Consider the following 132530-nt stretch of genomic DNA (forward strand, 5'->3'; position numbering starts at 1 on the left):
TGCAGGCGCCTTGGCGCACTACCACAACACAAACGCACCAATCAGAGTACATTTCAACATCTCAGCCACAAAAGGTGGGAGACAGCCTGACGTCTTCAATGCCGGACACAGGAAGTGGACAGAGATTTCCCACGAGGACGATTCATGACCAGCAAAGGATGTTCAACAGGAGGTGCTGAGTTAGTTCAGAGCATGTTTCCGCCGCTGGCTTTGCATTGCTGCCATCCTGATGGATGATGTTGACAGACAATGCGCCAGAGGCCGCCATTGGCGCAGAAACAGTCGCAGTTCATGTTGGGAGCTGCATAAATTCCTTCGACACTCTCTCGATAGCCTTGAAGAATCCGAACCGCGACTTCCAAGATCAGATCCGGCTCGAAGATGTTCAAGATGAATTTGGGAGGTTCCGAATTTGGTCTGGCAACATCGGAGCTCATAAAACTGGGAAATCCTCGTTGAATTACCGACTCCGGGATGCATCTCACATTCGACAGAGGGTTGTATCTTTGCTAGAAGATTTGAGTGAGATACTCCAAAACAGTCGGTGGCAAGCCCCCGAAAACACCCGTTCACTTACTAATGTTCGCAAAGCTACAGCAATTATTATGGGGGAGCAAGTGCCGTGGGACTGCCTGTCTTCTGATTCTGACTCTGACTTGGACGATGATGTGGAGGATCCTAAAGCCAACGCCGATGGCGCAACGACGACCAGTGCTGTTGAAGACAAAACCGAGTTGAAACAATTACAGTCTAGTATGGTTGAGATAGTGACTTGCCTGTTCAGACTTTCTATGGCGATTCGAAGTCCTGCACCGCATGATCAATTCATGAAATCGACGAATATTGACACTTCCTACTATGAGGAGTATGATATTATGCATGTTCGTCAGAAGTTTCCCAAGGCTGAGGGATATCTGGTCAATCGACTAGGAAGAGCCATCTCGAGGCGCCGTCAGTACCTGAAGTATCGCGAATTACACCACAGAAAGCTCGCACACGGCCTTGATATTGAAGAAAATATCGTCCAAGACGTGCGCACTGAAATGATCCCTCAAAGCACGGTTGCATCATCGCTGCCTACCGTATTGAAAGGAGTGGATCATATCGACCTTACTGAAGACAGTGGCTCCGAGGCTTGTTACTCTGAGGCTTCCACGGCGACGTCCGCCAACGGCACAGCAAACTTACGTACACCTCCACTCCCGAAAGAAGCTCAGGATGGCAGACCATTCGAATGTCCGTTGTGTTTCATGATAATCTCAGTTCGAGGGACTCGGTCTTGGCGGTATGTTTTCGAGTAAACGTAAAGTTATCATTGAGAGACTGACATAACCGGAGGCACCATGTTTACAGGGATCTGCATCCGTATGTTTGCACAGGCGAGGACTGTTCAGCTCCAGATAGACTGTTCGATAACCGAACTCAGTGGTTCGAGCATGAGAAGCAGACACACAGGCATTTTTGGCAATGTGTTGAAGGCTGTCAACGGACCTTCACCTCAAAAGTTTCATTTAAAGACCACCAGCAACGAGAGCATCAGAAGACACTTACCTCAAAGCAACTATCCGCCTTCGTGAACATTCACGAAAGCCAGATAAGCTCGAAGACGGCAGTAGAATGTCCCTTGTGTCATGAAGAACATCCTTTTTACCCGCAGCTCCGGCGACATCTCGGGAAGCACCAGGAACAACTCGCACTTTTTGCACTTCCCTCCAATTTGGAGGAGACTGAAGAAGAACATGACGAGGAGGAGAACGTTAATATCGATAATGAGGGAAGACAAGAAGCCGACAGCGATCGATCAGTGTCCGACAGTGATTCCCACGAAGATGGTCAGAAAGAAACCCCTACGCCGGAAGAGCTTGGTCAACAAATGAAAGAAGCAGAAGGTTCTATTACTGAGCAACGCAACCCGGCTATGGAAAGCGTCGATTTAACGTCCACTACCGTACAAGGTCTTACTAGTGATGAAGTGTCTCATCAAGGTCGAGCCGGAAACCAGCCAAAGGAAGAGATCGAACGAATAGTGGCCGCCAAAATAGACGAGTTGGAAAATGAAGACGATAATTTCAAAGGATATGAAGCCGACGAGAAAGAAATGACTGAAGGTGATTTGATTCTTAGAGCAGGAAGTGTTGAAAATGCTACATCCGAAGTCATATCATACCCACAAAGAGGGAAAACACGAATGCCGAAGGGACTATGCCACACCGCAGCCCTTGTTGAGCTTGGCTATCCTTATGAGGAAGAAGTGAGTAACGAATAACGTGCACTTTGATTCTGCATTGACTAATTTATAGAGGGATACGATCGTGATCAGCAGAGATCTGGGTATAATGAATATCCGCGAAGTTGTCGAGCTTAGCCGGCAATACAAAGGAACGGAGGAGCGGGAGAGAAAGCCTTCTGTTTTAGTGTCCGACAGAAGGAAAGGACGTAGTGACTTTCATACTGATGCTGCAACAAAACCTCAACCTCGAGTCCATGGGTCAGAGCGGAATGACTATGTGATAAATCCAGAGTTTCAAGATCTTAACGAAGGTCCAGTTGTTCCACGACTCTTTCTTAGACGATCACGCCCCCTCGAGACATCCGATAGGGTGCCAGGGCATCATCAATCTTTCGATCACAATCCACAGAGTCAGCCTTATCTGCTTCGGTCAGAAATAGATTCTCTTGCAAATTCAACCAAAACGCGTAGTCCCCTCGTTAATCGAACAGACTTAAAAGGCGATCGCGACCGCCGTACCGTCCACCATTATATGGATGACGATGAATCCGATAATGATATAAGGAGAAGCGAAACGTCATCTTCTCAGCATCGCGGTGAACGCGATATCGAAGCCAAGATCAGAGCTCTTGAAAAAGAGATACGGGCGTTGAAGTTGAAGCGCGCCCGTGGGGATTATGAAGAAGATGGAGCGACGGAAGCTGCCATCGAAAATGATTCCCACAGAGAAAGAGGGATAGCAGAGTCGTCGTCTTGATCCGAGAGTTCTGAGAGCCATGCCGGCAACCCTTGACTAAACGGCCCCGGTTCTTGTCATCTGCAGCAGTCCTTGACGGAGAATTGGAAAGGGGATCAGCGCCCTGGCGAACCGAATTCCTGAGAGCTTGAGCTTTACGACAAGAGAGCTACTGCTGCGTGCGTTCGGCACAAATGATTACGGAAACTTGCACAGTGTGGGATCAATGCTCGCCCAATCTCCCTCCCTTCCTCGGTGATTTCCTCATGATATGGAAGTTCGCCGAAATCGGATATAAACCCCGGATTGCCTTCTATTAAATTTTGGAAGGGTAATCCTTCAAATGTCCCCCCTCCCAACCCATATTTTGTTTCAATATCTATCTTCTGGATTTCGGGATAGAAGGTCTGAATCATGATAATGGATGCTGTAAGTCCTTACGATCATGACGAGGGCAAGAAAGGAAATAAGTAACTATCATCACTCTCTCGATCTTACAATGATTGGCTAAACTGATGCCCGGTGACGTGAATGGGATGCTGATGTTTGTTGTTGTTGGTGTGTTGATGTTGATATTTGACTGTAGTGTGACGAAGTTTTCCTCTGGTCTGCTGTGGCTAAATGTTTACGTAAAGACAAAAATGCATTGCATTTAGTTATACATGGGCTTCAACAGCTATCGAATCAATGTGAATCTGAAATGTATGGATCGATCGGTCAATCAGTCTCATCACCGAACCTTCTTCATCTTCTTTATCGTTCACGTCATTCGCGCCGTTCATATCGTGCCGTAACTGATCGTCACGGCCGTAGCTGTCTATAGCATCTTCGTCCTTTCCCTCTTCATCGTCTTCGACGTCGTCATCATGCGATTGACGTTCTCATCCTCCTCTACTTCATATTTATCGTCATTTGCTTCTTCTCATCGTCGTCGATATCCTGGTCGCCGTCATCTTCTTCGGTACTCTCGGCTTGTCTGTCTTGTAGATCATAATCACCTGATAAAGTGTCCTTGCTAGGTATGGTTGGAATTGTTCCGTTTGGACAAGGCTTCAAAGTAGAGGTTGCTGTTGGGGATGATATGGTATGTGATGATGATGATGATGATGATGATGATGATGATGATGATTTTGTTGTTGGTGTTGCCGGCTCCTTGCCGGAGGTGGTAGTTGTGGCGTCCCTGTCGTAGCCTTCTTGCCTTTTACCTTCCCTTGCACACCGGGTCTCTCCTCTCCTTCTCCCTTTCTTTCCTCCTGATCATAAAACCTCGCCCTTCTTGTACGTAAATCAATCGACGACTTGGCAAGAAGTGGTGGAGGCGGATATGCATTCGTGTTTGGCGCTGGTTCTGAGGGCTGAGGAGGACTAGGAATGTAGAGCTAGTTGTTTCGGTGATTGAAATGGATGCTCGCGTTCTGGTTGTACGGGCTCTCTATTGAGTTCGCAATCGGACCAGGATTATTGTTGTTGGGTTTTCGTGGCTCCTGAGCCTTACGTCCGTGACCCTCATCGATAGGTGTCAGCAATCGCGTGTCCAAAGGCGGTAACCGAACGATAACTCTCCTACGAGTGGTTTCTGCCGGCATATCAGCCTCTTGTCGGCCCTGCCCTGCGGTTGTCCCACCAACGGGTAACACTCTGGAGAAAGCTGACGCGTGGACCATGTTGATCTCCTCACGTGCCTGTTGATTAGTGCGTAGCCTCTCTCGAAATCTTCCATTCAACCTTAGTTGCTCTGCACAATCCTCTCGAGTATGACACCGTCCGTTGAACTGCGTGCTGAAGGATCCGAAATGATGGATCAGATCTAGCCTACATTTCGGGCAGAATTCAAGGTTGTGCTTGCCGTATTGCATCTGCCACCGGATAACGTCTAGTGACTGGTTGGTGGTCTGTGATGAAGCGTAGCTCATGGTGGCAGCGGGTTGAGAAATGGCATGGTCGGGGATACTCAAGCTGGAAGAGTGTGAATATGGGGGATGTCCATGGAATGGTTCCGTATGAGGATGATAACTCGGGTATGGAGACACCCATGACGATAACGGCATGTGCTGTAGAATGTGTTGCGGGTATGCATTTGGGTGAGGTCGATTATGCGTTGGTTTCTGGTGGTTGCCCGAAAAGTTAGGGATCGTTGGTGGCAAAGGTCCATTCCCAAGGGCGAAACATGCATTATTGATAGGACGGTTATGGTGATAAGCGTTCGTCAAGGGCCGATTTGGTCGCCTGGAAGATTGATGTGAGAATGCATTCTGGTGGGTCGAAGCTAGGTCTGATCTGTGGTGGGTATTTGTCGAAGCACGAGACCAACCGCCAGTTCGATGGGGAGTCGAGCGTCTGGGCCGCCGTTGTGTGTTCATTTGCTGTAGCCGTAAATGTAATCCGATGCTACAATGCAATTCAAACAGAATGATCGTAACCGAAGGTTGGGCTTGGAAAGGAATGAGTTTACATATTATACTGAGGATCTGAAAAGAAAGGTTTGATCTCAAACCATCTAGGAGGTCGGGGGAAAAGGGCAAGCTCTTTCAAACAAGCATCATCCTGCAATCGAAACAGTTCAAACGCCCGGGAAGTGCCTAGGTGCATTCGCAGCATATCCATCTTGACTATTTAGAACGAGAAAATCCAGCTAACACTGGTTACCCACGTCGTGATATGGAACAATGGAGGACAACGTCCAAGAAAGGAACATATGAGAACAAACACGAAGGACAAACTCCTTCAACAATCATGCTTCGAACAAACAAGACAGGTAATGGCTTGACTCTCGTCAAGACCAGATAGCTTATGCAATTCTTGGTGGAGAGCATTAGAACCAAAAGTATTATTATTGTCACACTGGCAAGTACAGAGGAATAAGTCAATCTGAATCAGCGCTTGTAGGGTCCTATCGCAACAATATAAAATGGTTAATAACAACGAATACTCCCATGAAAGATGATTGACGGGAGTGGAGCCTGAACTGAGGCCACTGGTGGAATGTGAAGATGTACAAAGGAGGTAGTTCAAGCCTGAGATGATCAAAAAGTTGCGTGGTTGGATATTTAAGCGCGTTCAGTGATTCTTGATTGGGGAGAAACCTCTAAATTATGTGCAAGGCGGCAAGACTTTGCCTTTTGACTCTCTGTCCCTTGTTCTTCTCAAGAAGGGTTTGTTGATTCTGAGTTTTTGATCGTTCACAAAGATGGGGGGCAACAGGAATTAGCCACTCCATGTATCCACCTTTCTGGCGTACGTCATAACATGACCCAATTTATCATTGCCTCACTTGACGCTACTAATGTGGCTTTAAAGGATTTAAGGTCACATTGTGGGTTTGTTGCTGGTGGAGAGAATACCGCTTATCTGCCGCGCGGCTGTCAGCCAATAACACATTGAGCCATTTTACGCCAGAAAGGTGGACAAATATTATGCAGAATACATTTTGACGTGGCATACTTTGAACAGGCACCATTTCGCCGCCACAAGGCTACATCTCTTCCAAACAGGCTCAAATTGAAGCTGGGTATTCTCTCTTTCTGTTGATACTCATAATAACTGATATATATATGTTGACTTATCAAGTTTTGAGCGTGTCGACGCAGCAGTTCAATTACTTTACAAGAATTCTTCATTAAGCCTGCGTAAAGTGGCAGCTATTCTATAAACCCTCCCCTTTCTATCTAGGCAGCTTCTACATCTTCAAAACTGTCAATAGTGAGCTGAAGTCGCTGTAACAGCGCTGGAGAGGGCTATGCCAAGCGATCTTGTTGCACGGAACCGTATGCTCGTTTCGGAGTGGAACACATCTTCCCAAGAAATGTGCGCTTCCCAACCTGGACAAGCACTGCTGCAGATATTCCGTTTGAACAGCAACGCCTACAAAGTTCGTTCAGGTTCCCACCCTCCACAACCCGAATTGATATTTAAGACCCTCCAGCACGCGAAATCCTACTCGTGCGCTTTATCGACCACATGATTTTGAACATTCAAACCAAGAAAATCAATGGCGGTCAAACGTGACGCCTTCACCATGCATGGATAGCTGAGTTACGTTTCATCATAGAACTTCGCTTCGGTGTTACTTCTTCCTGGACATACGAAATGACCGTGCCAAGGACAATTCTGCTCCGATCATTGGGACATGTTAGGATGAGTCGATTGCCGCGATCTGAACCGGACTCCGCAAGATCACCATCTCTGATTGCTCGAGCGTAGATTTCAAACACGTGAATTACAAACAAGGCCCTGCCGCACGCTACTATTTTTTACTAGGTTGGTCCACGGAGTCGGCCATTACTGAACCAGAGGTGATCATGGATCAAACGAGGGCAAAGAGGTCAGCCAGAGTATCAAAATTGCCTTGTAATGGACGGACGGCATTTTGAACAGGCGCCCTGAGTTCTGTCGCAAGGAAATGGAAAAGCATGCTACGTCGACGCGCTTGACAGATCTACACAGCATGGCCAGATGTGACTGATGCATCCAGTTCCAAGTCCCTTTCCCGAGCGTTCACCATGATGGTGAGACTGCCTCTGCACAATATGTCTCACCATCAACGTGGGCTGCAGTAGGGCTAGAGATTAAACTTCCAGACAAATTGTGGAGATATGAAATTGCTAGGTGAGCTAGTGTTTCCCTGTCAACCAGGTCCTGAAGTCCCGAGCAGCCACTGTACCGCTTATCTGCCTGGGGCCGAAGAAATGATTGCCGCTTCCAGCACTAGATCATGGGCTTTATGCTTCTTACTGCACCATACTACGTACTCGACCTGGGTAGAGAAAGTATAATAAAAGTTAATGATCGTTAGTGTATACGCTACCAAGTACACTATCAATCTCTATGTTGACTCCGTTAGCAACCAAACGGACCTGCACGGGACTCATCGCCCTGGTCATTTTCGAACTTTCCGTGATGTGAAAAGTTCTTCCTGATTCCAAAATGCCTAGAGACACCGAAGACGTCGGTGTAGCTTCCTTGGGTCCCACCTTGGCCATGTTTAGCTTGCACGAGAAGTGAAAATTGACGTGATGGCCCCTTTCAAGCACTGTTGGCTCGGTGTTCTCTATCGTTTCTAGCCCGGTATTTTGGGGCACATTCTCTTTAGCCTTGTTGTTTTCAGCATATCTTTTCCTTTAGCGTACAAGCGACCCAGAGGTCAAGGCGAGTGGCTTGACCAGACGGTCGTGATGGCTCTCCGCAGCCGGAGAAGGTAAACTGATCTCATTGCTTGCTTTCATTGGTGGAGCGCATGCTGACTGGAGGCTACTGTCAGTCGCCTGTCGAACCGAGTGATTATCAAGGCCTTCAGTTGGGTACGTGCGCCACGGAAATCACGGACAAATATATGCATGGTGAAAAGCCATCTATTGTAGAAGTAGATGGTAAAGAATTAGGATATCGACCATCCCGGGCATCAGCCCCATCCGGCCCATCGACCATCGACCATCGACCCACCACCTAATGTCAGGGAGAAAGGAAAGATGATATGAATATCCTATCCTAAGCAACAAGTCTTGTTGTTTGTACGTGTATAAGAGTAACCACACCACATACTAGAAATACTTTTTATAAAAACCTTTACGCAAACGAACGCGTTACATGAGTATTTCTTGGAGATGCTTGATTCCATTCACGAAAGAGATCCGGAAGTACACAGATCTGTGACCAGCTATCACATCTACGAACCTGGTTCTTATTTACTCCATAACTTCGGCCATCAATCGAGTGTGACCCTGATCCGGTTCCGTTCAACATCCCGCTCATACCGCCCGGGGTCGACTCTGCATATGGTAGGGAGTAGGTGATGATTTAGTTTGGAGCTGTATCGAAATCGGCAACTTAAGAGAATTAGACCGTACCTTCTTTACACCTATCGAAATGGAGTAATGAAGCCCACCCCAATCAGCTTCACATTCTATTCATGACTCGCAGCTTTCAGGTCCATAGTCCATAATTAACCATAACAGAGCTCAGATCAGAAACTCCTCTTGATTACCACTTTCACATTCGAAGAAGTACGTTTTCGAGCTGTACTCTCCCAGTAGTCTCACCTGCCTAATTAAGTAGGTACGCTCCCACTCCTACATTGAGAAAGATCTCTGTTCATTCATCTCGCTTGCTATCAGCTCCTATTGGAGCATCCACATCAAGAAAAACAGATTTTATCCCTGATGCAAGGTAGACAATAGCAGGAAGAGGCGTCAAGTCCACGGTGGTTGCAAGGCGCATGCCATACCGGCCAGCGCCACAGGGCAATGTAAAGCCAACCGATGAGGTAGCGATTCAGCCTTGCTGAATAGAGCGCTTTGGAAGATCTTGTACTCGGAGGTTCAACATCAGGAGTTGATACGACGGCGCCTTGAGCGGTTCTCGGGACCATGCGCCTTGGTGGAATGATAAAATAGTCACAAGCGTGTATGTATATATATGCGTAGGACATATCAGCGATTTGCTTGCCTATCTCTTTCTGTCTTTCCACCTTGATCCGCCATAGTACACCAAGCGTCTTAAGTCTTCGCCCCACAAGCCAAGCCTCAAAGAGCAGTAGCACCCCCTAGATCATTCATCGTGATGGCGGAGCTCCAGATCCACAAACTCACCTTTCCTTCACCTAACCTCCGAGTCATCCTCATAGACCACCAACCGAACCCTAAACCAACCAACCACCGCCACCACCACCACCCTGCTCTTCATCGTAATCCACGAGTTTCACGTCCTCGAGCTGCCGGAGAGTTAACACAACTCCCGGACCAACGAGGCGGAGGTAATATGGAGATGGAAATGGACACGGCATAGGAACAGGAAGTAATGGGAGGCAGGTGTGCAGCGGCTGGATGAGAGAGAGGCGTAGGAGAACGTGGAGGTAGCGGGATAGAAGGGTGAGATTTCTTTTCCGGCAGGGAAATTGAATTAATGAGCGAACGATATATCGCGGGGTTGATTGGTTCTGCTGGGCGTTGATTGGAGGTCATGACCGGCAGCTATAAGCGCTATTATCAGGCGCTGCAGGGCGTTTGGGCCCATGGTCAACCCAATGTCTTGACGAATTATCTGGTCCGACTCCTTAGCTGGCGGATCAGGAGTAATGGCTGTGTTCTGGGTGTTAGGCGATGGGTTGATAGTCAGATTATGATCTTCGTAAACGATCTGCAAATTGACTATCAAGTAGCCGAGTTCACCATTATCTTGACTTGAGTTCGTTCTCAAGGGGAGACACACTCGACTGGAGATCCCAGTTCAACCACTCCATTGTTAGTAGTCTGTATACAGGTAGAGCGCCATCACCTTGCCCAGCACCTTGAATGCTCATCCCGGCAATGCGGTGAAATCCAGCGCAAAGCATTTTATTCGGCATACAAGCGCAACTTTGCCCGCTTCGCAGTGCCTCTCGTGCACGTAAAGCGTCACCTCTACCCCTATTTTCTTCTTTCTTAGGGCCATGCTTCTTTCCGCTCGTCGAAGAGTCCCACCTCCTGCCATCAATTACCGTCCCCTTTCCCACAATCGCTGCCGTCATTTGCATCACGGTTGCTGCTCGCTCACTACTTATGTTTAGACAAACATTCTTTCTGCCCTTTTGTCCTTTTCTTCTCAGATAGAAATGTTGTCTCCATCGAAGTAATCTTTGATTCATCCTAGTGTGCACAACGTCTTGGAACTAGGGTGATCGTTATCCGAACGACGTCTTTTGCAGTGAAGGTTTCGGCAGGGCTGAGTATGGAGACGTGGTCGTGGTGGATCTGCTCTGGGTGCTAGTCTCGCCATCTGCGTACGGCTTGTTTGTGTTTCTATACCTTGAATGTTGCCCTCTCTTTCCTCTCTGAGACACTTAAGAATATTGCCCGGTTGTTTCGGTTTCTCATTTCTTCATATGCTGAGCTTTCATCTTTTCCCTGTCTTGGCATATTCTAGCAGACGCCCGCATGAAGCAGGAATTGTTATGCTAGTCCGGAAAAGACTGAACAGGGAACTGCGCAACGGTTCAAGGGAATCAATGGTCTCTGGTACTCTCATTGTACTACTAAAATGATGGGACCCTTTGAGAAGCAACGAGAAGTGGCGTAAAGGCCGAGCAATGGAGGTGTGATCACTACCTAGCTGATAGCAATTTTCTTCCCTGCCGGGCACTCTCCACTATGATAGGAACCATTCCGGGGTTGTTCTCGGATATTGGCGACGTTGGCTGTGGAACACGGGCTGAACTGAAGCGCTAAAAATGAGATGAGCTGCGGTATAGAGTCAATTTTTGTGAAAGCCACTGACGTTCGTGACTGACATACTAGGCCATATACAGGAAGCCTGATTGATCCGTATGGACATGGTCCTATTCGGCTGGCACTCGGTCGCAGTATGTCATAGCGGCTAAGGCCAAGATGCAGTGGGATCGATCTTGCACTGTCTTCCGTTCGTATTCGTTGTTAGGAGGAGGATGGGTTCCTCGAATATCCTCTTCAAGACAAATACTTCTCCGGCCGCATTATCGCTTTCTCTCCCTGATCTTCCATTTGATGCCATCTTTATTGACTCCACCCACCGTCCTCGCCATCTTCGCTCTTTGCAGTTCTAATTCATCAGCGGCAGCCATGATCTCCCTCTGCCGCTTCTTCAATGCCTCTAATTTTGCAACCCGCAGTTCTGCAAGACGTTTTCTGCGCTTCCGTGCAGCGCGCAGGTCTCGCATGGCATCTCGTTGGGCGGCAAGTGCCTTCTTTGATGTTGGTGCGGTAGGCTTGGTCGAAGACGAGTCGATGTCAATTGCATACACAGTCGTCCCTGTTACGGATGCGATATTCTCGGTACCTAGGGAAGTGACTTCCTGTTCTTCTTGATTATTTCCGGCCGCAGCTACCTCATTACTCAGCTTCTTCCTCTTTTCCGCTCTGCCCTTCGTCCCGTTAAGCCGTTCGTCCTCTTCCACGAAGAGCACTTTTCTACCATTTCCCGATGCCTTCGTCATCACAACATCCTGCTCCAACTTGCTGATCTCCTTCCTGCCCCTTCCGGCCACAGTCCGAAGATATCCCGCGTCCTGGGTTTTAAGCAGTTTCACTGCATCATGACTCAATCTATTCGCTTGCGTATCAACCCTGCCATGCTTACCCGCCTGCGCCTTGTTCGCGGACAGCATTCCGAATGCGAACTCATCTTCGTTCCTGTTCCGGGCTTTCTGTGAGAGAATGGCTAATTTCTGCTTTTTGAGGTTGTAGTCACGGGCGCGGAGGCTGTAGTCCTAAATGGACATGAAACCTGGTTAGCTAGGTGTTTGCGCTTCCTAAATGAAATGGAGCTTGTTGCTTGGGTCCGTGGCATAGAGAAGAATGACTGTGTACTTTGTGTTTTTCTAGGATTCCCCATTTCTCCCGGGCTTTGGGCTGAGACCGCTCTTTATGAGGACGCCGAGCGACTGCATTTCGCATCGAAGACATATTGTGGAGGGAGTAGATATCGATATGAAGTCAAGTGTAAAATGGCATTTTCATGCGATGGAGCGCAAGATGTTGTCTTTCCGGCCAACAAGAACTGCTTTCGTGTCGTGCAGTTCATGTTCGGTAAGTGGGGCGGACATTTTTTTGTAGCGTTGCTTGGCATAGCTTAGCACCTATCTAGCCCTTAATGGCAAGCCGTATTACGTAATTGACCTTGATGTGAGTACCGAAGAGAAGAGGATGATTGTAGTGAAAGCTTCCCAGGTCTGATTGAGATAATTCAGCGTCCAGGTATGCGATAGCATACTGCCTCTTGTCTTCTGCAATACCCAAGCTAAAAATTGGTTAGGTGAACACATTAAGGGTGAATAAGGGCGGGCACAATTAAAACACTGCTACTACTTTCTTCCATATGCGGCTGTCTACAAAATACTTCTTTAACCTTACCATTATGGTTGATGAGCCGAAGCCTGTCATGTTGTCCGGGTACTGATCCAGTTCGGGAGTTTCTTGGAATTTCTTTTTCAAAATTGAGCTAATTTCTGTACGCTCGCGACTCGAATCTAGTGAAAGACTTTCCACGCTTCAAGAAAAAGCCGACTCCTGGAGAACGGTTTGCGGTACACGAGGGGCTGAATATGCTCCTTCCATATGTGGTATGGACGACGCAATCTTTCTCGTGGGGTTTCGTGGCTTCGGGGGAGCCAGCATGTACGGCAGATCTGTGAATGTCCATAGATTGACAGACTTATGTCAATACTGTGTCCACCGCATCGGGACATGTTCTCACCTTCCGTGTTCTTCAGAAGAAAATAAGAACACACTGAAGATTCGACTGGTAGACAACACCATCATAGCTCAGCCTGTCTTAGCTGTTCCATAACAGTCTGTGCAACAGAACACGCTTTGCCCTAAGAGAAATGGAAAGTATACGTTTCTTCACATTCTTCTCCAGCATATTTGTCTCGGATTGTTGGTATGGCTATGAAATAGAAATGTGGGTTCCTTTTGAAACACGGCGCCTGAATCGACACAACTTGTGACGCAGCCAAGTTCTCAACTGATCAAGGCTTCTATGTTAGTTACTGGTCTGTATGGTGCTCAGATGATTGTAATGAGACAATGTTCTTCCATGACCAGGGAACGTCTGCCGATCACAGCGACACTTCACATCCTGGCAAGGCCTGTTTTCGTCGGTGTCTCCCAAAATCATTCTTGTCTAGAATAGATACCATATCTCAGGGGTGAGCACTGAGACGTACAGCGCTGTGTGCTTTTGTTGATGATTACGTTTTCATGCACGTCTACATGCGCGTCTGCGAAAGGTTAAAATGTATTGCAAATATCTCAAAAACATGTGCTTTTCCACATAGCATTCAAGTTCAATTACTGAGACTTTTCAGGGGCACAGCTGCATTGAAGTCTCAATGTGGTGTGCCCAAGGGCCTTTTCCCTGTTCGATCAGAGGTTTGGCGCTGAGACTGTGCATCTTTCCATCAGAAACGACCTATCAGGAGCACGGCGTGAAAGCCAGCGCATCCACTCCAGGGCATGTACCTATCATCGTTGTTTCGCTCTTTGATCGTTGTGGTACGTCAAGCTGCAGACACTCAATAATTTGGGGGGTTGAGCATATGATCGCTGGTGAGGTCTCCCCTCTTGGTCTATGGGATCCAGAAGACACCATAAAAAGTTCCAGGACTTCTAACCCCGTCTCCGTAAATGCGGACTTCGGTCTCCGACAGCCGGGTTGTGGAGAATGGTCGGCCAAACATTGGCGTCGCTGCAAACGAGGATGCCGGGACCGACCTTCCAGGCCTTCGTATCGAGGGTCGGAATCGTGTCCCCTGAAGGTCGCTGATACAAACAGGTCGGGATCCTTGCGCACAAAAACCTGCCGGGGCATGACAGACGTTGGATAGAAGAGACGCTTCGCCGTTACATGTGTCGTACATCACCATGATGCATGATGGTCGTTTCGGCCGAGCACCTGCCAGATGGGCTCAGGTGTGGAAATCTTTGTTGAGCAGCAGTGAAGGGGCACTTTGGTGGCGTTTCGGGCAAGATATGCATACTCTAAGCCGAGCGATAAGGCGGCGGGCCGAAGCTTTCCAGGCTGAGTGAAGATCGAGAAACTAGCACACATCATGGGCGCAGAGATCGAAGAGAGTTCTGCAAAATGGTGAAACTCGCTGGGGTGGACCTACGTAGTAGGAACGCATACTTTGAGCTACCGCCTACAGCTCTTCGTGGCTGATAGACGTCTTGATTCCAAATTTCCACCTATCCTAGGGTTAAAGTGGAGGGTCCATACGCTAGGAGAGGCCAATTGTCAACAGTTTCTGTAAACTGTGACGTACAGTGGCGGTACAGGTTTCTTGTTATTGGGTCTATCAATGCTGGAATCGTGATGGGTTCGATGTGCGCAAGATTTCATCCGTGCGTATACTCATTTGGAAGATATCTGCTCCACACATCAGAAGCATTTAATTGATTATCTTTTACAGCCGCAGACGAGAGCTTGATGCATTTGCCAGTCCATTACACAGATACCTGCACTGCTATTAAAGCTCAATGCTGCATCAGTGAGTTGTTGTGCTTTTGTGCTAGGATTACGGAAACTGTTTGATTTAATGATAATGATGAGATTTCAAGCCATTACATCATTTGATTATTATGGATTTCCAATTACAAGCTCTCCTATATCGCGAGTCATACGTAATACATAGTACGATGCATTATAGGAAAGAACAAAATGTGAGGATTATTGCTCTATGAGACCTGACGCGCATCACTGATAACGTGATTGCCGTCCTTCCCCAAATCTGCTTCACGCAAGCTCCAGGAGATCTATGAAATTACGAAAACAATCAAGTGCCTTTCTATCGTCTAAAAAGGTTGAAAGCATATGCATGCCACCCATTGCCCATAGGCATATCCCGCTGAATCGGCTAGTCAATCTTCGCTCGAATATAAAGCTTTTGAAGAATCGAATTGCCAGATCGATGACGCCGACGTTTTTGTTGTCTCTCCTGAGCGTCTCAACGGCCATATTATTACATTCGGTCATGAATTCGTGAAGTTTGTTGGTTCTATTTGACGAATGGGACGGTGCTGATGACAGCTCAGGAAAAGGAAGAGTGGACGCATGTTGTCTTGTTGTTGTTGTTGTTTTTATTGTAGAGGATGGATGGTGGTGATTACCATTACTGTGTGTATGGACGGAGCGCGAGTCGATATTCTTCAGCACGATCAGATTCGGTGATGATCCTCATACGGTCGGAATTTGTGTCTGCTCCGGCTCGACTTCCCCAAGCAGTCTAGAAGAGTGATCAGTAGAGCAAGCACAAGAGGACGAAGGACCAAGGGTAGCGTAGTTCAGCAGTGAACATTTGCAGGACGAGTTTTAGTGATTGTCTGCCATGTGAAAGCAGAATGCGTAAGAGAGCTGTTGTTTCGGATATAGCAAAAATATTGGGGAAAATTGCGATGCTGGGAAACACTAACCACATCCAAAGTGACCATGGCGTAAAGTTTGATCAAGCCATGGAACCAGCCAAAGAAGATTGATACCGGAAGGAGGGCGGTGTCAGAGGGGTATCGAATATAATGACCGAGATTCTTGCTGAACTTGCTGATGAACATCCATACGAGGAGGCTGTAGATGGCAAGGTGTTGTTGTTCTTCTGGCCAAGTCTGGCCCGCCTTCCAGAGTAGCCAGACGAGAGTTGAATCGCCAATGAATGCCGGAGGTGATAAGGTGGTGAGGTGCACCGCATAAGCCGAGTATGGCTGTCCACTATTGATCGACACTTGTGTTAGCGCTGGTTCCGTTGTATGGGGGCCTGAGTCCAGACGCGCATTGGCCCTTTATGCCCCTCACAATTTCACCCCCCAACTGGCACTGGCTTACCTCCATATGTGTCGTTCGGTGAACATGCTGGTTAGATTGCTTCGCCAATTGCTTCTAGACCATCGTACACATTGCTTCAGGTATTTGGGATTGTCCTCCAAGATTGTCTGAACCTCGCATTCCGGGTGGTATTGCATGTACGTCTTCCAGCCATGAGATACCATCCACCGGGTGATGAAATTGTCGTCATCAGCATTCAGGCGGTATTTACCAAACCACCATGCTTCGTTGGTGAATTCATACGTGAAGTTCTTGTCGCGAAGAATTTTCGTGCGGTAGGCGACAGTGCGGCCAGACATGCAAGGGACCCCGCCATCCATGAACGTGGTTGCAGCACAATCGAAATTCCTTCTTTCTAGATAGAGCGCACCAAGGAAGCTCCATATTCTCTTTTGCGAGAATATCGGATATTCCTTACGCCGCAATCGCTGACATGTAACCACTCCACCGTACTTTTCGTTCTCGAATGGTGCCAGCATCCATTTCAGGGTCTGTCGAGGCCATGATACATCATCATCAGCGAAGACGATGATCTTGGTGTTGACTTCAGGAATAGCGCGCGCCATCTGGCGTCTCTTGTTGGGATTAGGGACGGAAAGACAGCGCAGTCTGTCGTGTTGACTTGCAGGCATTTTTGCGATGGTCTTTTGTGCTAATTCAAGGTTTGCCTGGATGGTGACCAAGATGAGTTCTTTGGGCTCATTCTGCAATATCGACTCGATGGTGTGCTCTAGTTCCATGCCCCGGCCTTCCAGCGACGGCAGAATGACGGTAACATCGTCTGACGTCAAGCTTGGCTTTTCTGGTAGAGGTATCGGACGGAAGCAGGAGAAGGCGACGAGGTTGACAACATATCGGACATAGCGGTAGAGACTGTCGCAACTCGACTAGTCAGCGTCTGCTACAGTGGCTCTCACCTCCTTGTCAGCCCGGACTGAAAAGGAGCACTCACAAAAGACCTATAAAGCAACTCAGGTAGGAGAGCGGAGCAACTGAAAACATGGTGAACTGCAGCTATTCAAGCCAACCTTCAGGAAACGACTGTACGGGTGATAGAACCACCTAGACTATGACCTTGAAGATACAACAAGCCAAACAAGCAGACGAGTTGGGGGATAGGAAATGACAGTATCAAAGAAGAGCAAGCAAAGAAAGGCTAAGGGTGGTTGAAGGGGTGGTGGATATATGTGTTCCGTGTAGTAGACTGAAGACTCCGGCATAGTGACTGTCTGTGCGACCTTCGTGCAAGCTACAATCAACAACGTGCTGGCGGGAATGATCTGAAATTTGGTATCTAGTGAATTTTGAACTGGAGATTTAGCATTTATTGGCTGCATGTGGGGGATGACAGGTGAGATCGAGCCGCCGAGGGTGGAAGGAGGGTGGAAGGGTACGAAGACGGCAAAACATAGGCAGGTTCCAGATTTGGAGAGGTGCATATCAAGGTGTACCGATAAAGTCCCCCAGCTCTGAACCAGCATTAGAGTCATTATTCTTGTCTACCATGGGCCCAATGGTGGGTTACTGTTTCCACTGTTTGTGCATATCCGCATCCCTACCTGGGTACTCAATCATTGGTAACAAAATCATAAGGTCATGCCCGTTCTCAAAATCTACCAAGATAGACGTTGATGCCAATAGCTGTGTGGCTCAGTGGTGATTAGCCTCAAGTCCCGAGCAGTCATCATGGGGCTGAGTTGGAACCGACCACTGTGAAGTCCGCACGCTTTCGTCATTTGCCGGCTCGGCCGTTGTTCGCATCGCTTTCTTGCTAGAGGGACTAGGTATCTTCTGCATGAACTCGTGCCACTTGAATCCAGCCGATTTGATTAAACCATATCCACAATTGCAGCTGCTGTTTCCAGTCTTCTCAACTACTGCAACTCAAGGTCGCAGGTACTTGATCAGCACACCAGGCAAGGTACAAGAATGGGAAGGGAAAGTGTACGAGACGTTCTGCCTGCCGGATGACGCCTTCCATCTCCACCTGAGGCAGAGATCTGCACACTCGAGGCGTTGAGGCTGAAAAGAAAAGTATCTCGCTGCTGTCACTACGAGGCAATTTGTTCTAGATCTGACATTCTCAGCGAGATCGATGGTTGACGATGCACTGAGAACATCACGATATGTACTCCATATTTACCAAGGATTTCCAAGCCCGGGTAATCTAGACGCGAAGTCCACCCAAGCCCGATGTTAGCCAGGGTGAGTGATTAGCGCACTAAGTAGTATCTGCACTCCCCAGGTTCAAGGGGCGCGAATGGATCACCAACAGACTCACCAACCCCACTCTTCACAAACGTGAGGAGGGCACGGCGCCACCAAAGACTAACTTCCAGAATAGAGGCAACTGAAAAAGATTGGCATGTGTAGAATTTGCTAATTACTAGTAGCTTATCACGTTTCTTGAGCATGCTGAAACGACAGACATGCTTTCGGAACCGAAACACGGAGAGCAAATGCGTTGAGATAAAAAAGGGCCGTCTTTGCCCGATAAGATTATTATCTCAGTGAAAGTGTATTTGAGAATAAGCATCGCTGGCATGCTGCATCTGCATCTGCATCAGCATCAGGCTCATACAATGCTGTCAAGGGGAGAACACGTGCGGAGATCCAATGAGAAAAATAACAAAAGAATTGGGGCTTTGCGAGAGACCGAGCCCTAACTAACTACGCGCGGAGAACCATATGCCCAGCGATTGCAGCGGCTTTCCTGCTCCACTACTCTAGTTAACTAGTGGGAGAAAACCCTGCCTATTTCTGCACAACCAACAATGTTCCCTTGGTCTGCATATGGGAACGTGCAGGTTATTTCATGTCCAAGACAGACGCTACTTTTATTTCTTCATTGCAGGCAAGTTGTCGACCACCTACTACTTTGGAGTCCATGGCAATAGCCTCTGCACCAATGGTATCGGTACCTATTACCTAGCGCACTTTGCTTCTCGGCTCCCTCTGCGAAGACTTGGTTGATTCATGGTTTCGGTCTCCTACGTTGCGGTCCATGCCTGGTCTGTGACAGAAAAGCCTGGCGTTAGCTCAAGACCAAGCTTGATCGGCAAAGTGACGTCCCGTTAGATGTTAACCACCTCCACCTCGACCCCTGAAGTTGACGCTCACTGACTGCCTACTACGTAAATGTAGCCGAGCATGTCGGGTCAGTGGCCTCTTTGGATCCAAGTCCATATGAGATATTGGCTCCAATACCATCCTATACATGGAACGAGAAAGGCTTAATGAGGAGGGGCGCATACGTGGGGGCATCACCTAGGAATTCAAGTAATCACAACCGATTCGACCTGATGGCGAAACCTACTGGCTCTGCAGAAGCGAGCGAAGACCATGGCAGAGACCTAGTGTTCGAGCATTATCTCACCGCAACGAGACAACAGATGACATCCGTACAAGCATAGCAAAACTTTCATGGCAGTACAAGGGTTGATAGTACCTGGAAGGCCTCACCGGTGGCCGAAGTCAACAGAAGATTTACGCTGGTTCCATGTTAGTGCATTGACTATGTACAACGGAAGAAATGTTGAGTCGTGCTTGTTCTCGTAGCTCAACCACTGCTCCGTACATTCTGCAGCATTTCGGCTCGGGATGAACCTTTCCAATCACAACAAGTCAACAGTAGGCCTTCTTGCATGGATTGGCGGACTGGAGAAGACATGCTCGCAGGTTACACACTAGCAACCTTTGATCTTGCAATTTTTAGCCAGAAACGCCGGGGAGATGGGCACTTGCTTCCCCCCGGAAAGTTAAAGCATCATGTACATGATGATCTCGGCTCATTATTCGACCCTGCCGCTGCCGCTGCCGCTGTCACCTCCAGTTCTGGATAAGTGCCTATGGAAGTATACGCATTCCAGCTTTGGTTCATAAAATTCAAGGGGCCTAAGATTCGTTCAAGTGGTTGGCGTTGGGTTTGTGATGACATGCTTAAGCTCTGTTGACGCTGAACCCAAGAGGTCTGCCTACAATAGCATCGTCTGTGAAATGCAATCAACGGCACCCTCCTACGACAGGTACAGCCTCCTAAGCGCAATATATCGGTGGAACATTGTCAGATCTTATGCGAGATAAAGTTACCGGGCGGCCGTTCGACATGGTCGTCTCACATCAAAAAGCGAGTGGACAAGGCGTGGTGACCGTCGTCATTCCACGTGGCTGAGTTAAATATTGCTAAAAGGCGCGTCAAAGATCTACTTCCTGACCTCGTCGACGTCTAAACAAGCTTTCATGCCCAACCACACTCTAGTGAGATAACGCCGCGTTATTTGACGTATCACATATCACATACTATGCTATTCCTGCAGCCTTTCCAAAGACTTTGCACCCCTGGCAGCCCCTTTTCCTGAGTCATCCACCGAAGATCTGTAAAGGGCTGAAAGCTTCGGGGATTCGTGGAAGGCGGCCCGGATTTCTTCCAGTATCCGGGCCAAAGGAGCTTTGGTTGTTGAATGTGCAAGCACAAAACACCATACAAGATGATGTATTACGTGTACACCGACCAGGTCACAGCAGAGTATGACCTTGTTTCACACTGTTATATGCACCGAGCCAGCAGCCAAAACCTTGAGCACCAGACTTATCTGATTTGCTATAGATATCAGGCACTTTCTGGTTGGTAGAGCCAACCTCCTGGCGCAAATTGTACCTCAAAGTCAACAGCGCCAAACATGCCAACTGCTGCATATAGGTCCATCCCCCCCTCCAGACCAAGCACACTGTCACTTTCCCGATCACGTTCTTCGTCCACTTGCCAGCCTTCGTCTCTCTTACCATCTCTGGTGAAAAACACCTCTGCATGAGCTTTACCATGGCCTTGGACATTCGGTGCGATACTGAATTTCATTCCAATACCTACAGTTTCCCCTGGCTTGAAAGGCCTTGTAAAGTCGACTCCACCGTTGGGGTCATTTACAAATCGTCGGCCATCATCCCCATGAACGCCCAGTGACGCACGTTGCCAGCCTGGAAGCCTCCATGAAGGATAAGGCTTTGCACAGAACCCTACAGCGACACCGGCCGCTTGCCTGGCAATATTTCCACCGGTGGCAAGTAGTCTCACTTCAAAGTATATGGTCTTGGATCTCCCTGTCATCAGAGGAGAATCCTCTACTGCGAAGTAAAGCGGCAAGGTGCTCAAGAAAATGCAGTCTGTACAAGAGAATTTCGTTGTTGCCTTCCATTGTCCTTTGCCACGTTGTGTAAGATCGCCTTTAAACTCTTGTGGTTTCTGAAGGGAGATATCACCATTCTGAACTGCATTATAAAGAGAAGGGTGGGGTTTTGAAGGTGAGTACAAGGGGTTCTGCCGGCACCAGTCGTGCGCACGGGCGGCGTCATCCCAGGAGGCATTATTCGCAGAACACTCGTAATGTATGGCAGGTGGAGGTGGTAGCAAAGCTGTGTCGGGTATCACTGTCCAGTCATGGTAAGGTGGCGGGTTGTCCTCGGTTGCATTGGTCTGTCTAGGAGGAGGTCCAGATGGTGGAGCGAATGTGTCCGTCGCCTTGCTGTACTGCCCTGGGGGAGGTCCAGGAGGTGGTTCGTATTCGGTTGATCTCATGTGTGAAGGAGGAGGACCTGCAGGAGGGTCATACTGATCTGTGTTTAACAAGTCAGCTGGCATCAGTCTGACAGGTGAATATCTGCGCACTCGGTAAGGCATGGCCGAAGAGACGACGTTTTTCAGAAGACCTCTGCTGTTGATCTTGAGACTCTTCCTTGCCACCAATAGATTTTGGACCTTCGCCTTTCAGTGACTTGAAGAAACCCATGGTCCGTCTGCTCTGTTCAAGACTCGGTGCTCAGCGTTAGAACTAGGTGCGGTGACCTTGGGAGACGCGAAAAATATTGCTGAAGTTTCAGCCGAGTGTGAAAATGCGGCTGATGAGATGCTGAAAGCAATCTTGTGGTCCCTCAGTCTTTCATATTTCAGTACGGATATATCTTGATCAATGCGGGGCGCAAAACTCAAGCAAGCAAGAAAGAACTAAACAGACCCATGAACACTTATAAAGAAGTGGCGGGGTAGCTATTCAAGTTGAGGCCATCTAGCGGGGCGCAGCTTCGGCTGCCTGCGTCAAGAAGCAGGCCCTAGTTGTTATGGTCATCTGAGCACATTTCCCCCTTAGCTTGCCTGGGCGACATCTCCTATATTCAAGCCTTGTTCCTCAAGCTAAAGGGTTTTCTTAACTCAACTGAAGAGCGCAGCTGCCTCATAAACCAGCTGCTTGGGAGCATGAGTACCAATGGTCGCTCTCATGAGATGGCTATACTGTCGTACAGTGCTTCTAATCGTGTCGCGCGGGCTGGATCCTACCCTGCCCTGACATCGACTCCTTACTTCAACTCACCTCGATCTCGACCCTCTCTCCCTTACTGAAAATGTGGCTAAGCGCAGCCGTGTTTCAGCTATTCAATCGAAGTCTTGAGATCGGCAAAGTTGTTTCCAGAACATTACCTTCATTTTCACGGACTAGGGCGCGAGTCGCTGCAGAAGCCTTTTCCCATCTCCATACTGTTTTTTCTTCGGCGAGCCACAGAGCTGCCATAAAGCTACCTCCCTCAGGTCCCTTTCTTCACTACTGGGATAAACTGTAACGACGTTGACTTTCGACAGTCTCCCCATAATATTCCATTTTTCATACTCCTCAGTCGAGCCAGACCACCTTCCAACCATCTTGTTTCGAACCTCTTTCAAATTCTCATATCTCCAAATATCAATCCTAATCCGCATCTACCGCTACAAGCCATTTTCGATTTTTATGCAAACGTCGAGCTAAGCCCAAGTACAAAGCCTGCCTCAACAGACAAAATTTCACATTGCAAGGCAACTAATTTTGACATAATCTTGTGGCGCAAAGAAACCTCCTGCGATGTTCTATCGGCCGTATTCTACTTTAACAGACTTACGGGTTCGTTACACTACAATCAGAAGCGCTCCTCTCTTTGGCAGGTCTTTCATCTAGATTCCTGACTCCGGCTGCAGAGGTAGTCTATGATCAATCCAGACTGATCACGATCCGAACTGGATGAATTTGAGTCTATCGAGCTCTATATAAAGCAATACGTACGAGTACGTGAAGATTGTACGAATCAAGACTTTTGTCTCTTCATATTTGATTTGTGTCGCGACACACCAAGTCGTGGTATCAGCTACAAACATACATTACCAGTCTTATATTTCATTTCCTCTAGGTCGACTCTTGAAATGGCGCATTCATTGCGCAATGCAGTGAACCTGCTTCTGCAATAGCGTAATCATGGTTCACATTTTCAAGAACTCTTTGTGCCTCGATCATAAAGATTTCAATTCTCCTTGTTATGCAGTTCTTCAGGTTAACCACTGACTTAAGAAGCCCAATGCCGTAAAACTGGTGTCATGACCTCTCGGTCAATCAGGTTGGCTAAGCCGTCGACAAACCACGTCAAAGCTAATTTCTGCGAGAGGGATGTGCTCGCATTGTGCCCCTCTCTTTACCCCTACAAATCCAGAGAAGTCATTCCTAAATGACGAATAACTCCCCTGGACTACACCTCAATCGCAACTTCGCGCTTCAGGATTAAGTCACCGAGTCTACAGCACAGTTGCATATTGCAGCCTAAGCCCAGGATACGTCAGCTCGGTGGGATACTATGGCACAAAGCGCTCGAAAAGGGGCTACATCGTTACCGTGATTGTGGGCCACCCTGTCATTTTCTTTGATGAATGACACTCAAGTTGCAGGGCAGAACCCGAGAAGAAAGACATATTGAGAATGATAACCTTTCAGTGCCGACAGGATGGGAATCAAGTCGGTTATTTGCCGCGGATATCCGACCACTACAACTCACCCGAGTCAACCAATTCTTCAATCATGCCAGATAAGACTACCTTGGCATGATCTATTCCAGTGCGCAGATTGTGAAATCAGGCAACAATTACGGCAAGCTGGCATGCCTGAATTCGAGAGGACAAACCTTTTGCTGGGAAAAAATAATCGTGTCAGATAAATACAATTGTTCAATAGGAAGCCACGCCAGCAATTGAAACTATCTTCGCAGCACATTTGAACGAGGAACGCAGACAGAGGACCTATACGCATACACTTCTGGCGGACGTACTCTACCCAGGCAGAAATCCAAGCATTTACCTCGTCTAAACCACTGGTAGAGAGAAGGTTCTCTTTGGCCTCTACCATCACCATAGTTTCATTGCCGACCTTTCATCTTCTAATCATATCAACTTGACTTCGAACCTCAGGGCTACATTTCTTATCATGGCATGGGCGAGGAGACATAACCCATATGCCAAACTTGAACAATACAGTCTTCCATTTCTTGACTGGACACTTATCAAGAACCATTCTGCCGAACCAATATGGCGGATTTAACCCATACCGTCTTCTCTGATTGCCAATAAATCATATCATTACCACTTCCTGACCATATCCGGACAGTAAATCACGACTTATGACCAGCAGTTTGTGCCATGGATAGAAAGGTCGAATTGAACGAGTGCCGCCGTGGCATGGCATTTTGAGCCCCTGCAGATCATAGCATGCTTATACGATACGAGTCTTACATTCTGCAACCTGCAGGGGAACATCTTGGCAGTCCTTTGTGCTCCCTCTAGCGAGCCATTATCACAAGAGTGCGTTCGATTCCGGTTTTAGGATCGAGACGAGCGAACGGCAGGAGGTGACGCAAGATCTGTGCTGAAAGATATGAATAGTGCTGGCATCCTCGTCCTCTACATCATGTTGGTGCCGTCAAGACGATTCCGGTTACGGGTACCTAGCGACCTTCGATACGACGTTCATGATCTTGTTCGTCGTTATCAGTCATTGCTCTGGCATATCTCCGTCAAGTCTAGCGGAATGTATAACATCTTAGTCGAATATCTTGACCAAAAGACGATAACCAATGTATCACCGAATGACGAACGTGCCAGCACTAGGACTGAAGCATACGTATCTTCGCACTGCATCGACTAGCTTAGCCCCCTTGCTCACGAAGCCGAATGCAGGTGCAGATGTCCCTACATCGGCATCGCTCACCACCCTAACTCTATGAATCGGCAAAAGTGCAATAGTCGCAATGTTGTATTTTGCTACAAGCCCTACTTCTACTGACATGATACTGACAACCAACCCATAGCACCTCCCTACTGTACTACCAATCTTTCTCCGTGGAATGTTTCCGTCCCCAATTCTAGTGCGCAACGACGAAAACGTGCTTCCACGAAGAGATATGGGTATTCTTAACTTTGCCACCACCACGGTTTCAATGCAGGTTGCCTATCCGATACCCAAGTCTTCATCCTTGGCAGCCTACCCAGCTGGAAGAGGATGCCACGACCTGGTTTAATCTGAGGCGGCAAAGCTTCCGAGGGATCTCATGCTGGCTGACCGCTGGCTCACTGATGCCAAAAAGGCAAAGTAGGTATCTACTCATATAATTGATGAACGATAGTTAGAGGTGGGAAGCGAGGGGCGTGGGAATGCAGGTCTGGGAAGTTTGGACGGACGAATGAACGATTCACCAAGTTAGAACCTTCGGAGGATGATACCAAAATTAGTATGGTAGAAGAATTGACCGGTTGATTGATTGATTGATTGGTTTGATTGCCAGCACCTTGTGCGCCGCAACCGCCTGTGGTATGTTAAGGTATGGTCAGGTCAGGTCAGATCACGCTTTCGAGCTCCGCTGAACAGCTAAGTAGTGCTGCGCTTGGTCTCTCCGAAGGGCTCAAATACAATTCATCCCGAGCCATGTCTTCATTGCAATAGCCCGGGTCAGAGTGTGTCAGGAACTCAAGCCAAAACATGCAGAGCATCCTGTCTTGACTTCCATACTCGGTACCCCTTGCATACGTGAATCCCGGCCTCTCCCTCAGCGTCTTTCGTGACCTTCCTCATCTCAACTGCCCTGCCAGGACTTCTAGCTGCCTAGCTTCACAGCACTTCCGCGCTAGTACCAGACAGTGTTCAAGGTTCAGACCATCCTATCACCTCCGGCGTACCCCTCCTTGGCCGGCGGGACGGGTCTTCGCCCGATTGAACTCGATCCGGACCCATGATGTTGATGATGGCCGTACACAGTTGACTCATAAGTCTGATTCTGATGTCCATGCATCAGGCCCGGCTCTGCCATCATGTCATTTGAGGAGCGAGTATTGTCTGCAGGATTGTGAGGATGGGATATTGTGTTCTCGAGGGTGGTAGCATTATTGGCAGAGTTGTTGTGTCTGGTTCGGTTAAAAAATCCGCCACCGTGCGATTGTTGATGGCTGTCGACGAGGTCGCCCTCGCCGTTGGAATGACGTCCAGCATTACCCAGAAGTCCTTGGCCTTGTGACCCATGTCCATGGTGGTGATGACCAATGCCGGTCTCACCTCCGCCATTTCTCAGCCCGGTTGCATTGCCAAACACGCCTCTCATTCCGTGCGCGGCATCGAAGGGTGCACCGCCAAGAGCTTCCTCATGTCCCCAGCCAGCCTTGTGGGTCCAAACTGCTGATTCGAATCCACCTGCACCAGGAGCGCCGCCACCATATGCGAAGGGCGTGTGACGTGTTAGAGGGATGTGGTTGAATCTGAAGTCCCAGACGGAAGCGTAGACCATTCGATAAGCGGACAAAGCCATGACAGATCCAATAATGGCGCCGGCGACAACATCGTACCAGTTGTGAAATTCGTCGACGGTCAAGGCGCCGGAGATGAGCGTTGCGCCAAGAATTGGTGCGTACAAGGCGATCAACTTCCACATGGCTGGGTGATGGTTGGAAAAGACCTTGAGTTTGGCATTCAGGTAAAAGTAGAGGAAGGCAAAGCCAGCCCACTAGGACGCGGAGATGTCAGTAAGATAGTATGAATGGACAACTGGTAGGATTCGTATCTTACTGCAGCGGTCGAATGTCCGGAAGGGAAAGACTCAAGAGCATCATTGATCTGCTTGTCATCACCCGTGCAAATCTTGCGATCGTACATGATCTCTCTGTATCCATTTCCTGTCACCTGTCCTGGTAGGATGTTCGGTCTGCAGACGGCAAGGAAGTGCGGTCGAAGACCTCCAATGAGCCATTTCAAGAATACTTGAAAGACTGCCGCGGTGATTAATGAGTAGAGCAAGCCGATGACAGCGTTGTTGACATCCCAGAACGACTTGATTCGGATTTGCATGAAGAGGAAGACGACGATAGGGACGAGTGCAGCTAATAGCGCCGCGGCCCAGATGGGAATGATTTCTTTGCGAAGAGGATAAGCGAAGTCCGGATAGACAACCTCACCGTCTTGGAAGTAGACGGGGAATGAGCGGGATGGTGCTGGACGAGCGAAGTATACACCGAGTCCGATAGCACCTAAAACTGGTCAGCTCGTGCTGGTGGCAGAGAATATCTAGCATACCCATAATGATCATTGTCACAACATCGAGCCATGTCATTCTGGTGCGAATCAGCATTTTCATCCAATATCGTCAAGGACATTCTCTCACTTAAGCCACTGGCCAAATGATGGGCGACGGTTGTAATAGCCAGAGTCGATGTCAAACTTCTCTTTCTGATGATTTGAACGACTCTCATGGGAGGCTCGTGGCGCAGGTCCATGACCATTTGTCGCTCCATCTACTGGACGTTTGCGGGCAAAGAGACCCATGATTGTGAGCTGCGTAAGCTATCTAGAGAGGAATGAATAGCTTCGAGGTCGTTATGGGAGATTACCTCTAAGCAACGAGAAGCTCAAGAGATGTTGGAAGCAAGGACAAGGGAAGAGTAGGTGGGAAATTCTGGGAAGTCGTGGTCATGAGAAAAGTGTTTGCTACGAAAACTTGCCTGCGCACAAGGTGCCGATCTAGAAACTGTAGCTCTTTTTGAGCTCACTGACAAGATCGGGAGCAGCCCTTCACAAAATCAAGATTCTTACACGATTCACTGCGATACATCCCCTATGGACTCGTCCGAAATCATCATCCTGGGCAAGAAGATCGACACGTGGACCGTTATTGAAGTGAGAAGATCGACAACCGCCACCTAATGCCAACCTCCGAACTTGGTCATGGAACAAGCTAAATCAGCCAAACTGGGCAGAGGCAAACAAGAAAGTCGTCTTGGCCAATTGACATGCTTCTTAGATCACATCAATGTTCGATTGAGTAAAAGACTTCGCCCTGTTTAAGTTAGCTAAGTACCACATGCCCAATCAGAAGACTTGGCGTGGATTGGCAGATAATCTATCGCATCTCATCCATCAGCGCCCCACTGAATCACCATCCCCCAATCAAGCTTTTGATCAATGCTCCACTTGGGAGACAAGCTTTTGGACAAGCTTTTGGCGAATGATACTACGTACGTAGTACTTCGATGACATACTACTACGTAGTAAGTATAGTAGTACGGACGACCTTGCATGCCAATAGCCTGCTCATACTAAGTGCTACCTGACATCGAAACGTGCCACGCCCGTGTTGTTCTTCATAAGACCAATTTCTAATACTTCCTACCAGACCTGAGTTCCCTAGACATTGGAGCTGCGTTCCCGGTAATTGTTTTGTGATTCATCTTTCTGGCTGATTCTGCCTTCTTTTGCATCGAAGGGCCATGGTGCAGCCTACGAAGCAATCGAGAACTATTATCCCTCCGTCGATGATGGGCTCTATTGCCTGGACCACTTCCAGTGACGACATCATTGCCATTACTGCTTCCAGCATTCTCATCACTGGGCGGAGATTTGCGCTCCCTATATTCTGTGAAAGCAGGAGTGTCAGGGACTTCTCTTTGGAATGCAGCACGCTGGGCAGGAGATTTGGCGCCGCTTCCTGTTGCCTGCAATCGTGGAGGAGCATTACCCCCACTGCCTGTTGCTTGCTCCGTCGCGCCGGCTATGATAGGCGAGTCGGGAAAGTCTGGTGACGGCTGCAAACCCTCGTTAGCGTCGTGATATTGATTGTATCTGTGTTGCCAGTATACCCGAAGCTCTTTATCTCTTGCGTCAAGCGATCCGTTCTCTTCCAAACCAATGAGTTCAAACAAATCATCGATTGTATGAAGGTGGTCCAGGTTGGACGGCCGTGCCTTGTACTTGCGACGTTCCTTCTCTGCTGGGGAAACAACCTTCGAGGACTTACTTGGATCCTTAGCCTGGTGTTCGGTCTTCGCATTACGTTCTGCGGCGTGGCAGATCCTCAGCAAAAGCTTGACCCACATCTTGATGGCGTTGGGGTCTACCGTGCTCTCGTGATGACGAAACTCTACCGTTCGCTTTACTCCCTCCTTACCTTTCTCGGCTTCGGCAAGGTTGATAAAGTTGACCAAGTGTCCTTTGGTGCCGTACTTTGGGGGACGAGCAGGTCTATCGAACTGCATCACTACGCATAAGTCCGTGATCGATCGAGTTGAGAATACATCCTTCGCTAGGTCTTCCATGTTCGGTTTATAGGAGTCGCCCATGCTGATTATGTACAGGCGAGCTCTTTGTTGGTTGGACTTCGTGTCTTCTCGACAGAGACCACGCAATATATTGTCTGGGTGGCTGCCATTGCGGTGCCTCGGGAACAGCTTGATAATCAATTGCTCATATTGAAGCATGATAAAAGCAAGATGCTATAAGACCAAGAGCATGTCAGCTTGTTATGACCGCCAAGCCCTGCGCACGGTATGGGGGCCAGGAGGACTCTGGTGGTTCATTCTCTTGTTTGGCAACTGCCTTGTTTTATAGCTGCATTGTTTGGTAGCTGCATTGTTTGGTAGCTGCATTGTTTGGTAGCTGCTGAGAAGGTTCTACGTTCTTCTATAGCATAAAGGCCTCTTGATATTTAGATCTCTGTTCTCTCTAGATGGATTCTAGTTCTCTGCGCTCAATAAGTCATTCCACTGACACCCTGCTGTTCTATTGCCCTTGCACTCCCCTGGGATCCTAACATCCTCCCGCTCTTCCTTCCCCTTCCTTGCACAATTCCAATTTCTGTAACCCGCCGCAGCTCATCTCGCCCGTATCACACCCACATCCGCCTTTCACAATGCTAATTCATGCCATTTCTAATCCCTAGTCTCTAACCCTCCCTTCCGAAAGGAAAACAAATAATTTCAACCCTGAAGCCATTCTCACTGCCATTTGCGCCAACCGTCACCAATATGGTGGCGGTGTCCGTGAGTCAGTATCACATCGGCCACTAACAGCATACCTACAACTTATAGGTAGCTTAATCGACCAATGTAGTTGGTTTAATGAGATGTTCCGGCTTTCTGTGTGAGAGAAACAGACTCTGTGACTGGATGCATAGCCAGTATTACCGAAAGAGGCAATTTTCTATATTAGGATCATTGAGAAATACAAACACGAGAGTTGATGGAGATAAGAAGAGGGGAATCAGTTGCCGTCTATTATATGCTGACATTTTTCTGTGAGAGGCCGGGTTTGTTTTTATGTAAAACAATCCTTCTTGATTTCCTCAATACTATCATGCTCACCATTAGTTGTTCAATATCAACTCAATACTGTCAGAATCCCTGCGCATACGATACGTATCTGTTACGTATTAGCAGGATGATACAGGGGTCCCCGCATGCGAAACGCACGAAACGCTCTTGTAACTTTTACGCCCTGTTATTTATGGCAGTGAGCATTGCTATACGAATTGAACGCCAAATGCTGTTTCTGAGCTGTTGCAGTAATGCGCTTCTATAGCTATTAGTGTGAGCAAATGCTCCTCTTGATAGGAGCAACTCAATCAATTCAATTGGTATCTCCGTACGCTATTTGCTACATCCTCTAACAAATACTAGTTCGAATTAGTACTAATACTACTCAAATGCCACTTGAGTATATTCAATTGCTTCAATAATTATAAATCTAAAGTCTAGAAACTAAAAAATTTAGTTGTAACACTTTTTAGAAGACATTTTTATTGATTCTATTAAATATACTTGAGTCACACCCAAATGGCATTTGAATTATTGAATTCGTCTGAAAAGCTTGCCTATTTAAGGAATGCGCCAGCGCTGTTTCAAGTGCGTTCAGAGACTCAGAGCGCACTCGAACATACTCCGAACGCACTCAAAACGCCCTCTGAACGTACTCTGAATACGCTTGAAATATAATTGAATTCATATTGAGTATCTAGTGGTGGGCACCATAGTACCGAACACTAGGCTCAGCTGGACATCATTTTTAGACGACAGCGGCTTGTCATGCAACATTCAGGCATACAAGTTGGACGAGGCACCACCATATATCGTCCTGTCCTATACGTGGACGGTGGGGACGCGCTCCAGTCCGGGACCCAGGAGGGTATCCGTGGCTCGATCGTCATCGATAAATACTTGTGTGAAGCATTATTTACAGGCGCAAAGATCAGCCAGGGACTTCCAGACATCTCACGCCAGGATGGAAAAGCACAACCCGTGCCACATCCATATGAACAAGGACAAGGTTTCTGCGGTAATGAAGAGCGATTTGACCAGGGGCCACATCACCTGCATGGCTCAACGGAGCATAAACTCTATCCCTTGGCTATGTGCAATTCGTCCTTTTCACTTGAACCATAAGGTCGATCAATCGTTGACTATTCACTTTCTCGCGCACAAGCCGTGCCAATGATAGCGATGATGCATTACTATAATATCCACCGGATTCGACAAAATCCGACGTCGTAACCCGGGATTCTGAAAAGATTAGACCAAAGGATATTGTTAAATACACGGTCGCCGCAGAAGAATGAATGTGTCCGGGCGTGGTGGCCTCCTGGTACATACATACTCTTTACCAGTATGATTTTTGAGACCATCACTGCAATGCCATCGGCTGACGCTGTTTACGGGAATTCCACCAGCATGGCTTTTGTTGACCATTGCGAGAACTGCGCCTACGTTGTCGTTGTTGTTTGTGAGACCCTCTTCCAAACACACATTGAAGTTGCGCATCAGTTCAACTGCGAGCCCGGTCTCTCCGTCATTGAAGGGAACTCCAAGCCAGGCGAAAACTCTGTCCGCACACTCGTATACATCCTTCATTTTTCTTGACTTTAGCATTTCTTTCATCGACATCCTCTTGATTGACGTAGATTACATCTATCCATAACAAGCAATGCTTCTCTCTGGCCTGGTGACCGATATGCCTCAAGGCATCATGCAGATTCTGTTGCACCTCGCAATCTTCACCACTCAACGTGATAAAATAGGTCAGCAAGCTCGATGGTCCCTTCTGGTAGCTAGACACAGAGCTGACGTTTCAAGACTTGTAAACAGTGCTAGGCGGTGGAAGCAGCCTGCCTTTGTAGCATCCCTGCCCTAGAAATAGAATCGAGACCCGTGTCTGTGATGGGGGACTCGAGCCTGAAGGTCAGTCTTTTTGGATGAATTGGACGATATGTTCAATGATATGATGAATGTTTCTGCTAGGGGCGAGGATGGCCCAGTCAGCAGAGGGTGCCAGCAGCTGCAAAGACGGGTGGTCAAATTGCAGCTTTCCACGGCGGCAACAGCCTATATATATCTCGTGAGACAACTGTCGAATTGTCAAGCTGCATACAATTTTATTGGTGAATGTTACTTCAATGGTTTGACGGACGGTGCCTTCCCGAGCGCATGCAAACAAACAGATAAATCCGCAAGACGCTTGAGACTCGTGTGAAAAGAACACTTCATCGGACTCGTCCGCCTAGCCCTCCTTAAGCCGGACGATATTCGTGCGGAATGCTTGAAGCGGAGACATCTAGAAAAACCACCTCCATGCCGCTGGTCTGACTCGGGGACTTGAAAAAGTCTCGAATGGGACATACCTACGCTGTAACTCGGACCAAAAATCACGAATACCTGTTCACAATGGCTAATTACTGATGATATCGACTACTAGTACTAACCAAGGCTGTAAGGCCCTGTATTGCTTACCATGAGAAGGGGTAGCTAAAGATTTGCGCTAAGTGCCATTAGTAGAAATGACAGTCATTTCGTCAAATGATCACCATACTAATATGATAAAAGAAGCATATTTTGACCATACTATAACCATATTTTTAGTAAAATACGTTGTAGATAGAAAGATTTTATTAGATCATAAACGACTAAGCTGCATATCCTTGTACTCTGTAAGTCATATCACGGTTAGGCTTAATCTAAGCGCACTTTGATGGCTCCCCTAGCATTATTTTTAGAGGGCCTCTTCCTGCTAAGTGACTGCTGAGCGGAAGTTTTTATCTTGGCGGACGTCAAAAAGTCGTAGGTTGAAAGTTTCGCAAAAATCTTCTGACGCAAAGTGGTTGGTAGCTTTCCCAGGCCGATTCGCTTGTATCCCTCCTCAGGTCTTGTCTGAGTCCTTCTAAGGGGACATTATTCATATGTCCGAAATCTTGAATACTAGTACTTAGTATTGAAGGAAACTGACAGAGAAGCACTTGGTGTTAGTGCAGGAGCAGAGACTTCTAGAGAAACTGTACTAGACATTAACGCGGCTCTGGCTTGCTCGCTGTTCGCGTACACCTAATAGAATTTCTTATATCATTCTTCAAGTCGCTACTCAATTTCAAACCTCAAAGCTTGCCCTCGGATCGGAATAAGTACTGGCTTCTCAACATGGTCCGTGAGGATCGTGTCCGATTATCTGATAACCGACCGCGAGCAATTCAACACTGCTTCAGTGGCTTACTTATATAACACATGTGAATTAGGTGCCTCGAGCGACAGATGTAAATTCCGAGATCGGCTTTACGAGTGTGAGCTGGCAAAATCCTTGACCTTCTCCAGCAAATTTGCTGCAGTCCGGCCACCACAGAGTCTCAGGAAGGTGGTTATTCCACATCCCAGCACAGTATTGCCCCATAAACACGTTCGTCAACTTGACGGACAATCACAGTTAGTGCTGGTAGCCGTTCATCAGGTTTCGTGATGCTCTAGGATTGAAACTGGTCAACGATTGCCATCCACAGTCCGTGCTTATCAATGTCACTCCCATAGAGAGGGGTGTTGGGATGTGTGAAACCAGTTCCTACTGTTCAAAGTTGGCCAAAACGATACAACAAGATATTCAGTCAGGAACACATGACTTTGGTTGATTAGGAGAGAAAAGTGAAGACGCCGGAGTTGAAGGTGAGTCGGGTGAGCAGCTGGTGAGTGGGGCCAACCCGCGCCTGAGTACAGTAAGTAAGGGCGGCAACAAGCACCCCCCGAGATCAGCCACCAAGAAAAAATTGTTGTTGCCCATTACCGCTGAGTCAATAGACATTATTACGTTCACTTGTTTGCTGGCGCTGAGGGCCCCTGAGCCCACAAAGGCCTTGATGGGTTATTTTGAAGTCTCTACGAGGCGAAGATTTCACCCCCACTGTGCTTGCCTTAAGTTCTCTTCTGCACGCTAAAGGGTAGACTCGCTGGCTGAAGCGGTGTTAAATCCTCTGCCTCGGTACTATAAAGGCGGGTTGGCCAGGGATTTGATGTTGGGCAAGGTAAGACAGTTGGAAGATACCTGCATGTCGTCCTGATCGATAAAGTGTCAAATGCGGTAGTTCCGTTGCTGGGTTGGGGATGTGCTTCGTAATACGAAGTTTCATTGGTGGGTATGCAACCAAAGACGAACAGGGTCGGAACTTTCTCGATCAGGCTTAACCTAGTCAACCTATTGCCGGTTTGAGCCTTACACACGCTGGTTTACTAGTAATGGAGTGCAAGATGCATTTCACAGCGAGGTGGAGGGTAGCTCAGTCCAGTACGAATCCCATCTCTATGCTCTATCAGGTCATTACCTGCAAGATCTCTGCATGTCCAGTCATAGCCGAATGAAAGAATTTTTTGGGGAATTGACTGCCCTACCCTCGTTGCCAGCAACATTTCTCATGCCATTGACGAAGCACCTGAGTCGCCTACCACTCCAACGCTCAATCCGCCAAGAGAAAAGTAATGTTCTTGAAAGTAAGGTGGCTAGTAGTCTCATGACCTTGTTGGCACGGTGAGTGGAATGCGCCAAGATTATTCAGACAAAGCCATTCACCATGCTTGCCGCACGCAGTCCCGGCGGCTGTAACCACAATTATCATCTAATAAGCGTTCCCAGTGGCAACCTGTGTGTGTATCTTGAACCCATCGGCTGGACCCGGCGAGACTATCTTACCCATAGTCTCCGCTTCTATCAGTATTCATCTCTGTTCTGCCCTTCCTTGGTTTCTTCAGCTCTACACATTGCTACCAAATCCTCCCTCAATGGCCTTAAACCTCCGACACTATCACTTGCTGTCCGAAGTAGCCGCTCATCGGGGCTGGGTCTCAGTTTTTTCATGGCGCAAAATGCTTCGACCATTATCACTGGCTTTGGTGTCGAAATCGAGCTGACACTAGCCTTTCATGAGGACCTGCTTGTGAAAGTTCTCCAGCAGCAACATCTCGCGAGAGATCATATCGTCAAGGATATTCCAACTAGGGTCAAGAGAGCGATTGGACTGAGGAACCATGCGGAGCACCGGCTGTATCTCGATACACGTCCTGGCCATCGTGGTTGGGCGTTGCGCGTGGACGAGGCTGACTCTTCTAAGGACTGGCAAGGTATAGGGCGAGCAAATGTGATTGGAAATTACAGGACATATTGGACCGAGCCGTTACACATTGTGCAGAATATTTTGAGATCTTCAAAGAATTATAGCATTGATGTGCAGGCCTCAACAACAAATGATGCTAGAGGAAGTCTTTCTTACCACGAGTGGAAGGTTTGCAACGACTTTACCCTTGTTCCAGCTGGTACGGTAGAATTAGAGACAGCGCTGGAGGATCGGATCACCAAGAAAGATCTGCTTAATTGGGACAACACCAATCATGCATCGACTTGGCAACGATATTGAGTTCGAAGAGATTAGGCTCTATCTGGAAGCTTTACATGGTGATGAAACGTCGAAATATGGCATATTCCCTTCGAAGTACGGCGCAGTGCATGTGCACATCGGATTTGGTGATACAGCCGCAGCCGGACCCTGATAGCGCACGCCACTAATACCACTAGTACTAACAGTACAATGAGTCTTCCTGAGTGCTCATGATTGCTCACAACAATTTGCATTACATTTGCATACAAATTATTGAGATTAATTCTATTGAAGTAGGAATCCTAATTGCTCTTGATCAATCATGATTGCTCATAATAACTTGTACTATATTTGCATGCAAATCATTACAATAATTCTATTAGATAGCTGCCAAACAAGGCAGCTATCAAACAAGGCAGCTATCAATCAAACAAGGCAGGTGCCAAACAAGAGAATGATCTACCAGAGTCCTCCTGGCCCTCACAACGAGTACCCTGCTTGGCGGTCATAACAGAGGAGAGGTGGGGGGGCAATATAGGAGCTGAATTGCCGAGGATGAGTGGTTGTGCCTAAGGAAAGAGATATACCAACGTCATCTTAGTCGGGGCTTCAGATAAACGGAGAATAGACAACGAAGAGCCAGGTCACATCTAGCGCAGAAACGAAGCAGTGCAATAATGAAAAAGGGCAGCAGCAGCGGGAAGAATAATGATAGCAGATACATAGCCCTTTCTGATCAGTGCCCAGATGAAGATCCACTACTACTAGTAACATAGACCCAGGAGAAGGCGAACAGTGTGTCCATTTGAGTCAAACGAACCAAATCAAATGCTTGACAATTAAGCCAAATCGGTGCTTTCATCAAACTAAATCAAGACTTTGAAATTTGAGAAATTAGTCAAATGGAAGTCTTGGCGGAAAAGTCTTTACTTTGAAATGATTAGTGCTATTTTTGATGGGAAAAAAAGTCTTGGCAGACTCTTCTTGTGAGCTGAAAATCCTTGACAGTCCTCCTAACCAAAAATTGGTTACTAACATTTGAATCCAATTGACAAATGAGTCAAATCAGATCAAATTGACCTCTGAGATTATATAAGTAAATCAAATGGGGGTCATTATTTGGTTTATTTGATTTGATGGATACACTGACGGGGAAGAGGGAGTAGATGCCAAAGACGAGAATGAAACTGCAAAAGTTGATACTAGACAGGAAGAAGAAGAAAAGAATAAAGAACCTCATCCTAATGATGAGGAAAAATTAGAAGAAGATGAGGAGAACGTGGTAGAAGATATAGGTGAACAGCCAACAGCAGATGAAGATGAGGTGGACTACGATGGTATTGAAGAGAAGAGGGAGACGAGGATGACCCCGAACACGACGAAGAGGTAGAGAAGGATGAAGAGCTAAGCGTTGAAATCGCAGAAGACGCCGGTAGTGAGAAATGTGCTGGAGAAAAGGAAGAACGAAAAACGGAAGAGGAGGACTACGAAGAGGAGCAGTAGAAAAATCGAGTCTGATCGAGTGTATTCCGTTGGCTGAGCTTGGATTCAATGTGAGGCGAACTCGGATTCTACTGTAACCCGAGCGAACTGCGATCCTCGTTAGGAAGAATTTTTATGCATGAACTGTTGAAACAGCCAATATAAGGATGCCGGCAATCTAGTAAAATCTCTACTGAGGTCAATGTATCTTGGAGGGAGAGACTTTGAAATAAGCTCTACATATCTTGTGATATCCATTCCACAATTAGGGTCTTCTAGATGGCCATGAGCCTCTCTTCACCACGCATAGTATCCCAGATAGGTCCAGAGAATCGAAGGGACCTGGGTGGCGTAAACTCAAGCTCACCACAAGTACAAAACCCCACAAAATATTTTGGAATGTTACCCATGCAATGGAGATTGACGAGACCCTCCTTTATTTGAAGAAAGTTTTTGCAACCAAGCGCAATATTGGACGTGTCCAACTCTTGCGGCATCCTGGGGCACATGGGCATCTACAAGCTTCTGTAACACACCCAGGCAATGAGAATAAGAAACGGTTGCAATTTGCTGTATTTCCTGATTTAGGAAGTAACTACAGGCATATCTGAGTGCCGATGACCCCATTTGAGGCCTAGCCAGAGTGCTTTGTGTAGGCCAAGATTGTAGAAACATCTTCGCAAACAATTGTCTGTGGGAAACGCTGTTTCTCATACTGGGACTTGAGCAAAGGGTCCGCCTATACATGATGGTTGAAAAGAGACTGTGATGGACGGTATGATTTCGATTGAGGTATTTACCTTTCTTGACATCTCGTTCGATTTGGGGCCCGTTCAGAGAAGTCATCACTCCTATTTGGATGTTGAAGGTTAGGGGGTAAGTTGCCAATACATTTTATGCTGCACTAGAAAAGGGGGCTAGACGTCAGGGATCAGCTCCCAAATTCACGCACCAAGTTCATGTTACATCCACCACACGACACCGCCCCCAGACAGTTACCGGGGTTGCCGCGACTGACAATGTCCCAATTCCAGTTTCCCAGAATGGCACAAAATGGGTTATCTTCTTGTGCGCTTGGAAGTTGCGAATCTCACTCATTGCAAGCAAGATGCCTCGCTCTACCACTCATGTGCCACAATGATACATCGTTGCCACTCCCCTCACTTGGCTCTTGCGGACTTATGCAGATATGGAAATTTAGACGAAAGAAAGAGGCGTGGAAAATAAGGCAGGCCCTCAATATTGGGCCATGAGCGCACACAAAATCTCCACAGCACCTCGAACTACCTCAGATGAGACAAGAAGAGAAGCAACAAGCATGGAAGGGCTTTCTGAGAACGATGGTGCAGTCGGCATAGATATCTCGCCCGCCCAGGGCATCGAAGACATTGTTGGATTCAGTATCGGTCAAGAGCAACTTCGCATGAAATCGGCAGATACACCTGCGTTCGAGAAAGCCAAGGTCCTAAATCAGTCGAAGGACTACTTCGACCTCGAACCAGAAGATGGGGAACAAAAAGAAGGCGATGCAAGTCTGCATACATATCAAGATCTTCAGATTGGCTCAAATTTAATGCACGGTACATTGGCTGGCGAGGCATTTAAAAGCCCTAATCATCAGCCATCGTCAATTGGGCCATCTGTGGAAGAGGCGTCTCGATTGAATAATACAAGGTCAATCATGAAAGACGCATTTGGATCAAGGATAAGGCGAGCATCTTCGGAATCTAGTGGGATGGTAGACGCACTGAAGAAGCTCTTACCCGAACTGCCATCGATCTCTCTCCCCAGAGCTCCAGGTTTGGCCAGCTTCGGGTTTGGGTCAAAGTCCAAAACAGTCCACCAGCTTAACGCGTCCAAAAGATCTAGCACATTGTTTTCGTCAAGCAATTTGCCATGGGTGTCACTGGGTCACCCTCCGGATCCTGCCGTTGCCGTAGCTCAGGCAAACCAAAGCCTGCATAAACAAAACGACAGTGCATTTGCCTCTCTTCTACATAGTCATGAAAATCTACCGCTTGGTTCATGGCAACAGCACTTACTGTCCCCACGTGCCACGCCAAAGCAACGCTCATTGCGGCGGGCTACTTCTGAGAGCTCCATTTTCATGCGCAACGATTTAGATAGAACGACGACCCAAGACGATGCAGAGAAATGGACCAACGTTTCCGAACAGATCAATTCCCGCTTCAAGGCCATAACGGACAGCTTCCAAGATTCAGCTCTCAGTAGAATGCCAAAGATGCCAAGCGTCAGTCTAAGCTCGCTCAAACCCGGCGGCATCCAACGCAACAACAGTGATGACACTAAATTCGACAGTCATCACACCAATGCTAGTGTACAGCGGAGTTCTGCGACGAACAAACCTGGCATAGCGAATACAAATGCATCTTCTGGTAAACAGGCTAAGCATGCTCATCCAATTCTCAATGAAGCGGTGTCCGACCTCGCTGGTGATGTGGTTGTTCTTGGTGGATACAGAGGGTCAATTCTCCGCTCCGCAAAGCCACCACACAAACAGCTTTGGGTTCCTGTCAAGGTTAGATATGTTCTTGCTGCTCTCCAGTTCCTGTCATGGGCTGATGTTGGAATTCTAGGTTGGCATGAATCTTCGTCGTGTTGATCTAGAAGTCGGTTTGAATCCAGAGGACGAGGAAAGAATGAAAGAGACGATTGTCCCGTCAGGAGTCCTTTCACACATTGGACCGGTCGACATTTGCAGACGGTTGCTTCGACACCTCAAAAGGTCGGCAAGGGACCGACCAGATCAGCTCAGAATTCACAATTATGGCTATGATTGGAGGTTAAGCCCTGATTTACTGAGCCAACAACTAATTCAATTCTTGGAGTCTCTTCAGTGCAATAAAAAGGACATAACAGGCCGTCAAAGAGGCGCTGTAGTGATAGCTCACAGTCTTGGAGGTGCTATTACTCGCCACGCAGTAAATCAGCGGCCTGATCTGTTTGCCGGTGTGCTCTATGCCGGTGTGCCTCAACACTGCATCAATATTCTTGGTCCTCTCCGCAACGGTGATGACGTGCTACTCAGTTCACGTGTGCTGACTGCACAAGTTAATTTTACCTTGCGTACTTCTTACGCGCTGCTACCAGAAAGTGGAAAATGCTTTATCAGCAAAACAACGGGCGAAAGATATGATGTTGACTTCTTCGACGTCAAAACATGGGAGGATTATTGTCTATCACCATGCATCGCAGCTACTCCTCCTGTAGCTCGTCCTGAACAACGGAAGAGCATCATCGGTGCGCTCTCGGATAGTCTACCCTCGCTTCCTTTGTCAAACAAGCGAAATTCCATCTCTCGAAGAGCTGATTCGCCCTCTCCAGAAGCTCCGGTGTCTCTCGAAGACGCCAAAGAAGCTATCAAGGAAAGCGCCAACCATACAGCCCAGAAAGCCGAAGAGGCCTTTGCTAGCCCCAACACCCAGCCCCTCGAGCCTTCAATGGGATCATTGCCGCCAGCTGCAACTAAAGATACCGTAGCTACAGCTTGCACGCTTCCTCGTGCTGAAGCGCTTGCTTATCTTGAGCGGACTTTGCGATCGGTACGCCAATTCAAGCAGGAATTAGCTTTCAATCCATCTCATCATTCCGCAGACGTCTACCCTCCTATGGCGGTACTGTACAGCGACAGTGTTCCGACAGTTTTTGCTGCACGTGTGGACAGCCGGGAAGCAATCAAAAGGGCTGACGCATACGATAATCTTGCTTTCGCAGCAGGGGACGGAGTTGTTCTATCGCGGTCGGCACGACCACCAGAGGGCTACAAGATCGTGAAGGGAGGTCTGGTGAAGACAGACAGAGGTCATATAGGATTACTGGGGGATCTTGAGGCGGTGGGCAAGTGTCTTCGAGCGATCAGCGATGCGAGGAGGCGAGGGGTTGGTACAGGAATATTCGCCAAGAAGGGGGCGTAGAGCGGCTCGTAATCAAGTATAGTATTTGAAAGCCTCATTGCAGGGTTTGATTCAGCGAGCCATTCCCCTTGAGAGCCACCTGTATAGACATATAAATATAGCACTCAGGTCATATCTCGCTCAGCATGGAACTCAGCATTGGTCTTCCCGCAAACCCTACCTCCTCCCAGACCGGCACATTCTACTTCGCCTATGGCTCCAACCTCTCCCCAGAACAAATGGCCGGTCGCTGTCCCGAGTACCCCGCCACATCCTCTATTCCCGTTGCCATCGCCCGCTTGGACGGCTGGCGATGGATCATCTGTGGTCGAGGGTACGCTAACGTAGTGCCATCCCCAAGAAGATCTCCTCAGTCTGGAGTGGCACCAAAACTGAAGTCAAGGTCAGAGTCGGACCAGGACGGGGAGCATGACCAGCATCCCCATCCAGCCACCGCACCAGCGTCTGATGTTGAACAGAAAGCAGACTCCCCAGGTACTTTTCATGAAGACGACGACAGCAGCGTAGTCTGGGGCCTAATCTACAACCTCACGGCCGGCTCAGAATCCATCCTGGACGGATACGAAGGCCATCACACATACCGAAATCCCACCCCAACACCCAATCCTTCGCCTGATGCTGAGGAGGTACGCCGGAAACCCTTCTTGCAGGGCACTTGGGATTACAATAAACTGTATCTGCCTGTGAGGGTCACGAAATGGCTTCAGGACCCCGTGACTTATGGGGTTGTTGGCTCTAAATCCTATGCGCCGGAGGCGAGATCAAAGTCGGAGAATGCTGATCAAGCTGCTGAGATGGAGACGGGGATCACTGCCTTGGTCTACGTTGATGAGCTCCGCACTTCGCCGGGTCCCGTCAAGCCGGAGTACGTGGGCAGGATGAACCGGGCTATCAGGCAGAGTGTCGAGTTGGGGATACCTAGGGGGTGGGTAGAGAGGGTGATGCGGAGATGGATCGTCGAGGGGGTAGAGGTTGGAGAGAGGGGATATTTGGGCCGGAGCGATGGGCATTGGAAGGGAGATGAGTATCGCACGGATGGCGAAACCATAAATCAGGATTAGAACAAGGGACAGGTGGGTAGGTGGTGCTGCCTGAAGCCTGGACCGACTTAGAACAGAAGCAGGGAGAGAAGAAGAAAGGAAGAAAAGGGAAGTAGTGGCTCGGAAACGCCTTCGTTTCGCAACAGGACTACTTATGAGAAGCCACAACGGAGCGGACGAAGTACGAATTCCATCGGGCAAGGGACACAACGTACATCTCACCCTCCACCTGGAAAGAAGTGAGGATAGAAAACACATCTCCCAAACAGGTACCACCGCCCGACTCCCTGACAAAGCCAAATTCCATCCCAACCTCAACGTTCCCTGTAGTTATCCCTTTATCACCGCTACTGTAGACAACCCCCCCGGCACCAGCTATTTCTCTATCTCTCGATCGCATCCAGAAGGTCCCCACAATGAAAACTGTGGACACGAAGAACAGGAAAGTGCTCGTTGCTTTCTGGGCCACATTTGTGGGGAAAAAAATAAGATGGAATTTGATAGATTTGTTAAGGCGCTGGTTTTCGGCACCGGAGATTGGGCCTTCGGGCGTACGAATCGCCCCAGAATCATGATCCAATCGTTAATTATAATATTTATCTTTTTTTTTTCTCGAACCTCTAGTTTGATGTTTTGGACTACGTCCAGTTTGGGATATAATTTGATGAGAGTGAGACGAGTAAGTGAACGAGTGAGTGAGTGAATGTATGGTGGATGCATGGCATCTTGGAGACAAGCACGCCGTTGCTTTGCCTCTTCTGGTCAACTGGCCTGTCAGGCTGAGAATTTACGCCGCTTGATCCGCGTGAGAGGGTTTTTACTTTTTCTTGTGCAGATGTTTGATTTTAGAATCGAAGACGATTTTGCTCAAGAAGATCAACGATGTACACACAACCTATCTATTCCTAGGATTCCTAATTCAATACCTCAACCACATATACTGATGCGACCTCATATGGATACCTGCCTGTCTCAACTCGATCATATACCCGGACACCAGATCCATGACTTCCTCCGGCAGCTGCATCAATCTCTCCCTGCCTACCCACTGCCTCTCATCCGAGAAATTGACCAGACACAGCACCGTCGAAGTGGGCCCGGGTCTCTGATAACCCAGCACAGCAGGGTTGGCGGTGTAGAAGCCGACTGCTCTGCCACCGGCGAGCTCGGGCGTTGATTTACGAAGTCGGATCAGGTGCTGCATGCCGGCGTACAGCTGGCCGGGGATGGTGTTTTTGTCATGCCTTTCGGCGTAGTTCTGCTCGGGATAGGGGGGCCGATTTACCCATCGACTGTCATCCATCTTGGCCGGGTCGTTCATGTAGCTGTAGTCGTTGAGCTGGCCGACTTCGTCGCCAAGGTATATCAGGGGAATGCCACCGGTGCTCATGGCGATGGAGTATGCGAGCAAGATTCGATCGAGGGCGCCTTCTTGACCGGATTCGAGACCAGCGAGGGAGGCTGTGGTGCCGGAGATGCGGCAGTCGCCGGTCTTTGGGTTATCTTGGAATGGTACGCCGCGGGCGAAGCTGCCAGGGTGTCGACTGACGTAGAACGCATTGAGGAATTTTCGGTGGTTGGTGCCTTGTTTTCCTAGTTCGAGGGCGTCTTCGTCGGAGAAGGTCCAGCCGATATCGTCGTGAGAGCGGACGTAATTTACCCACGCACAGCCTCGGGCGATGTTGTGTCTTCGCTCGATCGCTTGGGAGAGCATTGAGGCGTCGCGAGTGGCTAGCGCTTCCCAGGTCAAGGCCATCTGTAAGGGGTTGTACGATAGCTGGCATTCGGAGCGGTCAATGTATTGGGCTACGAAATCAGGATGCACGATGGCTTCGGACTTGAAGAGCACGGAAGGAGCAGCTAATCGACACAGGGCATTGAAGGCTCGCAGAAGCTTGTGGACTTCCGGTAGATTCTCACAGTCAGTGTTGATCTGCTTCCACATGAAGGCCACGGCGTCCATTCTGAACAAGTCAATGCCAATATTGGCAAGATAGAGCATTTCACCGGCCATGGCACGGAACACATTGGGGTTGGAGTAGTTGAGATCCCACTGAAAGCGGTAGAATGTTGACCAGATGTAGCGACCGTCAGGTAATTGAATGAAAGAGCCTGGGTGATCATCAGGAAAGATCTCTCTTGTGCTGGCCTCAAAGGCTGAGGGAACGCTTCGATCTGGAAAGATCCAATACATTGCTGAATGCTCAGGATCACCTTTGGCAGCTTTCTTGGCCCAGTCATGCTCATTCGAAGTATGGTTGAAGATCAGGTCGACCACCAGGCTAATGCCTACTTTCCGCAGTTCGGTAGCAAGGTCTCTCAATTGCTCGATGGTCCCCAGCTCCGGCTCGATCTCTCTGTAGCTTGACACGGCGTATCCTCCGTCCGAAAAGGGCTTCGGCCTCAAGAATAGTGGCATGAGATGTAAATACGTAAGGCCTAGCTCTTGAAAATATGGGATCTTGGCTTTGATACCTTCGAGACCCTGAGCATATCGATCGACATAGCATACACCCCCCAGCATTTGGCTCGAAAGGTACCAGTCTGGATCAAGCTCTCTCTGCTTGTCGATTTGTTTAAGATCGTCCGGGCGTCCTTTCCAGCTTCGACAACAGACGAGGATGACCTCTGCCAATTGGTCCAAGCAATCGAAGCGATAGCCGTAAAGCTCGGCGAAGATGCCGAAGATTGTCATGAAATTCTCCTCGAATCGTTGCATAAAGTCACGATCTTTGAGTACCGCGGATCCATCGTCACTCTTTCGAAGCTGTTGAATAATGTAGGCCTTTGCCGCTCGGCCCTGCTGTTCAATCGACAGACCCATGGTGGAGCTATGGGCGCTGAGGAGGAAACATCTTCCAGGCAAAAGGGTCGTTGCTCACGCGGAGCAACAGGAGGGAGTATCCATAGTAGAGACTTTGCAATCCTACCCCTCATCGTGTAGCTGGGCTGCTAGCATCTTCTTCTCTGTTACGACTCGAGCACCCCCACTTGTGGAGGCTAAATCCAGCTGCCCAAGGAGTTGGGTTGGCTGCCGACTGTCTCGGCACGGTAACCGCCAGCCTTTGAACGAGACCGAAGGACCCAAGGCACTGGCGTTCTGGTCTCGTGGGCAAAGTGTCGCTTCTGAGTTCGGTCATTTAGATTGACGAAAGACCAATTAACGTGGGGTGTTGGAAGTAAGATTGACAAGCTGGTTTAGTTGGTGACAGGGTTGGCTGGGTTCAATGTCGTGAAATATCTCCGAGAATGCACCGTTTGGATCAAGCAATGTCAACCCATTAGCCGCTGCAAGTGCTTCCCAATAAAGTCAAACAGGATGTTCGGGATTTGGGAACAGAGTGCAGAGAAACAGAGTTCATGTAACGTGTTTCTCAAGGTCGCTACTTGTACAATGCTTGATCAGGTACTCGAGTCTCCCCTACCCCGAGAGCCTCCTCTTCTTACTACCCAGGATAAGAACAAAAGTGCAGGCTACGCTAATCGACCAAAAAATGCAATTCCTGCTTTAGTCTCCTCAAAATCTTCCAGGCGCACTGATGTCTCTCAATCCTCCTGCCAGACCCCTTCTTGCACTTCCTGGAGCACTTCTGCTTGTAGACATTGCAACACTCCTTGCTCTATCCCTGCGAGCTCTTATCTGCGCCAGTGCAGCCTCTCGACTCACTGGCGTTCCAGGAGTGCCAGGTGCAGGACAGAAGACGTCGTCGTTGTCTCTGAGTGGCACCATCATCGTTGTAGTCTGAGCGTGAACAAGCCACAAACCCTGGCGCTGTGGTGTCTTGAATCCAGGTGTCAACGGATAGGTCGAGGCAGAGGGTGATCTTGCTGGTGGTGATGTCGGAGGATCTCTCAGTGGTATCGAGCATGCTGATTTGGGACGGATCGTCGCACGGATAGGCGGCTGATAGGTCATATCCTCAGCTGAGAAGATGGCCGGGGATGAGGCGTTCTTGGCCGAAGCGAAGCTGAAACCACAAGCTTCAGACCCCCCGGTCGGATCAGAGGCCGATGGTAGGCCGCTACCGCTCGGCGAAAGCATTTCGTATGTTGTTTGTGCTGGATGAGCTGTTGGCGAGATCTGAAGTTCATCCGTGTTAGACACAGCGTCCTCGGGAGGCCTCTGTCGGGAGAGCGTGAACATATCCTCCGTGGGCTCAATCATGTGTTCACCTGCAGCTTCGTATGACTGGCCGGAATTGTTCTCTGGAAGCTCTATTCCTTGAGCCTGGTCATTTTCTACCACCAAATCGACAGCGTTTAATTCTTGGTAGTCCTTGTCGTGCACAAATCTTGTTCCATGCTTCTCTGCCACGCGACAGGCGCAAATTTTAAACTGGCATTCCATTTGAAGGAAATGGACCATTTCTTCAGCTTGTATTCTAAGTTTCTTCTCCCATTGTAGCTCAGCATCAGCAAGAAGGAGTTGTTCTTGCATATGCGTCGTCTCGTCCTGTTGCAATTCCTCGCTCAGCTGCTTTCGTCGGACCTTTGGCGACTCTATAGCCAGATCCGTACCAGGCTCGGTGGGATGTGATCCGGCAGGCAGAGTTCGCTCGAAACGGTTTTGCCTAGGCTGCACCGTGTGATCTATCTCTTCCATTTCCTGCATGCTGCGGTCTTCCAACAGGTGTCCAGCATGTGCTTCATCCTCCTGCTGTCGCATCTCGGCAAGCCGGTGATGTTGGTCTTCTTGCTGTGCCTTGTTCGACTGCTGTTCCAAAATTTCTGTTTCTCGTGCAGCTTCCATCGCTCGCATCTTCTCACGCAAAACTTCTACCTCTTCCAACACGCCAGCAAGAGCATATGCCCTTTCGAAGGCTTCCTGCTTGGACTTCTCTTTCTCGAATTTCTCATGCTGGGTCTCTGCTCTGAGACTCTTTACTTCTACTCTTGATTCTTTCAAGTCTTCTTGCATCTTGACCAATGCCGAGCCAGCCCGGAAAGCATCCTTTCTGGCCTTCCTCACCTCTTTCTCAAACACCTGCCTCTCATGAGCTTGTCGTTCCTTTACAGCTTGCAATTCTTCCATCAAACTCTCCAGTCTCTCACTGATCTTACGCTGCCGTGCTTCGGCTTCCGCTAATTGTGTATTAGAACTGCGCAGAGCATTTTCCGCTTCCTCACGGCCCAGCAAGGCTCTTTGTAGTGCTGCATGAGTTGAGTTGCCCTGTTGGCGTGATGGAGATGTATTCTGGTTCAAGCTGTTGAGAAAGGCAACTTTAGACTGCACGTCAATTGACTGTCCAGGGGCTTTGGCTTCAACATTCGATAGTTGGTTTGGTAGTGACGGAGACGCAGGTATTCTTTGTTGATTGATTCGATCCGGTGAGACTTGCTGTAGAGGTGTGATTGGAGAGGCCGGAATCTTGAATGGACTCGGTGGTTGCTCCATTGTGTGAGAAGTGGTTATCCAATGTCTGTAGATCATTGAGGAATCATCATTATAATGACAATGAGCACAGATGATGGACTAGGACATCCTCTCATCCTTCAAGTGCGGTCATTTACAATTCCATGGTAGGTAGCACAATCCAATGCACAATGTCAATCAGTCCGCGACTGTTTACATGGTTCTGAAAGTGGCTAGTTGGCTAAGTAACAATTTTTAGGCGCGTCTAATTTAGGAGTTCAGTTACTAATGATTTGCCAGCCGGGATCTCCCGCAGTGTTGGCCAGTTCAACTTTTTCCCCTTCGACAAATGCCTCACCCTCACTCTCTTACTCCGTGGACAGTTCCTCTCCTAGCATCCTTGCCTCCCATCTCATCTCCACTTCATACTCCTTCACAATGGCTGCTACAGCTCCTCCAACTTCAACTGGTTCAGCCAAGATAGACGGCGCGATCCAGAGAGCCTCTGCAAATCAGCCTCAGAAGTTGAGCGGTGCTGCGCTTTATTCCAGATTCGCTTTTGCGGGCGCTGTCTGCTGCGCTGTCACTCATGGAGGTCTCACACCCGTCGATGTGTAAGCTTTACCTGCTACGGTCTCCGGACGGCTATGGAGGACACTGGGAGACTAGGCATGGTTGAATGCTGACCCAATGCAGCGTGAAGACACGAATTCAGCTCGATCCCGCAACCTATAACACCGGCATGATCGGCACATTCCGAAAGGTGATCGCAACCGAAGGAGCCGGCGCTCTACTCACCGGCATTGGCCCTACTTTCGCCGGCTACTTCCTCCAAGGCGCCTTCAAATTCGGTGGCTACGAATTCTTCAAGCAGCAATGTATAAACCAGCTTGGCTACGAGGCAGCCTCGAACAACCGAACAGCCGTATACCTCGCCTCCGCCGCCGCCGCCGAATTCTTCGCCGACATCGCCCTGTGCCCCCTCGAAGCCACCCGTATCCGTCTCGTCTCACAACCCACCTTTGCTTCGGGCCTCGTCAGCGGCTTCGGCAAGATTGCCAAGCAAGAAGGTTTCGGCGCCTTCTACTCCGGCTTCGGACCCATTCTGTTCAAGCAAGTCCCGTACACGATGGCCAAGTTCGTCGTCTACGAGAAGGTAGCAGAGTTGATGTGGCAGCAAATAGACAAGAACAAGGCTTCTGATGGCACCAAGACCGCTGTCAACTTGGGCTCGGGTCTGATCGCCGGTTTCGCTGCCGCCATCGTGTCTCAGCCAGCAGATACCATGCTCAGCAAGATCAACAAGACCAAAGGCTTGCCTGGTGAAGGTACGACGAGCCGTCTGATCAAGATTGCCAAGGAGTTAGGCCTCAGGGGAAGCTTCGGCGGTATTGGAGCACGTCTTTTCATGGTTGGCACGCTAACGGCCGGTCAATTCGCAATCTATGGTAAGTTTCAAATATTATATTCGACATTTGGGCCTGCTGTGAAACATAGCTGACCACGTTGCTAGGCGACATCAAACGAGTCCTGGGAGCCACAGGGGGTGTTGAAATCGCTAAATGAGCATGCGATGCAACATATCACATAGAGTTTCGGTCTTCTTCAACACAACTCCGGAAAGCTGAGAGTGGTTCTGAGCTCTAGATTTCTTCTGCGTCTCCTCATCATCATCGGGTTAGCATGCTTGTATTAATTAGATTCTGGCGTCTCTGCATCTGGGATTCCCACGCTACGATAGACCCTAGAGCTACTGGGCTCGCCAGAACCCTGGCTAGAAGAATAAAATAGACAGCAGTATTGGGTTTCGGCGCACCTCTATCCACCTTTACTACTACTAATACGGAGTAAAGTTCTATGAATTCCTGCCCAGGCCTTTGGTAAAAGTACACCTCTGTGTGGTACCTCCCTTTGGTACATTGCAGCGGCTACACCTTAGCTCTTCACTTAGCGTCGATCAAAGTCAGCCTTGAACGGCGTTCCCGTAGCGACGATACCGCTGTGCTGCCTGTGCTGATACGTGGGGGAGGTAGTTAAAGGCCTACCACGGCTGGCTGGCTGCTAGTTAGTTAGGATCGCCTTTTCATTCGAACATTCAGTCTACCTTGCGTGGTTAGGGTGGAAAGGTGCCATGAGGAGCTGCAGTGTAGTAAGACATCAGTACATCTGAGGAGTCGAGTGCTCGCACACACATCGTACGTGCCTATCTATCTCTCTCACTCAGCCTGAACAGCGTGGTCAGATCGTATCTTAAGCGGGACGTGGGGAAGAGCGATGCGGAAGAGCGATGCGGAAGTAGCGCAGAGATGGAAAGGAGAGGAGATGAAGATATTGGCTAGAACGGGCTTCTACTTCCCGGCTTTCGCCTTGGCTTCCTGGGGGGAGGTATGCCTCTTGCCTGTAAGATTATGGTCACGGACAAGAGAGGGTGGGGAGTGAGCTGGAGTGCACTTCTACGCCGTGGATGTCGGTATAGATAGGCATGTGTGTATGTAAACATGAATATGTTAGGCATATCATACGGCATGCACGGTTGACGCGTTCCGTCACCTCCTTTTTGCTGCTTTTGTGGACGGAGGTATTCGAGCCTAGTCCGAGGTTTGTATTGTAGGCGCTGTGGAGGGGTCGATAGGATGTGCTGGTGATGTGTGGTGATGAGGGGGACCGCGGGTGCAAGAGAGACTGGGAAGCAAGTATTGAGAAGCAAGGAACATGGGTGGGTCTTCATTTTGCTTTGCAGACAGAAAGCCAACGTTTTCTCTGAGAAGAGTGATAGTGAGGGAGGATGGCTTTGGGAATGACAGTTTTGGACCGGGCCAAAATGGGAATTCATAGCTCAACAGACAAGTGTGGATCGAATGGTGCATTGGACCGGAGCTAGGTGACGGAAATAGTGAGAGTTCCGTCCCATCCTCAAAACAACCCCCTTTTTTCTATCTTCTATTATTCCACCAATTGCTATTCAAATCAGCTGAAAAATGGCCAGAATACGTAAAACTACTCGAAAAAACTGTCAACAGCCTGATTCGTCAATTTCGATACCCACAGAGCCTCCACGTGAGCCAAATACGATAGTTGATACTCCACGGCGTACGCGACTTCTTTGCGCCGCGCAAGCTACAGCTGGCAAATTACCTCGAAAAAAGCTATTCGAATCACTCAATATACCAGAATCAACAGGCTATCGAATCCTCAAATCGAAATCTACGCGCCGCGGCAATAGCGTTCATAATCGTGGTCGAAAACCTGCTTTAGAGCCTCATTAATGCGAAGCTATTAAGACAGTTGAAGATGCCTCATTTCGCGCTGTATCTGCCTCTCATTATGCCATAGCAAGCTCTATTAGTCTAGCTTAAGGATCTGAACGTGCAATTCAAAGAAATATGGCGCAATTTAGAATGGGCACTTATAGGGCACAGCAGAAAAAATACATCCATTCTAAAAATATCAAGATACGCGAAATGTAGGGATTTGAACGTCGGCATTGGAATTTAGAGAAATTCAAGCAGTACAAATACAGTAATGAGTGTCATTTTGCATGTGGCTTGCAACAGTAAGCTATAGTACATCGTTGACACGGTACAGAAGCACGAAATACTCCTACAAAGATCCAATTTCGATTGAAACGGCGCAATCAAATTTGGCATGTATTTGCGTACATTGGATGGAACTATAAGAGTCCCCTACACTTTTACACAGGCGCAGGAGGAGGTGGACGGCTTACTCAAGCTGATTATCTTGTTTTTCTAGAAGAAGTTATTGCTCCTAGTTGGGATAAGGATTGGATACTTCTAGAGGACAATGATAATGCTCATGGCACTCGTGGCAAGGCAGAGAATAAGATCAAAAAGGCCAAAGCTCGTTTAGGGATCCAATGGGAAGCTAATTGCCCAGAATCGCCAGATTTGAACTCTATTGAGAGTATCTGGAGGTTGTTGAAGCAGAGGCTAAAGAATCGAGGCCTTATTACTGATCCAGAGGAGCTGCGGCGGGCAATTGAGGAGGAATGGGATAAATCACTCTGGAGGAGATCAATAAGGCAATTGTTACAATGCCCAAAAGAGTAGCTGCCGTAAATGAGCGAAATGGTCTTCCTATACCATTTTGAAGATAGAAGTAATAGAGTGGTGTGGGACGGAACTCTCACTATTTCCGTCACCTAGCTCCGGACCATTCTCGATGTACTGAAATCAAGCCAACCCAGAATTTGACTGCTTGCAACAGAGCGGTGTCGACCTGACCTACACCCTCGTAAGAAAATCAAATGTTACTGTAATATAGGCATCTTACTAGTAGAATGACTTTAGGAAATCTTCTGGCTCTGGGCCCTGTTTCGTATGGATAGAGATTCTAGAAGTGAAGATAGATTTCCAGATCGGGAGGTCAATATCATACGACCAAACCCGCTGTGGCACTTGTGAATGAGGGATGTTGAGCGAGATACCGATATTATCCCTGATCTGAAGGAATTTTTTTGAAGATCATGGATATCTTGCTCTGACAGAAAAGTGCTTGGTTGGCTGAAGTGTATCGGCTGTTTTATGATGTGAGTTCATGCAAATTTGATACAGAAAGGCCATTTGATGCGTAGCTTTCCGCGAAGCGAATGTAAACACCTTGCTGAAATCATAAATCCTTGCGATCAAGTCATCAATTATCTGTGCATCCCCGCGTACCTGCGTAAGTGCTTGGGATGCGTGACTGTGGTGTGGACCAGAAGAGCATTTCCGAGGTTTCAGCACGCTTAATTATTATGAAAGATGGCAGCCAATCTTTAACTGGGAATGCACGTGGCAATGCCCAGGGTCGACCAGACCAGCCACTGCACTAGAATACCCCTTTCCAAGACGTCTGTTAACTACCAATCATCAATCTTGTAATTAGGCGTGAGGAGTTCAGTGCCACGAGAATTTCAAACGTTCGAAGGTCTGAAAGAGGTGGATCATCGCTCTTGGTAGGTCTTTCACACTGAACCTCAATGCTCCTTAGATCCTGACTTTCTCCATCCTCGGAATCAGAGTATTTGCAACCCCCCTTAGTATTGACTTGGGTTGGAAATACAGCATGACTAACTTGGAAGCAAAGGCGCTGGTTCCTCGTATTCATGCCCTTGTTGTATGGACAGTCTCGAATGAGCTATGTCGATTGTTACCCTCTCCTTGAAGGTATGGAACAGGAACATGTGGAGAACACAGATACCCTATTTTAAAGTAATCGTCAAGGATTGCGCGATCCCGCCAGCGTACAAATCAGACCCTACTGCGACAGTCTTTGGCTGCTGATTGTACATCAACACCCCAAGAATCATTCCTTGTCTCTTCACTGAACAGGATCGAAGGGCAGACAGCGGTAGCAAGGAACACGTCGAAAATACTTGGTGGCGTCGATCTACTTACCCAGAAATCAAACAAGATGCGGAGAAACGAAATCGGTGAACAGGCAAAGAACTCAAACTGAAAGCTTTCTCTGGATCAACATGAAGCCATTTCCGGAATATTTCCTACAGCTTTAATTGAGAACACCAATAGCCCCAATAACACCTCAGTTAGTTCGAGAAAGGCGTCATCCACAGTAAGAGGATTACAAGGAGACCAACTTACTCGACCAAACAGGCAACCTACCGAAGAAGACGGAGCCTGGACTCTGACTGTTCGACGCGCCGCTTGTGTATGACATCTTTTGGCCGTCGCAAGGGCACAAAGGTGGGCTTGAGTATGGCATTCGACAACCCTCTGATCTGAGTTGAGCGGTCCGTATATGGGATCAACAATCAAGCTGTGCTCCTTCGCACTCGTACAAAGCCGACTTGTTTGTTAGGAACATGCGAGAAGGCATTCTCGTCTAATCTGTGTGGTAGGAGCACTTTTAGTGGACCGTTGGGAAAAGATGGAGCGCTTCAAGAGAATGTAGATCTTATCAGGATTACAAATGCTTCAGCTAAGGAGATAAAGATGATAGATAGAAGCGAAAATGTAGGATGATTTGGAACGAGTTTCCCATTCTCCTATCATCTCCATGTGTTATCAGTAATCTGATGTCGTAGGGTGAGGAGATGTAGTTTGCGTGGCAACAGGGGCATGGATGTATATCTAGAGATAGCCAGGATGATAACTAGGAGGTAGGAGATATGAGCATGGAAAGGACGACGGTGATCAGCTGATAGGTATCGAGAGAAACCAACGTGACGGTGTGCTATTTAAGGTCAATGCTGCCTGCCTGCTAGTCAGCCAGTCAGCCAAAGAGTTCGTCGATGATCGTACTGCCTCAGCCGGCGTAGGATGGCCTGGCGCCTATCAATTATGAATCCTTCCATCCCACCACCAAGCCTGTTTGTAGTCTACGTCAAGTCTTCTTTTGATTTCCCATCCAGCCGAACCACATAACCCCCTGCCGTGCTTTTCGGTTCATTGCGCAAAGTGCTGGCTCAGGGTCACTGCTCCCAACTTATTTGACCTATCCCATCCCATCCCTTCCCATCCTATCCATCCCGTCCCATCTTCCCATCACCACGATCCAACCTCACTCCAACACCCATCCACTCTTCCCATCTCCTCTACCTTCTGCTTGTCTGCTCCATCACCTAAACCTCGCACTACACCTCCCCATCACATCACCCTGACACACCAACTCGGCATTGAACTCGCTCCCATCAAGAGTAAGGTAAATATCGAAGTAGACACGATAGAAAGTGCCTTGGGGGGTATCCATTCTCTCAAAGTCCTTTTCAAGATTCTTTCTCGAAAGATCACTGGTTAAAGTCACGACTTCCTTGATACGTGGATCTTTGGTGTATTCTGTGCAGTGGAAAATAAGTCAGCACGTCTTGTTTACACTAGCAAGCTACCAAGGAGGAAGTTGGGACTTACCAGGACAAATATCCTCATCACAAGCATACAAAATATCCTCATACATGAGCGTGGCACCGGGTGCGACTTGTCGGAAGAATGACACTTTTACTGGCTCGCCAATCTTGACCCTTTCGCCCTTCTGAACGAAAATCTGCCTGGTGTATTTGCATCTGTCTTTCCCATCCAGACTCGGCACCCGGTACTGCTCAGGATGATGACCTTCTTTGAAAGGCTGCAAGGTCGCCATAAGATAGTGCCTCCTCGCCACCCGCGACGTGACGATTCGCTCTGTGATACCAGCTGTGACGGCTCCTTTGACGATAGCGGCAACCGAATCCATAGGCCTAACAACTTTGGATTGGAACTGAGGTGGAACGTGGAGTTTGATTTGCTGAAAGAGATATTCTGATGCGCCGAACCCGCCAACTACAAGCACATTCTGCAAGGATCTGTTTTGCGCTTGGATGGCAATGATTTGATTCCGAACAAGTTCCAGGATTCTGTTCACGACTGGTTCAAAGCATTGCAGAATCTCTTCGTTAGTGAATGTCATGTATCCTTCTTCTATGCCTGCTTCCGGGAACTCGGCCTCAATACCAACATCAACCGCCCATTTCTGCCCATTGTTGCGGAAATCGGCTTTGATCCGGTTTTCAAAGTCCATGATACACTTTGCGTAGACACGCCCGGCTGTCCGAGAACCGTCAGGTAGTTTCATCTTTCGAATCTTGGCACGCAGGATATTGCTGAAGTTTCGATTCAAGGCTGTGCTGCCGCAGGAATCGCCTGAACCAGCTGTACATTCCGCAACCGTGAAGGGTGTTTCCTCCTCAACTTCGTAGGCAATCAGATCGACTGTACCTCCACCGCAGTCAACGATCAGAAGAGCATCATGTATCTTGAGGTTCAATAGACCCGTCTTGGAACAGAACATCGCAGCCGCTTCTGGTTCGGTGATCAAGGTCAACCTGGTATCGTTCTCATCTCGCAAAAAGCCCGCCTGTATGGCCGCAGCTCTTGTTGCAGCCTTGCCAGCATCATTCCAGATAGCCGGTACAGTGAGGAAGTATCTAATGTTCCGTTCTTCACGGTTGAAAACCTCTCCCAGTGTTTTCTGAAGTTGTGCGCGCATTGCCTGGCGAATCTTGAAGAGGTAGTCGGCAGCCACGTCAATTTCGGATTTGCCCGGTGGCAGAGGCGGAAGGTTTATTGGGTCGATGTAAGTATTTCCGGAGAGCATGAGCTGAAGCTTGAACCATTCAACCTTCTGTACGCCAGGTTTTGGATAACCAGTCGGAGCGAGAGCATCAGCGATATCAGGACCCCAACCTACAACCTTTTGATATTGATCGTAGTATAACACTGTTGGAATCTGTCGACTGCATCAGCAAAACGTTACACCATGATGAAGTAGACCCCCCACCTTTTGCTTCGTTTGATTACCTGCTCCTGGCCATTCCGTGATAATATCTTCTTTGGCCTCTGTATTGGTCGCAAAGGCAAATGCAACTCCTGAAAATGTGGTGCCCTGGCAGGAAAGATCAGCAGAAAGCGGCCGAGCGGGAATACTGATGATCTTACGAAATCAATGCCAACAATCAGCTGCGCTTTCGATCTCCCACCTCCGTCAACTTCTGCTGGACGAGTATACTGATTCATGCCGTGAGGCGCGCCGACCCCCTGGGGATGCTGTGCATATCCTCCATACCCAGGTGGTTGGGGTGGAGCCATTGGAGGAGTTGCGGCAGGAAATCGCTGAGTTGTATCGATAGGTGGAGGGTGATGCGCAAGCTGAGTTTGGCCCGGCGGTAGCGGGCTCGTGGGCCTACCTGCGACGTTGTAAGAATAACTTGGTGGTCGACCTGCAGGGTTTGGCTGAGGATTCATAGGTAAGCTCGTGGTGGATGAGCTCTGTGGAGGGGTAGGGGTAGCGCCGTTGGTTGTCGGGGAGAGGTGGTTGGTGGTCTGAATGTTTACACTGCTCTTTCGTCCAAAGCCAAGGTTCTTGAGGCGATTGCTCATAGATTCCATAGGGAGGAGTAGAGAAGCAGAGGAAAGGGAGGGAGCTGCAGCAGAGGCACGTACGAGGCGAGGAGATGGGGATTCCTGAGGTTCTGATTCTATTGTTGGCCAAGCTGCCCTTTGATGGCCCAAGCGGGTTTTGAGGCTGACCGGTGCAAGGCTTTTTGGCAGGCGGAGCACCAGAGGCGTTGCTTGCTGCTGATTGGCTGCCGAAATTTCCCTCACCAGAACGGGGTGGGCGAGAACAGCGGTTTGCTGCTTATGATGTTAAGAAAGCTGCCAGGGGCTGGACAACAGCAGGAGAGACTTGACTCTCATCAACGCAGCCATTGAGGAAGTCTTCGATCTTTCCAGAAGGCTGTCAGCTGTGCCTCTAATATCAGATTGGTCTTTGATTATGATTGATTGATTGATTGACTAAGCCGCAGCCTGACGGAACCGAAGTCTCCATTTAAGTTCAAGTTGGACCCCACCAGATGCTTCTTGGCGGTGTTCATGGATTGCCACGTTCAGAATCTGTATGGTAATCTACCAACTAGTCCCGGCAGTATCGGTATTGCTTCTATCTTTGCACGGCCTTGCTTTCATTTCATGTATTTGCACCGCAGTGTGTGCCTGTACAGATCCAGCAGACAGAGCAGACAGCGCAGACAGACCAGATCAGTCTCCCTTCCTGGCTACCCAACAGGACACTCGATACATGTTCTGGAACATGCTGTCCGGATCCTGAATATATCCCACCCCATCAGAGAAAGCGCTCCGGTGCTCAATCCGAAATCCCTGCTTCTCTAGCAGCCATATCACTTCCTCCTCCGTCAGCTCAAAGCTTCCGGGCTCTCCTATGCCAGCGTCGCGGTCAGCCTCTCCTACCCTTGTCTTGTGGTCATGTCTCTCGTCAGTTGGGGCTTCATAAGCAATGTCAGAGTGCCACAGAAGTGGACCGATATTGATCCATCTACCGTCAGCCTTGAGGCAATTCTTCACTGTGTCAATATAACGGATTAAGTTCGGTGCCGTGTCGATGAAGAACATGGTTGCGACAGCGTCAAATACGGCGCTGTACTCGCTTCCGCTATAGAGCACGATAAAGTCTCCGGCTGTCATATTCATCTCGCCAGTGCTTTTGCCGTTCGCCAACACGTGTTTCATGCCTTCAGCGGGTTGTACGTCAGGTATCATCACTTTTCGCAGTTGTTGCTTCCTGGAAAGCAGGTTCGTGAATTGAGTTGCAAAGGGGTAAAGCGCATATTGCGTTGATCCAACATGATTAAGAATCCAGTTACTTGCCAGCAATTGATGGTAAGAGATCTCGTTACCTTCCACGTCATAGCCAGCCCGACAAATCTCGTAGACTAATCTCCCCAGCCCAGCTCCGGGCACAAGGATTTTGGGACGCGAGGCCTCGTTGCATAACGCTGCACGATTTTGAAAGAAAACCTCGAGCTGTTCCAAGACAAAGTCATGACAAGGTTTCCGTTCCCGTGCACTTTCTGCGCTCCAGTCTCGGTAGAACTGGCGGATCGTCGAATGGGCCTTATCGACGTCCACTGCTTGGGCACAGCCTAGCCATTTTTGTGCATGATCAGATCCTGGCTCTTGTGGCAACCCAAATGTCTGAAGGCCCCACTCGAGGATGGCATCTGCGATGTCTGCATTCAGATCGATGGCGTCATCTACGTTGCTCAAGTTCTCAAGCAATGAAAAGGGCGGTTCCGCAAGAATCTGCCATTGTGATGTAGGTAAGGCGTACAAATTCTGTCTTCTGCGATGTGTCACATTCCGGTGGGCTGTCTTTCGGTAGATCCTAATACGGGAAGCTCCATCAGGTCAAGCACACCATAGTCGTTTAGATAGCACGAGAGATGGGTTATCAGGAGATGGCACGATGAAAAGGCACTTACTTGAAGGAATCAAGAGCAGCGAACAGGACTCGGCGCTCTTCAGTATCGGTGAAAGGGTTGTATTCGCCAGTCCATTCACCGGTTGTGATTTTGCTGTTTGACATAATAGAAAGTAGCTGCTCTTATCTATGTTCTTCTGAGCTGCGCTTACAGGGATAAGAGGTCGAAAATACATGGCAAACACATTCCATCACGCTGTGCAATTGAAGATATAAGGTTCATCTGCAATCACAGGGATCAGTGAATAAGTGTTGTACGATCTACTACTGACCGTTGATGTGTTGTGGGCCGAATTTTCCGGCATGCTCCTCAAGTGATTCCGCATACTACAGTACCAGACATGATTGTTGTCAGTACCACACTAGTAAAGGCTGATACAGAGTACAACGCCACATCGAGTTACTTGATCCGCCAGAGCTTGGTCAATTTCCGTTCTCGATCATCGGCTGCTGAGTTCTACGTGATGTGGTCTAATGCCGTTCATGGGTGAAGTGGATGTAAAGTGCGTGTTACCACTCCAAAATACTAGCATGTGAGATACCGTAGTACACCAATTTAAAATGCCTTGGTGCACACGCCTTCATTCAAGCTATTAGTTATTAGTATTCTCGTACATACATGCTGCTCAAAACCGAACAACATTCTTGTCTTCAAAATTCGATCCACTTGGACTCGGCTGCTCATCTAGCATGGAGATTCCTGGCAAGTCCCTTCAGCTTGCACTTCCGTCGTCTACCAACTCTCAAACAATGATTCATATCCATCTTACGTTCTACGAAACGAACACTATGGTATTCCTGACTACCACTGCAACCGAGAATTTTGGAGGCCTGACACCAATGGGAAGCTTTGTATATGCGATGCCAAATGTAGTTCTCCTTGTTTTGACACAATCAGTCCATCTAACAGTTACAGCGATTTGACTCTCGAGATGTTCTAAACACCACCCTGTACTCATCCGACGACAGCATTGATCACGCTATTCGCATGGCAAAGATTTTGGCCCGTCGGATGAACACTCCAGTCTACCTTGGATGCAGCATGCAATTTTCGGGACTTGTGGTTGAAGAAGAAATGCAAGATCTCAGGCAGCTAACGAAGGTGATCATGGACCAATGGAGCCTTCTTGATCGGGCCTGACCCCATATTTGAGTACATCCGACTACTTGCGCCTTTGCACTACAACATGCAAGCAGCATCTTCCCAAACTGGGGCCAAATGAGCTCGGTGGCGATGATATTGATTGCACATCTCAATGAACTATACCTATCACCACCGGAACTGATGGCGCAAGTACCGTAAGGTGGGCAATGACAGTTGCCGAACGCTTTCCTAGGAGAAACAGAAACTTCTAACTCCATACGTAAGGCTACCACCTCTATCAAGACTAGTTGATCCTAAATTACGCTTGGATCTGCGGCTTGTTGTAGGGTGTAAGCCTGCCTTTAGAACGGATCGCACATTCTAGGAGATACTGGACCGAACTAGATCTAAGATGTGCTGGGAAGAACATTGGGTGGCCTGGTGGGAAATCACCTAGACATGCAGATCTTGGCTGTCATATGAGTACGGAGTATTCCTGGGTCGGTGCGCTGATCCATTGTCTCTATCCGCATTACCGTTCTGGGCAATGATTAGCATGATTGGACGCAAGCGAGTTTATGTCCAAGTCAATCGCAAAACCGCTTGCGGTGATAATCGTATGTCTTTGTGACCATGTCAAATAAGCGCTGCTTCGAGTCCGTTGCCACAACCATGAGACTAAAAGAGAGTTATGACAACAATTGGAATATAGCAGTCAAATCCATGTAGAAGTCCATAAACCTGAAACAATTCTAGCCGTACTTCTTAGGTCCAGCCTTCTAGAGATCGGCCACTTGGCTCTTTATCTTGTAGCATGCTAATTTACTAAGCGGCCAAGCTGCGCCAGGTTGCGAAATGAAAGACGGTTACCTACCTACTAATGGAGAGGCAAGTCGACGAATCCAAGGGGAAGTTTATGACGAATCCGGAATGTTGTAAAACCGAATTCGGGAAAGATCTCGCTTGAAGTGGACGGAAGATGCCGTGACGTTCATCTGCTAGTGTCACGATCACCGCTGCAGGTTCAGACGCAAAGTTGGGATCGAAAGACCATGGGTGGGAAAAACGGGCCAGGGGTTCGGAAGTAATTAGCCAAGGTGGGTACTTGTAAGGCGGGGAGGGAAGTTTCGTGGCAAGTTTCAGCATAAGTTAGACGCGTGGTTGAAAAGGCTGCTGATGTTGGTGACAAGGCCACATTAGTTTGCAACGCCAATACTTAGCCACACATGAATCCGGGGTTTGCAGGAGAGGACTTTTTTTGACGACCGCTGTTCACAGCTGAAAATACGTTTTCTTCCGGGAAGTGGATAAGGACCACTTTATCATTCGATTCGGTTGGTAAGACATTCTGATGCCTGCTGCAGCTCAGAGGATATCTGCTCGTATACCGGTCCGTGTTCCGAGCGGTCTTGCTCGAATATCCCCGCAGAAGCATGTGTGGCTCATTGGTTTGTATGGCCACGGCGGTTGGGGCACTCTTCCAGCTCCAATCAGAGCCAACAGCCGACCCCGCATGGCTGAAGGACTGTTGGACCCTGACCTGTCTGAGCACTGAAGCGACTTCACATTTGATGATTACATCAGATGGAGGAGAACAACAGCGGTTTGGTCGATCCGCAAGCTTGCTCAGAACACAAATGATCCCAGACAGACAAGGTGGTGGCGAAGCTGATGACGGCTCACGAGAGGCGAAGGATCGCTTGCACATCAGAGAAGCAAATCTTTACCTCCAGACTTACCAACGGCAACTTCCTCTTCCTACGCGCTGCTCGATCCATGCACTCTTCTTCGCGGTTAGAGTGTTCCAGAACACTCTGTAGACACACAGCATTAACTGCCCGGGTACCTCTCTTTGGCCACTGCCAGAAAGATTGAGAATCTCAGTAGTTCTGACAATCTCCTAGCACGAGCCCTGCGCATTGCTACACAGTTGCTTCGAGTTTCAAAGCACCACAATACTAGCATAGAAGTAGCTTACATACTCCGCAGAACTCTACCATATTTAAACATTGTTGAGCATCATTAATTTGTAGGCTAACAAGACGAACTCTGTGTTGAGTGGGCCTTTATTATTTTTTGAAGCGGCCTGTGCCACTAAGCATGAGGTTTCCACATGCGGACCAGAGCAACGCCGTGTTTTCTTCTTCTGATCTTTTGGTGCCACTTCCGAGCGCCTTTTACCGTGCCCATCTTCGCACTACATCTCTAGGCAGCCGATGATCTTGCTCCTCATCTCAACCCTTGAAATCTTGTGTTGTTGATCATTTGTACGAGTAGTAGTGTATTTGTTATACTGTCACACTGATTGGTTCGAACTTCGGATGTATCACCTCATTTATGCAATCCCTTTGAGGAGAATTGGAAGATGTCCTGACCGTTGTTCCCAGAGTCCAAGAGGCGTTGAATTTGCACATTAGTAAAGATTCAATTCCACCGTTTTGGGTTGCACGGAACAGAAGCCTGCCTGCCTTTCCATAGGACCAACCAAGGCCGTGCTAGAGATACGACTTCGTTAGGTCAGAACTTCAGAACGTTCTCAATTCGACAACCTGGCTAGTAAGATTAGATTAATCCCCCGATTTGGGTTGCCTTGATGCCTGCACTGAATTTTGCATTAGTATCGCGAGCAGAAAACTCTAATCAACGTGGGAGGTCAAGGTAATATGGCTACGAGCCACAAACCACATTACTCGGTAAATGCAACGCGGATTACCAACGAGGACTTGCCCCCTTTCGAACAGGTGGTCTTCATGGCAACCCTGCTACAGTTGGTCACATGGGTCGAAACTGAATGGCCCTTTGGCCCTGGGACAGGGAACAGTCAAGAGGGCGAAATGCTCTAGACGCCAGGTATTTCTTCCTCCGGATGATGTGCCTCCCTAGTGGCTGCTTACCCTGATCAACCCACAAGCCACAGCTCTAATCGTACATGATAGTCGAGGCCGCCCATGACTCCTTGATCAAGCTGGAGCTTGTCCAAGCAGAGGGTCTAATTGATCCAAAATGCTGGTCTGGTGTGCTTTCCTAGTCCACACGGCCGCCCCTGGCATAAGTTATCACAATGTTTATCCGGACTGGATGCTATTACTACATAGTGTGACCGTTTTTCTGGCAAAGGTGCCCATCTTGGCTCATGGTTGACTCTTCCGGATTCCTCGAGGTAGTTTCTGGTTGCACACCGATCTCGTCATCCTGGAAGTGTTCCGGCTTCGATGAGCGACCGTTTTGAAGTTTGGGGTTGACCCAATCTTGCTGCGAAGGAAACCGGGCTAGCCTTGACGGAAAATCGCACGTTATCCGGAGCTTTCACTGACTTGAACAATTAGGTTTGGAGACCATTGACAGGCTTCTCTCAGCCAGGAGTACTTAGTCAGGCTAGGACTCGTTGAAAAAGGCTTCTCTGCACCCATGGATTGAGAGGTTATTCCATAGCAGGTCCTCCTCTTAAGGTCCACCTACTATTGGTACCGGCCGCTTGATCGCAATTGTGCTTGGCGTACTGCTTCAGAAGGCTGAGCAGCTCTGCTGTTATCTTGCTTGATTCGCTTCATTTGGTTGTATTTTCTGTGAAGCTCCCGCTGTGGCCACATCGCTCCAAGAAACGTGTCTCTAGGAGGGACAATCTTGGAGGGCAAATCAGCGGAGTGCCTAAAACTTTTCTATGTTTCCGCCAAACAGACATAAGAGGGGCAACCCGCAAACTTCCATTGGGCGTGTTCTGTGATTTAACAAGGCGCTGGACGCTGCGGCCATATCAGCATTTGCTTCTACCCCGCGGGCAATGGACCCGTACCACCACCACCACCATCACCATCATCATCATCCTAACCAGGCGGCGCCATCGGCGCCACCGTTCGAATCTTCCTCTTCGGCAATCTCGGGTCGACCTTATGAGCGGTCCACTAGAGTCCCTGTACGAGTCGCTGGTCGTCATCAACCGCCTGTGGGGCCCGGTCCACCTCAGGCAATGCAATTCCCTCTTCAAACAAACTTCACTCGGGCATATGACTCCGAATCCACTTCTCCTGGTGAAGCAGGAGCACCGGTAGCAGACCCCTTTGTGCAGGGTAGCACATCGGCTGCCAGCACCACTCCTGGCTCAGGAGGCACTCCCAACCCCAAGAGGGCGTATCGACAGCGACGCAAGGATCCAAGTTGTGACGCATGTCGAGAACGAAAAGTCAAAGTGGGTTAGCGTGATCATCGGAGTGTTGTTACCAACTGAAATTTTATGCAGTGCGATGCTACGGAAACCACAAGCTGCTCAGAGTGTTCCAGCAGAAACGTTAGGTGTCAATTCACAAAGGAGACCAACAGGCGGATGTCCTCAATCAAGTAGGGCCCCTCGTGTGGGACAAGGAGTGATAGGCTGATACCTGGTCAGGCAATTTCAGGACCTTGAGAGACAGCTCCAGCACGCCCGACAACAAGTAGCCCACTACCGATCGCTCGTGCCCAAGGGTGCACCCGCGATGGAACTGGAACTGGGCAGTCCTCCGTATCACGGGGCAGAATTGCACCCAGTGGGCTCGCCTCCTCCACGACGCAAGAAGGCTGCGATGCTCAGAGACTTTTCGCAAGTGAGAGCTAACTTAACAGACTACGGTCGCGGTCTGTTACAGATACCATCGCCCTACCGAGTGGCCGTTCCGCCAAGCAGCAAGCCATTGGAAATGCCCGATCTGCCTCCGAGGCATATTGCAGATCGTCTCCTTGCCTCGTACCACGAAAACTTTCACTTGCACTTTCCGGTACTCCATTGGTCCACCTTTGAGAGCGAATGTGATGAATTATATGGGACCAAGTCATTAGCATCTCTCGGCAATGCATGGGGTGCAGTGTTCCTATGTGTCCTTGCTTGTGGAAGTCTGCATACTCTAGGCCCGAGCTGGGCTCAAGACGGGAAAGCCTTCTTGACGACAGCAATAGGGATGACAAGTGGATGGCAGGATGAATTCTCGATTGAGGATGCCAGGATGGCATTTCTGACTGGAGTCTTCCTTACCGAGCTCAATCTGAAGTCTGCAGGTTGGGTCTGGCTCGGCTCCGCCGTCCGAATATCACAAGACATTGGTCTACACGTTGAAAGTGGACCATGGTCTCCAGTGGAAGGTGAGATGCGAAGGCGTCTCTGGTACTGTATCTACGTATGGGATAGGTTAGCACCCCAGCCATGTTCTATGTGTTCCTCTGCGGCTGACCAGAGTAGAATACTGGCCCTTGAGCTCGGCAAGCCGTTGCTCATCAAAGACGAAGATTATGACACTGAATATCCGGAACCTGCAGATGACGAACAGATCACCCCTGGTGGCGTTTATCCTACCGGACAGTCAACGCCACTTCTAGCCATGGTCAACGTGGTGCGATCCTTTGAATCACTCAACCAAATTTTCAAGTCACCATACATATCACCAGAGATTCTTCAATCACGCGAAGAGTATCTCCATTCGTGCTTTTCTATGTTTCCAAAGGGCTTTCAACCTTCCGCGGTGAAGCCACTCGATCCTCGGACCGTTGCACCCCTGATCTGCTTGCAGAATGCACGTCTTATACTGCACCGCCACAACCTGACCCCTGTGAGCCCTCCTGATCTGCGATTGCAGGCGATAGACAAATGTGTCATGGTTGCTCGAGATTCTGCCTCAACAATAGCACGGTGTCTCGATCCTGCCTTGTACCCCGAGCACGAGCTGACTGAACGGTCCCGCTTGTTAGCGGCATCTGCATCGACATTACTTTGTGTGCACATATGGCGGTGCTTGTTGTTTCTGTTGTTCCGTGCCGAGTATCGTCCGGCAATTGCCTTGGTCCAAGCAGCTTCTGTCATTGGGGGAGCTCGACGAGTCAATCTATGCTGTGGTCGACACTTGGAGTTCTTCCTCCGAGTGCTATATTCTCGACTACAACAAGGGCACTCTGGGGATTTTGACGACGACGAGGAGATAATTGCGTATGTTTCGGGCGACTTACAATCCAACCCAGATACCAGCTGGGTTTGGCAAGCAAGAGAGACGGGTCTGGACTCGGGCAACCTCGCAAAGAGTGCACCAGGACTGTCGTCATACGATCAGACGCAGTCTAGTCCAATCAACAAGATCGACAGTCTTGGGCTTACCGACTTGGAAGCACAAGATTGGGGAGGCTGGGACCAGGTGGAAAGCCGTGTCCAATTTCTACATGAACGACACCAAAGCCAGCGGCGAAAAGCCCAGACGGCACCTCAGCAACAAGCATCAGTCAGCCCGCCAAGCGACACCTCACGAATGACGATTGCAAACATCATTTAGTCTCGACGATGCTGGCGCCGAAGGTGAATCAATACAACAGGAGACTTGGTGGCTGCGCACAGATTATTATTTCTTTTATCCTTTGTCATTTCTTCACTGTGCAGATCGCCAAGGGTGGCACAGATGTCTCGATCTCATTTTCAATTTTACAATATGATACCCCAGGAAGCAGAGTTTTGGAGGATAGAGCTGGCCTTTTCCTTTTGAAAGGCCCGAAGTAGCGGCACCGGTTTGCAAATGTGGTTGCACGGCTGAGTGTTTACTTTTTACGGACTCTCTATGAACATAGAGAGCTTTTGTTGCGAAGTTTCGGGTTTCCTGGTTAAACCACCTCTACTCGCATTGATTTGGGCGCCCGTGAGCTCCCAACCAGGTAGCAAGGCAAGGCAAACGGCGTAGCCTCCTGAGGAGCTACTAGTAGCCATATGCAGTGTGATCTGCGAGCAGCGCTTCGATCCCTACGTACTTAGTAGGTACAATGGCTCAATGATACTTTACCCTTGTGCTGAGGACTTTCCTGCGGCCGCCGTCTTGTTTGGGACAAGAGCTCCTTAATATTCAGGACCTCACCGCAGGACCCTTACCGATTGCATCTGGCCTGCCTCGGATTCCTGTCCCGGCCATGCTAGTCACCCCCGTATTGAGATCAGTCAGTCTGCGGCTCGACTTCACCCCCACAGTTTCAATGTTACATGAGATCATGTGACTGAACCGCGGGCATTCTGGGAATGTTTTAACGAGTGCTGCAGGCTCTAGTACTCGTAGATAACTTAGTAACAGAAAGGTTCTCCAAATGAGTGGATCTGAACCGGACTAGACGCTCAACATGGCAGCATCATGAGAGTGACAGCGCCGGCTCTTCCGTGCCGAGCCGCTAATCACAGACCTCAAACTGCCGGTTCCTGCGCCACCTTCCAGATTCGGGGCTTTTGTTCCACCTGTGCCGGGGTCATTTGTTTTCGGTTATCGGTCATCCAGCATTTCAACGGCTGGGGGCCAAAAATTTAGCCGTCCCTAATGCTCAAATTGCTTAGAGACCTGCACTATTGACGCTAAAAGCAGATTCCTACTAGCGAATATTGATGGGCCGGCTCCTTGCCCTAACCTCTCTAGCCTACTGTAGCACCCATTGTAATCCCACCCCTACTGCCTGCAATGGCACTACTCGAATATCAGTACAGGAGCATTCATGATTCCTGTCAGGCTCCCTGTCCTCTTTGAGATTCAGGCATCCCCGAAATTACCACGTGCCCAAACATGGCAGAGCTCCACTTAAATCACTATACGGAGTAGACCGTGTCCGTCACGGCTTTCCTCTCAGTCCTGAATTGAAGAGTCCCGATATTGTGGGCATCAGGCAGGGCAGCAATCTCCGAGTATCCATCGCCTCCTTACCTGTTCATGGAATACACGATGGGAAAAGACCCCTGCACAGCGCGCTTCGCCTCTACAGATCTATTTGTTTTTGGTTCTTTCCATGTTCAATGGTTCAGGGCTGTATTTGTTCTTCCTGGACAACCCAAAGAAGCGAATGCGTTTACTAAGAGTGTTTCCGGCAGGATAGGTTCACGAGTCTGCTTGAATGCGGACAATCGGTATTTCACCGAAGACCGCATATCCACAGAGGCGACTTCTGATATAAATTCTGAAGGCTGGTAACCGTCATCTTCTCGTGTCGATCTACCGCTAACTAGTTGGCGAGGTGCTTGCCTGATCAATCACTGTGCTACGGTGACTCAGTCCCCTGCCTTTTTGTCCTCCCTGTTTGCGCTGGGTTTCGTTTCGCCCGGCGTCTTCCGAGCTATCTGCGATGTGATATGTCACTGGAGCACCTACCCGAGTGCTAATGTAGCAGGGCACACGGTTGCCCGCTGTCATGGCCGCTCTTCACTCCATCTACAATGTGCGACGGTTAAGGATTTGGTGTGGGACAATGGCAGCCTATCACCAGACCAAGGTGCAGAACAGTAGCACGCCTTGTTGCGGGCAGGCAGCGCTATCTTGGGCTAGGTGGATGGGCTTGTTTCCGAGCGAAGCATTTTACTAACTAAAAGCTGGCTTTACCTGCTGGGTATGTCCATGGGTTTATGCACACCGTGCTCTACTTTATAGGCTTTCAGCTACCACATTTGAACGTGATGCTTATGGTGTCCCGCTAGGTGGTGATATCTCTTAGTACGCAATAGCGAGTGGACGGGTTTGCTCCACGCTCTGGCCTGGGTTTCCAAAGCTGTCTCTGAAGTCTAGCGTGTCTGCACATCTCCATGTCGCCTTCCTGCTCCGCTACCTCTCTTTCCCCTCTTTCACTAACTAGCGGATTCCTTGTGCTGTTCGATCTATCAGGCGAATATTTCAAGTCGTGTAATGATGAAGCATGTGCAATCTCGTCATTTGAAGTAGTACACCTGAGTGGGTGAGGGGGATGATGTAACAGCTCTTGCGCGAGCCAACACAATTAACGAGATGGCCTGGAATATCATCATCGCTTTCTCCGCACCTGATTCTTGCATCCTGCTCATCATCCTGATATTGTCTGACGCCAGAACATAAACCCAGCGTCCAGACTCGAATCTACACACCCAGAACCTGGCACCAGCGGGCATCAGATCTGCTCCATGCGCTCGCGAAGAGGGTAATCAGCTTGTCCTCGCTCGTTGTCATTGTGTCCTTTTTCTGTGTCTGCCTAGTTTTTCGATGCATCAACACACCCTCAAGATTTTCTCGCCCGGGGTCTGTTGTGGCCTCGGCTGATCAGCGTTTTTTTACTACACAGTGAGAATAGACTTATCTTTCGGTGACGTTTCATTCGAGGCGGTTGAAGAAGCAGCGGGTCTCAACCGGTTATGGCCGGGCTTTGGGACTCATGGAGTGGAAATGGAGGTCCTTGTACAGTCTCGCTTAATGTGTTGGTTCTCAGCCTCCATATCAGACAATATGACCCACGAGACCCCCGTTGCTGACTTAGTTTTTACAATCAGACTGCCTTCATCTCGATCCAAATCTACCTGGGAAGAGACTGCTGTATCTAAGAATGTGGATCAAACGTCGCATATCCATTGATCCAAACTCCTGGCTCGGATCGTGGTCGTAAGAGCAACGAGCATTGCTACAACCCATCGTACTACGTCCATGATCGGCTACCATCACAAGCCACATCCGAAGTCGTCCGTCCATAAAGATCCTGGAGGTAGCATGACCATGCTACGTCTAAGCTCACAAGAGACCCCTCCTATATTTTGCCCTCGTCATACCCATAATGGTGTTGTCAAACCCACACGCTGTCAATGAAAGAGGCAACACCCGAGACCAAGCTCTTGGCAGCGCAATAATCATATTAATGACAGGGATGTTAGCATTCTGGGTACCAAAATTCAGTCCAGGGTGCATTTGATACCGGATGGCTTGCCGTTCAGCACAGCCCTTCATACTCATTGTTCGCGTTCACATCCATACTCGCCTGGCATCGGATGTTCCAACATAGGCCCAAGGTTTCAGTTTGTGGCCCAGGTTCTCTGCCAACCATATATCACGGGTCGTTTCCTTTCTCGGCACACCATGTGCCTCCTACTCATATCCCTGACTCCGAACTGCCGAGTCCTAGGTGATTGGAGCACCGAGGTAAGCAAAGAGAAGAAGGTGGGTGAAATGGGTCGGGTAGGCGCACGGTCTACCCTACGACGTCCTACCAAGCTCGGCTATTTCTTTTTTGGATCGTCAAATCAAAAAATACACGAAAACGCAAGCTGATTGGATCTTCAGGTCAAATGCACGACAAATGCAGGCTGAGAGGGGCGCCGGTAGCCAAGCGATGCGCGGCAGACCAACCGGAATTTCTCCTCGCTGCCTCGACGTTTCAGGTTACACAATCCCGTTCATTCGAAACTTCATCCCCTCTTCTCCACAAGCCGGCATGTTTCTACTCCTTGTCGACTGTGGCAGCTCCTCGAGAATTGGCGGACGTCCAATTGTACGTTCGCCACGCGGCAATAATTCTCCGCCAGTAGCTTCTTTTACCTGCTTGTTCCAGAGAAAGTGACACATCCACTACTCCACCCAAAGAGCAGCGCGTGGGGGTTTTCGAATCACACTTAATTGGTGTGATCCCCACTGACTGGCCCCATCCTTCAGCATGCTTCCGGGCTCGCCTTGTGACTCAGATGACTAAGCTACGTCAAGATCAATCGATCGTGTCCAATGCAAACCAGCAAGCAATGCTCAAGGGTGAGGCCGAAAGGAGAAGACCATACATAAGATCTATAAAAGGTAATAGGTTGAGTCTAATAGTAATTTGTCGAGATCTATTCTATAAAGATGCGCATCCCTTTACTTACTCGCTCTCTGAAATATCCTTCCATCATCATCAGTCTTGAAGAGCAGGCCAAGGAATTATGAATATGAACATGAATACTCTTGGTTCTGCTCTGGTAGGATGTCAATGACGCTCCTCCTTAGCGTGGCATTCATTGTCTCGGGACGGCCGATTCCAAGGGCGTAGATCGTGGTTGCCTTGGGCTTGAAGTGCCATCCAACGTGGCGCTTTCACTGCAATGCGGAACAGATCCGACACAGCTGATGTGATCTTTTCCGTCAACTACCATGTCCGTCTTTGTTGCAGTGATCGGGCTCCTGGGTTTGGATCCACGTTGATGCCCAGTGCCGGCGTCACGCTCCATTTTGATCACGCTCAGCCTTTGTGTAGTTTGAAGCTGCGCCTTCCCACTCCGTTGTCTTTGGTACAGGGTTTGAAGAATGTATTTGGCAAGCCGTGAAAATCATGGACTGAGATGAATTACGGAGTATAACTCCTGGTGCTGAGGGAGAGCGTGTGACGGCCGTAGGTATAGCAGTATGTGAGATTGAGCTGCCAATTCTTAGTGAGAATGTTCTAGTTCGGGCTGTGACTTTGGTGAAGGGAAGGAACTTGGTCAACTTAGTCTGCATGGACGAAGGCATATTTTCTTTAGTAATGGCCGTCGACGTAGCAGTGGGTACTGGTGAGTCGATCTCGTCGTCGTTTGTCGTTGGTTTCCGTGGTCGGTGGGTATTGACCGGTCCGAATTTTGTAAGCCTTGTGGCCGTATAGGGTGAAAGGATCAGATGGTGAGGTGTCTCAATTGGTAGAGACACCTCACCAGTCCCGGATATCTTAAAGTGGTCAACCAAGATCAATGTCTTTGTCGGACGATATGCGGTCTCTATACGGCTGCTAGTGACGCTATCAAGATGTGATATGGTGGTGGTGCCCGTGACGAAGGTTAATATGTCAGTGGAAGTGCTATGAGCACTACCACTTTCATTCAATAGTAATGGCTGTCTAGCCTCGAGAGCCCGGCACTGAGTTGTGGTAGAGCACCGCATCGTACTAGCTACACTCTTGATGCACCTTGGAATGGCGTATTGTGCTTTGGTAGTAGCACACCGGTGGCAGTTGGGATTGTCAGGGTAGGGTCAAATGTCGGCGTACGTATGGCGTAACCAACCTCTCCCTCTGACTTCGTTCTGACTTCGCCAACGCTCAAGTTTGTGGAAGGACGAAGCGCTCCTTGGGAGGTACCGTTTGGCGTCTGGGTCGATGCTTGTGCATTGATATACATGCCTGCTAACGTGTTAAAGGTAAACAACATTTTTGGTGCTATGTCTGGGTGGTGAAACTCACTAGAGGTAAGAGATACGCAATTCGTAAGCAGAAAGCCCAGCATGTAAATGAGCTCGAATGGGAGCATTTTATCAGAACAATTGAGCTGTCTTCCCAACAGAAATAGAAAGTTGCTGAAAAATAGTCGCTTCAAAAAGAACAAGAACCGCCGTTCAACACCCAAGAAAGACGATACTGGGCTGGATTACTATGGTACGTAGCAAGAGATACATATGGGGCCATGAGAAAGCCATTAGATATAGGAAGAAAACGTTGGTACTGCTATAGAACAACACCAAGATCTTGGGACATGGGTGTCCACGCAGCCACGCAGCCACGCAGCCTGAAGGAGCCAAGTCCATGCGCTTTACGCAGGCATAGTTTCGCTCGGTTGGGATTACACCATCACGAACCATAGAGCCAGCTGCAACATAACCAATTTATGACAAACAGCTCTACGACCTTGTTCTGTTCGTCGTTCTGAGGCAATGACTGGGGCATTGAAAACCATGCAAGGCATGAAATCTGAGCCCCCTGCCAGCAGGGTCTCTGCACACAAACGCATATTTTGCCGAATCAGCCCTGCTGAGAACCTGGTACGGGCCGTACAATTGGTCCATAATTCCATATAGGTAGCATCTCTGGGACATACTCACTCGCGTATTGTTGCCAAGAAAGGCTGGAAGGTCAGCGGGAAAGTTCTTGCCGAGCTACTGTGCATTGCGAAACTCCTGCAAATCCTTGGCGTTGTCAAACAGAAACAGCTCTTGAGGATCTTCTTTGGATTTGTATTATATGAATAAAAATAATACACCAATATGAAGCAGAGCTTCGTCTGGTTCTTTTGATATAGATAAATAGTAGTATGGACTCTACTTGATAGAGCTGACAACTTACAGAGCAGATTCTACTTCTTTAAGAAGATTCCTGCATATCTAACATCTATATCACTAATCAGAAGAAGCACAACATCTTTTCCATATAGAGTATACCGAATAAATCTATTTATTGAGTCCACGTCAGCTGTTTCTGTCTGACAACGCCGCCGCAGCAACTCCGTACAACCTCCAAATTTCTGCAAGAGTTTCGCAATGCACAGTAGCACAGCGTCTCGGTGCTTGTTGTTTTCCCAGACCCCACATTATGCGTCTCTGTTCTCCCACTATCACACTGAAACTACATTGCAAATACAGTCTCGATGAAGACAGGATTTCCACGGACGAGCAACACTCTGATCAGGCCAGATGCAGATTCGAAGGCATCAATAGACGATGTTGGTTGCACAACAATCTCCCATCCATCCAACATGCTGTCTAGAGGGGATCTTTAGTCGTGTGCTGCTCTCGATCATGCATCCTGTTCGGGATGAACCTTTTATGATGACAGATCCAAGCCATAGATTCAGAGCGGACTGAGCCTTGTTGACAACTTATCCTGGCTCAGGCCGCGTAAGAGAGCTCTGGGCTGGATCGATGTACTTCTCATAAATGGGTCTGAAGTCTTTGCGCTTCATGTCTGCGAAAACTCAATATGCTCTACGAGAGCACCGCATACACCGTCGCTTTGACATATGAGAATGCGCTTAAAAAAGTTTGCCACTCTTTCGGCGATTTTCTGTTCAAGCGGTCGACAGGTGCTTTGCGCCATCGACACTTCTTCTGTGACCCCTTTAAGCTTTGCTCCCAGTCCTAATTGGTACGAACCCTCATTCCACCAGGAGCCTACCGATTCCCAGATCCCCACGCTCATCTGACTTCTACTGTACTTGATAGTGATGGAATCGACGGGTGTTGGACCACCTTCAGTCTACACATCGGAACACCTCCGCAGATGGTGAGACTCCTGCCTTCTATTACAGGAAATACTATATGGGTGGTGTTACCACGAGCTTGTCCGAACTCATCTCCAAATACCTGCTGGTCAGATCGTGGGAACATTTTCACGTCCGACCAGTCGTCGACATGGGTGGACAAGGGACTGTTCCAATTGCCTCTCAATCCTGAGCATTATCTACCATTTAGTGGAGCTGCTAATTATGGACTCGAAAATGTCGCAGTCGGTTCGAACGATAACGGTGGTGTAAGTCTTCCACATCAAGTCGTGGTTGGGTACGACACGGAGGATTTCTACCTTGGTGCTCTGGGGTTGTCGCCCTCGTTGGTCAATATCTCAGACTATACTGACCAGTATCTGAGCTTATTGGGGACTCTCAAGAAGGGTAACAACGTCTCTAGCAATTCGTACGGCTATACTGCAGGAGCGTCCTATCAGTTATTCCCTGCCAGAGATTTTGGCAGCCTCACCTTGGGTGGCTATGACTCAACACGAATGGATGCATCAAAGAATTTGACGATTCACGGGGTTCAGGACACCTATCAGCCAATGCGGCTTGGTATTAAAGATATTAAAGGTGGATCAACGAAACTTCTGGATATGCCTATTGTTGCTGCTCTGGACTCTATCGTCTCGCAGATCTGGCTTCCAATCTCAGCTTGCAAGAATTTCGAATCCGCGTTTGGACTTGTTTGGGACTCAAGATATGAGCTCTATATCCTAAATAAAACGCAACGCTCGATTCTCCTTGAGAAAAATGCCACCATCACCTTTACTCTGAGCACTGGCTCGCTGCAACGCACGGACGACCACCTTGACAAAACGTTTCCATATGCCGCATTTGATCTCAAAGCCAAACCACCTTTCGCCGGTTTGAATGAGGCTGTGCACTATTTCCCCCTAAAACAGGCCGCGAACGAGACACAATACACACTAGGGTAGAACGTTTTTGCAAGCAGCTTACGTGATTGCGGATTATGATCGTGACGCTTTCAGATTGTTTCCGGCTGTTTTCCCCGACTACAACGTTGAGCCACATCTAGTCACTATTAACCCGCCCGAGGGCATCTCCGATGGACCCGATGATACGGTTCAGAACGTTCATTCGACAAGCGTGTGGTCTCGAACAGTCATCATCTGTACCATCAGTGGCGGCATCATCGTGGTTCTTCTCTTCGTGATCCGCATATCGCTCTGTGTTCAGCGCAATCGGCAAGAGAAACCTGCTAAGGCAGCTCCCGAGCTATCAAGCCATTGGAAGAAAGCCGAACTCGCAGGCAAACGACTCTATCACAGTGAGCTCCCAAGCCAAGTCGTTTCTACTCTTACGTACGAGCTTGCTTCCCCAATTGACGTTCAGCACGAATTAGCATCTATTAGGGAGCTTAGAGGTTGGACACGCTCAGAAACAATGTCTGTCTCCAACTCGCCGTCGCGGGACATGCCAGGCCATCGAGGCGGATCTGGCGTGCGTCAACATCGCCAAATCTATGAGCTACCTTGAACGAGGGATGATGCGGTCTTAGAACCATCCTTTTTTGCTGAGATAAATTATTCGGCTACAAGTCATGCCAGCTGAGGGATTGGATGTGAATTTGCACTCGCCCTACCTTGCCCTAGTCAGAGAAGGTCTGGCGACAGGAGCAAGTGCTGACGGCAGAAGCGCATGATCACTCGTGCAGTGCCATCTCATTTACAAAGAGCACAATCTGGGTCGAGCTGGAGCAGTCACGTGTTGATAGACCCTTGAGCGAAGTCCAGACGAGAGCTGCAGCTACATAAGAAAGCGAAAGTCTCAAGTCATCAACACGTCTTGTAGCTTGCTACCTTTTTGGCACGAAGGTTATGTCCCCTCAAGTTATCACCTTCAGCACGTTCGGATAGAATAATCAAGGGGAAGCTGGGTCGGACTGCTTGGCTGGCATCGATCCCTTGCAGTGTGTCATGTCAAGCCACCAATCCATGTTGTTTTTCGCAAAAGGAAAGACATGCCATCAGACTCGGAAGTCGCAAACCAGCCGCCATCAGAACGCTGCTCGTTGCTCTTCACACTCTCCTCTGTTTTCATTTCCCAGTCATTGAACCCCCATACATATTACTACCACCACTCGTTGTTGAAGGATGAATTGTCTTCAGCCACTATTGATATTCCTATTCGATTAACCGAATGGATAGACGTCATTTGGTGCGCCTACTGTGATTGGGAAAGCGGTGCGACCTCACAAACGCGCTGCTATGAGGTTGCTCTTATTATTTCTGTTCGCTCTGACTTTGACTCCCAAATACCACGCCATTGCAGAGCATCACATGAACAGACCTCCTCTGCATTGGGTCAATAAACGCAACTCCAATGTTCCTCTGCGCATCACAAACGACTGCGACCAAGACATTTACCCTGCCATCCAAACTCAAGCAGGCACCGGACCACCATCGACTGGCTTCCGCTTGACTCCCGGCAGCAGCAATGCCCAGTCAGTCAGCGCGGACTGGCAAGGGCGCGTATGGGGACGAACCAACTGCAGCTTCAACAGCCAGGGCACCGCACCGGCCAATAACGCACCGGGCCAAGCCTGCTCAACCGGCGACTGCGGCGGCACGCTCGCGTGTCGAGGCTCTGGCCACCCGCCGGCCTCCCTCGCAGAATTCACCCTGGAAACCGGCTCCTCACAAAGCTACTACGACATCTCCCTGGTCGATGGCTACAATCTGCCCTTAGGAATTCTCTCCCTCCTATCCAGCACCACGAACAACACCGATCTAAGCAACATCCCCCCAAACCTCACCAACCCAATCTGCATCGGCACCTCCACCCTCCTCTCCCCTACGGGGGCAGCAGCAAAAGACTCCACCACCCGGCACGCTCGCGTGTCGAGGCTCTGGCCACCCGCCGGCCTCCCTCGCAGAATTCACCCTGGAAACCGGCTCCTCACAAAGCTACTACGACATCTCCCTGGTCGATGGCTACAATCTGCCCTTAGGAATTCTCTCCCTCCTATCCAGCACCACGAACAACACCGATCTAAGCAACATCCCCCCAAACCTCACCAACCCAATCTGCATCGGCACCTCCACCCTCCTCTCCCCTACGGGGTCAGCAGCAAAAGACTCCACCACCAACTTCGGCACCAACACCACCTACCCTCTCCCGCTGGAGCAGACCCTCACCCCGTCCACCCTCTTATCCTGGTGCCCATGGGACCTCCAACTCTCCCCTCCCCTCCAACCCACCGACGGCATCTACCCGTACCCGGATTCCACCATCCCCCGCCCCGCATTCAACCCCTGCTTCTCTACCTGTGCCAAATACTCCTCCCCCAAGGATTGCTGCACCGGCCGCTACAACAACGCCAACACCTGTCGCCCCAGTCTCTACTCCACCCAAGCCAAGAAGATCTGTCCCGACGCTTATAGCTACGCGTTTGATGATCAGAGTTCGACGTTCATCATCCCCAGCGGAGGCGGGTTCGAGGTGGTGTTTTGTCCCCGGCTGGGCAGGAGTACGATTATTTTGAATGCGCTGGGGAGAGAGTTGAGGGAGTTGGCGCAGCGGGGGGCGGTTACGGGGGAGATCTTGGAAGGGGCGAGGAATGTAGGGTGGGATGGGATGGGCGGTGGTGGGAGTGAAGGGGACGGAGATGCGGGGCCGAAGGGGCAGGCGAAGAGATGGCTTGTCAATGGTTGGATGTGAACGGGATTTGGTTGGTCTTGCGAATATGGATTGAGTTGGCCATGGGCTGGAGTTGGGTGGTTCTGGATCGATGGGTCGGGCTTGTGCCTGAATCACCCTCAGCCTGCAGGATAAAGGGGTTGGACGTGAATTGCGCAGTGTACCGAGGAGGGTCGATGATGTTTACGCATGGGATTGGTGGACGGCGGGGATGGATATAAAACTGGACTCGGCCCAAAGGCGTGTTTGATGACTCCGATGGAACGAACGGACGAGGGAGGAGACAGATCGCGTTGTGCTTGGACATCGCATACTGGTCCTGATCGTCGTCGTGCTTGATGCTCTATCTCCTATCCACACCTGGTCCGATCAATACCTATCTACTTCTCGCGTTCTTGCTAGCCAGGCGAAGGGAGATGATGTACGTTTGTCCATAACTGCAGTGACCCTGCATCTCGCTCCTATGTGAAGGTAACTCTCTCTTCTCATAAGCGGCCGGCTCCGTTGCAGGTGTCGCAGCGTGAATCAAGGATCAGGGGATTGGCTTCCTCCTCGACCGGATGACGCTTGAGCTTTCCAAGTGGATGGCAAACCAATCGCCTCCGATCTCTCCGCTATATTGTCGCTTTCCGCACATCGAGATGGGATGAGTGGGCTTGACTGGCTGGTCTTTGCTTTGCGATTTTCCATTCCTTTGCAGACACCATCTCAGCCAACTACAAGACATGGGAAATGCGCACCGATTCTGCGGTAATTGAGGACTGGAACCCCATCGTTCCTCAAGTTATTGGTAGACTGTGTCAGGCCGGGCTCGTAGCTGTAAGGCCACTGGCAAACCAAGACAGCACTTCTCCGGCAGAACGAGGGGTGGAGTATCTGCAACGTTGGCATTGTGCCACACTGTCACATACTTCAGGATGGGGAAATGGTAAGACCGCTCGTGTGTCTCGGCTGCTGGGCTGCATCGTGATGCCTTTGCACGAGGACCACGTTGACAAGTCACCGATCAGCTGGCAAAGTTTTTTTGCTCGTTCAGGGTAGAATTGTCCTGAAACCTCATAAGCTGACGCATTCTCAACCACCAGCTCCCTCACCCATGATTTTTCGTCTCATAGGTGCGAATCAGCTCTTCCTCCTTGCCACCATTCAATAGTGCCCATAGAAAGCGTTGATCCCGCATCGAGTCATCATTCCACTTCCTCTTCTCCTCCGCCGATTGTGTACCCTCTGCCGCGCATCTTGTCCTAGCTTGCGCTTGCTCCTGCTCGCGCTCATGGGTCCAGAGTTCAGCGACTTCCTGCAGACCTTCCGACACCTCTTGTGCCAGGCTATCCTTGGGCGCTGCTGGCGGGTCACCGGGCAACTTCTCCTGCCACCCGCCATCTGTAGCCTGTCCATCATCATCCTCGTCGTGAACGACGTCTTTCGCATCAAAGCCCTTCTTCTCACTGTTCGGCCCGTACTTCTCCTCTAATGCCTTCCAGATATCGGCAGCGTATTCCAGAGGTTCTGCAATCTGCCATGGCTCCGAACCGGGTACCAGGGTCGACATGATTATTGCTTTTGCTCGAGCGTTCTTTGCTGTCCATTCCGCAAGTTGAGTGTCATAGGAGGCGTCGGAGGATGTTTGGTTGTTCGATATGGGGATTGGCGGATGTGATTGCAGAGAAAGGGGGAGTGGATTGGGATATGAGTCGGAGGGCTTGGGAGTAGATTTGGCGGAAGATTTTGGCTTTCGAGGCATTGTTCGTCAAGTGTGGACTTTGAACTAATGTCAGAACAGCCCTGTCATTGTAGGTAAGAGACTTGAAGGCGCTCTGTAGCTGTAGTATGTTAGAGTAGTTGGATGGGTGATTGAACTGCAGAAAAAGCGATGGAGCTCCGCGATTGGATCCGGTTGATTCCGCTGGCTGACCCGGCAGGTTTGGGGTCATCCTCCTACACAGTCATCTTACTGTTTTACAACTGATCTAATTAGGCGACAGCGACAGCGACAGCCACACGTGCACTCTTCTTGCTGTCTTTCATACCATCTGATTATTCTGCTTCCCGTCGCTCTTTATATCATACTCTTTATCTGTTGCCCTTTGCGCCGCCCCAAATCATCGTCCATCCTCTCTTACATACTCTCGTGACACGCTTCTTCGGACCATGAAACCGTCAGCATGCTTCTTCCTCGCTGCATCCTTACTCCTACCCTCCCTCTCAACCGCCCTCACCTTCGAATGTAGTCATATCCGCGTCAAGGGGAAGAAGTACAACTTTGAAAAGATTGGAGGACCGCATACAGTCTCGGTGATAGAGCATTCTCCTCCATCAATACACAACACCACATGGGCCGTTGATCTCTGCGGCACATTGAAGAAGGACAAAGAGGTCCCAGCCGGTGATCAATGTCCTAGTGGAAGCTATGGTAGGCCATCATCCAGCGTACTTGCGAAGAAGAGCTATTTGCTAACTCGTCGATGATAGTATGCGGGGTGAAAACAACATTCAATCGCAATGATGACGACAAGCCGCACGTCGACGAAGTTATTCCGATAGCGGGAAGCTTTGCAACGAGCACAGGCACGAATTTGGATCCGATAATCGAGAGGCTTGAGGATATTTCCGGTTCGGATATGACAGGCCTGAGACTAGAACTACATGGGGGAACGTACATGAAACAGAAGCAAGTGGCCATCATTGATTTGCAGTGTGACCCCGAAAGGACCGGCAATGAGAAGAGCCCGGTCAAGAAGAAGAAGGGAAAGGATGACGAGGACGACAAAGTGCGCAACGCGGAATCGGACGAGGGGAACGATTCAGCAGATGACGACGATGACGACGATGACGACAACAACAGCCTTCGGTTCGTCAGCTACAAAAAGGAGGAAGACCACCAGGTCCTGCGGCTGGACTGGCGAACAAAATACGCATGCACAACATATGAAGAAGACGACGACTCCGGAAGCGGCAAAGAGGGTACAAGCAAGCATTGGGGTTTCTTCACCTGGTTTATCGTCCTGTACGTACCTTGTTCCCTCCTAGCTCTACAGGTGTGGAATCAGGATGCTGACCTCTCTCTCTCTCTCTCTCTACAGCCTCTTCCTCGGCATCGCCGCCTACCTGATCTTCGGATCCTGGCTCAACTACAACCGCTATGGCGCACGGGGTTGGGATCTCCTTCCCCACGGCGACACAATCAGGGATATTCCGTACCTGTTCAAAGACTGGTCGAGAAAAGTGGTTAGTACCGTGTCCGGAGGGGGCAGTAGAGGAGGGTATAGTGCTGTATAGACGTCTCAGCGTCAGTCATAGCTTGGAGTTGGTAATTCTTTCTTCCTTCTCCTCCTCTCCATGGCAATCCTTGGAAATTGGTTGATGATAATTTCATGCCACGGGCCGTGTGGGCGATGCTGCATCCTGGACTGACTGCATAGTTCCCCCCTACCGTTTCTCATCTCTTCTTCTGCTGCGTATAACGCTGTATCCCCACTGGAAGAATCCAACCAACCAACCAACTCACCTGCTCTAGTCAGCAAAGCCTCACACCGCCCCCCTTCACCTTCATCTTTACCTTCCACATCCCCAAATACCATCCCAGCCGTTTTCCCTTGATCCGCATTTTCACTCCCCAATCGATCTTGACCGACATCTCGCTGGGCCTTTGCATTCTCCTCACTCTTCATTCCCCCTCCCTTCAGCGCTGCAATTCTCTGTCTCTGCCTCTCCCTCCCATGCCCACTCCATTATACTTAGTCTATCACATCCATCCCATCTCATTCCATCCGAAAGTATTTCTCGTCATCGTTTGGGGGGGAGGAGAGAGAGAGAGAGAGAGAGAGAGAGAGAGAGAGAGAGAGAGAGAGAGAGAGAGAGAGAGAGAGAGAGAGAGAGAGAGAGAGAGAGAGAGAGAGAGAGAGAGAGAGAGAGAGAGAGAGAGAGAGAGAGAGAGAGAGAGAGAGAGAGAGAGAGAGAGAGAGAGAGAGAGAGAGAGAGAGAGAGAGAGAGAGAGAGAGAGAGAGAGAGAGAGAGAGAGAGAGAGAGAGAGAGAGAGAGAGAGAGAGAGAGAGAGAGAGAGAGAGAGAGAGAGAGAGAGAGAGAGAGAGAGAGAGAGAGAGAGAGAGAGAGAGAGAGAGAGAGAGAGAGAGAGAGAGAGAGAGAGAGAGAGAGAGAGAGAGAGAGAGAGAGAGAGAGAGAGAGAGAGAGAGAGAGAGAGAGAGAGAGAGAGAGAGAGAGAGAGAGAGAGAGAGAGAGAGAGAGAGAGAGAGAGAGAGAGAGAGAGAGAGAGAGAGAGAGAGAGAGAGAGAGAGAGAGAGAGAGAGAGAGAGAGGCTGCTGTGGGCTGGCTGGCACAGAAAGGTAAGCAGAGGTGGAGTTTCCGGGGGAGTTGGAAAGTTGAATAATCTACATGAGCGTGAGACTTTTTTCGGATGGATGGGCAGAAGAGTCTGTAGACGGGATTGGGGATTTTTGATCCATTGGGGTTTCTGAGCGCTAGGGAGGCCTTCTGTGGTATTAGCTATATGTGTATGAAGAATAGTATCTAGAATGAATGTACAGGAAATGGAAAAACGCCGTATTATTATGTTGTTCCATCCGATCCGATATGGACTTCAGGCCTAGCCGTTCAGTGTGGCTGTTGATGCAATGCATCCAATCCACATAACGAAGGGAGACGCGACGCCTGCAATGCAATGCAATGCAATGCCAACCCATATCCAGTATCAAAGGGAAAACCCCTAGTATTAAAAGCACAAAATGAGAAGACCGAGAAAAGCCGAGGAAGTGGCTGTCTCGCGTCCAGCAACCCCCCTGCTCGCCCAGCTAGAAAGAGCAAGCCCTTCCAAACCTCCTATCGCTCAACGGCTGTGGAAACACACCCACATCCAAAAGCCGATACAGATCCCACTCGGGACTGGCCTCGGTCTTGAAGTTCCAAAAGATCCACCCCTGGCTGTACAGCTCAAAGACATCCAATTGCGCCTCGACGTATTGACGCATGTCATCCTTGAATGTCTGACTCCACGTCTCGATGAAGTTGACATTCTCGCAGGACCCGCGTCTGGTGGAGCCGGGGAAGGTACCGTCGTAGCGAGCGCCGATACCATACCCGTTGAGCGCAGCGGCGCAGTCCGTCATCGCAGCGGTCCATTCACCGATCACGAGCCATTTATCGCGGTTTTGGCTATAGGAGGCGACGTTGTTGCAGACGAACTGTCTGTGTTCGTAGGGCTGCATGGCGGCGAAGTCGTTGTTGAAGATTTGATATTCGTGATGGTCTACGACGACATTTTGGGCATTGTTGTCGGTGGGACTGAGGAATCCGTTCCAGCTTTGTGGGGGGGCGAACCCGTCGTGGAAGACGACAGGGGTGTTGCTTACTTTCCGAACGTTGTTGAAGCCCTCGCGGTAGTATTGTTCGGTGGCGGTACGGCCGCCGGGAATGTTGGTGAGAAGGGGTTCGTTGAGGAGTTGGATGGCGACGACGACATCTTGGTAGGACTGAACGGCGTATTTGTTGGCAATTTGGGCTATGACATTGTTGGTGAAGGTGGCGGTATCGCCAGATGTCCATGCGGGGGTGCTGGTTCGCTGGCCGGAGTTGTCGAAACCGTTCTGAGAGAGAGGTGCTCCTACAAGACGATTAGTCTGATGTGCGAAGAAGCCTGAGTGACACACACCATGTAAATCAATCCAGACCTTCAGGCCAGTCTGCCGAGCCCAATCGATGGCTTTGTCAAGATAGTCTTGTGCTCCCATGATATAGGGGTCACCGGGATATTTCTCGAAAGCCCAATATCCAATCGGTATTCGGACAGTATTGAAGCCAGCTCCGGCGATTCTCTGGAAGTCTGCTAATGATACCCAAGTATCCCAATGTCTCCGTAGAATACTGCCCGCATCTGGCACTTTCTGCGTGAGGGTATATTCATCCACAACCGAGCCGTCTTGGGCTTGGAAGATTGAAGGAGTGATCCATGGTTCTAATACCAGCCAGCCGCCGAGATTTGTGCCATGGACCTTCTGCGAGCTGAAGTCAAAGGCGACATCTCTTTTCCAGTACGGTGCGCTGTAATGCGTCAGCTGGAGGACTCTGCGGGCACAGCTTGGATCACTTACGCAGATACTGAAGCTATCGACGCAGCAGTCACCAATATACTCCTCAATAACATAGTGAAGACTATTTGTATGGGTCAAATGAGACTTCAGGTGAAAGCTTATACCCCGTCGAATGTGTAACCAACTTCGCTGGCAAGACGACCGACGATGTTTAAGCAAACTTGTTGATGTCAAGGTAGATCGTCTACCGTAAAGATTGACGATGATGACAGCCCAGGGGAGGGATGGATAGAAGCAAGTAGGAATTGTGGCAGGCAGGTTAGTAGACTCTACCACAGGCAAGATGAACGAGTGAATATTCAGAACGCAAGGGTGGGTGATGCCAGATACAAAATAATCAGAGAACAGTCAAGAATAGAGCGAGTGTTTCCAATGTACGCACATACCAGGATGTTGAGCGTGACGCGAGCAGTGGGTCTGACATGCAAGCTCAATAATAAGAGTCGGTAGCACTCCGTCCAAGAGAGCAAACTCAAGCTCCGTGCTAGCAATTTCATCATGGGAGCCAGTTGCCCAGCCAGAACGTTGCTGGGAGTGACAATCCCCATTCCAGGACAAGCAATGGTGGCCAGCAACCTCCAAGACATTCGTGGCAAGATTGCAGTCCTTCTCTACTGCCTGATTCGGATACCAATCTCCTTTCATGAAGAGTGGGTAGAATTCAGCACACCAGATTGAGCCAGTTTCAGGGTGTTGTTGTTGACTCCTTGAGAACATCGGTTGAGGCGCAGCGTTTTTCCCCAGGGTGGGTCCAAAGACCAATCTTCCCGCCACCAAAAGCGGAGCCTCAGAAGCAGGAACGCTCACAGGTTCAGAACCTGACCACTCAGAGGGGTCAGATGTCTCGCCCAGGCTGCTTTGGGTAGCAACCAAGCTTCCAGAGGATCCACTTTTCCTTTCCCATTTGCGCCTCGAGCCCAAATGACGACAAAGCCTATCTGCTTAGTGGCAACGTCACACACTATCGTTCCGTTGATACGCAAGTGCTTGATTTCGCGTAACCGACAACCATTGTCAGCAAGCGAAGCGAGGGCGTCTGACGATGATTGGGTCGAGGTACATATTTACTACGCATGACTGCAAAGTCTCGCATTGACCACATCTGTCCACATGCCCACCGTTTAATTTATGTCATCTCCGGCGGGAATGAGGATCGACGGGTCCGTGAGTCAAAAGAATGGATGTACCCCAAACAGGATATGAGCAAGCAAGTCTTTGACGCATCATTGTGAAACCTCTCTCTTACCAGAATGTGATACGTTTGAGCATTCAGGAGGCGGCGGGAAGGGGGAAACAGGACGGAGAGGTATGGTTTCACAATCCTCACCTTCGCCAGAGCAGGGTTTACTTCTCTGAAATGGGGTCAGATAAATACTAAGTTACGTGGTATATGGTAGAAAATCTGGCAGCAACCACGGCGCAAAGAATAGCTATCCACTGCGTAGTATGGCCCTCTGGAGACTAGCTCTAGTACATGTGCAACTGGTGCAAATAAGCGCCATCAAGGTTTAATTGAGGGCACATTGCACAGCGTCCAGTGTTTTCCTATTACAGGTATGTCATGGTAGTACGATAACCTGCTATCGTTGTTGAAAAATGTAGCACTTGATGCAGAAGATTTTCATCGTCAACTACTTGCAACTGGCTACTGAAGTGCTCATTCTTCTTCAACCTGCGTACATGATGGTCCTTCATTTATCTGAGGAGCATAAAGCTTGAGATGCACTTATGGGCGCTGGCACCATATTCATTGGAATAGAAATCGCAAGTAAGTTGACTTACTCTCTCCCTCCTCCCAGTACTAACTTAGGGGTTGGGCTTTTACAATACCTCCGCAATGGACTGCCTTTCGATGATCGATTTCTGCCTCTCGTTCCTCGACACCCGATAATAGTAATCGGTGAAATCACCACACTGCATATGCCTCAAGAACTCCTCGTCATGCGTGATAATAATCAGCTGAAAGTTAGACTGCTGCTGCCGATGCTTGATGATATCGTGCAGCGACTCTGCTAAAGATCGAATGTTATCACGATCAAGATTCGTCGTGGGCTCGTCGAGTGCGATCAGACCGCAATTAACGCCGAAGCATTCCGCCAGCGCGAGACGAATGATGATGCTGGCAAGAACCTTTTGTCCCGCGCTGCAGCGTCCTCGCATGTCCATCTCCGCGTCTTGTTTGATCATGGAGACGCGGTAGTTGTAATTGCGGTTGCCTCTGGCGTTTTCGTTGTCGGACTGAATAAGGATGGTGTCAACGTCGGTGCCTTGGTAGGTGCGCTGCCACAGCTCTTCGATGATGCGGTTGATCTCTTCCATCTTGAGGGCGTGATATGTCATGATCGCTCTGTCGAGAGCGCTGCCATATCTACCAAGGTCTTCCACTGCGGCTTTCGTGGTCTCGGTCTTGATGTGTGCTTCCTTGTACTTTCGTGCTGCGTCTTTGTAATCCGTCTCGTAATCCGCTAACAGCTCTGCTAACTGGTTGTCCTTGGATTTGATCTCCCCCATCTTCCCTTTTTGTTGTCCGGATAGGAAATTACATTCCTTTCTCCGCCGATTCACTTCCGCGTCAAAATGTGCCTTTTCGACGTCGGACGCTCTGGTGGCAAGATCGCGAATCTCTGCTTCTACCTTCTGCAGTTCTCTCGTCATGTGTCGATACTGTAGATTGTCGGAGTAGTTCACCCTCATCGCGTCGCTTTGATCGATTTGCTCTTTTAACTTGTTTATCTCTCGTGTCAGATCGCCTTGTTCAGCTTCATCTCGTGCGATTTCGTCCATAATAACCTTCAGCTCACGTTGAACCCTGGCTAGTTGGTGTGGCCCACCTGCAGTAATGTATTCCTGGATGATCTTGTTCGAATAATTGAGGTCCTGGAGATTCGAAGAGATACCATCAGCCCGGCTTTGGAGGTCTTTCTCCTTTGACCGGGCGTTCTCGTCAATGTCATCATATTTGGCCCGCGCCTTTGCAATCTCAGCGTCGAGGCTGTCAATCTCGTCATCTGCTTTGCTGATGATATCGCGTTGTCGAGCGGTTGCACTCTTCAGCTTTTCTAATTCCGCGACAAGGCTGGCTTTCTTTTCAAGTTGATAATTCGATGTGTTCAAATCGCTCTCAAGTCGACCAAGCTCCAAATTGAGTCTCGAGATGTCGTTTCGTGAGGACTCCTCTTCCTTCGTCAACCGCTGAACCACTTCGCGGGCTTCTCTTGTCTTCCTTTCGGCATCATTCATCATTTCCTGAATCTCATGAATAGTGTGAAAGCTTTCAGTCTGAGACTGTTTGCTTGATAGTTGCTCAATCCTTGTCTTGTTGCTTTTGATATCGGCATCGTGCTTGGCAATGGATTGCACGGTTTTAGACAATGCTTCCAGCTCCTTCTTGGCTTCTTGTCGCTCTTCTAGCTTCCTGTCACATTCCTCAAGTCGTGATAGCAGTCTATCTCGATCACGAGAAAGTTGTACTTGCTGCTCTTTCAGTGAAGGAAGCTCAGATGATATCTGCTTCCACATCTCATAATGGATGGCGGAATCTCTAGCCTCTTGCAGCTCTCGCTCGAGTTCCTTGATCTCTTCTTCCTGGTTGTCAGTCTGCGCTTTTTTCACCAGGCCTTCAATCTTGGCCTTGAACCTGTTTAACTCGGCTTCGGTGCGGAACGGTCGCGAGCAAGTGCGACAAGCGCCTTTCTGGTTCGCAACATCTAGGATTTGCTGCATAAAACTGCTCAGGCCCGCCATCTGGCCAGCGTCATCACGCACCGTATCGACAGTCTTCTGCCGCTCTTGTAATATTACTTCATATTCCGAAGGCTCGTCGTCAATAGCGTCACGCACTTTCTGCTTAGACTCGGACAAGCTTTTCTCCTTTTTCTCGATTTCCTCGCTGTTCGTTTTTGCTTTGAATTCGCATTGTTCGAGCTCTCGAGAGGCGATATTTTGCTCATGTTCTATCGACGAGAGCTGGCGATTACGAGACTGAAGTGCATTTTGATATGCAGCCTCGATCGTTGTTGGCTGCCAGTCGCCACCAAGAAGTTCCTTGATTCGGTCACCATGAACATCGATCATTGTCTCTAGACTACGGGAGCTGTCTTTGACAAGCTTCTTCAGGTGCGTCAACTCCGCCATCTCATCCGAAAGTTTGGTGCTTTGGACGAGTTCTGTCCGCAGATGTTTCGATTCTTCCTCAAGCAGGAGAACATTGGCATGGGCTTCAGTCAAAGCTTTCTCACGTGAAGGTTCCTTTGCGTCATTCTCAGCCTTGTGAAGCCGAGTGCTGATGTCTTCGATACGGGATTCAATTACCGCCTTGGACCCTTCATCGGCTGATATCTTGTCTATATTCCTTCGTATTTCTTGCCCTTCGCGGTCGTTCTGGACTACAAGCTTCCTGGCTTCAATCTTATTGTCTTGCAACGCCTTCTGCCGTTGTTCCAGTTGATTTTTAAGCATCTGAGCTTTTTTTCTCTTCTCATCGGCCTCCTCTCTAGCGCGGGACAGGGAATTGGTTTGATCTCGTGAGATCTTCCTGAATTTCTGCATGAAATCATCAAACTGATGGCTATCAGTAACATTGTCGTAGCCCCTCAGGTTGTGACGCCGGGAAACGTCTTTCACTAAATCTCGTCTACTTTGGACCTGCTTCTCGTACTGCTTCTTTTCTGCCTCAATTTCGCCCTTCTCGGTCTGCTTGGTGTCCTTTTCACCTTGCTTGGCGTCGAGATGAGCCTTAAGCTCTTGGAACGTCCCTAGTCGAGCTTCTCGCTGATTCTCATATTGCTCGATGCGAGAATCAAATTGCTCTAGCGACGAAGCTAACCACTCGTCAGGCTCCGGCACTTCTTTCATGCGCGACTTCAGGCTCTGTATGAGTTCCTCTCTTGTGGCAGCCTCACTGCGTTTGATTTCCAATGACTTGGAGACAGAATCATAATTGTCAAGCTGTGTCTGTGCCTGTTTCTGAAGTTCAGCGGCATGATTTATTTGTCGATCAAGCTCAATGGCGTCTTCGCGTAAAGCTTCGATCTCCTCTTGGAGCTTCGTCATTCGATTCTGGGTTTTCTCTGCCATGACTTTGTACTCCTTGGCATTCTGCTCCATTATCTTGTACTTGCCCAATTCTTCATTTTGCTTTTTGCGGAGCTGCTTGATGTTGTCGATAGCTTTGGTATATTTCTGAGCTTCGAAGATCTCATCAAATTTCTTCTTCAGGACTGATGGTTCGCTCATCGGCCACAAGCTTTCGTCCTGATGACAGAAGATAACATTGTCAATAATGGCGGTGGCGACGCCGAGGTACTGAGGGATGATTTGATCTAGTTCTGCCACACGGGAAGAAATGGCGGTCCGTTCGCCTTCCTTGATCATCAATAGCTGGCATTCTAACGTCTTCTGCTGTCGCGTGAGCCTTTTGACAGTAAGCTGTAGACTTCTAGTTGCCACCATTCTCGCTCCAGTAGCCGCCTTGAAGGAGAGTTTGACTTGAGCTAGAACTTCTCGCTCGCCAGCCAGCCTGGGATCGTGGATGAAAGCGCCACCCTTGCTGTTGGGCGGGAGAATGCCGGTTGTAACATACTTAAGACACTCGATGATCGTTGTCTTGCCAGATCCATTGAAGCCCACTACAAGGGTAAGAGGTGAATAGAACTGAATCGTCTCACTTCGCGTGTTGTCAAAAGACCGGACTCCAAGGATAGAGAGCTTGTCGATTTTTGACATGGCGACAAAGACAGGTCACGGGCAATTTCAAGGTTAGAAAACGGTACTGTCATACGAGACGGCCATTAATATACGGACAGGTATGTTGCATTAACCAACCGAGTCAACAGGTGAAGTGATTGTCCATGAAACACGCCTTTAGGCAGCAGCCGGATCTTGGCAATGGCTCCGCGATCTTGAAGGAGATCGATTCTCACGCTGTAGCTGTCACGTGGATAATTGTTTTATTGCTAGTATTTACGGAGTACTCCGTAGTTACGTATATTGCTGGTTGAGCGCTAGTATCTTTACTCAAAAACGTCTTTTGTGTTGGAATTGGCGGTATGCGTACAGCCAAATCCTTGGCACTCACGTGACCGCACTCTGCGCAGTAGTTAGCCTCTCCTCCTTTTGAGACAGATTCTGCAGGTAGATAGAATTCCACTCATCCACTTCATCATTTTGTACAAAGCAGCTAAGCCTATATTAGATTGAATGTAAATTTTCAACCCATTTGAATGAAGCTATCTCAATCAAGCTTTGCGATAACAAATCACAGCACTATGATGGAGTAACAAGGTTCTCCGTACGTCAAACTGTTTCATGATCTCACAGCTGGATCAATCTTACAAGTACAGCAGTGATACACAACATAAGCGCAGACAAGGGACAAGCCATGGCCATTGACATCTTCTCACCTGCAATGAGAAGGCTTAATCAAGGAGTATGGCGTCAAATACCTCTCTACCCGCTCCTCGAGAACTCTTGTTGAAGCCCTTTGGCATCTCTGCCCCACACATCGATATGGGACCAATTCTACCGAAAGCCCAAGCGGTGATGACTATTTTCAGTGTTATCAGACGTTGGGGACATCATCAAGTGGTATCCATGCTACTGCTCAAATAACCCTGCCAGTGAATCCAAGGTCTAGGCTGTGATATCTATCTTGACATGTCGCGCGATCATCTAATATTCCTAGATGTTCTCATTTTCCACGTCCCATTGTCTGACTGCTGGGGGCCCTGTAATTCCGGGACGGCGATTGAAGCGTTGAAACAACCGGACGGGCAGCTGGGCGCTCAGGACTCTGAGCCATTGAGCCACTTGGACTTGCCGTGGGCGAGACTGGCAGCAGGGGAGAGCCTGCTTGCTGTCTAGCTCTTGCCGCATCTTCTTCTCTTTGGATACGGGTTGCCACTGCACCTGAAGATGCCCCCGAGCCTCTTCTTGAATTTTCATGACCTCGACCAGGAATTTCGGGACCTCGTACTCCCGCCCTACTCGCACTTCTTCTACTAGACTCTTGCTCCTCAAGTTGGCGAGCGGCATTGGTGGCTGCATGCTGTATTAGTCCTTGAGGTCCATTGCGATTCCTAGTGTGAGGTGTTTCTTGCGTTCCAGCGGCTGCCATCCGTCCCTGTGTGGGTGTGCTTGGCTCTTCAGCCCGTGCTCTTGCAGCCAAGTTTGAGCTGGGCACATAACTTGTTTGCCCTTCTGGTGTTGGTGTAACGTGACTTGGGCCTGCTTGAGGTAGGCCGGCCTGAGGTGGAGCTGGTTGAATTGGAGGTAGTGGAGATGAGCCTACCCGTGCTAAGTTCACCGCTTCCTGGAGCACAGGCTGAACTTCAGATTGAGAGCATCCCGCCAAGGATTGGTCTTTTCTAAAACGTGCCCATCCCGGTAGATCTGTTGCAGATGGACCCGCCGATTTGAGACCCGCCAAAGTGTGATCTGCCAAACCGTTGCCCGTTGCCGAAGTGGGAATCATCGAAGTGAGGCGCGCCGGAACAAATCCTAATCCGGACAACCCCATTTCAGCGGCTTCTGCAGATGCAGACTCAATACGTGGAAGCCGGGGCCTTCTGGCAGATTCCATCTCAGAAGAAGTCCTCGTCGAATGACCTCGTGGAGAAGGACGTTGCAGTCCGGAAGAGCTGCCTTGATATGCTCTCTCAGATGAAGGACGCCTCTCATACAGTGAGCTTTGTTGGGCTAATTCAATTCCAGAATTGCTTCTCACTGAAGGACCCACTCCGAAAAATTCTGTTGGGGCGGCTACCCAAGCATTTGTGGTTGCCATAGCGTCACGACGGTCCCTTGCAAGAGGTTCCAGTGCTGCAGGATCTGTTTGAGATAGTGCAGCTGGACCTCCTCTAGGCTGATTGTTTTCAGTCACTCGGGAAAGACCTCCCTCAGAATCGCCTGCCGTAGAGGGGGACGGTCTGGATCTCGAAAAGAAAGCCCCCCCAGTTGCGGACGCAGAGGCACTTCCAGACATAGAACGACGACTTCCGGTAAGAGCTGCTGAAGGCTGATCCCCTCCGCGTGGGGCTCCGGTAGGATTCCTGGAACGTCGACTTCCTGGCGCAGGAGATCCCAATGCTTCAGAATGCAAGCTTCTACCTGAAGCTCGATCTCCTCCGGCCGGAGATCCCAGCACCGAAGCTCGACCATCGCCAGAGAAAACGCTTACTGGTACACCATCCGCAACTGAACCCTCTCCTACCGCTGTAAACCCTCCTAGATCGAGTGATGTAAGCCTTGAACCTCCACCCCTCTCGGTGTGGCGTTCATCATCAGCTCGCCTAGCGGGTGGGCCTGCTGGTCCAGTCAAGCCAGCTTCAGGAGGTCGTTCACCTCGGAGATCGCCCTCACTAGCTTCAAGAGTTCGAAAATAATCGCGCCAACCTCTATCCACTCGTAATCTTTTAATCACTTCGTTCCTTTGAAAGTCAGGATGACGCATTAGATGAAGCATCTCCCAGTTATCTCTCTCTTCAATCGGAGTGTGAGCTGCTCTGGGACTCTCATCATCACAGAGGAGGGGGGAACCGAAGGGCGGCAACTTCAAGCCTTCCTCGACAACTCGTCTCAACGCTACTCTCAATCGCTGAGCTGCTTTGAGATATTTTGGATTGCCACAACAGCAAGACGCGAATAAAGCTTCATATTGACCAGCTAGCTGTCGAAATGGCGTGTCGTGCAAGATTCCTTTCTCAAACAATTGAACTTCATGCTCATTAGCTTTGTTAAAGGCCACTCGAATGATGTTGCGTGATTGCTCGCCCCATCTCCAGGCCGCAACCGCAGCCGTACCACCCACGGTAAGCACTAGAGCAGGTCAGACCAAAACTTAGCCTTAAGGCAAGATGCAGACATACAGATAGCGGCACTGATGACCGTTCCAGCAATGCTTGAGATAAGGATAGGCTCCGGCATATTTGAGATTGCTTGTAGAAGAAGTGATTAAAATGCGATGAAGCGTCTGGTTCGGTGATATGATCTATGGCGAAACGAGCAGGGAAGATCGATTATAGAGAAGGGATATCAATAGCTGATAGTGTGAGATGTCAACCACTGGTAATCTTATGGCTGGAATAAATTAGGCGGATGAGAAAACAAGCTGATACAAATCTATGAGGATGTTTGCCCATCTCTTTATACAGCTCGCCTCTTTTGGACTATCGTGGAACATTTGCGATAACGCTTGATAGCTTGTTTTCAGATTGTTTGAAATCAAGAGATCGAAGTTTCATGACATACACCAGTACTACCTACTAGGGACAGGAGTAGATGCATTGAGTAATGCACGAAGATGGAAGTGCCGAGCGGCACGTGGAGTAGATGTGACAAGACTGCAAAAGGCAGAAAGAGGAAGGATAAACATGTAGGGCAACCAGTGTGCGTGTTTACTCATCGATAAAATACTTTCTCACTGCATTGTCTATGTTCGTAGGAGATCAATTCCTCGACACCACAATTCTTTCAATCAATGAGATCTCTCTCTGGCCGCCAAGGCACAGCCTGACCCGGCGTAGCCTGACCGCCCTTGCAGTCAAGCGTTGTTACACTGCAGTATCATGGAGTGAGGAGATTGCTGTGATGTTGGCGTAGAATCGTTGGACGGCTCAATCTTGCGATCCCAGCTCTCCGAGCGATGCGGTGCTTACATAAAAGAACGTCTCACTAGATAAGATAGATTCTCGTCAAAGGAATGAAGACGTGGGGTAGGACTTGACGGGATAACAGGAGGCTGATACACAGAGTGTCATAAGCCAAATTCGTCAAACGGTCGCAGTTTCTTTTGCCAAGAGAAACAAGGGTGCAGGCTGCAACCGTCCACCACAAAACGTCCAAACTAGTCTGCCGACAAAACATCGGAAAAGGCTCCGGTGGCATGTACAACTCCAGGTGCTGGCTCTTGGACGGACACCCCGAAACTCGTGCGCCAACCGCAGTCGCAGAACATGTACTATGTAGTAGGACATATGATGCCCGTGGAACGCAAATGCGCCCCTAGATTCAGGAGTCCGGAGCCTCGTACTCCGTACCGCAGTCGCATTACTTGCCTCACTGGAGAGTGTCTTATGCTAGTATCAAACACTTCTCGCCAGTGCCGCAGGAACTGAACGGGGTGAGCCGATCATGAGGGACTATAGATTGGCTTTATCTCAACCATCGGAGTGGAAAGGACTTGCTGAAGCTGGCCCCATGGGTTTTTGAAGAAATGCATCTATGTCCTTGATTTTAAGCAACGAAAGAAAGCACATGGTTCGTAGAATGGTTGATGTGCAGGTGGGTTACAGGAATCCAGCAACTGCCCCATGGATGTTGATGGATATGGTATCCAATCGACCTGCTCGTCTGACTGCGAAGGCGGCAAATATGTCCAAAATTGGAGAGCATGGCGTGTCGTAGAGCAAGAGCATTTAACGCGTACCAGTAGTAAGCAAGCATCGAAATTTAGGCGTTATTGGTGGGAAGACCTTACAAATGTGGTCCACCTGACTTGGGCTAGAATTCCGTGTCAGGTGGGCCAATAGAGAGTAGTTACTACTGCGATGTCGGGCCAAAGTAATGTAAGTGGGGGCGCTGGGAGACAGGAATATTGTTGCTGTAATACAGCATTGTCTCCGAATAGATCAAACTATGAAATGCATTTAATTAATAGTAGCCATTAAGGACTTATTAATGACATCCTAGAGATCTTTCTAACACAACATTTCCCAGTTTGTCCTCGAGTATTCTGAAATCACATATGAAAGAAGACATAATTCACGTGGCGACAAAATTTACCAACTAGTTGGTGGATTGACCTCCTTGTCCAAGCCAACTATCAAATCTCGGCGCTTTCTACCCATCTCCACGGCATGCCGTAGCAACTACCATGATCAAGTTCTCTTGCGCCTATCGTCCATTGTTCCCGCTTGCTCACAGTCTCTTGTAGTTAGTTGGATTCCTAGAGATGTGCCTCGAGAGACGTCTAGTACTCGTACCAATCTGAGAGATAAGAATATGGGTTCCTTACCCAACGATGCCACAATGGCGGATCTTGTAAATCTCAATGGAGACGGCATTGTTGACACAATGGATATGGACGGAATGCCAATGAATTTGGATATGACCCTTGGGGTTGCGGGAGATGCTGTTTTGGATTCTGTGGAGGTGAATTCTGATATTGCCCCGGAGAACGAACAACAAAACATCGACAATGAGACGTCCGCACATCCCATCACCGGTGCAGGGGCTGGTCCTCTCCCAACAGGCTATGGTGCACATTCCACTAATCTGAACAGCGGCAGCACGCTGACCGAATTTACCAAAAGACGAAACTGGTCCCAGCGTGTACTGGAAGAACTAAAAGACTTCCTGTATATTCTCACACCAGATCGCCGGCTTTTGTATGTTTCTTCTTCAGTCAAGGCTCTGACTGGCTACGAGTCTACCGAGCTGGTCGGCAAACCCATGATCGAATTCATCCACGCCGATGATACCGCCATGTTTGCTCGCGAGTTCAGTGAGTCCATCGCCACAGGCAATCCTTTGCGCTTCTTTCATCGCTTTCGGAAAGCAGATGCTACCTACACAATCTTCGAGTCACACGGACATCCACATTTCACATCAGATGCTGCTTACCCCTCGAATAATGCGGCCAGCTTCTGTCGTGGGTTTTTCATGATGGCTCGTCCTTACCCCACCAAAAACGCCGGCCTGCTAGACTCATTCCTTGAACACAAAATCGAGAACGAGCGTCTTAGCCGCCGCATCGCCGACTTGAAACGCGAGGAAGCCGAAGAACTCGAAGCCCAGAACAGGCACATGTATCGAAAACAAAACGGCCACGACAATGTTACGCCTTCAGAGTCGCGTGAGTCTGAGACCCCAGGTAGTGCCTCATATTCCGGTGGACAACTCAGCGACAGTCCTTATGGTGGGATGCCCCCGCCTGCCAAGCCGGGTGCTTCAAATACAGCTCTTACGCAGAAGAATCTTGACGAAGCAAATGCCAGCTCTCGGCCAGATAGTATCACCGATAAGATGGCGCGGTACGAAGGGGCATCGCATATTGAAGGTATCGAAATGCTCACTGGGCTTCACTACGGTGAGGGCGAGCGGAGTCAAGGCATCTCCACTGGCGATACTTCTGCTGCGCTCATCCGTGGTGATGCTGGTATTGCTATTCCTGTCGACAAAGATGGGATGCGGGCCAGTGGAGCTGCGGGGAGTAGTGGTGGGGACAAGAAGAAGAAATTGAAGATGGCCGATGAATATGTCTGTACAGATTGTGGGACCTTGGACAGTCCGGAGTGGCGAAAAGGACCAAGTGGCCCAAAGACTTTGTGCAATGCTTGCGGGCTAAGATGGGCAAAGAAGGAGAAAAAGCGAACTAGCGTTGGCGGGAATGTGGCGGGCATGCCAACGGGAGGCAGTGTAGAGAGCTAAGGAGTAGGAGCTATCTGGATGCAGAGGTGGGTTGGTTCGCAGCGTTCTCGAGGCCAGAGAGCTTTCTACAGAGCAGAAGTATCTACACCATCTGGGCCGATATCCTTACTATCTCCCTTGGGCTCGCTCCCTTCGGTCTTCCCGTCCGCATCGGTAAGCACGATATCGCCGTCACCATTAGTCGGGGTTGCTTCCTCCGACTTTTCCGTCGCCATGACTGCATCATCCAATGCAGGCCCAGGCTTGATATCTTCCATGGTTGTCGATTCAGCCTTCGCCGACCCTTTGCTAATCTGCACTTCAACATCCTTGCCGTCCTGCAAACCCATGTCCTCAACGCCCACCACATCCGGACCCCGCGCATGCGGTACAGCCTCTGCGCTCTCGTTCTCGATATCTACACCCCCTTCCCCAATTGTCTGACTGACGGGCACGATCCCAGCTTCTTGCTCCATCCTGATCAACTCACCCTGCGTGACCGCGCCATCCTGACGTTCAGGCACGAACGAATTGCTTGGTTTGTCAATTGGATCTAAGGGATCCGACTTTGGTGACGTTGTGCCTGCAATCTCGCCATTCTTCAGCCACGGGATTGGAGTGAGGAGGGCGCCACCGAGAGATTCATCACTCCCCAGTCCGGCATCCCTTGTGTCCGAGTTCGTCCAAAGGATTCCTCCACCGCCTGTCCCACTACCCAGGCCGTTCGTCACGCCATTCGTAAGGGCGCCATCCAAAACACCCTGGGGCAGTGATTGCGCTTGTGGTAGAGGGAAGATATCGGCTTTTGAGGTGACGGAGACCGCACGATCCACTGCTCTGAGCCATGCTGGTAGAGTCTTATAGTGCTTGTTAGGGTTGAGTACAAGCTCAGCAAGTCGTTGGATCGTATGAGGTGGTTTGTCTGCGAAGGTGCCACGTAAAGTCCGCAAAATCGAGTTTAGCTGCTGGATCAGAAGGTCGGGAACTGAGTCTGCGATGCATGCCTGCGATGGTGATACCGAGTCAGGAATGTTCGAAGTCGACGCAGAGGAGTCAAAAGGCGGGACGGGAGGTAGAGGTCGTTGTGGATGTCGAGGCTGGGCAGTCAATTCGGGACTTGCGCCGTCTGTGGTAGACCGCTCTGGCGGGCTGGCATTGCGTGGCCGTAACCAGTCGGGGGATGGTATTGTTGGGGTAGGGAAATCATTGCGAACAATCTAAGACATATGTGAGCCCAAGCCCGTCATGACCGTAAGCTGTATGCATTTGAAAACAACCTGACCAAGCCGTTGGAGTAGTGGTTCTCGGTCGCTCGTGCGATCCAGCCGTCAAACTGACTAGTCCATAGAACCGTCCTTCGCGACTTGTTCGAGCGTTTCCTCGTCTATTGTAGGCGTCAGCTACGCCAGTTGCAGTGCAGCTTTCCAAATCCCATGGCACAACTGAAACTGCCACTCGGAGCACGATCCTCTGGACATGGCCAAGCCCACAGCACAGAGTAAGAGACGTACCTAATGACATATCTGGTGCCTATGACACGATTCTATGTGCTTTGGTATTCCTTGAGATGAACACTCTCTTCATGTAGAGACTCATCGAGTTGTTGCGCATTTAGAGGCTGCTGATACGTGGAGCGGCACTTGCCGAGGCTCTTAGGGTGGACTCACAAAAGTTACAGGGAAGGGAACCTCCGGACGCTTGAATTTGACTTAGTAAGCTCCGGCGGCGGGTTCCTTACGACCACGTCAATTAGCTGGCAGTGGTCTCAGCTAAGTTTAGATGGATCAGCTCTGAAGATCTACAGGTGTCACATCATTATCACGAGAATCAACAGCAAAGGGCACCTGACCATGACACATCACCTTTCCATACCGAGTACCTTGGAAGCCGTCTCTGAGCGACTTCTCCGTCAGGTACTTCTTGATCTTTTGATCATGTAGGCTCGGCTAGAAGCTGCAAGTATGTGGAGACTGCTTGGCCCAACCAAGGGTAGTAGTTCGGCATCCGTGGCACGTCTGATACCCGAAAGATGACCTGGTGTCCCCGCTCTTCCAGCCACAATGCACACAGCTGCTACATGTACGCTGCCAATGCAGAAAAGAAGTGTGTGATCGTCGGTCCATCTTGTCTTCGGCAGGCATCTTGCTCGACAGATCTTGCCGTCATGCTCGCATTATTCGGGAAAGTGGATGTAGGTTGTGGATGGGATCGAGCACATGGAAGTGCAGCCGAGTTCCCGGGCAGTAGGGCGTGTTTTGGCCTGCATGTTCCTAGAACGTTTACAGTCTGGGCCCGGTTAGGCATCCAGCAAGTGCACCTGAATTTGGCTCAAAGAGGTTCGCTCCCATTGTTTTAAACTTTCATTTCCCTTGTTCAGCAAGGAACCTTGAGGTCCCCACACGCACCTTGTAAGAATCCACCATTCAGTGTTCACTACCACCTTGCTCACTCGTCACTTGTCCGCTGTCCGTCCCTTCCTCTTGCTGTCAATGTAATGTCACCTTAAACCTGCATTCTTTGTTCTGTTCCTACTTCTGACATTCACTTCTCTGTAGGTCGATGCATTCAAGTGCCCAATCATTTCCTGCTACTTGTATGTAACCTTGGCCCGCATTGTCACCACTCAAACAGCCAATTCTGACATGGCTATTGAGTGGTGTTCATTCACTCTGTCAGCCTTCCCCACTTCCAACACAAGCTGAGCCCATCACCACCCGAACTTCTCAACATTGAAACCTACAGCCACAGATATCAGGATTGTCTCTGTTACCATGGCTGCTTTGTCTGTTCCCAGTGATGGTCTTGTCCTCCTGCGGACTCCCGAACGGGGTCCTGCTTCCAACTCTGCCCTTCCCTCTCAAGTGATCCGGCTTAACCTCGCTCAGAGAGCTACTGAGGAGATACTGAAGAGTTTTCACAACAAGGAGAAGATCAGCATTCGTTTCGGCAAGCGAGTTTCGGTGCAGCACGGCAAAAAGTTACAGCCAGTCTCCGCATATCCTGAATTATGCCCTTCCGAACTGTACCAATGTTCCCTCGACGATGACAGCACTTTCTACTTTTCGGGAAAACTCAGTCATACACTCGAAGCCCAAAAGGCACAAACGGACACTGCAAAGGCAGATGAGGCACTGGCGAATCTTCAAAACAGCCTGAAGTCTCACGAGGAGCAAAAGGCATCAAATGAAGCAAGGATAGTGACAGACAAAGATGAGCTTCGACATTTGACGGAACTGAGCCAAAAAGCAAAAGGCAATCAATCCCAGCCTTCTGCTATTCGCAAAGATCGCTTCCTGAACACAACACATCGGTCCACCCCTACTAGCCCATTTCTTGGAGCTGGGGGTTCACCCACAAATGGTCCTGGCCCCATCGCCAGATCCGTTCCCGCTTCTGTCAGTCAGGACCAAATCAGACTCAACGCCATAAAGATCCCTTTTCTGCATTTGCTTGCCGTTGACGCTATCACACCTAAAGCTCTTGCCGAAGCAATTCATGCCACCAAAGACGATTGCGAGAAGCTCCTGCACAAATACGTCAAAGATGCGAGAGATGCAAACGCAAAGCAAGAGCTCAAGGATAAAGCTTACCGTGAGCTTGATCCATGGAAGTTTCCGTATCCTCGTGAAAATGATCGTCAAGCCGCAATCGATCGAGCCATCTCGGCATTTGATCGTATGAGAATAAACACAAGTGATCAAATCTGGGAGACCTTGTTGCCAGTCAAGGAACGGGGAAAGGGCAAGGGCTCAGAATTGTCAAGGTTGAAGATTGCCCAGGCGGGACTCAATGTCGTTGCACCTAAGGCTGGCTTGAGTAAAGGTGCCCCTCCAAGCGTGACAGACACTGATACAGACCATGGAAAGCCTGCTGGCAAGGCAAAAGGGTCAGCGACAAAGACAAAACCTCGAAGCGACACAAATGAAAGTCTGGAAAAGAGCTCGACCTTGCGTAAGGAAGCGACTAAGCAATTAAAGGAAGTGCATGGTAAAGACGCTCCGAGAAAGGAGAGAAGAAAAGCTCAGGCGAATGCGAAGTTCAAGTCATCAGAAGTCATTGAAGACTCTGACGAAGAACTCGCGGGTGTCAAGACCACTATTGAAAGCACTACTAAATTAAAGAAGGGACCCGATGCCAAAGCCAGGTCATCTACCATGAAGCAACCATCCAAGCCTACCGCTACTACTACTACCTCCAGCATACCACCAACGTCTTCGCTCAAAACGTCTTCCCAAATCACCAGCAACTTGATGCCAAACTCGGCTTTAACTCGACCTCGACCTGACAGCACCACAAACAAAGCATCTCCAAGACCGCGAACTGACAGCTCACCACAGAAGCGCTCTCCTCTTGCATCATCTCCACCAACCAATGCGACCGACCTCGACAACTCGCAATCCAGCAAAACCAACAGCCTCTCCTCTGCAACTTCTTCTCCAGCAATGAGCCCACCTCATACTAAAGGCCAAAAACCCTTACCTCCATCAAAGACTTCAGAACCAAGACCCACCTCCACCGCGCAGAAGCGCAAAGCGGAAGATCATCCCTCTCCTGCACCTAAACGCCAACAAATCAATGGAAACCACATCAAGCGCCCCACTATAAACCGCATCAACAAACCGCCTGCCGAGAACAAAACCAATAATCGTAATAACACAAGTATCACAACACCCTCCTCATCTCAACGAAGCCGCACACCTTCCTCATCCTCCGCCTCAACCGTCAACACAACCACAACCAACGCCTCCTCATCCACCACCGGCACCAAACATTCCCCTCCTTCTACATCAAAACTGCAATCAGATCTGCAGCTCAAATCCAAATCTCGACGTTTCAAGATCCAATACGCGCGGTATCAAGCCCTGCATGCAAAGATCATGGCTATGCCAGAGGCAAATCGAGATGCGGAGGAGGTGAAGGTGTTGAGGAAGATGCATACGAGGATTGGGGAGTTGAAGAGGGAGATTTGGGAGGGATGGGAGAAGGAGAGGGGTCGGGACAGGAAGAAGAACTGATAGGATAGAAGACCGCATTGTATTTGGGAGGGACCTGTGACGAGGAACCTGACATTGGTTGGAACAGGCGGGATATTTGGGTATTCGAGAGCTAGAAGTCTCAAAAGCGGGAGAATGGGTAGTCTGTCTGAATTGCTTGAAAGCATGACGCACAGATTCAACTGTTGGAATATCTTGTGGGTGCTGCTGGTCACACCCAAAACCTTGATTGACTAGCTAACCTCAATACTCTGTACATGGCATCCGAATGATTATGCATGTGGTTCTTTATCTAACTTACTGGTCATCTGTAGCTCGCCGTGCCACTCCCAACCTGACTAACAATTACAGCTGCAACACGCTGACTACAGTGACCACCAAGATCAGCATCCATGACTCTCTCATCATTCAGTAAGTTACATGCCATCAGGTAAGGAAACCAATACCTGAGCAGGCGCATACTGGTTAGTGATGACATGCTCGCTCGCCTGGTCTCAGTAGTCGATGAAACGTGTTTAGTTGTAATTTGAAGGTTGGGATGACTGATTTATTTATCCATTATCCATCTCATGCATTCAGCATCTAGACTAGAGAGACCAGCGACGAGACGGGACAGGAGAGCAAAAGGAGCGCTGACGCGATTCCACGAACCACGAAGGCCTGGTCCGATAACTCGATGTGTGGGATCACCCAGTCGCGGATTTTCCTTGTCTCTTGAGCTATTCGCATGATAAGGTATACATCAATCTCCTGCCTCCTGCCCCCTTTCCTTCCCAGCTCCATCTCGGCCGGATCTGAGGAATTAAGTAGTACTCTGCTCCGTCAGTCATCCATACATACTGAGCTCAGCTTGACGCTGCTGACCGGCCGCGTGAAGTCAGCTATATCAATTGAGGACAGATACAGTGGGGATGCAGACAACAACACTAGAGGGAGAATATACTATTTTGATCTTTGATCTGCGGGGTCCACGGAGAGGGGATTTGGTTTTGTCTTCTTCATTTTTAGTGATCTGGGGTGTGATATGAAATTTGTGTCACAGACTCAGAGGAGAGGTAGGGGTGAATGTAGAGGTGAATGAGTGATGGGTAGGTTTTCAAGGTTTGGGCAGAGGGAGGCTTTCGGTGATCTGGTGTGGATGATCTTCATCTGTACCTGTACCTGTCAATATAGGAGAAGGAGCAGAGATGCCTTAATAAATACTCCTTATTGATCGGACGCGGTACTGCCATTCATATCCCCGCCGAAGCTTTCATTCTCTTTGTCAGACCCTTCTTCTTCATCCTCTTCATCAATCAGAGGAACGAATCTAAAGTCCACAAAGCTCACTCTTGCAGCGGCAGCACCACCACCACCACCACCATTAGGCCGCTCAGCATCTCTGGCTGGTCCAACACCAATGCCGTCCCTGGAGAGCTCAATCATGAATTGAAGACTCATGACACCTTGACTATCACAACGGATGCAAACTTTGCTAGCCAGATCCATTGCCCGTGCCGCTTTCTGAATGTGCGCGAACTTGTAACGTTGTCGGATCGTTCCTCTCGTTCCCGAGCCCGAGAGGACGGTGAAGGTTTCAGATACCAAGGGCGCCCTGGCCTTCTCATCTTTTCCTGTTCCATTGGAGCTCAGACCTGACTTTGGGGTTCGTGACGGTTCGGGCTGGAAGTCAACTACGCTGTCTCCGAAGGGACCGCCCGCCCCCTCAAGGGCGAAGAGAGGGGTGGTATGACCTGACGCTGTGAGAATCAACATCGTGGGGTTGGTAGACGCAAGCTCGGTGATTGCATCATACAGCCAAGTACTTCGCATTATGATCTTCAAGGTCAATGCATCTCTTTGTAAGGGAATGGACTCATCGACATCGAATCCTGCATCGGTGGAAGATTCGTACGTATTCAGATTACATGTTGTTGTTACACCTGCTTCGGAAATGGTAATGCTGAGTGGAGCGCCTAGATATGGATAAGATATACGGCATGTCCCGCCGGTTGCCGCGAGTGCAGGAGTGTTGAAAGCATTATGAGCAAATGAGGATGTGAAGCCGCCGTTAGGATTGCGGGAGGAAGAATTGGTGGCATCCGAGAGGCCGAAGATTTGGAGAGTCTCCAGTAAAGCAATCAGGTTGATCTGGAAGCTGGGCGACGAGGTTGTTTCGTTAGGAGAAGATGGAGCGGTGTCGGAGGATGCATTGAAGCTGTAGGACGAGAAGAGACTTCGCTCGAGAAATGCAAGTCCTTGTACGGCACGGAACTCCTCAACAGAGAAGCGGAGTCCGTCGGTCGTGATTTGGACTTCGGCTTTGGGAGAAAAACCAATGCAGCGCAGTAGGAGGGAGACTTGTCGGACGGAGCTGGATACCGCTGTAAAAATAGGGTTATTGCTGTTGTCCATCTCCGATGAAAATGAAAGAAGTTGTGGCGCTGTCTTCTTCTTATCGCATCTTGGTGTGGAAGACGCAAGTATGACTCCTTTCCTCGAAACGAATCTTGCGATCGAGTGCAGCAGAGTAGGATACCAAGGTTGCAGGCTTAGACGTAGACTCCAACACCACAGATTGTGTAGACAGCACCGAAGCTAGTGTATATTAGCATGGATTGCCAATGGCGGAGATCGAGGCACATATTACCCGAATGCCAGAGAAGCTGGTATCCCGAGTAATGGAAGCGAAACAAGTGATCGATCTATGTAATGTCAGTGCGATGCGGCGTTGTGCTGGACTCTAGTCTTCATACTCAGTCCAAACAGTGCGCTAAAGCTCAGTGCTGCAAGGGTTAGCTAGGCCTCACACCCTCCTCTGCTTGAAAGAAATACCAATTAGAAGCAAAGTGAGGCCGAGAAGCAGTTGGTTATCCTTGGAAACAACAGGTGTGAAGGGACTTCCGGAAGCCACCTCCCAAACTTCTTGTAGAGACATTTGCGATTGATGTAGGGTATAGTCGGAGGAAGGTTAACACGGGTAATAGCAATAGATTAGTGATGAATATCCTTCATGAGATCCTCCTAATCGCACGCAACAAACTGTCCTTACAATAATTGACAGCAACTGAAGTTCTGGGTGCGTACCTGCCAAGGCTGCCAAGGCCTGTCTAGCTATACGAGTCGGTGGCACCAAGTTCCGACACTAACCGCGTTCGTCATTCAATATTTGCCGCTTGCGGGCGAAACTTGGTCGATCAGCGTGTCAAGTGCTCCAAAGTATGTGCAAAGAGAATCTGATAGTGGTGGATGGACTCCAGAGTCTAACACAGCATGGCACCACTGTCGGCCGAAAGTATGTTGTGCCACTCACCGCCATGTGGAGGCTGATGGAACTGACTTCTGACTTGCGACTCACAGACAAACGAAAGGCGCCGGAGGATACTTTGACTTCCGTGAGAACCAAGAAGGCGCGAACAGTAACGCCGGAGCAGAATGGATTCAAGCCGAAACGCGAGGAGGTAGGTATCTTGAACAACAGATTTCCAATCAAAATGCTGCAATGTGGTCAGGCTGACTGGTTCACCATCCAGGGTGACTCTCCGCCCCTCCCCTCTCCCAACATCGTCACATTCCCCGAGAAGCCGGCCGTCATAGAGGAAAAGAATGGGATCATCGAGTTCCGCGTGGTGAACAACGACAATTCCCGAGAAAGCAACATCATCCTCACAGGCCTGAAATGTATCTTCCAAAAACAGCTCCCCAAAATGCCCAAAGACTACATTGCGCGCCTTGTCTACGACAAGACCCATCTCTCCATCGCCATCGTCAAACACCCACTCGAAGTTGTAGGTGGGATCACCTACCGTCCCTTCCATGGCCGCAAGTTCGCCGAAATAGTCTTCTGCGCCATCTCCTCCGACCAGCAGGTAAAAGGCTACGGCGCACACCTTATGGCGCACCTGAAGGACTACGTCAAAGCCACCTCGGACGTGATGCACTTCCTCACCTACGCCGACAACTACGCGATTGGCTACTTCAAAAAGCAAGGCTTCACCAAAGAGATCACGCTCGAAAAGTCCATCTGGATGGGCTACATCAAAGACTACGAAGGCGGCACCATAATGCAATGCACCATGTTACCCAAGATTCGCTACCTTGAGACGTCGCGCATGCTCCAAAAGCAGAAAGAATGCGTCATGGCCAAGATCCGCGCCGTGTCCAAATCGCACGTCGTCCACCAACCACCGCCTCAGTGGAGAAACAGCACCGGTCCGATAACTCCGATCGATCCCCTATCCATCCCCGCCATCAAATTGTCCGGCTGGTCGCCGAGCATGGACGAGCTATCGCGCCAACCGCGCCACGGGCCAAATTACAACCAGCTCCTCCACCTGCTCAACGACATGCAGAACCACACCGCCGCCTGGCCGTTCGCGCAACCAGTCAACCGCGACGAAGTCCCCGACTACTACGAAGTCATCCAGCAGCCCATGGACCTATCCACCATGGAAGAGCGGCTGAGCAATGATCTCTACCCGACCCCCGCCGAGTTCATCCGAGATGCCAAGCTGATCTTTGATAACTGTCGGAGCTACAACACCGACACGACCCCATATGCGAAGAGCGCGAATAAACTGGAGAGGTTCATGTGGGGACAGATCAAGGCGATTCCCGAGTGGTCGGTATGTGGTGTTCGGTCTCTTTCCCCATTGTTTCCCCCTACCCAAACTCACGCGGCGGTTGTGGGCATACTTTCGTGGATCAAGATTCGGTGTTCTGGCTAACTTGGTTTTTCCACAGCATCTGGCGGAATGATGCGCTTCCAATCCGCTTCTTGTTCTCCGGTAGCAGGAGTCTTGCTTTTAGGTCAGGTCCAGGTCAGGCGTTTGCCTGTCAGCCGCGGGCCTTCTGACATTCATTCCGCCTCGGTGGAGGACGAGACGTTTCTGCCGTTCTTTAGTTTTTTTAGTTTTTTTAAATGGAGGGTTCTTTCACCTAGTCACAAAGGGTGCTCAATGGATCGCGTCGCGGATGCAGCATCCAACTCCGCAGAACGAGGCATCTATTTTGCTAAGTTAGGCTAGCGGACTTTTGGGCCCGAAGGCGGAGCTATAACTTATTCACTATCGACTCTCCTCCCCCCAAAAGCGATTGCGCAGACCCAACGGAGTCGCGCCTGGATGCTCGCACCACATCTATACTGGGTTAGGTTATCACTGGGGGGAATTCGGCAGGGGGGGGTTCAATACTTGGAGTATCAGGCATCATCATCATCATCTTCTTCTTCTGCAGAGGCGGCGTCCTCGGTCTCCTGAAAAAAGTAGAAGATAGAAGGGTACTCACTTCTGTGTAGCGAGAAATCTCATTCTCGAATCGTCGACGACTCTTGGGGCCGCCGGCTCTTGGGATTTTTTTTTCCCGATCGTGCAAACTTCTTCTTGCCCCAGGAGGAGAGCAAAAAAGTAGCTCGCTCGTCCATTTGCTGATATTGGGATTTTTTTTCGCCCGGTGGGAAAGGGGTCTGGACTATGTAACTAGCCTAACGAGGGATTTTCGCTGGAATTATTTCCCCTGAGCTATTTACTGTAAGCTGTGTAGGCCGTGCTCCTCTCCCTCTCCCTCTCCCTGGCAGCGCATTCATTCGAATACTGCTCTTGCTGCATGCCGCACTGGGATCAGTGCTCAAAGCAAATTGGGCTTGCGGCTGTAATGGGGAACACATTTCAACAAAGACCGGGAGGAGTAAGACCGCTGAGCTTGCTATGCCCGCTTTGAACGGAGCAGTAGTAGCGAGAGTGACTTCTACCCTTCACTCCAATGTCCATGCTGCAGCCCTCTCATGTTATGTGCTAGCAACGTTCTTTCCTTTGTAGCATTGAGTCGATCAATGACCTCAGCACGATCAGGCTCCTACAACTCCCTCCCGATGAGGCCATGCAGCAAACATCTGAGGTGAGAAAGCCCTTTTCTGCTTTTCTTAATTTTTGTCAGGCAACCGCACCATCATCCCCAGCGTGATCGCCTGAGGGAAGCGATCTCACCATCTTCGACGCTGCTGCCTTCTCCAACCCCCAAACAATATCACCATCCTCGTCATCCTGAGGCTCAACCTTGACGATCGCGGGTCCCATCTTTGGTAGCCGAGTCGGCGTGTCGAGGAACGGTGGTGGTGACACATAACGATGTTCACCTGAAGGGAGCAGATTGGCAGGCCCGTGGAGCCCTAGTCCCTTCTGCGCAATACATCTGTTAGCAGCGTCCTGAGGTCGAGCAATAGCGGTATTTGCTGGAATGAATTGCTTCGATGAGAAGCTGCTACTTGCTGCTTGTGCTGTGGTGACCGAAGCTGCCACCGACTGTCTCACCTCCTGAAATTGTGGAGCGGCAATGAGATTTGACTGGGGTCCCCAATGCTCGCTATTACTCGGTTTGGCCAGTATCATGGCGTCTCGGGGAAGCTCGTCCTCAGATTCATAGCCTATATCTTCGTCCATGCCACACATCTCAAGGGCCGGGACTCCAAGGGGCAATGAGTTCGCAGACGGCGGGAGAGCAATGTTATCTGAGTTATAGTGCCTTCGGTTGATTTCTTCCAGCGGTCGACTCTCGTCCATCTCTAGGCGTCGCTTTTTACTTGGAGGGAGGTTTGCAGAGTCTTCTTTCCTCCACTCAGAATCCATTGCAGGGTCTAGAAACGTTGCACCGCCATCCCCGAGATAGATCTCGCCACTATATAGTTTCTCAAAGAGCTTCTCTTCAACTCTTCTTGCACAGTCTTGCAGGCCATTAAGGCTGCCGACGACTGTAGGCGCGATTAAGGTATGACCTACTTTGTGAGAAGGATGTTCTGACAAAAAGCGAATGAACCACCTTCTCCTGCCAAAAGATCCCTCCATCCAGTACTCGGGTTTCTGGATCCGCAAGTGGTCACATATTACTGCCCTCATTCTCAGCATCTCGAATCACCAGACCTTGGCGGGACTTACCCATAACCCTCTCTTGAGGCTCCAGAACTTCTTTGAGTACTTTCGCAAGACCTGACCTTGTTCGTACGGAGGACTTTGTTGGTCTCAACACTGATCCAGTGGTGACATGCTGAATGTCATCCTTGGTGTCAGGCTCAATCGTGTTGACTTCTCTGTCTTCAATACTGGATCGTGGGCCTCCGGTATGCTGTGCTGCTCGACCCTTGATGCGACAAGAGGTTCGCTGACCTTCTTCCCAAAGCGAACCCAGGGGCGCTTTGCGCTTGTTTGGAACTTGTGGCTCAGCATGAGGGTCAGCACCAGCTGGCCTTGCGTCAGGGATAGCCCCAATGTCCATTGGCACGCCTTCGCGATACAACGCATTGATTGCCATCTTGGCGGTATCCTCTTTGGCATGTTCTTTATGCGTCCAGCCTTCTGCGTCATCACCAAAAACAGCGAATTGGCCACCAACGCGAACACTGCATCCAAACGTACCATCTGGGTGGCGGTTGTGCGTATAAACAGGGGCAGCAAGGCCGTTGGTTCGGCAAAACGCTGGTCTAGGGTTAGAAAGCTGATCAGCTAAAAGAATGAGGATTTGGACTCTTACTCTGGAGAGCAGGCACAGCTTGCTTGAAGAAGAACGGGCTATCTATAACGTAAAGAACGGCTTTCTTGGTGATGAATTCCTTGGCCCTGGCTTTGGTGAAGGTGCCCCAGAATCTGAACATCTTGAAGTCTGTCTTTAATTGTACCGAAACCCCTTCCTGCCAGGAATCATAGTGGTAGCTGAAAGGTGTTCGGAAAATTGCTGTTATCTCTTGCCATGCAAAAGACCATTCCTTACTGTCGATGGTGGTAGAGTTTAGGTACGCGTATCTCTTCTTGACGCTCTCAATGCCTTCTACCAAGAAACGTATCTCAACTTTCGGACAATCCCTTGTAGATGAGCCCTCGCTCTGGCTGGTTCTGGCAATGTTCGAGGTGATCTGCGTCGTCTTTTTCTTTGGCTTCTGGATTTGGCTGGGTTCTTGCTGGGTGCTCAACGGCATAGTATTGGCTCCAGTTGCCTTCCAGGTAATCACGGCCATGTCGCTGCAGGATTCGGGAGGCAGTCCAGTCTGTGGAGGTGCTTCCCGATTTGAGACCAGTATCATGCGGCTTGGGTGAAGCCCGCCAAAGAAGGAATTTGATTGATCTCTGGCAGCATCAACTCTTTCTTCTCTGTCGGGGGTTGGCGCTTCTCTGGCTGTTACGAAGCTGTCTGCGCTAGCATCCTGGACCTCTCGACTTACATTATGTGAGGTCTCATCAACTTCAATCTGATCTTCATCGCCGGTTTGCAGCTCGGATCTGTCACATCTCTGGTCTTGTGTCGTGCTTTCCATCTCCAAAATCGGACAGCATTTGAGGTCATCATGTTTCTCGACCTCCTCTGCTCCAGTTCTCGCCTTGTTCGACGGTCGGCTTCCAAAGCTGAACACAGATGACAATGTACGTTTCGTAAAGCTGTCAAGATCAGAGTGGGCAAACACCGACCATGGGTTTGGGACTGTAGAGGATGTCGTCCGATTAGGTGAGTTTGGGGATGCCCCTTGTAAATCAGCTGTTGTCTCATCAACTGTGTGAGACTGCCTGTGAAGTGAGTTGCTGCAATCCTTCGCGCTAGGATTTTCATCACAACTACTGCTCAACTGATTTGTGCCGAAGCGATCATTCTCTAGTCCGCTTGATGCCTGTAAATTTGTGCCACCACCGTTGATTGTAGAAATAGACGACGAAATGTGAGTTACCTCCCCGTTTAGTTCCCGCAACCTGCTGCCATCTTCTTCCAGAGTAACATTGAAATGAACACCGTTCTGGATCCTTGTAGCCGACTGAGAGAGGTCAGCATGTCGGAAACGTCCATTCTGCTCACTGTGCTTGAGAGAGAAGAAAGCAGGAGCCGCCACAGATGCTTGTACTTCCGAAGGCAAAGCATCCAAAGTAACAGTATCTGTACCACGCTCAGCGCCATTCCCAGCATTTCCATGCTTTGCAGGATGGAGCAAGCCAATGACTTCCTCAGTAGCACGCTGCAACGACGCCTGAATCTGATGTTCCGCCTGAGCGTCATCGTCTGAGGCCGGCGCCCTTGCAGCGCTATCAGACATCTCGGAGAGAGCAACTGACCCGAGAGTTAAGAAGAGTGTAGAGGCGGAAATAAATATCTCCCTTCTGTAATTTCGAAAGCTGAGCTGACAATCCGAGGTGACTCTGGATCTGCAAGGGAGAGAAAGTAGAGGTGAAGCGAAGCGAAGTGAAGTGAGGTGGGCCAGAATTCACAATGTTTTGAAGGTAACAGGCTCAAGGGCCTTCAGGAGCTTCCATCTAGGTCATCAGTGCTGTGTTTGGGCATATTATGGGTAAATCCCTCGGTAAGGAAGGTGCAGTCTGCATGTGGGACCGAACCCGCAGTCTTTGACCGGACGGATGAACCGGGTCTTGCCTGTCGAAAGTCATAATGCCTGCGAAGAGGGAGTCAAGTACCAATGGACAAACGTACATACTCTCGTTGAAATGCAAAAGACCACTAAATATCTACCAATGTCCAATACCTATCTCATGCTTCGCTTCCTGAGTGATTGATGATAGAGAACCCACTCAGTACGATCCCATTCAACTGCCTCGTTCCTCCAGTCTGGCACATTATGCTCTGCCAATTCTCCTCTATTAAACTGCTCATATATCCATGTTCATGCACTTGGCAAGCAGCAACCCAGCGTCCCGATGCTTTCGTGGCTTTGTAAACATGCATGTCCGCCGGGCAATGTCTTCATTCCCCTTCAGCAGCAAGCTTGAAAGGCACCCCTCCACTTACGTCTCTTCCTCTGTCAGGCGTATGTGGAGACTGCCCTTTGAACAGCGCCTCTGCAGACGCAATCTTCGATACCTTTTTGCTGGGAGAGGACGATGTGAGATCATCGACGCTGCTCTGGTGGGCGCACGTAGGTACTTCTTCCAAAGGCCGCTTGCGCTTTGACTCAGTCGATCGCTCCAGCTTCTCGACTGCTTTGGTGCTGATGAGATGAGCGCTCAAGCTGGACCGACGTGTGAATTCAGCACCAATGACACGAGTCTCCGGCATGTTCTCTTTGTTGTCTTCTCCCTCTTTCTTGCTTTGTACAGGGCCCCCAGGGTTGGCCGAAATGATGTTCATACTAGCTTTGCGGCCCGTGCTGTCTGGAACTTCCACCGCCTCGCCCTTCTCTGGGCTGGAAGCTTGGCGTGATGCTACTCGAGCTTGTGCGGCTGCGGACGGTTTGCTGAAAACACGTCCACTTGATGGTGTGTTTGTGGTATTGTGGGGTCCATCGTAATCGCTCTTTAGAGGACTAAGAGCTTCTACTAGTTGATTCATGATGGCCTCGTGGCTTGCTATGATGGTGGAAGGAGGATCTTTTTGGTTGCAGCTGATGCCGGTCATGCCGGATAGGTTCCGACTTGCCTCAGAGCTGGGGACATCGGGCATCGGGGTGTCTTCACTGGATTTCTTATTCTCTCGGTGGGTGTTCGCAGTCCCTAATCCACGCACATCCAGGAACGGGTCAGCTAGCAATCCATTTGGCCGAATAACATTTGGCTCTCCCAATGCTGATTGATTCCATGCCGCAGTTGCCGTTCGATTCGGGGGTGGTGGCATACTCTGATTCGCCCAGTAGTCGTCGAAATCTGGATAACTTCTTGAATTGAACCCTTCAGGTATGCACACATCCTGATGGGTTGGTCGTCGGGGCGAATGTGCATGGGCATCCTCATCCTCCTTCGTCTCAGATACAAATGGGCGCTGACCGCCCGAGACTGGACCTTGACTGCTGCGAGACTGAACCTGCATCCACATTCCTGGATTAGGCCAAGCAATCCCAGAGAACTCAAGTATGTCTATGACAATTATCATCAGCGAGGCTTCGGGTGAGAATTGGGCGACAAACTCACGCATCGGAGCATGCTGAAACGAGAATGCTAAGACATCTTTGATGCGAACGAAAGAGTGCTTTAGGTTGTTGTAAGGAGAACCTGTCTCGCGAGAGAAGCCCTCTGTAATGACAACTCGTATGCGGCCCAGGAGTTGTCCCGCATCCCAGCTGGAGGCGTGAAGGATTTCTTGGTGAAAGGGCGGAAACCGAAGTGGCTCCTGGTAGCCTTCTCTGTCCATCTCTGCTTCTGGTCAGCAATTTCCGCTGCTCCGTCATTGACAGCAGGGAGTGGTTACGGGAACAGAGGTCTGCTCCTGAGTTAGCAATCCTCAGATGCACCTGCGGATTCGAGAACGCACCAATCACATGTGGCCACATGGCTCGCTGGTTGAAGATGCTCGATCTGCCACCGAATATCAGAAAAGGTCTGAGAGAGAACCAATCCAGTTTTGGTACTCACGCTACCATCAATCCATCGATGTAAACACGAGCTTCAAACGTGACTGAATTTCCTGGTCTGGCCAAGCTGTCCAGCATTCTTGAAGCCTTGGGCTGCTCCCAACTATGAATTGACACTCGGAATGGCGCATTGTGGACAAGGCTGCCAACGAAGGTGGTGAGAACTGGAAGCTGCGTCAAAGGCCTACCTTCAGAAATATATCGGACGCCAGAGGATGTAGGATCATGGATGAAAGGGACGTCTGCACCTCAGGTAAGTAAGGTTTGCCAATCATGACTTGATGCTTCATACCGTTGTCTCTCGTGACGAAGCACTGAGTTCGAAACTCTTGCATGGGGGTTTTGGAACCATGGGGGAAGAGCAGCACATCCCAGTTACCGTACCGCATGTCGAAAAGACACACTTTCAGCTCTCGACTTCCAAGCACGCCGAGGAGATGAAGAGGGAAAGAGGCTTAACAGACGTGCGGACCAAGCCAGAGTCTGGAAAGCAATGTTGGGTTTGTAAGTACATAAAATAGTAGCTTGTGTGCGCCTCGATGCTCCTACCTCATCTCTGGGAATGGATGCCGACAAATCCTCCTATACAACGATGCAAGAGTCATCTGAAGAGGAGTCGAAGCCGCGGTCTCTCTTGAAGAGGACAGGCAACAAAGTAGACACATGAAGGGCAAGAGTGAGGCACTGTTAGGTAGAGAGTGAACAAGCTCCTGCCCTGACCACGATGTCCCAGAGAATCTCCCAACTGCACAATCATTTTGGTGAAGCAGGATCGAAAGCATGTGCAGCAGATGAAAGGAGAAAAAGGAAGAAGGAACAACAGAGTAGCCAGCGCACCACCCTATATATCTCAAGCTTGCGTGCTCACCAGGAGTCCCAATCAAGGGTGTTGCACATTTGTTGAAACCATAACTTCCTATATGAGATTTATGTCTTGCTCGATATGCAACACTTTTGACGCATCATATAGACCTAGAGACCTAAGTACAAGACATTATGCTGTAACCAACTGTAAAAAGCACGAGATTCTCCTCGAACGCCTACCAGTGACAAACGCCTTTCCAGAAAACCACAAGGGTATAGATATTGGCAGAAATCTGTCAGGAATACTTCTTAGCCTTCAACTCGGAGACAAGACGCCGGACAATGATGAGAGTAGTACAGGGCTCAGACTGCGAATGGATGGTCGGAAAACAGCCTCAATAAGACGTTTGAACATGAGAGATTGGGTTGCTCAACAGCAGCCGGCATGTCAACGTTCTTTTGCTTTGAATATAAACAACCGTGCTCAATCTAGACAGTTGGTCATATGGGCGCATCACTCCATACCCGCCGTTTCTAGTCCTTCGGCGAAATTCATACTACCAGGATCGAATGAAAATCCATTGTTGCCATCGTCGGTATTGTGCAAGAAGCTGTCAAAGTCAAAATTTTCAAGAACATCAGTGGTCTCGAGTCCACTAAAGTCAAGATTGAAAGCTTCGTTGGAATTGGGGAAGTCGCCAAAGGCACCAGCGGCCGCTGTAGGGTCGACGGCAGGCGCTTGTTGTTGAGGCACAGCTGGATTGGAAGTTGGAGTCGGGTTCGAGGGCGGGGCGTTTCCGCCGGTGGGAGCATTGGTACCTTTTGGGAATGATGCCTGGTTGTTTGGTGTAATGGGAGTGGAAGGTGTGGGTGTGGCGGGAGGATCTGGTTCGGATGTTGTGGGTGCATTGGCAGTTGAGTTTCTCTTATTCGGCTTCTAGAGGGGTATCATCAGTGATGTCACCAGCAAAAGCATTGGCCTAGGCAGAGGTACCTTCTTAGGTTCATTCTTGTCCTTTTTACTCTTAGGGTTGGCTTTGTTCGATTGTGAGGGAGTGGGAGGAGCCTGACCGGGTTGGGGGGAAGGTGGCTGGTTCCGTTGGCTTGGAGCATTGCCCACCGGCAGACCAGCGGGGGGAGGCATGTCTCCTGGTCGTTGTTGTGGAGTCCCCATGGCCTGAGGCTGAGCTTGTGGAGGCTGTTGCATCATTGGCTGGCCTTGTGGATTGCCTTGCCAATTGCCGCTTGGCATTCTACCACCCTGCTGCTGTCGAGCGATGCCTTCCATGTTCATGGAAGGATTCATTGATGTAGGAGGCCGCATTCCAGGTGCACCCGGACCTACCATATTGTCACCCAGGTTCTTCATATAGAGTTGATTGTTGAAATCCGGAGGCATACCACCTGGAAAGTTCATCCCAGCAGGAGATCCTCGGCCTTGCGGCATGCCGTCGCCAGCAGAGGGTGATGAGGGCATACCGTTCGCAGGAAGTTGAGGCGTTCCACGCTTCATCTGATCAGTCGGATTGGGGGATGCTCCCGCTCGGCTTCCCGGTGACATAACAGGTTGCGGCATGCCAGCGGGACCTGTCATGGGAGGCCCACCGTCAGTTCGTGTAATGGTTTCCTGCTCCTGGCGAGCCATCATCAGACGCTTTTTGTTCTGCTGTTCCAGAAGCATCAACTGCATCTGATAGTCTTGTAGAGCATGATTGCCCCCTTGCCCGCTAGCGCCTTGCATGCTGGCATGCTGCCTGAAGGCGGCTATCTGCTGTGGGTTGTACATGCCCTCCATTGACATGTTCTGCATGAAATTCGGGCCGTCCACAGGTCCGAGCATGGGTGAGCCCTGATTGGGCATGACTCCTGGATTCATCATACCATTTGGCATGGAAACACCCTGATTCATCATTGAGCGACCTTGCTGTTGGGCCAGATTCTGGGCATATACCTGTAAATTTTTCTGCATGCCAGGATTTGGCGTCGGAAAGGATTGAAACTGTGACTGAGACATGTTTCTCCCACCCATGCCACTTGCCATCAACATGTTCATAGCTTGCTGTTGCTGCTGCTGCTGCTGCTGCTGCTGCTGCTGTTGTTGTTGCTGCTGTGGCATTCCTTGACCTCGGCCGTTGGGCGCCATTGGACCGCCGGTAAATTGCTGGCCATCAAGGCGGGGCCGTTTTGACGGCGAGCCTGCATTTTCAGTCGATGCGGGAGACTGTGGTCGATGCCCATTCATCTCGTTTTCCGACTGTTCGCGGTGCATTTGGTGCATCATTTGTTGCTGCTTTTGTTGCTGCTGTAATTGTTGAAATTGCGCAGGCGACCTAGGTTCCATTGTCAGCGGTAGTAGCAGTGGAGATCGCCTTGGGTGGCCTACAGCTGTTTGGCAGCCATCGCGCGCTGCATATCTTGAGTGATGCCATTGCGCATGTTTTGTGGGCCGAATTGTCTATTGGGCATCATGCCTTGACGGCCTAAAACAGTTGAAGAGTGCTGCGTCTCCCGCATTCTCTGCATCAGCTAGTATATTTTTTTAGCAATAGCCAACACGATAGATGATGGAAGTCCTACTTGGGTCTGCTGCAAGTACTGGGCAGCAGCACCTGAATCGTCAGGTTTCTTGTTCCGCGAAGCACACCAGATGTCGAAGAATAGGCCAAACCAGTCGTATAGGAACCCGCATTGCGCGTTGTCGGGGACGATAGGTTTGGGAAGGTCGTCAGGGATCTTGTTGATGTCGTCCTTGGAATCAGTGTCCATGGCATTCTCATCGATTCCATTCATCTCAGCGTCACGTCGCCGACTCGGGCTGGACTTGGTCTGAGGGTGCGTATTGAGCTTAATGCTATCATCGTGGTAGAGAGCGCGGGCATGTTCGTGGTGCCCATTCTTGAGAAAGTAGTCGTAGATATAAGTGTCTAGCCTTCGCTTCAGCTCACTATGAGAGGAGCTGCTGCTGCTGTTGGCGGCATTGGAGGGGTTTCCGTTGTTCATCATCATGATCATGCCGCCCCCTACAGGCCCTCCCGCAGCTGGGTTCATGCCCGTCATGTTCATCTTGAGCTTATTGTCCTCCAGCACGGGTTATCTTGAAACTTAGAATTTTGCGACACCGATATGCAAGGTGATCTGCCTGTACGCCACTCAGGTTATGGTCGATGGTGGAGAAGTTCGCAAAGGAGTTGGCGCACACGCTTTGCTTCACTTCGGTAAGTAGTGGGATAGGCTATCAATGACACACCACATAAGCATCAGCACATAGTTTTCTGTGTCGAAGCGCGTTGGGTCAGTGGTACATCTCCCCTTTCGCAGTTTTGATGACAGATAGGAGAGCGCAGCCAGATGGCTCAAGGGCCGCGGTGGGTAAAAAAGAGGCTCTGCTGCAGGTCGGAGGGCGAGGAGGAGGAGGACCAGCAAGATGCCAAGAGACGGTAAGTTGCAAACTTGGGAGCAGAATGATGGAGGTTGTCGCAAGAGCCGCGTCGTTCCAGCAAGCACAGTCACTATCTTTCGACTCAAGTGAAGAAGGGTCTGAATACAAATCGCACGGTGGGCAGTACTATATCGTGAGGGCTGAGGACCTTCGTCAACGACCTGGTCGACGGTGAAGCGGGCGAGACGTTCGAGGGTGCCGGTCCACGTTCTACACTAGGCAAACTGTATTTGCAATCACGCGTACCTCTTTCGGGAGGAGGGGAGACTACGGAAATCTTCAACCTCGAAGAAAAGGGGATCCCGCTTCTTGGGTGTGCTGCATCGATACTCACGGCTGTAAATACTAGTACAATGTTGAGTATAGCAGTCAGCGGCTATTGTTTGTAGCTGGCACCGCAGTTTTCTTGGTCTTTTTTCTGCCGCTGACCCTGCTCTTTCCTTGCGTTGCCGAGTGGGAACGCTAGCAGCTTGTCTTAAGCGAGGTAGTCATTCTATCGGCTACTGTTCATGGCCGTGAAATACTAGGCCGTCTCTGGTGCACTCGAATGCCAGTGAGACATGTCCGTGGCTCTTTCATCATCTTGTGCATACTGGTGGCCTCACAGGACCTCTTTGGTGTCCACAAAGCTTCGTTATTCGTCATCAGGTGGCATTTCATCCTCGACGTAGCGTATCAGCGTCACTCTGATTTCTGTCGTATCGTTCCCTCTCAGGATATCAGAGACAAAATGAGCTTCAACCTGCATTTGTACCTGCAGCACTCAGCTGTCTTGTTTCTCTGGGGGGGACACGCCATGGCCATCATAGCAAGCTAAATGCCTATTCAAGAAACCGGCTTACCATCTCTAGTGCTCCTCTCAGAACTCCACATAAGATGTTAGAGAACCATAGCTCATCTTGCGCTCGTCCATCATCTGGCAATTCGACAAAGTCTGCTAGTGGATTCTCGTCAAGAAGTAACGAGAATTGTTTGTTGTCATTGGTCCAATTGACAATGGCCGGCGTGATATTGAGAAAGATTTTGAATCCAATCTGGCACAATCAGGGTTGATTAGTAGATAGTCCGCGAAATAGGTAAGGAGAGTAGCTTGCCCTGGAGATGACTTCCGCTGTTTCTTTGAAGTTGCTACATCTTCCAGTATTTGACTTGGCGAAAAAGTCCTCAATCAAACGCAATCCAATATTGTAGCCCATTCGATCTAGCTGTCTATTGACCTCAACATAATTGCTGTCATAATCATTGCATAGCTGAGCAACGATTGTGCCATATGTCAGAGTCACTAGTTCAGCATTCACTTTGTCCACCCGGGTTCTAGCCGTCGGTTAGAGGAGAGATAAACTATTGGGCCTGTTGTATGGTGGCCAAAGGTCCAGAAACATACTTCCATAATCTGGCCTCAATCATTAGTTGCAAAGAACCATGGCGGAGGATGATTTCCATACTCCTCTCCAATGCGCGTCGCTTTCTGGGCGGTGGTCATGGTCGTCGCTGTGGGAAGTCCCAATACAGCTCAGTGCTCAGGGTTCTTATGAGGCCACTACCTCATGATGAACAACGGCTACCGTCTGGAGGATATGAGATAAAGATCTCTAGCTATGTGGATTCCTTCAATGATAGCTAACTCGTCAACGGTGAAGAAGAGCTATATCTAATGCTGAGATCATGCTATTGGATGTGTAGAGACCCAGCTTGCAAGTGGGAATGTTGCCAAGTATTTACACTTGACTGCGAGAAAATAGCAGTCACACTATGTAATACTATTTACTGACTATTTAGTAATCCGTACCAATATCTTCTGCGACTCCGAGTCTTTGAGGTCTTGTAACTTTGCTCAGAGTACAAGCTTTGCCCGCAGTATCCAACCATGATGCCGGCACCGAAAAGAACAGCTTCAGACAGCTTTTCCTCCTCACAACAGCTGGTAGTGAAAAGGCAGAAGTCCGATGCCAATCTCAGCAATGGCTCAGCCATTGCAGTTGTTGGCAACAATGCACAGAATGGCGCGCTTGTTCAACCGGTATGTAATCTAGGTCTCGCAGCAATATAGCATCTCCAGCTGAACTCAAGAACGAAGGCAGGCTGATGGAGGGGCTGGTTAGGTTTTGCGAACCAGTGGGCTGGAAGCTCCGATCATGGAACTTACAGGTATGCTGAGCTGTCTTGAGGATGATCACCTCGTTAATGGTCTTCTAGGTCACTCCGGAGAAGTATTCTCCACGCGGTTCGACTCAACAGGTCAACATATTGCATCTGGGTCAATGGACCGCTCCATCAGTCAGTTACCCCCTCAAGCCGGCACAGGTACGCTCCTAATTACAAGCAGTGCTCTGGCGCACCTACAGGCAGTGTGAGAACTACGGAGTCATGACAGGTCACAAAGGCGCCATCCTGGATCTTCAATGGTCGCGCGATTCTCGAGCGATATTCTCGGCATCAGCAGATATGACGGTAGCAAGCTGGGATCTAGAATCTGGCCTGCGGCTGAGGAAGCATGTGGGACATGAGGAGGTAATAAATTGTCTGGACGTCAGCAGAAGAGGTTCCGAAATGCTTCTGAGCGGTAGTGATGACGGATATATTGGTATTTGGGACCCCCGTCAGAAAGAAGCCATTGACTTCATCGAAACGGATTTCCCCATCACCGCAGTAGCACTAGCTGAGGCGGGGAACGAAATCTATTCCGGAGGTATCGACAATCAAATCAAGGTTTGGGATGCACGAAAACAGGAAGTCATCTACACTATGAGTGGCCATACAGACACAATCACATCACTCCAGGTCTCACCTGACTCCCAGACCCTCCTGTCACACTCACACGACTCTACTGTCCGGACTTGGGACATTCGACCATTTGCTCCTGTGGACCGGTCGATGCGAACCTATGATGGAGCGCCGGTAGGTCTCGAAAAGAATTTGATGAGGGCAAGTTGGGATCCCACAGGTCGCAGAATCTGCGCGGGAGCAGGAGATAGGACGGTGGTCGTGTGGGATACAAGATCTGGCAAGATGCTGTACAAATTGCCGGGCCACAAAGGGACCGTCAACGATGCACGATTTTCACCAACAGAAGAGCCCATCAGTGAGTCTGCCCTCGCCCCACAAGCTCGTTACTTGCTGACTAGTCCAGTCGTCTCTGGTTCGTCAGACCGTAAGCTTCTTCTCGGCGAGCTTGGAAAGTAGTAAGGTGGTGAGCGCAGCATTGTATCTCACACCAATCAGCAAATCTACTGCTCGACATGTGTCAAGTGAGTGCTCTATCTGCCAGTCATGTTCATGCACCCTACCGGGCCTTGAGATTCTCCGAAGCAGGACGCTACCGCATCAACACGACATGGCTTTGCGTCAATCTAATTGTTCGATCAATAGCCCATAGAAGCCCAGAGCCTGAGAGATCTTCCAGGTACCGGGCAGAGATACGGATTGTCAGGGAAGCAAGCAAGGGCAACCATCATAGAGTAAAGTGGCATCCCTATGCAGTGGGGTCCAGGAGAAGCAGAAGAGGCACTGCTAGACTATCATTACCTCCTTGTTCGCTTCCCGTAAAAAGGCCGAGAGCACTCCACTGTGAGTGAATACAGAGGGTCAGGCTTCGACAGCTCTACTCAATTACGATCTGTTGTCCTCAAGTAGATCGTCTGCATTTGACGTGTCTTTCTGCATACGGAGCACAGGAAGAGCTCCAGCAGTTAGACTTATGCACAGAGAATAGAAATCCACTCATTGGGACATTGCGTGTTCTAGTTCGACTTGTTTGAACGAGGAGTTTGCGCCTTAGAGAGAGACCGATGTAGCTAGTAATTGGTCTCGTGTTCGAGGATCGAGGGTTTGACGGGAGAACCTACTTGCGCAACTTCACAAAACCATAAGGGCTCCTGCATAATTCATGAGTGCGGAGATCGTGACAGAAATGAGATGTAATGCTGGACTATCGAAGTGGGTCTATGAACAATCTGTTCCTGCATCCCTAAGTGTCCCGTTATGACGACCTTATTGCATGCGCATTCTAGCAGAAAAGAACATTCCCACCGCCCTCTGCTATTTGTTCTCCGCTCTCCACTTGGCCTTTATTGATGTAACAGTCTCAATCGCCAACTTCTCACCTGTCTCCGGCACAATGCCAGCTTCAGATCCTCCCACCGAGCATATCCCCTCCCCTCAGTCCGAATTAGGCTCATCCAAACCTCTGCTCGACAGCAATGGCTGGGACGGGAAACTCAGGCATCCTTCGAAGGAGACTAGCACTTCGTCCGCCAGTTCAAACTGCAAACCCACTCTCACAAATCCCGAAGCCCTTACAGACCCCGACTACTCTGACCCAGATGCTCCACCACCAGACGTCGTCCCCGCAGACGAAGATCTACTCGATGACTACCCCACCGACAGCACAGACATCGACCTTGTACACTGCCGTATTAGCTCAATCCCATCCCTTCGCCTCTCCCGCTTCATTGCGGTAGAACGACTATGTCTGCGCCAGAACACCATCTCCTCGATCGAGTTTCCGGAGAGTTTCGGGCAGAAATTGCAGGATTTGGATCTGTACGATAATCTGATCAAGCATGTAGATGGGCTGGAAGGGCTTGCTGGAAGTTTAGAGAGTCTGGATTTGAGTTTCAACAAGATCAAACACATTCAAGGGCTGGATAAACTGAAGGAACTCAGGGATCTGTATTTTGTCCAGAACCGTATACAAAAGATTGAGGGTTTGGAGGGTTTAGGAAAGCTCAGAATGTTAGAGCTGGCGGCGAATAGAATACGTGTAAGTCTGGGTTGGCTGCAGTGATTGCGTGATTGAACGTTGAGCCTGCGCTGACGTGTGCTATGGACAGGATATTGAGAATTTGGAAAATCTGACTTCGATAGAGGAACTTTGGCTTGGGAAGAATAAGATTGCAGAGATCAAGGTGGGCGGAATCCAGCCTGTCCCATACTTCGCTCCCACAGAATATGCTGACGTGCGTCAGAACCTTTCTACCCTGACATCCTTGAAACTCCTCTCCATACAGTCTAACCGTCTTACCTCGATTTCTGGACTGTCAGCCCTTACCAACCTTGAAGAACTTTACATCTCCCACAATGCCTTGACGCAGATATCTGGTCTCGACACCAACACCAGACTCCGCGTCCTTGACGTCTCCAACAATCCAATCTCGCATCTGGAGAACCTTTCTCATCTTAGCCATCTGGAAGAGCTTTGGGCATCAAATTGCCAGATAGGGGATTTCACAGAAGTGGAGAGAGAGTTGAAGAACAAGCAAGAGCTAACGACGGTGTACTTCGAAGGAAACCCTTTACAAACGAAGGGGCCTGCGGTGTATAGAAACAAGATCAGACTGGCCTTGCCACAACTGAAGCAGATTGACGCTAGTAAGTCCTGGCGCATGGCAAGACACAACATATGGGAAGCTGACTTGACGATTTAGCGTATGTCAGGGTCTCGTGACCATAGACATCGATTTGTTCTTGTATTTTCGGTCGTGTTCCACCGGCGGCCTTCTTGGTCTCTGTCAAGCGTACACCTTTCTGAGCAGGAGACTAGGCAGAGAGCCATTGCTCGAAGATGTGCCCTTTCCAAACCCTACCCAAGTGAATAGGTAGGATCCATAATTGGCATGGAATATGATTAATGAAGCCTAGAGGCGGGCTCCGTGCCATCCCATCTCTGAGACTCTTCTTCTGTCTTCTCCTTCTCAATGCTGCGTCTCCAAGCTGCCATCAGTCCACCTTCTAGCTGCGGATCTTCCCGCCTGTCACTTGCGGAATAGAAATATCTAGACGGTACGCCATGCAGCTCGTCTTCACACCCTTTTCGCTGTTTGAGATGCTTGTCATCAATAGGTACTCGCTCCGTTTGCATCACATCGGCCATCTCCTTGACCTCCTTGGGTGCCCCACCAGCTTTCACCAAGTCTCCATAGCTCAACTGCAATGTGTCAACACGGAATGGTCCAGTGTATGGGTGCTGTCCATCCAATCGCTGATGGATAGCAGGATCTTCCTCCTCAACAATGTGGCAGCTGAAGGTGCGCTTTGGAGGGTGGTGTCGGCCGTGGAGGCCACGAGCATTATAAGGGTCTAACTCATCAGCTGAAGGCACAAGATCACCACCACAGACGATGGTGAAAGGATCTGAACCGATAGCTGAGTCCTTAGAGGAAGGCCGGTCAAACACAGCGAGGATGGTTTGGGAGGGTGATTGTGATGAAGAAGTGGGGCTTGGTTCAGACTTCAGGTGTTGGCGCAGAACTGGGTCATAGCGCTGATTAATGAAAGTCGAAATAGAACCGAATTTGGACTGTACTTCAGACAAGATGGCACGCGATTCAAATAAAGTGCTTGTTGGAGGAGAGATGATAAGCCGGACCTGGCGTAGAAGCAATGAGGCAGGAGAAGGGAGAATGGTCATCATCTATATCGACTTATGTGCGAGAAAGCCTGCCTTCCCAATGACAACCAGACTCATCTCATGATTTGCATTCATAGGTGAAAATGTTGCTGAGCAGATCATCAGCACCCAAAAGATTTTGAAAATCGTCCGTGGCCAACATTCAGGGCAGCGGAGTTAAGGTGGAAAATGACACTGCGCGTTCTAGCATATTATTGTACTAGTTCGCCAAAAATAGGTGCCATGCTGGTGGGAAAGTCATCCTTGGGAAGTGAAGCCCCGTTGACTTTCAAACGACTGCGCCTCTTTCCAGCCAGTCAAGGGTGACCTTGGGGTTAGCCTAGAGGATCCACAAATTTGATTACTGGTTGACTTTTGGGAGGGGTGACCTCCAACTCAGCACGTTAAATGCCTAAACTATCAAATAGTCGCTAGCGAGATCTTGGCGAATTGTTGCCTTTAGAGCTGATCAAAGGACTAATAGTCGCCCAACCAAAGCCAGAACCCTTTCGTCGACGTTCTTATCCTGAGAGCTGCGTTTTTCCCGCATTCTTCCATTTTCTCGTTCGTACTCAGACAGTCAGTCACTTTCGTTCTTCTCATCAGCACTATTCTGTTGTCTCTTGTATCACAATTGGCATCTCGCAAAGCCTGCCCCTGACAACCTTTCTCAGTGTTTCAGGCCTCGGAGCAAACGAACATCCACGTGCAACCCACATAACAATTTCGGCTATCTGCGACCACTCACTCCAGGTGAATCACTCGAGAAGAGATTCCTATGCCACATCTGCTTTACAAATAGTGCCGGCTTACACGTCCGAGCAGTTGAGCATAAGCAACGACTTCAAGATCGTGTGGACGCACCAGAAACCTGGTTAAGCTTTCTCAAGGTCATCGCTCCGTAACGGAGCAATCCGTCAACATTCACTCACACGAGTCACGGACTTCCCTCCTCGGAGGTCAGGCTGGTAGCCATTCATACCAGCCTTTTAGTGGAGGGTACCATCAGCGAGAGGGCACTGCGCCTACTCCTCCTGCATATCAGCAACCTAAGGCCGGGATGTATAGACCATATTCGAAGTGGCAATGGGCATTTGTCCTGACTGCACTGACTCAAGCAGGTATTGTGCTCGCATTTGAAGTGTGAGTACTCAAATCATTTACTTGCCCAAGGTGTACTGACATATGTATCTCGCTCAGATATGTCTTCGCTACTTTCCAGATTGATGTTCTTGACCACGAACAAATTGAGGCTGGGGAACCCATCGAGCAACCGAAAACCACAATACCAACCTTCCTCACATTATACATTTTTGGCTTCTTATATCAGCTTGTTCTAGTTTACGACGCCTTGCGCCTGAAGAACACCATACAAATCATCGGTCTATGTTTGTACAATGTCGGACTCCTCATCTATGGATCTGTGCAAGTGAACCAGATACAAGACGCAGTCGTCGATCTAGCAACACGACATGAGATCGACCAGGGCATCTGGGCGCGGACAAAGCCCTTTCTAATTGCTATTCCATGCGTACTAGCCTTGGGCACTGTGTTTCTTGCTGTGGAGGCACGGATGCTTTACGACGAGTTCGCCTGGACGATCTACAAACACATATCAGCTGATCTTCGTCTGAAGAGCAGATATCTCACCTACCAGATCTATATCGCCCTCTTGAAGTTTGACTTCTTCTTCTTCCTCGGCTTCACTGTGCAATTTGTTGTCATTGTGATCGACAGAGGCAGCCTCGAATTTGCCCTTACCGTTGCTGCGATTCCCGTCACAATCATCATCTTGATCATGGCAGCCTTTTTTACCAGGCGAGAAAATACCTGGGGCATGTTACTTACCATTGTGCGTACTCAGCCCTATATGAATCTACCTAGACAAAATACTTACCTTCCGCAGTTCCTCTATTTTGGCGGTCTTGCGTATTTCCTCTTCAAACTTGTTCGAATGTACTCAGCAGCACGAGAGGCTGCGTATAGGCCAGCAAGGAAGGAGTTGACGACATTTGCTGTTCTCACCATTATTCTGATTGTAACGACTATCATCTACGCGTGCATATGTACGCATAATTTCGGCAAAGGCCTTAAACCGTACATCAACGAGAAAAAGACGGACCATGAGGATGAGAAGGCCGGATATGGAGGATTGTTGGGTACGGAAATGTCAAGTGGACCTCCTAGGGTTCCTATCGGAGGAGCGCAGATGCCTGCGAGGATGGAAATTGATTAATTCATTGATTTTGTAATCTGAACTGAATAGCACTTTTTGCAGCGCTGTCGTCAGCAACCGCCTATTTTCAGTCGACTTTCTTCATGAACTATATGTCCGGGTTGAGTTACGTGTGGGCTTTGTACTAATGAATTCGTAGCCAGCACAAAGTATGAATTGTGTTGCAACGAGCTTAATACTGGGTACCTCTGACAAAGTATTCTCGACAACATCTAGTGCAAAACAGCTTGTCCTTTGCCTCAAGCCAACCCTTGAGGTATGTCGACGGACGCCTGGCGAATATCTGATTACCGAGGTCCGCAGCTTCACATGTCACCTCTAAAACCAAACCTCGATTCAGATGCGAATATACTCTCATAGATCCAATACCCAGAGAATTTAGTTACTGAGCCCAGCAGCACTATAATCTTTTCAAAGATTGCGCGTTAACAGACTTGTGCCGGAGTATCGGTTCTTTGTTGGGCTTGTGAGCAAGACCACTTCTCCAAAACAGCACCTATGAAGACCAACCTTCCACCATGGCCGCGCAATCCACGCTGAACGTAGGGGGCAGCCCCCCACATCAGCTTCTGAAGCAATACATTGAAATTCTGCGGTCAAGATATAAGCAAACATCACGCCCGGCCTGCCTCGCAGCCACTTTGGCCCTACTCCTTTCCGTCATATCTGGCAGCTATGGGGGCTACAGATGGTGGATCTGGAGGTCAAAAGACAAAGCGCAGGAGAGGACACTCCTAAGGAGAAATTCTGGTCTGCGGGGGAAGGATGGATCACGAGTTATCTTCGTGCCGTATCGCAATTCTACTGCAAAGGTTGTGATCTACCCAACCAAGACTACGACATTTGATGCGCATCGACGGCTTTTTCTCAATCCACCCCGAGCAGCACGATTGAGTGATGGGCAAGCTACGCCCTCAGTGCCTCCTCCACAAACCAAAGCTGGTCTCAATCTGGCTTTCTTACACCAATTCTTGAGTCTGCTTAGTATCATGATACCGCGGTGGAGCAGTAAAGAGACAGCACTTCTCCTCTCGCATGGCATGTTCCTGATTCTGCGGACGTATTTGTCGCTTATTGTCGCACGCCTAGATGGCGCTATCGTACGGGATCTTGTTGCTGGTCAAGGGAGATCTTTCATGCTCGGTCTTTTGCGCTGGCTCTCTGTTGGCACTCTGGCTTCCTACACGAATGCGATGATCAAATTCTTACAGTCTAAGATTTCGATTGCTTTTAGGACGCGGCTCACGAGATACATACATGACCTTTATTTACATCCGCAGCTCAATTTCTACAAGCTCACCAATCTCGACGGTGGCATTGGTCAAGGTGCAGACCAATTTATCACACAAGACCTCACGCTATTCTGTTCTGCTGCGGCGTCATTGTATTCCTCCCTTGGGAAACCACTGGTGGATCTTTTTGTCTTCAATTTCCAGTTATACCGGTCCCTGGGTCCCATCGCACTAACAGGGCTACTCTCCAATTACTTCGCCACCGCAACCCTGTTACGGCGTCTCTCTCCACCCTTTGGAAAACTGACTGCCGTCGAGGGTCGGAAAGAAGGAGATTTTCGTGGCCTGCATGCACGATTGATAGCCAATGCAGAAGAGGTTGCATTTTATGGTGGTGCAGACATCGAGAAAGTATACCTGAATAAAAGCTTCAAAGACCTACGAGGTTGGATGGAGGGCATATACAGCCTCAAGGTCCGATACAATATGCTGGAGGATTTTATTTTGAAATACTCGTGGTCAGCTTTTGGCTACATAATCACGTCATTACCTATCTTCTTACCCGCTTGGGGTGGTCTTGGTGGAGTCCTCGAACTTGCACATTCATCATCAGACTCTACGCCTGGTATCACCCTATCGGACAACCTTCAACGCGGACGTATGAAGGAGTTCATCACCAACAAGAGGCTCATGTTGTCACTTGCAGATGCCGGCGGACGCATGATGTATAGTATCAAAGATCTTTCAGAGCTTGCGGGCTATACTTCCCGTGTGTATACTCTAATTTCTACACTTCACCGTGTTCACGCCGATGCATATCTAAACCCGCGCCACCGTCCTGGCTTTCACCCTGAGCTGTATTCCTTGTCTGATGTGCAGGGCACCTTGCATTCTGGTTTTGACGGATTGCGTTTCGAGGATGTTCCAATTGTTGCTCCTTCTCTGTATCCTTACGGCGGAGATGAGCTCGTCGAGTCTCTTTCATATGTTGTGCACAGCGGTGAGCATCTGCTTATTAGTGGTAGCAATGGAGTTGGAAAGTCCGCAATTGCTCGAATAGCGGCGGGTCTATGGCCGGTCTATCGCGGACTTGTTTCCCGACCCCGGGCCATCGGCATGGATGGCATCATGTTCTTGCCGCAGAGACCGTATCTGAGCATCGGGACCTTGAGAGATCAGGTCATTTATCCTCATACTGAAATGGATATGCGAGAATCCGGGCGAAACGAATACCAACTCCAGAACATCTTGAACGATGCGAAACTTGGATATCTGCCAGATCGCGAGGGCGGATGGGATACTCGCAAAGAGTGGAAAGATGTGCTGTCTGGCGGTGAGAAGCAGAGGATGGCCATCGCTCGGCTTCTGTATCATGAACCCAGATATGCATTCATTGATGAAGGCACCTCGGCCGTATCGTCGGATGTCGAGGGCCTACTGTATCAGACAGCCAAAGATAGAGGCATCACCTTGATCACAATCTCTACGCGAGCAAGTTTGAAAAGGTATCACTCGTTCAATTTGAAACTTGGTCTTGGCGCAGAGAGTGCAGACTGGGAATTTCAGAAGATTGGGACAGATGAAGAAAAACTGGGCGTGGAGAGAGAATTGCAGGAACTTAGGAAAAGGCTTGGTCAGGTCGAGGAATGGAAGAGGAGACGAGAAGAGATCGAGGCAGAGCTGAAGAAGGTGTTGATAGAAGGAAGTGAAGATGCTCTGGATCCACCTCCTTACATTGAAGGAGAGGTTCCAGAAGAGCCATGAGACGGTACGGATGCTGTGTCGTAGTATGGATGCCTGGCATGATTAATTGAGAAAATAACACTTATTCTGTCCAATGTTGCCAATTAGAGTGGCATTGCGGCAATGTACAGTACGGCAACAGTACTTCAGGTCTCGGAGAAATTGACTTGTATTCCCCATGGTACCTGAATTTTGTACTCGTGCAGGTCGTGATGTATTACATAATCAGGAGCAGCTTCTGACAGAGTTTGAACAGGAGGCCTGTCTTGGCAAGAGATGATATACTGGCGTCCACTTACGCCAACAAAAAGGTGTGCAATCATTCTTGAAAAGCTTTTCCCTAGAAAGCCAATGCCAGGCACAACACCGCATATTATGGAGAAGCTCATTCTAATTTGCGCAACAGTGTTGACCAGCTCATCTCATCTTGCGGAGTATTTCTCCGCTCCTTATTTCCTTCTGGTCGCCGACATGTTGACACAGAACTCATCATGAGATAGACCTTGCTCCTCTCTTGACGTCGATTACTTTCTTTCAGCCCATGTTGTCCTCTGCCCTTTCATACCTCACATCTGCCTGTCATGGCTACCCTCCCTCACTTAGACATTCCGTCGACCATGAGAAAACCTGGTCCGTGGATCGTCCAGCATATCAATCCTTCAAGTGATGGTCAAGCCTCCAGCTGGGGCGCTCCGCCATATCGGGCAATCTCGAATGATCCTTACAGAGTCAAAATTGGAAGTCTCTGGGCTGAGGAAAAGGGCATTGCAACAGCTGGTAAGGGATGTTCGCTTTCCCATCATATCAAAGACTGTTGCCCACATTTTGAGCTTGACACAAACTCTCTGCTATGTCGAACGGCCTTTTAAATTATAGAGGCTGCTCCTGTGTCCATTCTTTGGTTTGGCCTGCCTTTTGACTCTCTGCTTCGCCACCACTAAATGCTGGGCTCCTGGCTCTGATGGCCAGTTCGCATCAACATTGCGGCGAACGGACCCATGGCGCGGCGAAACACCTTCGGAATCAGCTGTTTGCCGGGACTGGCAGTTAAGCTGACTAGACTGTTGCAGGAATCAACTATTATCTCGACAGGCTTCCGAATGGCTACCAACTCATGGACTATCCCAAACTAGGGGATGAGAGCACTGTTGGTTCTTGTCTACATTTGCTACAATACAGACAGCTCTTTAACCTAGAAATAGCGATACAAACGTCTCTTTGGTCACCCTAGCGGCAAATTCTTTGACTCCACAGTCAAATTTTTCCAACATTTCTTGTGGTTGATGAATGGTATGAAGGACGAATGCCAATGTATACTCTGTTTCAAGGGCCCCAAAGCAGCAGCACAACCGAAATCAGTCTCTACCTTCAAGCCCCGTCCGCGAGTACCAAGAGAGATGCACAGTAGGGATACCACCGTAGATTTAGGTGAGGATCGTGAACAGCTCAAGCGATGCCGGTTTCTTACTACTGAATAGGGAAACGCGCGAAGCCGGTGAAGAATTACTTTGACAAGAAGCTGTACACGCAAAGAGGTTTGCCATCTGCGTCATTGCTCTCACACGATATACCTGACTTGCCGTTAGACGTCCGCATCGCAAAGCTAGCAGAGTCGGTTCTTCCGACTGATGAAGAAGGGACACCGGATATCTACAAAACACTCTTACAGCTTCTGCACAAGCTCCGAGAATCTCGAAAACTCATCGATGAAGACATCGAAGAGAAGGCTTCTCCCGACTGGCGTGCCGAACACAATGACAAATATGGCGACAATTTCAAAATCCTGGGTAGTCACCTCATGAACGTCTCGCTTCAGCACAGCTTTGTCCCACGTATTGGAGAGCTTGTTCTGTGGTGCCCAGATCATCCAGATGATGTTGACATTATCTACAATCCCGCCATTCATGGCTACCAGTTTTATTCTTCGGAACGACAAACTTTCCACGGCTTTCCTAGATGGCGAGGAGGCATGGTAACGCAATGTCCATCTACAGACGAGAGTGTCGACTTCCCTGATGTACTCTGTGTTGTAGATCGCAAAGACAGCCTCAACAGAGCTGGATTTCGTGTGGAGACTTTTCCCGATCCCAACAACAATGTTGACAAAAGCGCAAGCAAGCAATACAAATACATACCGCTTCGCCAAATAAGGCCCCTGAATCAATGGCAGAGGGTGCTACGTGAGATTCCGGAGCAGAAGCTCGATCCATCCATCCAACATGCTCTTACTTGTATGGTCTCGGTGTCTCTGCTTGAAAAGTACCGGTTTATCGGCAAGTGGCCAGAAGCGTCGATCTTCTGCAAGGGTGTCTATGTCGGGGCTGAGCTTCTGATTGAAGGCGATGCCGTCAGGATACTCCCATCCGAAGGGGAAAGATGTACGGATGTCTTGGTCATCTCTTCCATTCGTTTGCATCTTCACGACATTGGCGAGGAACATATCCGAAATGGATCCGCTGGCTTTTGTAGAGCGTCTTCCATTACCCTGGTTGGAACAGCGTACACCCTGGATCCTTCCCGTGCATTTTCCGAGGAATCTGCAACATCGGCCTCTGCTTCCTCACCTCGGGCCGTCTCCACGGATGTTATCAAGTATGCTTTGCCCACTGTGGGAGCTGCTGCATATGGCAATTGGTATGCGCTCCACAGTCCGAAACATAAAATTGAAATCACCCACGATAGAATTCTTGGCCGCCTCTATGAAAGTGGTGCGATGGGAATGTGGAGTGGCACTATGGGGAACCGCAGAACTTGCAAGGACCCACCGTCACTGTCCTATGACCTCTCTTCCGTGCTTGCTGGCAGGAAATATGGTACGCTGACCGATGAGCGGATTTCGGAAGCTCGAGATGGGAAGATCCACTGGCACTGGGCCGACACTCGAGTCCAGGCGCTATCACTTGAAACCGTCAACGGTATTGAAGTTGGGGCGTATGATACGGTTCGCGATTTGAGGACTATGCAAGCATGGCGAGCCAGGTTGAAGATCATCGACGGGCTTAGTACGCAAGTGGATATCAAGGACTCGATGCTAGCAAAGCAGAAAGGTCGACCCAAAGGAAGTCGTGTCGTTGGTGGCGTCGTGGTTGGACCCGATGAGGAAAGTGAGAGCGAGGAGGTCGATCCACCGGCCAGAGGTAGTTTTAGCGAGGCTGTCAGGTCTAAGAAAGGTGTTGGAGGCATGGTTGGAGCAGGCGCTGCCATTGAGGAAGATGACAACGATGAGGATAGGGAAGCTGGAGCGGAGCTTGGGAATGATGACACGGAGGAGGATGAATCTCCAATATCTCCATCCAAAGTCAGTATCATGGAGCCCAGGTCTAAAAGAACTTCCAGCGGATTCATCATACGTCAGGATCCGGACATCGACATGCCGGACCATCCACCATTCCACAAACGCTCAACCTCGGACATTCCTCCCGAAGTGCGCGGTCCCACCAAGGCACGAAAGAGCACTGGCGGATCCAGACTCTCATCCATCTTTGCAGGACGTTATGATCGTAGCATTCCCGCTGCTATGAATCAAGAAGAAAGCCGAGGCGCAAATTGGAAAGGTAAAGGACGAGCAGACGGCGTCAGTGCAGACTACGACCCAGACACTCCATTTCGGTCCATTGAACCCAATAACGCTATACCCATCGAAGAGGATAACGATGAAGATAGCAGCGACAACGCAGAGGAAGAGAATCAGGAAGAGGATCAGGAAGAAGAATTCTACGTCCCCGGAGATTTCGTGGAGCCGGAGCCTAAAGATGACGATGATGAGGATGAGGATGAGGATGAAGATGAAGATGAAGATGAAGATGAAGATCGTGAGGGTGAAAATAAAAACGAAAACGAAGACGAAGACATGACGGATGATGAAGAAGAGCGCATACGTACGTTGGCCATCTTTCAAAAAGACACCTTTGATCGGACGGGCAAGAAGATCGTGTTCTGAAGATGTTGAGCATACTGGGAGATCGATTTGGTCCTGTTGGGTACGTGGAGAGAGGTATTTTGGCTGCTGGCATTGAACTTTGTTAGGCGCAGGGAGCTGCTTGCAACTTCTTGCTGAGGGTTTGCCGAGTCACCAGACATGCAGGATTCCTGATCTTCCGTCTTCCGATCTTTCGAAGGATGGTTTGAGCTCCAAAAAGCCTCCACTTGAAGACGCTTGGAGCTGTAATGGATTCATTGCAAGAGAATCGAGCGCAATCATTGCCATGGGACAGTGTAGTCAGGAGGCCGTTGATCTGGACATGCAGGGACGAAGAGAGCGATTACACAAGAAGCAAATCCTAGCTACCGTGGCTTGGGTCTAGGCGAATGAAATACCTGGGGAACTTTGAGCTAGCAAAAGAAAACACACAACGAAATGGACAGAACAATTCCGAGTTCGGGTTCTTTTGATTTTTGATTGTTGATTGTTGATTGTTGATTGTTGATTGTTGATTTTTGATTGGCACCTTTGCCCTGTACTGACTTGACTGTCTGACCAACCTGCAAAGACAGAGGGTAGTAGACCTTTCAACACGTTTTCTCAAGCTGTGTCTTCCATCCGTAACATGCACTCTCGATGCAATCACAACCTGCACTGCACCACGTCTCTTCCTACTCAGCTGCTGCTGCACGAGATGAACACTGCATTCCTAGTATTTGTAAGGGGGGAGAGGGGGGGGGCTGTCAAATATACAGACTCCCCATGCTTGGTTTTGGTTTTCAATCTTGGCGAAAAATAAATATATATATATAACTA

The 132530-nt window shown here is 49.5% G+C and overlaps 35 protein-coding genes across 35 annotated transcripts; 16 read left to right on the forward strand and 19 right to left on the reverse strand.

Annotated features, from left to right (window-relative positions):
* Window positions 1-236: 236 nt before the first annotated feature.
* On the forward strand, window positions 237-2987 carry EPUS_02328 (uncharacterized protein; the record flags this gene model as incomplete). The annotated part of the gene is made up of 3 exons (XM_007805234.1): window positions 237-1285; window positions 1354-2251; window positions 2301-2987. The coding sequence occupies 3 exons, from the start codon at window positions 237-239 to the stop codon at window positions 2985-2987; spliced, it is 2634 nt and encodes an 877-aa protein (XP_007803425.1).
* Window positions 2988-3857: 870 nt separating this feature from the next.
* Window positions 3858-4879, reverse strand: EPUS_02329 (uncharacterized protein; the record flags this gene model as incomplete). The annotated part of the gene is made up of 3 exons (XM_007805235.1): window positions 3858-4118; window positions 4172-4331; window positions 4392-4879. 3 exons carry the CDS (start codon window positions 4877-4879, stop codon window positions 3858-3860), a joined length of 909 nt encoding a protein of 302 aa, XP_007803426.1.
* Window positions 4880-11427: 6548 nt separating this feature from the next.
* On the reverse strand, window positions 11428-17291 carry EPUS_02330 (uncharacterized protein; the record flags this gene model as incomplete). Its single annotated transcript, XM_007805236.1, has 4 exons — window positions 11428-12180; window positions 15884-16175; window positions 16290-17162; window positions 17242-17291. 4 exons carry the CDS (start codon window positions 17289-17291, stop codon window positions 11428-11430), a joined length of 1968 nt encoding a protein of 655 aa, XP_007803427.1.
* A 3607-nt stretch (window positions 17292-20898) lies between these two features.
* On the reverse strand, window positions 20899-22072 carry EPUS_02331 (uncharacterized protein; the record flags this gene model as incomplete). The annotated part of the gene is made up of 2 exons (XM_007805237.1): window positions 20899-21899; window positions 21952-22072. The coding sequence occupies 2 exons, from the start codon at window positions 22070-22072 to the stop codon at window positions 20899-20901; spliced, it is 1122 nt and encodes a 373-aa protein (XP_007803428.1).
* Window positions 22073-26273: 4201 nt separating this feature from the next.
* Window positions 26274-27934, reverse strand: EPUS_02332 (uncharacterized protein; the record flags this gene model as incomplete). The annotated part of the gene is made up of 4 exons (XM_007805238.1): window positions 26274-27119; window positions 27182-27639; window positions 27686-27723; window positions 27774-27934. The coding sequence occupies 4 exons, from the start codon at window positions 27932-27934 to the stop codon at window positions 26274-26276; spliced, it is 1503 nt and encodes a 500-aa protein (XP_007803429.1).
* An 830-nt stretch (window positions 27935-28764) lies between these two features.
* Window positions 28765-29724, reverse strand: EPUS_02333 (uncharacterized protein; the record flags this gene model as incomplete). Its single annotated transcript, XM_007805239.1, has 1 exon — window positions 28765-29724. One exon carries the CDS (start codon window positions 29722-29724, stop codon window positions 28765-28767), a length of 960 nt encoding a protein of 319 aa, XP_007803430.1.
* Window positions 29725-35255: 5531 nt separating this feature from the next.
* EPUS_02334 (uncharacterized protein) lies at window positions 35256-37446 on the forward strand (the record flags this gene model as incomplete). The annotated part of the gene is made up of 2 exons (XM_007805240.1): window positions 35256-35994; window positions 37223-37446. The coding sequence occupies 2 exons, from the start codon at window positions 35256-35258 to the stop codon at window positions 37444-37446; spliced, it is 963 nt and encodes a 320-aa protein (XP_007803431.1).
* Window positions 37447-38787: 1341 nt separating this feature from the next.
* On the forward strand, window positions 38788-41473 carry EPUS_02335 (uncharacterized protein; the record flags this gene model as incomplete). The annotated part of the gene is made up of 2 exons (XM_007805241.1): window positions 38788-40077; window positions 40136-41473. The coding sequence occupies 2 exons, from the start codon at window positions 38788-38790 to the stop codon at window positions 41471-41473; spliced, it is 2628 nt and encodes an 875-aa protein (XP_007803432.1).
* Window positions 41474-41598: 125 nt separating this feature from the next.
* On the forward strand, window positions 41599-42534 carry EPUS_02336 (uncharacterized protein; the record flags this gene model as incomplete). The annotated part of the gene is made up of 1 exon (XM_007805242.1): window positions 41599-42534. One exon carries the CDS (start codon window positions 41599-41601, stop codon window positions 42532-42534), a length of 936 nt encoding a protein of 311 aa, XP_007803433.1.
* An 898-nt stretch (window positions 42535-43432) lies between these two features.
* On the reverse strand, window positions 43433-45337 carry EPUS_02337 (Amylosucrase; the record flags this gene model as incomplete). The annotated part of the gene is made up of 1 exon (XM_007805243.1): window positions 43433-45337. The coding sequence occupies one exon, from the start codon at window positions 45335-45337 to the stop codon at window positions 43433-43435; it is 1905 nt and encodes a 634-aa protein (XP_007803434.1).
* Window positions 45338-46030: 693 nt separating this feature from the next.
* Window positions 46031-47908, reverse strand: EPUS_02338 (uncharacterized protein; the record flags this gene model as incomplete). Its single annotated transcript, XM_007805244.1, has 1 exon — window positions 46031-47908. The coding sequence occupies one exon, from the start codon at window positions 47906-47908 to the stop codon at window positions 46031-46033; it is 1878 nt and encodes a 625-aa protein (XP_007803435.1).
* Window positions 47909-48304: 396 nt separating this feature from the next.
* Window positions 48305-49432, forward strand: EPUS_02339 (Mitochondrial phosphate carrier protein; the record flags this gene model as incomplete). The annotated part of the gene is made up of 3 exons (XM_007805245.1): window positions 48305-48480; window positions 48563-49314; window positions 49380-49432. The coding sequence occupies 3 exons, from the start codon at window positions 48305-48307 to the stop codon at window positions 49430-49432; spliced, it is 981 nt and encodes a 326-aa protein (XP_007803436.1).
* Window positions 49433-54442: 5010 nt separating this feature from the next.
* EPUS_02340 (uncharacterized protein) lies at window positions 54443-56745 on the reverse strand (the record flags this gene model as incomplete). The annotated part of the gene is made up of 4 exons (XM_007805246.1): window positions 54443-54660; window positions 54733-56086; window positions 56138-56242; window positions 56296-56745. The coding sequence occupies 4 exons, from the start codon at window positions 56743-56745 to the stop codon at window positions 54443-54445; spliced, it is 2127 nt and encodes a 708-aa protein (XP_007803437.1).
* Window positions 56746-57396: 651 nt separating this feature from the next.
* Window positions 57397-58741, reverse strand: EPUS_02341 (uncharacterized protein; the record flags this gene model as incomplete). Its single annotated transcript, XM_007805247.1, has 2 exons — window positions 57397-58540; window positions 58638-58741. The coding sequence occupies 2 exons, from the start codon at window positions 58739-58741 to the stop codon at window positions 57397-57399; spliced, it is 1248 nt and encodes a 415-aa protein (XP_007803438.1).
* Window positions 58742-63501: 4760 nt separating this feature from the next.
* On the forward strand, window positions 63502-66007 carry EPUS_02342 (uncharacterized protein; the record flags this gene model as incomplete). The annotated part of the gene is made up of 4 exons (XM_007805248.1): window positions 63502-63906; window positions 63958-64055; window positions 64105-64878; window positions 64930-66007. The coding sequence occupies 4 exons, from the start codon at window positions 63502-63504 to the stop codon at window positions 66005-66007; spliced, it is 2355 nt and encodes a 784-aa protein (XP_007803439.1).
* Window positions 66008-73172: 7165 nt separating this feature from the next.
* On the forward strand, window positions 73173-77163 carry EPUS_02343 (uncharacterized protein; the record flags this gene model as incomplete). The annotated part of the gene is made up of 5 exons (XM_007805249.1): window positions 73173-73275; window positions 73360-74413; window positions 74472-74943; window positions 75651-76342; window positions 76410-77163. The coding sequence occupies 5 exons, from the start codon at window positions 73173-73175 to the stop codon at window positions 77161-77163; spliced, it is 3075 nt and encodes a 1024-aa protein (XP_007803440.1).
* Window positions 77164-78232: 1069 nt separating this feature from the next.
* EPUS_02344 (uncharacterized protein) lies at window positions 78233-78886 on the reverse strand (the record flags this gene model as incomplete). Its single annotated transcript, XM_007805250.1, has 1 exon — window positions 78233-78886. One exon carries the CDS (start codon window positions 78884-78886, stop codon window positions 78233-78235), a length of 654 nt encoding a protein of 217 aa, XP_007803441.1.
* Window positions 78887-79293: 407 nt separating this feature from the next.
* Window positions 79294-80421, forward strand: EPUS_02345 (uncharacterized protein; the record flags this gene model as incomplete). The annotated part of the gene is made up of 3 exons (XM_007805251.1): window positions 79294-79555; window positions 79615-80149; window positions 80226-80421. The coding sequence occupies 3 exons, from the start codon at window positions 79294-79296 to the stop codon at window positions 80419-80421; spliced, it is 993 nt and encodes a 330-aa protein (XP_007803442.1).
* A 1529-nt stretch (window positions 80422-81950) lies between these two features.
* On the reverse strand, window positions 81951-83299 carry EPUS_02346 (uncharacterized protein; the record flags this gene model as incomplete). Its single annotated transcript, XM_007805252.1, has 3 exons — window positions 81951-82759; window positions 82808-83196; window positions 83247-83299. The coding sequence occupies 3 exons, from the start codon at window positions 83297-83299 to the stop codon at window positions 81951-81953; spliced, it is 1251 nt and encodes a 416-aa protein (XP_007803443.1).
* Window positions 83300-85067: 1768 nt separating this feature from the next.
* On the reverse strand, window positions 85068-88970 carry EPUS_02347 (uncharacterized protein; the record flags this gene model as incomplete). The annotated part of the gene is made up of 1 exon (XM_007805253.1): window positions 85068-88970. The coding sequence occupies one exon, from the start codon at window positions 88968-88970 to the stop codon at window positions 85068-85070; it is 3903 nt and encodes a 1300-aa protein (XP_007803444.1).
* Window positions 88971-89934: 964 nt separating this feature from the next.
* EPUS_02348 (uncharacterized protein) lies at window positions 89935-92168 on the reverse strand (the record flags this gene model as incomplete). The annotated part of the gene is made up of 2 exons (XM_007805254.1): window positions 89935-92060; window positions 92111-92168. The coding sequence occupies 2 exons, from the start codon at window positions 92166-92168 to the stop codon at window positions 89935-89937; spliced, it is 2184 nt and encodes a 727-aa protein (XP_007803445.1).
* A 2103-nt stretch (window positions 92169-94271) lies between these two features.
* Window positions 94272-95672, forward strand: EPUS_02349 (uncharacterized protein; the record flags this gene model as incomplete). The annotated part of the gene is made up of 1 exon (XM_007805255.1): window positions 94272-95672. The coding sequence occupies one exon, from the start codon at window positions 94272-94274 to the stop codon at window positions 95670-95672; it is 1401 nt and encodes a 466-aa protein (XP_007803446.1).
* Window positions 95673-95737: 65 nt separating this feature from the next.
* EPUS_02350 (uncharacterized protein) lies at window positions 95738-97172 on the reverse strand (the record flags this gene model as incomplete). Its single annotated transcript, XM_007805256.1, has 3 exons — window positions 95738-96868; window positions 96990-97051; window positions 97163-97172. 3 exons carry the CDS (start codon window positions 97170-97172, stop codon window positions 95738-95740), a joined length of 1203 nt encoding a protein of 400 aa, XP_007803447.1.
* Window positions 97173-98422: 1250 nt separating this feature from the next.
* Window positions 98423-100666, forward strand: EPUS_02351 (uncharacterized protein; the record flags this gene model as incomplete). Its single annotated transcript, XM_007805257.1, has 1 exon — window positions 98423-100666. One exon carries the CDS (start codon window positions 98423-98425, stop codon window positions 100664-100666), a length of 2244 nt encoding a protein of 747 aa, XP_007803448.1.
* A 1185-nt stretch (window positions 100667-101851) lies between these two features.
* EPUS_02352 (uncharacterized protein) lies at window positions 101852-103039 on the reverse strand (the record flags this gene model as incomplete). The annotated part of the gene is made up of 1 exon (XM_007805258.1): window positions 101852-103039. The coding sequence occupies one exon, from the start codon at window positions 103037-103039 to the stop codon at window positions 101852-101854; it is 1188 nt and encodes a 395-aa protein (XP_007803449.1).
* Window positions 103040-103897: 858 nt separating this feature from the next.
* EPUS_02353 (Histone acetyltransferase GCN5) lies at window positions 103898-105351 on the forward strand (the record flags this gene model as incomplete). Its single annotated transcript, XM_007805259.1, has 3 exons — window positions 103898-103919; window positions 103985-104085; window positions 104158-105351. 3 exons carry the CDS (start codon window positions 103898-103900, stop codon window positions 105349-105351), a joined length of 1317 nt encoding a protein of 438 aa, XP_007803450.1.
* A 1203-nt stretch (window positions 105352-106554) lies between these two features.
* Window positions 106555-109688, reverse strand: EPUS_02354 (uncharacterized protein; the record flags this gene model as incomplete). Its single annotated transcript, XM_007805260.1, has 3 exons — window positions 106555-107504; window positions 107554-108090; window positions 108146-109688. The coding sequence occupies 3 exons, from the start codon at window positions 109686-109688 to the stop codon at window positions 106555-106557; spliced, it is 3030 nt and encodes a 1009-aa protein (XP_007803451.1).
* A 662-nt stretch (window positions 109689-110350) lies between these two features.
* EPUS_02355 (uncharacterized protein) lies at window positions 110351-112339 on the reverse strand (the record flags this gene model as incomplete). The annotated part of the gene is made up of 5 exons (XM_007805261.1): window positions 110351-111732; window positions 111788-111799; window positions 111851-111894; window positions 111952-112192; window positions 112243-112339. The coding sequence occupies 5 exons, from the start codon at window positions 112337-112339 to the stop codon at window positions 110351-110353; spliced, it is 1776 nt and encodes a 591-aa protein (XP_007803452.1).
* Window positions 112340-113268: 929 nt separating this feature from the next.
* On the reverse strand, window positions 113269-115817 carry EPUS_02356 (uncharacterized protein; the record flags this gene model as incomplete). Its single annotated transcript, XM_007805262.1, has 4 exons — window positions 113269-113691; window positions 113749-115084; window positions 115138-115280; window positions 115332-115817. The coding sequence occupies 4 exons, from the start codon at window positions 115815-115817 to the stop codon at window positions 113269-113271; spliced, it is 2388 nt and encodes a 795-aa protein (XP_007803453.1).
* A 2246-nt stretch (window positions 115818-118063) lies between these two features.
* Window positions 118064-119376, forward strand: EPUS_02357 (uncharacterized protein; the record flags this gene model as incomplete). Its single annotated transcript, XM_007805263.1, has 5 exons — window positions 118064-118213; window positions 118296-118341; window positions 118390-118470; window positions 118520-119275; window positions 119324-119376. The coding sequence occupies 5 exons, from the start codon at window positions 118064-118066 to the stop codon at window positions 119374-119376; spliced, it is 1086 nt and encodes a 361-aa protein (XP_007803454.1).
* Window positions 119377-120310: 934 nt separating this feature from the next.
* EPUS_02358 (uncharacterized protein) lies at window positions 120311-121639 on the forward strand (the record flags this gene model as incomplete). Its single annotated transcript, XM_007805264.1, has 3 exons — window positions 120311-120955; window positions 121026-121563; window positions 121620-121639. 3 exons carry the CDS (start codon window positions 120311-120313, stop codon window positions 121637-121639), a joined length of 1203 nt encoding a protein of 400 aa, XP_007803455.1.
* Window positions 121640-121819: 180 nt separating this feature from the next.
* Window positions 121820-122602, reverse strand: EPUS_02359 (uncharacterized protein; the record flags this gene model as incomplete). Its single annotated transcript, XM_007805265.1, has 1 exon — window positions 121820-122602. The coding sequence occupies one exon, from the start codon at window positions 122600-122602 to the stop codon at window positions 121820-121822; it is 783 nt and encodes a 260-aa protein (XP_007803456.1).
* A 1039-nt stretch (window positions 122603-123641) lies between these two features.
* EPUS_02360 (uncharacterized protein) lies at window positions 123642-124817 on the forward strand (the record flags this gene model as incomplete). Its single annotated transcript, XM_007805266.1, has 2 exons — window positions 123642-123724; window positions 123782-124817. The coding sequence occupies 2 exons, from the start codon at window positions 123642-123644 to the stop codon at window positions 124815-124817; spliced, it is 1119 nt and encodes a 372-aa protein (XP_007803457.1).
* Window positions 124818-125335: 518 nt separating this feature from the next.
* EPUS_02361 (uncharacterized protein) lies at window positions 125336-127813 on the forward strand (the record flags this gene model as incomplete). Its single annotated transcript, XM_007805267.1, has 1 exon — window positions 125336-127813. One exon carries the CDS (start codon window positions 125336-125338, stop codon window positions 127811-127813), a length of 2478 nt encoding a protein of 825 aa, XP_007803458.1.
* A 560-nt stretch (window positions 127814-128373) lies between these two features.
* Window positions 128374-131732, forward strand: EPUS_02362 (uncharacterized protein; the record flags this gene model as incomplete). Its single annotated transcript, XM_007805268.1, has 4 exons — window positions 128374-128569; window positions 128863-128939; window positions 128995-129220; window positions 129271-131732. The coding sequence occupies 4 exons, from the start codon at window positions 128374-128376 to the stop codon at window positions 131730-131732; spliced, it is 2961 nt and encodes a 986-aa protein (XP_007803459.1).
* Window positions 131733-132530: the final 798 nt, after the last annotated feature.

The sequence above is a fragment of the Endocarpon pusillum genome, assembly GCF_000464535.1.
Source record: "Endocarpon pusillum Z07020 unplaced genomic scaffold scaffold4192, whole genome shotgun sequence".
NCBI lineage: Eukaryota > Fungi > Ascomycota > Eurotiomycetes > Verrucariales > Verrucariaceae > Endocarpon > Endocarpon pusillum.